Source organism: Bufo gargarizans, chromosome 2 (assembly GCF_014858855.1).
Source record: "Bufo gargarizans isolate SCDJY-AF-19 chromosome 2, ASM1485885v1, whole genome shotgun sequence".
NCBI lineage: Eukaryota > Metazoa > Chordata > Amphibia > Anura > Bufonidae > Bufo > Bufo gargarizans.
The window spans coordinates 580,049,579-580,193,757 of NC_058081.1; the positions used below are offsets into that span (position 1 = coordinate 580,049,579).

The following is a 144,179-nucleotide window of genomic DNA, read 5'->3' on the forward strand; positions in this document are numbered from 1 at the left end:
CATGCTGCCTGATAATTGCACTGTATTTTCATGCTAACAGGTTCAAAAATTGAGAAACTGCAACTAGATGACCGATTTAAATTCTAAGACCAACCCCTCCCCCCATGGTAAATTTAGACCTTTATGGTACCTGCACAAAATGAGGATTACGTGCGGTTTTTTTTTGTTGCAACACAGATTTTCGTGTTGCATAAAAAGGTTCATTCACATGACCGTATGGTCGCCATGCCGGTGTTGCAAACAGCGAGTCCGCAATACACAGGCCTCGGCCATGTGAACTCCGTGCTGTGGTGCGGGCCCATTGACTTGAATGGGTCTGTGATCCACAAGATACGGCAAAAAATATAGGACATGTCCTATCATTTGTGGAACGGAGGCACGAATCAGAAGCCCTTCTTTAGGCTTTTGGGTTTGCAAAAGATAGGACGCATTTGCGATCCGCAACACAGGAACAGTGACCATACAGTCGTGTGAATGAGCCCTAAAGGGTAACTACACACGATTCGGATTTTTTTCCATGCGGATCTTTGTGCAGAAAAAACAGCATGAGTACCAGCAAAGTGAATGCGATTTGACAAATCCCATGTACGCTTTGTATTTTTCTTAGGTGTGGAAATTACCCTGCTGTATGGATTTTAAAAGCTGCAGCAAAAACCACAATAAATAGTGCAGATTTTCTGCACACCATGTGCAGGTACCCTTAGGCCTCTTTCACACGGGCAAGATTTCCACGAGGGTGCAATGCGTGAGGTAAACGCATTGCACCCACACTGAATCCGGACCCGTTCATTTCTATGGGGCTGTGCACATGAGCGGTGATTTTTCACGCATCACTTGTGCGTTGCGTGAAAATTGCAGCATGCTCTATAGTGTGCGTTTATCACGTAAAGCAGGCCCCAAAGAAGTGAAAATCGCAAGCATCTGCAAGCAAGCGCGGATGCGGTGTGATTTTCACGCACGGTTGCTAGGAGACGATCGGGATGGGGACCCGATCATTATTATTTTCCTTTATAACATAGTTATAAAGGGAAAATAATAGCATTCTTAATACAGAATGCTTAGTACAATAGCGTTGGAGGGGTTAAAAAAATATTAAACTCCCCTCCTCCACTTGTTCACGCAGCTCGGCTTCTCTTCTTCTTTCATGATCTGTGAGGAAAAGGACCTGTGGTGACATCACTGCGCTCATCACATGGTCCATCCATGGTGATTGACCATATGATGAGTGCCGTGACGTCACCACAGGTTTTTTTCCTCACAGATCATGAAAGAAGAAGACAGAAGAGAAGCCGGGCTGGGAGAACAAGTGGATTAAGGTGAGTTTTTTTAAAAAAAAATTTTAACCCCTCCATCACTATTTTACTAAGCATTCTGTATTAAGAATGCTATTATTTTCCCTTATAACCATGTTATAAGGGAAAATAATAAAATCTACACAACACCAAACCCGAACTTCTGTGAAGAGGTTCGGGTACCAAACATGACTACTTTTCTCACGCATGTGCAAAACGCATTAAAATGTTTTGCACTCACGCGGAAAAGTCACGCATTTTCCCACCACACACCCGCATCTTATCTGGCCCAAAAATATTTGGTCAGGCTTCACCTATACATGTGATCCTATTGGCTGCTGCGTGGCGATAGTCTGTTACCCCTAGCTCACTACTGTGTATTGTATAGTAAAAGGTCCAATAATCCCAAAATTCTGACACTTTGGCCCTTATGATTACTTATGGGATTCTTAATAACAATGCTTTCTAGGGCTGTGAGCGGGGCCCTGATCCCTGGCCTGTGTGATGTATCCTGTAATAAACAGAGCACACAGAGGATCCAGTAAAATATTTTATGATCATAAAAAATATTGCATCTTCTTAAAGGGGAACTACCAAAAAAATAATTATGTTATAGCACCCTTTATTTATTTTCACATATATAAAACATGTTACCTATAGTTCTTATTCCTGTCTTCACATTGAAGAGGTTCCTTACAACACTTTGTGCCCCTGTGCTCTGGCGTGCCGGTGTTACCATTACAACAAATCGAAATACAACTCTCTTCACAGGTAGGAAATGTAAAAAGAGTTCTGATTGGTGTCTATAAGGCCCAGAATCCACGTGACAACACAGACGTCAGAGCATAGAAGCAGACAGACACAATAAGAGAAGTTCTTATAGGTGACCTTAAAGGTTTTTTCCATAAACACCCTTTTATCACCTATCCAAAGGATAATATAATTTGCCTCTTTCTCCCCTCTTCCTCCTAACATTCTTTGCTAAGGCTACATGTGACAGCTGGCTTCAGACCAATGACAGTCTATCGGTGTATTCACTTGTCTATTTTCACAGCCCGATGCAATTGAAGGGGACTGTTTTTAATGAACATTTTTCGGAAAGCAATCAGTTAAAAACAGCCATGAAAAAGGGAGTTTAATTGTTTGGAAGTCTTGAGAAGACTAGGCTACAGGCACATGACAGTGAAAAACATTTTTTTTTTAGCGGCCATCACACGTCAGTTTTAAGACCAATGGTAGTCTACGGGGTTATTCACACGGCAGTTTTTTTGACAGCCAGTAAATAACAGATGTCAAAAAATAGAACATGTTCTATTGTGTCTGTTTTTCACTGACCGACAGCCCCCATACAATTGAATGGGTCAGTTTTTAATGTCCGTTTCTCAGAAAGGGATCAGTGAAAAAAACATCCGTTAAAAACGGACAGTGTGCATGTAGCCTAAAGGATCAGACTACATGCTGGGAGATGGAAATGAGCTGCTAGAGGGAGAAAGAGGCATTACAAAGTTCTCTGTATTTACCAGAAACCATTTCAATCTTTGTTACCTTATAGAACATTGGCATTACATTATAGTTAATAACATCTGAGGGGGGAGGTATATCGTTTTTTTTGTAGTTCCCCTTGAATTACAGGTTGCAGCATAAAATTGTTTAAATTAAAAAACACATTCACAAGTCTTTTGTGAGGACTGTGTAATCTTTGAAGGCGACCTTGTTCCACCTCCATCTTTGTCTCATTTCATGGCGATTCTGACCCCAGGGTCAATTTCCAGTAGTGTCTGGGTCTGACACAAAGGCAGCATCTACATTCTTCTGTCTCCTCTCTGGAAAAAAAGAAGTTTTACACAATTCTATGAACATTGCAGCAGGTTAAAAAGCAATGCCTCCCCCCATCCACTATGAGCTGTCATTACAGTTCCCATAGGGGTTGTCACCCAACTTTCAACAAATCTGTTTCCCTCCCCACTGTGGGAGGCTGGTCTAGTTCCAATAAGGGCTCAGGCACAATTTTTGGTATCAGTCCACGGGCAACATTTGTGCGGATTCCGATGACGGATCCAGACTCATTCAACTTGAATGGGTCTGTGATCAGTCCGCACCGCAAAAAATAAATATATAAAATACAGCATATGCGGCCGGGTTCCGTGCCTCCGTCCCACACCTTCCAGATTGCGGACCCATTCAAGTGAATGGGTCCACATCCATGATACGGTGAGCCTCAATAAGGGCAAGACTGGGCAACGGCTGTGTGCATGAGCCCTTAAGGATAGGAATTATATCTGCCTCAAGGCCCAGTCAGATAGGTGCTGTAAAACATGCACATGTTCCATCTGCTTAAAATGGATGAAAAGAAGGAGCCTAGAGTGAGAATTGGACCAAAGTAATGCAGACTATGATTTTCTCTGCACTGACAGATGGTCCGTGCGGAAAACTGGTCAAGTGAATTGGCTCATTGACTATAATGTGTCTTTGTTCAGTCCGTTCTACACTTGAACATCACTTGTCTGAATGAGCCTTAAAAAGGGGTTGACCCACAAAAATATGGCCATACACAGTCTAAAGTTGACCAAAACAGATGATTTCAACCAAAACGATAATTCATTGGTTAAAATGTAACAACGAACGATAGTTTTAGCCGACTGATAAATAATCATCATTATCGTTTGAAAAGAAATTGAACGAAAGATCTGTTTGTGAAAGAACGTTCCCAGAAAGATCTTTCACCCATCACCCAGTTTCACTGAATGTGTTTGGCTGTAACGACCAATATGGACCGTGTATGGTCGTGTCTACAAATCAACGTTCTCCAGATGATTGTTCAACTGCTGTTCATCCATGAACCAACTTCTATCTCAAGTGTATGACCACCTTTGGCCTATTGCACACGGCCGTTTTTTTTTTCCCGTTTACTGGCCGTTTTTTTTGCGTTCCGTATACGGAACCATTCATTTCAATGGTTCCGCAAAAAAAACGGAATGTACTCCGTATGCATTCTGTTTCCGTATTTCCGTTTTCCCTTTCCGTTTTAACATAGAACATGTCCTATTATTGCCCGCAAATCACAGTCCGTGGCTCCATTCAAGTCAATGGATCCGCAAAAAAAACGGAACACATACGGAAATGCATCCGTATGTCTTCCGTTTCCGTTCCGTTTTTTCCTGAACCATCTATTGAAAATGTTATGCCCAGCCCAATTTTATCTATGTAATTACTGTATACTGTATATGCCATACGGAAAAACGGAACGGAAAAACGGAACAGAAACGGAAACAAAAAACTGATCCATGAAAAACGGATCGCAAAACACTGAAAAAGCCATACGGTCGTGTGCAATAGGCCTTAGTCTTTACTCTTCTGCTACCAGTCTATTCAAAAACCAGGACAGCAAGCCAATTATGAACAGAGAAATAGGTTCCTCCTATTTCCTCCTACTTGTGGGAGAACATGATATGACGAGTATCCTGTGATCATCATCAGTAACCTCGCTATGTCTGTGATGGAGTACTTGGAACCGATTCTTGGGGTTCAGAAAGGATCATTGCCCCCCACTCACCTCACACAATGTTCCTCTCTAGGACAGGTTGTTGGAATATAAAACGCTGGAAACCAAAAGAGTTGAGATCCAAGGATGTAAACTGCCCATAATTCAGTAACTCTGCCACCGCGCGCCCCACAGCCGGAGCCTGCTGCAAGCCATGGCCACTGAACCCGCATGCCAAGTACATATTCCGCGCCAGCGGGTGAGTCCCAATGATGCCGTTCTGGTCATAGGTGTTGTAGTCGTAATACCCGGCCCAGGCTGACTTCACCTGCGCAAAAGACACCATAGAGGGAATTTATTAAAAGCCTTGCACCCCCAGAATTCTGGCTTCCAAATTTGCAAAGTAGGTCACAAACTCACTCAAGACAACAGTGCTAGGTTTATAGATGTGCTGAATTTAAAAGGGGTTTCCGAGACTTTCCTACTGATCTGTGGGGATCTAACACCCCAGACCTCAGCCGATCAGCTGTTTGAGAAGGCAGCGGTGCTCCTTTTCCTAGGCCGGTGATGACACGTTCATGTGTCGGGTGACCTAGGAGCAGCTCAGCCCTATTCAAGTGAGGCGGAGGGCGATACAAAGCATGGCCACTATACAATGTCAATGTTCAATGTAATGTCACAAGAGCGCCACTGCCTTCTCAAACAGCTGATTGCCAGGAGTCCCAGGTGTCAGACACCCACGGATCAGATACTGATGACCTATCCAGAGAATAGGTCATCAGTAAAAAATAAAAAAATCTTGGAAATTATTATTATTTTTTTTTTAATAAGCATGCGACAATAAATTTGGGACAAAACACCAAATCAAGCAAAACTGAAAGTATTAGCCTTATGATAAATCCCCCCTCCAAGTTATTGCAGGAATTCCACAATAGAATGCTGCTTTCACACTAGCGTTCGCTGGTCCGCTCGTGAGCTCCGTTTGAAGGAGCTCACGAGCGGACCCGAACGCAGCCGTCCAGCCCTGATGCAGTCTGAATGGAGGCGGATCCGCTCAGACTGCATCAGTCTGGCGGCGTTCAGCCTCCGCTCCGCTCGCCTCCGCACGGACAGGCGGACAGCTGAACGCTGCTTGCAGCGTTCGGGTGTCCGCCTGGCCGTTCGGAGGCGTGCGGATCCGTGCGGATCCGTCCAGACTTTCAATGTAAGTCAATGGGGACGGATCCGTTTGAAGATGCCACAATGTGGCTCAATCTTCAAGCGGATCCGTCCCCCATTGACTTTACATTGAAAGTCTGGACGGATCCGTACGAGGCTATTTTCACACTTAGCTGTTCTATGCTAAAAATAATGCAGACGGATCCGTTCTGAACGGAGCCTCCGTCTGCATTATTATGAGCGGATCCGTTCAGAACGGATCCGCCCGAACGCTAGTGTGAAAGTAGCCTAACCCAAAGTGCACTCAATGTTTATAACCGGTTACCTGCCTGAAGGGCCAGTTTAGTCTAAATCAGGGGTGCACAACGTTTTCTGGTTGGGGGGCCACATTACCAGACTAAACCAATGACTAGGGCCGGAAATAAAATTTAAAGGGGCATTAGCAACTGAAATATTGTATTTCTGGCATATTGTACATACAGTATATACCATTAACCACTTAAGGACCACAGGCTTATACCCCCCTAGTGACCAGGCCCTTTTTTACAAATCGGCACTCCACAACTTTAGCGGTTTATTGCTCGGTCATGCAACTTACCACCCAAATTAATTTTACCTCTTTTTCTTCTCACTAATAGAGCTTTCATTTGGTGGTATTTCATTGCTGCTGACATTTTTACTTTTTTTGTTATTAATCGAAATTTAATGATTTTTTTGCAAAAAAATGACATTTCACTTTCAGTTGTAAAATTTTGCAAAAAAAACGACATCCATATATAAATTTTGCGCTAAATTTATTGTTCTACATGTCTTTGATTAAAGAAAAATGTTTGGGTAAAAAAAAAATGGTTTATAGCGTTTACAAACTATGGTACAAAAATGTGAATTTCCGCTTTTTGAAGCAGCTCTGACTTTCTGAGCACCTGTCATGTTTCCTGAGGTTCTACAATGCCCAAACAGTAGAAAAACCCCACAAATGACCCCATTTCGGAAAGTAGACACCCTAAGGTATTCGCTGATGGGCATAGTGAGTTCATAGAACTTTTTATTTTTTGTCAAAAGTTAGCGGAAAATGATTTATTATTATTATTTTTTTTTTTTCCTTACAAAGTCTCATATTCCACTAACTTGTGACAAAAAATAAAAACTTCCATGAACTCACTATGCCCATCACGAAATACCTTGGGGTGTCTTCTTTCCAAAATGGGGTCACTTGTGGGGTAGTTATACTGCCCTGGCATTCTAGGGGCCCTAATGTGTGGTTAGTAGTTTGAAATCAAAATGTGTAAAAAATGGCCTGTGAAATCCGAAAAGTCCTCTTTGGAATGTGTGCCTCTTTGCCCACCTAGGCGGCAAAAAAGTGACACACATCTGGTATCGCCGTACTCAGGTGAAGTTGGGGAATGTGTTTTGGGGTGTCATTTTACATATACCCATGCTGGGTGAGAGAAATATCTTGGCAAAAGACAACTTTTCCCATTTTTTTTATACACAGTTGGCATTTGACCAAGATATTTCTCTCACCCAGCATGGGTATATGTAAAATGACACCCCAAAACACATTGCCCAACTTCTCCTGAGTACGGCGATACCAGATGTGTGACACTTTTTTGCAGCCAAGGTGGGCAAAGGGGCCCACATTCCAAAGAGCACCTTTAGGATTTCACCGGCCATTTTTTACAGATTTTGATTTCAAACTACTAACCACACATTAGGGCCCCTAAATTGCCAGGGCAGTATAACTACCACACAAGTGACCCCATTTTGGAAAGAAGACACCCCAAGGTATTCCGTGAGGGGCATGGCGAGTTCCTGGAATTTTTTATTTTTTGTCACATGATCACCCCTCTGTCATTGATCACCCTCCTGTAAGGCTCCATTCAGACGTCCGCATGTGTTTTGCGGATCCGATCCATGTATCCGTGGATCCGATCCATGTATCAGTGGATCCGTAAAAATCATACGGACGTCTGAATGGAGCCTTACAGGGGGGTGATCAATGACAGGGGGGGTGATCAATGACATGGAAGTGATCAGGAAGTCTATATGCGTGATCACCCCCTTGTCATTGATCACCCCCCTGTAAGGCTCCATTCAGACGTCCGTATGCGTTTTGCGGATCCGATCCATGTATCCGTGGATCCGTAAAAATCATACGGACCTCTGAATGGAGCCTTACAGGGGGGTGATCAGGGAGTCTATATGGGCTGATCAGTGGTTTATAAAGGGTTAATAAGTGACAGGGGGGGTGTAGTGTAGTGTAGTGGTGTTTGGTGCTACTTTAGTGAGCTGCCTGAGTCCTCTGGTGGTCGATCCTAACAAAAGGGACCACCAGAGGACCAGGTAGCAGGTATATTAGACGCTGTTATCAAAACAGCATCTAATATACCTGTTAGGGGTTAAAAAAAATCACATCTCCAGCCTGCCAGCGAGCGATCGCTGCTGGCAGGCTGGAGATCCACTCGCTTACCTTCCGTTCCTGTGAGCGCGCGCGCGCGTTCACAGGAAATCTCGGCTCACGCGAGATGACGCCTATTGGCGTTAGTGTGACCTGGGAGAGCCGCGGCGATGACGCCTTTCGGCGTTAGCGTGGCGGCAAGCGGTTAATGTCTAGTTACACTTCCAGGGCTCAGACATGTTTGTTACCAGATGGTCGGGGGCCACACAGAATGGTATCAAGGGCCGTATGTGGCGCCTGGTCCGCAGGTTGTGCACCCCTGGTCAAAATTAATGGAAACTTTCACATTTTTTTTAATATACTTTGGTCCACATTTACTATTGTGGCTGTCTGGATTTTTCAGGCATATGTATGAAGCCACTGTGCCTTGCCTGGTGAGGGGTGTGGCTTAGTGGGAAAGGGGTGTGACTTAAGATGCACCAAAATTCTAACACAAAGTAAGCCAAGCAATAGGTGGGAAAAAAAACCAAATGTGTATCTGTGCACCACATTTATCATTCAGCCTGAGCCCCTGTGATAAATCTTTAGCCACTGCTGGAGCCCACAGAGGGTGTCTGCTCCAGATTCAGCTCCATTCCCTGGAGTTAAGCCACGAGCGGGTCCACGCCATTCAAATAGAGAAACCGCGGTGGCCGAATGAGGAGCTGAGCGGATGCAGGACGCGGTAGCTCCAGAGCCTGCAAAATTAACACAGCTGCCCACAGCAAACTCAGCATCAACCAAAGGTTGTGGGAAACCTCCTAGACCATCATCTCACCGCCTGCAAATATGGGCCGCACCAGGAGAAAGAAGAAAGCACCAAGCAAGATCGAGGCATTCAGCAGGGCAGCCGGAGGTGTCCAAGATAGCGCCCGCTCCTTACACCAAGCGGCACAGGAGAAACAGCCCGACACTGCTCCTTTCCCAGCGCACCTCAGAAATACAGGGGGAAGAAGCCTCACCTCTAACAGGTCAGTCCACCTCTGCAGCATCATCCCCATCTAAAAAGCTCCAGCCACTATCAGATATGCTGCAGGATGCCACTTCCTCTTAGGCCCGTTGCACACGAACACATTTTCTTTCTGTGTCCGTTCAGTTTTTTTTTTGCAGACCGTATGCGGAACCATTCATTTCAATGGGTCCACAAAAAAATAGAACATGTCCTATTATTGTCCGCATTACGGACAAGGATAGTACTGTTCTATTAGGGGCCAGATGTTCCGTTCTGCAAAATATGGAATTCACACGGATGTCATCCGTATTTTTTGCAGATCCGTTTTTAGCGGACCGTAAAATACATATGGTCGTGTGCAAGAGGCCTTGTAGTGAGGGAATCCTACCTCAGGAGAAAAATCCACAAACAATCTGCTCCCACTCATCCACCAATGATAACAACCAGTCTTTACCAGTTACAGAATCCACTTTAGGTCTTTGCTATCTGACCTGAGACACTCCATACAGAAAGATATAACATCCGCATTTATTGCCTTGCAAAAAGATATTACCCAAATTGGAGAAAGAACATCTCATATCGAGGATAAAATGGAAGAATTCACTAACGCCCACAAACCAGTTGGTGGACGCACATAACGATGTTGAAGATGATATATCAGCATTGAAACTCAAACTAGCGGATCTTGAGGATCGTTCAACACGCAATAATCTAAGATTCTGAGGAGTCCCGGAAACCATTGAACCTGAAGCTATCAAGGACTTCCTTACAGATTATTTTTTTTAAACTGATTCCAAATGCAGAACAAAGATCTATTAATTGATAGAGCGCACAGAATTCCTAAACCCAGAAGCGCTCCCAGTGCCGCCCCCAGAAATATCATTGCTAGGCTGCACTTCTACCATTTCAAAGAATTAATCCTCAAAGCAGCAAACTCCACATAAGACCTCCCTGAACGCTTCAAGAACATCTTGATATTTTCCGACCTCTCAGCAGCAAATGCTGAATAGACGCAGGGAATTCTCCACTGCTACCAAAACCTTAGGGATCACAATATCCCATATAAATGGGGTTACCCAGTAAAACTCCTGATCTTCAAGAACAGAATAACTCACTCAATCTCTTCCCTAAGAGATACCATGAAACTACTCCAGAAATGGTCTCTGGCTACGGTAGATAAAGAAGAGGCCTCCTACCCTGGCTAGAGAATGGACCTGAAAGCCCCATCGAACAAGAAAGGACTATTCCCACTTGCCTTAAAGGACATATCCTTTGTTATTCAAGGGTCACTAGACGGAGTTATTTACCTACGCTCTTTGTTGCAGGTCTCATCGGGGATAATCTATATGTATTTTCTAAATCCCACCTCCATTGTTACTTGGATAAATTGGTATCCAGTTGGTTCTCTTTGAACCGGACTCTGATTTATCTACTCTGTTATAGATAGAGTTGAATTGTTTTGTTTAACCTCATCTAACTCCCTTTTTTTTCCCCCTTTTACTTTAACATTACCCTGTAATTCCTAAGTGACAAGTGAGCGCGATATTCTTATATTTACAGCTGCGGAGCGACTGCGTCACCCTTACGTTGTGGTGCCCGCACTTGCTCTGTAGCATATTGTATTATTTACTTTGCACTACCTTCACTGGCAGCGATGGTTATCAAAATTTCTTCAAGTTAATGCTAATTGCCTAAATAGTCCTTTTAAAAGATCTCCATAATGGAAAGAAGTTAATTCCCTTAAAAGGGTTGTCCAGGTTCAGAGCTGAACCTGGACATACCTCCATTTTCACCCCGGCAGCCCCCCTGACATGAGCATCGGAGCAGTTCATGCTCCGATGCTCTCCTTTGCCCTGCGCTAAATTGCACAGGGCAAAGGCATTTTTCTGAGTTCCGGTGACGTACCGGGGCTCTCTATGGGGCTGACAGGAAGCCCGGTGACGTCACCGGCACTGATGGGCGGGATTTGGCTCTGCCCTAGCCAGTAAAACGGCTAGGGCAGAGCTAAAGCCCGCCCCTCAGAGCCGGTGACGTCACCGAACACACCGCTGGGCGGAAGTTACCGCCCGGCAGTGTGTTATTGAAAACACAAGAGCCTGTGCCCTGCGCGATCTAGCGCAGGGCACGGGAGCGCATCGGAGCATGAGATGCTCCGATGCTAGGCTCAGGGGGGCTGCCGGGGTGAAAATAAGGGTATGTCAGCTCTGAACCCGGACAACCCCTTTAAAAGTGATGTGATTTGCATTCAAGAAATCACTTGAATGAGTCTGACTTATAGACTTAACCATTAAATTTTTTTACCAGCTTATTTGCATCCCCTGCAGTAAAGAAGAAAAGAGGGGTAATTATTGCTGTTAAAAATATCCTTTTTTTTTTCTTCTTTCAAAATGATTCAAAGCAAGACTGACAACGGGAGATATATTCTACTAGTATGTAACATCAACAATTCAATATACAGGGAGTGCAGAATTATTAGGCAAGTTGTATTTTTGAGGATTAATTTTATTATTGAACAACAACCATGTTCTCAATGAACCCAAAAAACTCATTAATATCAAAGCTGAATATTTTTGGAAGTAGTTTTTAGTTTTAGCTATTTTAGGGGGATATCCGTGTGTGCAGGTGACTATTACTGTACATAATTATTAGGCAACTTAACAAAAAACAAATATATACCCATTTCAATTATTTATTTTTACCAGTGAAACCAATATAACATCTGAACATTCACAAATATACATTTCTGACATTCAAAAACAAAACAAAAACAAATCAGTGACCAATATAGCCACCTTTCTTTGCAAGGACACTCAAAAGCCTGCCATCCATGGATTCTGTCAGTGTTTTGATCTGTTCACCATCAACATTGCGTGCAGCAGCAACCACAGCCTCCCAGACACTGTTCAGAGAGGTGTACTGTTTTCCCTCCTTGTAAATCTCACATTTGATGATGGACCACAGGTTCTCAATGGGGTTCAGATCAGGTGAACAAGGAGGCCATGTCATTAGATTTTCTTCTTTTATACCCTTTCTTGCCAGCCACGTTGTGGAGTACTTGGACGTGTGTGATGGAGCATTGTCCTGCATGAAAATCATGTTTTTCTTACCTTGCAGACTTCTTCCTCTACCACTGCTTGAAGAAGGTGTCTTCCAGAAACTGGCAGTAGGACTGGGAGTTGAGCTTGACTCCATCCTCAACCCAAAAAGGCCCCACAAGCTCATCTTTGATGATACCAGCCCAAACCAGTACTCCACCTCCACCTTGCTGGCGTCTGAGTCGGACTGGAGCTCTCTGCCCTTTACCAATCCAGCCATCTGGCCCATCAAGACTCACTCTCATTTCATCAGTCCATAAAACCTTAGAAAAATCAGTCTTGAGATATTTCTTGGCCCAGTCTTGACGTTTCAGCTTGTGTGTCTTGTTCAGTGGTGGTCGTCTTTCAGCCTTTCTTACCTTGGCCATGTCTCTGAGTATTGCACACCTTGTGCTTTTGGGCACTCCAGTGATGTTGCAGCTCTGAAATATGGCCAAACTGGTGGCAAGTGGCATCTTGGCAGCTGCACGCTTGACTTTTCTCAGTTCATGGGCAGTTATTTTGCGCCTTGGTTTTTCCACACGCTTCTTGCGACCCTGTTGACTATTTTGAATGAAACGCTTGATTGTTCGATGATCACGCTTCAGAAGCTTTGCAATTTTAAGAGTGCTGCATCCCTCTGCAAGATATCTCACTATTTTTGACTTTTCTGAGCCTGTCAAGTCCTTCTTTTGACCCATTTTGCCAAAGGAAAGGAAGTTGCCTAATAATTATGCACACCTGATATAGGGTGTTGATGTCATTAGACCACACCCCTTCTCATTACAGAGATGCACATCACCTAATATGCTTAATTGGTAGTAGGCTTTCGAGCCTATACAGCTTGGAGTAAGACAACATGCATAAAGAGGATGATGTGGTCAAAATACTCATTTGCCTAATAATTCTGCACGTAGTGTATACCTTAGTTTCCTTGTACGCACCAACCACAAACCAACATTTATCAAAGAGGTAATAACCACCGCCCTAGCAATCAAACAAGGCTCTCTAGTTTTATGTGGAGACTTCAATTTGCCTCCATCGCCATCTATTGACAAGTCGAACCATACGAAATCTCAACCGTCCTTACATTTTGCACAATACCTACTGCCAGAAGATTTATGTGTTACACGCATCAGAACGCGATTACACTTTTGACTCATACCCCCATAAACAGTATTCTAGGATTGCAACCATGCGTGAAAATCGCATAGCATCCGCACTTGCTTGCGGATGCTATGCGATTTTCACGCACCCCATTCACTTCTATGGGGCCTGCGTCGCGTGAAAAATCGCACAATATAGAGCATGCTGCGATTTTCACTCAACGCACAAGTGATGTGTGAAAATCACCGCTCATGTGCACAGCCCCATAGAAATGAATGGGTCAGGATTCAGTGCGGGAGCAATGCGTTCACCGCACGCATCACACCCGCACGGAAAACGGGGCCTTAGGATTAGTAAATCTGCTCCATCTATGTTTTTTTTTTTAATAGACTTTATTTTTTAATTTTCTAGACGAAAAATAAGAGTAACAACATACATCAGACTTGCAGGTCTCAAGACTAGTGCCATCAGAGTTTCATAGACAGTACATTATTAAAGTGCTACAGGAGTCTCCTTCATGACAGTGGAAAATATCAGAGTACAACACCCCACATTGTATTGTTTCGCATCCGAAGCTCCAGGGTTAAGACCACATTCACACCCACCACAGCGCTGCAGCTCCCCCCTCCCAGGGAAGGAAAGATTTGTCGGCCGAACCACCCATATGCATCGCTATCTATGTAAGAGTACGGAGGAGACCTGTCCTTATAACATAAGACTGCACTCTTCTTTTCATATTATTAATTATTATTAATAATAATAATAATAATAATAATAATAATAATAATAATATTAATAATAATAATAATACAAACCGGATTCCAAAAAAGTTGGGACACTATACAAATTGTGAATAAAAACTGAATGCAATGATGTGGAGGTGCCAACTTCTAATATTTTATTCAGAATAGAACATAATCACGGAACAAAAGTTTAAACTGAGAAAATGTACCATTTTAACCACTTCAGCCCCGCTAGGTGAAACCCCCTTCATGACCAGAGCACTTTTTACACTTCGGCACTACACTCCTTTCACCGTTTATCGCTCGGTCATGCAACTTACCACCCAAATGAATTTTACCTCCTTTTCTTCTCACTAATGGAGCTTTCATTTGGTGGTATTTTATTGCTGCTGACATTTTTACTTTTTTTGTTATTAATCAAAATATAACGATTTTTTTGCAAAAAAATGACATTTTTCACTTTCAGCTGTGAAATTTTGCAAAAAAAACGACATCCATATATAAATTTTTCGCTAAATTTATAGTTCTACATGTCTTTGATAAAAAAAAAATGTTTGGGCAAAAAAAAAAAATGGTTTGGGTAAAAGTTATAGCATTTACAAACTATGGTACAAAAATGTGAATTTCCGCTTTTTGAAACGGCTCTGATTTTCTGAGCACCTGTCATGTTTCCTGAGGTTCTACAATGCCCAAACAGTATAACTACCCCACAAATGACCCCATTTCGGAAAGTAGACACCCTAAGGTATTCGCTGATGGGCATAGTGAGTTCATAGAACTTTTTATTTTTTGTCACAAGTTAGCGGAAAATGATGATTTTTTTTTTTTCTCTTTTTTCCTTACAAAGTCTCATATTCCACTAACTTGCGACAAAAAATAAAAAATTCTAGGAACTCGCCATGCCCCTCACGGAATACCTTGGGGTGTCTTCTTTCCAAAATGGGGTCACTTGTGGCGTAGTTATACTGCCCTGGCAATTTAGGGGCCCATATGTGTGAGAAGTACTTTGCAATCAAAATCTGTAAAAAATGACCGGTGAAATCCGAAAGGTGCACTTTGGAATATGCGCCCCTTTGCCCACCTTGGCATCAAAAAAGTGTCACACATCTGGTATCGCCGTACTCAGGAGAAGTTGGGGAATGTGTTTTGGGGTGTCATTTTACATATACCCATGCTGGGTGAGAGAAATATCTTGGCAAACAACAACTTTTCCCATTTTTTTATACAAAGTTGGCATTTGACCAAGATATTTTTCTCACCCAGCATGGGTATATGTAAAATGACACCCCGAAACACATTCCCCAACTTCTCCTGAGTACGGCGATACCAGATGTGTCACACTTTTTTGCTGCCAAGGTGGGCAAAGGGGCACATATTCCAAAGTGCACCTTTCGGATTTTGCAGGGCATTTTTTACACATTTTGATTGCAAGGTACTTCTCACACATTTGGGCCCCTAAATTGCCAGGGCAGTATAACTACGCCACAAGTGACCCCATTTTGGAAAGAAGACACCCTAAGGTATTCCGTGAGGGGCACTGCGAGTTCCTAGAATTTTTTTTTTTTTGTCACAAGTTAGCGGAAAATGATGATGGTTTTTTTTTTTTCTTACAAAGTCTCATATTCCACTAACTTGCGACAAAAAATAAAAAATTCTAGGAACTCACCATGCCCCTCACAGAACACCTTGGGGTGTCTTCTTTCCAAAATGGGGTCACTTGTGGGGTAGTAATACTGCCCTGGCAATTTAGGGGCCCATATGTGTGAGAAGTACTTTGCAATCAAAATGTGTAAAAAATGGCCTGCAAAATCCGAAAGGTGCACTTTGGAATATGTGCCCCTTTGCCCACCTTGGCAGCAAAAAAGTGTGACACATCTGGTATCGCCGTACTCAGGAGAAGTTGGGGAATGTGTTTTGGGGTGCCATTTTACATATACCCATGCTGGGTGAGAGAAATATCTTGGCAAACGACAACTTTTCCCATTTTTTTATACAAAGTTGGCATTTGACCAAGATATTTTTCTCACCCAGCATGGGTATATGTAAAATGACACCCCAAAACACATTCCCCAACTTCTTCTGAGTACGGCGATACCAGATGTGTCACACTTTTTTGCAGCCTAGATGCGCAAAGGGGCCCAAATTCCTTTTAGGAGGGCATTTTTAGACATTTGGATCCCAGACTTCTTCTCACGCTTTAGGGCCCCTAAAAAGCCAGGGCAGTATAAATACCCCACATGTGACCCCACTTTGGAAAGAAGACACCCCAAGGTATCCAATGAGGGGCCTGGCAAGTTCATAGAATTTTTTTTTTTTTCGCATAAGTTAGCGGAAATTGATTTTTTTTTGTTTTTTCTCACAAAGTCTCACTTTCCGCTACCTTAGGACAAAAATTTCAATCTTTCATGGACTCAATATGCCCCTCAGCAAATACCTTGGGGTGTCTTCTTTCCAAAATGGGGTCAGTTGTGGGGTGTTTGTACTGCCCTGGCATTTGAGGGTCTCCGCAATCATTACATGTATGGCCAGCATTAGGAGTTTCTGCTATTCTCCTTATATTGAGCATACAGGTAATGAGATTTTTTTTTCCGTTCAGCCTCTGGGCTGAAAGAAAAAAATGAACGGCACAGATTTCTTCATTCGCATCGATCAATGTGGATGAAAAAAATCTCTGCCAAAAAAAAAAAAATGGAGGGGAAAGGCGTCTGCCAGGACATAGGAGCTCCGCCCTACATCCATACCCACTTAGCTCGTATGCCCTGGCAAACCAGATTTCTCCATTCGCATCAATCGATGTGGATGAATAAATCATTGCCGGGATTTTTATATATATATATACAGACGTGGACAAAATTGTTGGTACCCTTTGGTCAATGAAAGAAAAAGTCACAATGGTCACAGAAATAACTTTAATCTGACAAAAGTAATAATAAATTAAAATTCTATAAATGTTAACCAATGAAAGTCAGACATTGTTTTTCAACCATGCTTCAACAGAATTATGTAAAAAAATAAACTCATGAAACAGGCATGGACAAAAATGATGGTACCCCTAACTTAATATTTTGTTGCGCAACCTTTTGAGGCAATCACTGCAATCAAACGCTTCCTGTAACTGTCAATGAGACATCTGCACCTCTCAGCAGGTATTTTGGCCCACTCCTCATGAGCAAACTGCTCCAGTTGTGTCCGGTTTGAAGGGTGCCTTTTCCAGACTGCATGTTTCAGCTCCTTCCAAAGATGCTCAATAGGATTGAGGTCAGGGCTCATAGAAGGCCACTTTAGAATAGTCCAATTTTTTCCTCTTAGCCATTCTTGGGTGTTTTTAGCGGTGTGTTTTGGGTCATTGTCCTGTTGCAAGACCCATGACCTGCGACTGAGACCAAGCTTTCTGACACTGGCTAGTACATTTCTCTCTAGAATTCCTTGATAGTCTTGAGATTTCATTGTACCCTGCACAGATTCAAGACACCCTGTGCCAGACGCAGCAAAGCAGCCCCAGAACATAACAGAGCCTCCTCCATGTTTCACAGTAGGGACAGTGTTCTTTTCTTGATATGCTTCATTTTTTCGTCTGTGAACATACAGCTGATGTGCCTTGGCAAAAACTTCGATTTTTGTCTCATCTGTCCACAGGACATTCTCCCAGAAGCTTTGTGGCTTGTCAACATGTAGTTTGGCATATTCCAGTCTTGCTTTTTTATGATTCGTTTTCAACAATGGTGTCCTCCTTGGTCGTCTCCCATGTAGTCCACTTTGGCTCAAACAACGACGGATGGTGCGATCTGACACTGATGTTCCTTGAGCATGAAGTTCACCTTGAATCTCTTTAGAAGTCTTTCTAGGCTCTTTTGTTACCATTCGGATTATCCGTCTCTTAGATTTGTCATCAATTTTCCTCCTGCGGCCACGTCCAGGGAGGTTGGCTACAGTCCCATGGATCTTAAACTTATGAATAATATGTGCAACTGTACTCACAGGAACATCTAGTTGCTTGGAGATGGTCTTATAGCCTTTACCTTTAACATGCTTGTCTATAATTTTCTTTCTGATCTCTTGAGACAGCTCTTTCCTTTGCTTCCTCTGGTCCATGTCGAGTGTGGTACACACCATATCACCAAACAACACAGTGATTACCTGGAGCCATATATATAGGCCCAATGGCTGATTACAAGGTTGTAGACACCTTGTGATGCTAATTAGTGGACACACCTTGAATTAACATGTCCCTTTGGTCACATTATGTTCTGTGTTTTCTAGGGGTACCATCATTTTTGTCCATGCCTGTTTCATGAGTTTATTTTTTTACATAATTCTGTTGAAGCATGGTTGAAAAACAATGTCTGACTTTCATTGGTTAACATTTATAGAATTTTAATTTATTATTACTTTTGTCAGATTAAAGTTATTTCTGTGACCATTGTGACTTTTTCTTTCATTGACCAAAGGGTACCAACAATTTTGTCCACGTCTGTATATATATATATATATATATATATATATATATATATATATATATATATATATATATACATACACACAAAGTGCTTGCCAAAGCATAGGAACGCCGCCTCCTCCTCAGCTCGTATGCCTCGGCAAACGTATCTGTCACTGCAGAGGAGAAAATCCCGTCTTGCAGCGCCGCATACACCGACTTGCGTGTAATCTGACAGCAGCGCAATGCTTCTGTCAGAATGCACATCGGTGCTGCAGCTAGTAGATCGGTTGGTCCACCTGGAAGGTAAAAAGACAAAAAAAAAAAAAGAAGAAAAAACCAGGCCACAACGCAATAATTTTATTAACTTTGGAACAGAACATGTAACTTTAACTTTTGGAACTAAACATTAACCCGTTTGCTTACCTGTTTTTTTTTTTTTGTTTTTTTACCTTTATAGAACAAACCTCTCCTTCCCCATGGGTCAATGTGCAAAGCGCAAATCGCCCAAAGATGTGGCGAAGTGCGTTATGCACTTTGTCCCATGTGAAAGGAGACGTTTGCAGCAGCTGTGAGTGAATGGGCCCTAATAGCCCTGTGTGCCTATCCTGGTGAGATGATCCCTATGCTAGGTGTACCTGTGTGTGGTACTTTCGGAAACACTCCCCTAAGCATAGGGCAGGGTGGTCGGGACAGTCAGGACAGAAATAGCGGGTGTCACGCCTTATTCCACTCCTGCTACAGACACGACATTTTTCTCGGGGTGGCGGTCGGTTTGAGGTATCAGCAACGACACTGGGGAAGTGTCGCTCGTGTAGACGGCTAACTACACTGGTGGATGGGGCCACGGAACCTCCTGGATACAGGAGGTTCGCGATGATCTCTTCCTGAAATTTGAGGAAGGATCCAGTTCTCCCAGCCTTACTGTAGAGAACAAAACTATTGTACAGAGCCAATTGAATTAAATATACAGACACCTTCTTGTACCAGCGTCTGGCGCGTCGGGAAACTAAATACGGAGCCAACATCTGGTCATTGAAGTCGACCCCTCCCATGTGGAGGTTATAGTCATGGACTGAGAGGGGCTTTTCAATGACACGGGTTGCTCGCTCAATTTGTATTGTCGTGTCTGCGTGAATGGAGGAGAGCATGTAAACGTCACGCTTGTCTCTCCATTTCACCGCGAGCAGTTCTTCGTTACACAGTGCGGCCCTCTGCCCCCTTGCAAGACGGGTGCTAACGAGCCGTTGGGGGAAGCCCGCGCGACTAGTTCGCGCGGTACCACAGGCGCCAATCCGTTCTAGAAACAAATGCCTAAAGAGGGCCACACTTGTGTAGAAATTGTCCACATAAAGATGGTACCCCTTGCCGAATAAGGGTGACACCAAGTCCCAAACTGTCTTCCCACTGCTCCCCAGGTAGTCAGGGCAACCGACCGGCTCCAGGGTCTGATCTTTTCCCTCATAGACCCGAAATTTGTGGGTATAGCCTGTGGCCCTTTCACAGAGCTTATACAATTTGACCCCATACCGGGCGCGCTTGCTTGGGATGTATTGTTTGAAGCCAAGGCACCCGGTAAAATGTATTAGGGACTCGTCTATGCAGATGTTTTGCTCAGGGGTATACAAATCTGCAAATTTCTGGTTGAAATGGTCTATGAGGGGCCGAATTTTGTGGAGCCGGTCAAAAGCAGGGTGGCCCCTGGGACGGGAGGCGGTGTTGTCGCTAAAGTGCAGGAAACGCAGGATGACCTCAAATCGTGTCCTGGACATAGCAGCAGAGAACATGGGCATGTGATGAATCGGGTTAGTGGACCAATATGACCTCAATTCATGCTTTTTTGTCAGGCCCATGTTGAGGAGGAGGCCCAGAAAAGTTTTAAATTCGGAAACTTGGACTGGTTTCCACCGGAAAGGCTGGGCATGAAAGCTTTCCGGGTTAGCGGTGATAAATTGTGTGGCATACCTGTTTGTCTCTGCCACGACTAAGTCTAAAAGCTCCGCAGTCAAGAACAGCTCAAAAAATCCCAGGGCCGAATCGATCTGAGCTGTCTCAACCCGAACTCCAGACTGGGCGGTGAAAGGGAAAACTACGGGTGCGGCTGAAGTTGGGGACTGCCAATCAGGGTTTGCCAGCACCTCTGGGATTCTAGGGGCTCTACGGGCACGTCTTTGCGGTGGCTGCGACGGGGTCACTACTGCACGTGCCACCGTACCAGCTTCAACTGCCCTTCTGGTGCTCGCTACTTCACCAGGTTGTACGGCAGTGCTGGTACTAGGTCCAGGAAGGGCTGGGCTGCTGGTGTATGCCTCACCATGTAATCCGACAGCACCAGCCCCACTCTGCTGCTCTTGAAGCGGATCCTGCGCAACCTGCGGTCTAGCGACACGGGGCCGGGTACGCCTGGTGCTATCAGGGACCTCAGCCTCCTCGTCCGAACTTTGGGTCAGAGAGCCACTGCTTTCTACAGGTTCGTATTCTGACCCGCTGGATTCATCAGATGAGGGTTCCCACTCCTCATCCGACTGGGTCAGAAGCCTGTAGGCCTCTTCAGAAGAATACCCCCTGTTAGACATGTGGGCAACTAAATTTCGGGGTATTCCCTGAGACTACCCAAGAAAAAAAAAGCAAGCCTGTCTTACAAATGGGAGGCTAGCGAAGTACCGGAGGCTGCTGCGGTTGATAAAAAATATCAAAACTGATTTTTTTTTATCGCCGCAGTGCGTGTAAAGTGAATGTGCAGTGATCAAAAAAAAAAATTTTTTTTGTCACTGCGGTGGGGCGGGCGTGGGCAAACGCACGTGTGGGCGACCGATCAGGCCTGATCGGGCAAACACTGCGTTTTGGGTGGAGGGCGAACTAAAGTGACACTAGTACTATTATAGATCTGACCGTGATCAGTTTTGATCACTTTCAGATACTATAAAAGTACAAATGCTGATTAGCGATACGCTAATCAGCAAATAACGGACTGCGGTGCGGTGGGCTGGGCGCTAACTGATCGCTAACTACCTAACCAAGGGACCTAAACTATACCTAAAACCTAACGGTCAATAACAGTGAAAAAAAAAAGTGACAGTTTGCACTGATCACTTTTTTCCTTTTACTAGTGATTGACAGGGGGGGATAAAAGGGGTGATCAAAGGGTTAATTGGGGTGATCTGGGGGCTAAATGTGGTGTGGTGGGTACTCACAGTAATGATGTGCTCCTCTGCTGGAACCAACCGACCAAAAGAAGGAGCAGAGGAGCACAGCAGCCATATAACCCCATCATATTTACTAATATGTGGGGTTATATGGCTGCTGATTGGTTTTTTTTAAAAATCAGCAGCCTGCCAGCCAATGATCGTGGCCGGCAGGCTGCTGACGAAATACTCTTCTGCGAAATGCCGGCCCGCGATGCGCATGCGCGGGCCGGCTGTGACGTAATCTCGCGTCTCGCGAGAGGACGCGCCGATGCGTCCAGGAGGAACTAAACAACCACCTCCCGGACGCATCGGTGCGTACAGCGGTCGGGAGGTGGTTAAGGGAAAAATATGTTGAATCAGAATTTCATGGTGTCAACAAATCCCCAAAAAGTTGGGACAAGGCCATTTTCACCACTGTGTGGCATCTCCCCTTCTTCTTACAACACTGAACAGACGTCTGGGGACCGAGGAGACCAGTTTCTCAAGTTTAGAAATAGGAATGCTCTCCCATTATTGTCTAATACAGGCCTCTAACTGTTCAATCGTCTTGGGCCTTCTTTGTTGCACCGTCCTCTTTATGATGCGCCAAATGTTCTCTATAGGTGAACGATCTGGACTGCAGACTGGCCATTTCAGTACCCGGATCCTTCTCCTACGCAGCCATGATGTTGTGATTGATGCAGAATGTGGTCTGGCATTATCTTGTTGAAAAATGCAGGGTCTTCCCTGAAAGAGATGACATCTGGATGGGAGCATATGTTGTTCTAGAACCTGAATATATTTTTCTGCATTGATGGTGCCTTTCCAGACACGCACTCATGCAACCCCATACCATCAGAGATGCAGGCTTCTGAACTGAGCATTGATAACAACTTGGCTTGTCCTTGTCCTCTTTGGTCCGGATGACATGGCGTCCCAGATTTCCAAAAAGAACTTCGACTCGTGACTCGTCTGACCACAGAACAGTCTTCCATTTTGCCACACTCCATTTTAACCGCCTCCGGACCGCCTAACGCAGATCCGCGGTCCGGAGGCGGCAGCTCTGCGCAGAGTGACGCATATACGAGTCATCTCGCGAGAGCCATGATTTCCTGTGAACGCGCGCACACACAGGCGCGCGCGTTCACAGGATCGGAAGGTAAGAGATAGGATCTCCAGCCTGCCAGCGGCAATCGTTCGCTGGCAGGCTGGAGATGCGATTTTTTTAACCCCTAACAGGTATATTAGACGATTTTTACGGATCCACGGATACATGGATTGGATCCGCAAAACACATACGGACGTCTAGATGGAGCCTTACAGGGGGGTGATCACCCATATAGACTCCCTGATCACCCCCCTGTAAGGCTCCATTTAGACATTTTTTTGGGCACAAGTTAGCGGAAATAGATATTTTATTTTTATTTTATTTTTCTTACAAAGTCTCATATTCCACTAACTTGTGTCAAAAAATAAAATCTCACATGAACTCACCATACCCCTCACGGAATCCAAATGCGTAAATTTTTTTAGAAATTTATATTCCAGACTTCTTCTCACGCTTTAGGGCCCCTAAAATGCCAGGGCAGTATACCCCACATGTGACCCCATTTCAGAAAGAAGACACCCCAAGGTATTCCGTGAGGGGCATATTGAGTCCATGAAAGATTGAAATTTTTGTCCCAAGTTAGCGGAAAGGGAGACTTTGTGAGAAAATACAAAAAAAATAAAAAATAAATCAATTTCCGCTAACTTATGCCAAAAAAAAAAAAAAAAATTTCTATGAACTCGCCATGCCCCTCATTGAATACCTTGGGGTGTCTTCTTTCCAAAATGGGGTCACATGTGGGGTATTTATACTGCCCTGGCATTTTAGGGGCCCGAAAGCGTGAGAAGAAGTCTGGGATCCAAATGTCTAAAAATGCCCTCCTAAAAGGAATTTGGGCCGCTTTGCGCATCTAGGCTGCAAAAAAGTGTCACACATGTGGTATCGCCGTACTCAGGAGAAGTTGGGGAATGTGTTTTGGGGTGTCATCTTACATATACCCATGGCTGGGTGAGATAAATATCTTGGTCAAATGCCAACTTTGTATAAAAAAAAAAAAAAAAAAAAAAAATGGTAAAAGTTGTCTTTTGCCAAGATATTTCTCTCACCCAGCATGGGTATATGTAAAATGACACCCCAAAACACATTCCCCAACTTCTCCTGAGTACGGCGATACCACATGTGTGACACTTTTTTGCCGCCTAGATGGGCAAAGGGGCACACATTCTAAAGAGCACCTTTAGGATTTCACAGGTCATTTTTTTTTACACATTTTGATTTCAAACTACTTACCACATATTAGGGCCCCTAGAATGCCAGGACAGTATAACTACCCCACAAGTGACCCCATTTTGGAAAGAAGACACCCCAAGGTATTCCGTGAGGGGCATAGTGAGTTCATGGAAGTTTTTATTTTTTTGTCACAAGTTAGTGGAATATGAGACTTTGTAAGAAAAAATAAATAAAAATAAAAAAAAAATCATCATAATTTTCCGCTAACTTGTGACAAAAAATAAAAAAAGTTCTATGAACTCACTATGCCCATCAGTGAATACCTTAGGGTGTCTACTTTCCGAAATGGGGTCATTTATAGGGTGTTTGTACTGACTGGGCATTGTAGAACCTCAGGAAACATGACAGGTGCTCAGAAAGTCAGACCTGCTTCAAAAAGCGGAAATTCACATTTTTGTACCATAGTTTGTAAACGCTATAACTTTTACCCAAGCCATTTTTTTTTTTACCCAAACTTTTTTTTTATCAAAGACATGTAGAACAATAAATTTAGCGAAAAATTTATATATGGATGTCGTTTTTTTTGCAAAATTTTACAACTGAAAGTGAAAAATTTAATTTTTTTTGCAAAAAAAAATCGTTAAATTTCGATTAATAACAAAAAAAGTAAAAATGTCGGCAGCAATGAAATACCACTAAATGAAAGCTCTATTAGTGAAAAGAAAAGAGGTAAAATTCATTTTGGTGGTAAGTTGCATGACCGAGCAAGAAACGGTGAAAGTAGTGTAGTGCAGAAGTGTAAAAAGTGGCCTGGTCATTAAGGGTGTTTCAGCTAGGGGGGTTGAAGTGGTTAAATGATCCCTGGCCCAGTGAAAACGCCTGAGCTTGTGGATCTTGCTTAGAAATGGCTTCTTCTTTGCACTGTAGAGTTTCAGATGGCAACGGCGGATGGCACGGTGGATTGTGTTCACTGACAATGGTTTCTGCACGTATTCCTGAGCCATTTCTGTGATTTCCTTTACAGTAGCATTCCTGTTTGTGGTGCAGTGTCGTTTAAGGGCCCGGAGATAACGGGCATCCAGTATGGTTTTACGGCCTTGACCCTTACGCACAGAGATTGTTCCAGATTCTCGGAATCTTCGGATGATGTTATGCACAGTTGATGATGATAGATGCAAAGTCTTTGCAATTTTTCGCTGGGTAAAACCTTTCTGATATTGCTCCACTATCTTTCTGCGCAACATTGTGGGAATTGGTGATCCTCTACCCATCTTGGCTTCTGAGAGACACTGCCACTCTGAGAAGCTCTTTTTATACCCAATCATGTTGGCAATTGACCTAATTAGTGTTAATTGGTCTTCCAGCTCTTCGTTATGCTCAAATTTACTTTTTCCAGCCTCTTATTGCTACTTGTCCCAACTTTTTGGGGATTTGTTGACACCGTGAAAATTTGAATCAACGTATTTTTCCTTTAAAATGATACATTTACTCGGATTAAACGTTTGATCTGTCATCTACGTTCTATTACAAATAAAATATTGACATTTGCCATCTCCACATCATTGCATTCAGTTTTTATTCACAATTTGTTTAGTGTCCCAACTTTTTTGGAATCCCATTTGTAATAATAATAATAATGATAAGCCCACTGCTCACCACATTTCCCCTCTCCTGTAGGTAATATTTTTACTCATGCCATTTCAGGCGCTGGCCTCGCTTGTAGCCCCAAATTTTCTCAAATTTCCCTGCGTTGCCTCTCGCCATAAACATTAGTTTAACATCGGCAAAGCCGCATCTATAATTTGGATCCACTTTTGTACCGACAGGACCGCTGTAGGTTTCCAGTTCAGTAAAATGACCTTCCTGGCGTAGAACATTAAGAGTCTATACAGCATCCTAGCATGCTTAGTTTGGATCAGATCCTTCACTAGTCCCAATAAGCTATTCTCTGGGGAGCATACTGCTGGTAACCCTAATTTCTCATTAAGAAATTTGTGAATGCCTGACAAAAACTGTGCCATCACTGGACAACTCCATATCATGTGAATCAAGGTTCCTCTTTCTGCGCCACATCTAGAGCATTGAGGAGTATCCAATCTACGCATACGATTTAGCCTAACTGGAGACAAGTATGTGCGATGCAACCATTTTGCCTGTATTAATTGGTCCCTTGCACTGATTACCGAGTGCCTCCAAGTGTGCATTAGTTCTTTCTCGTGCCTATCCTCCAATTGCGGAACATCCACCTTGCCAAAGATTTAGATAAGGGGGATGAGGCCTGCGACATCAGTTCCGCATAGAAGGAAGATACTGGTTTACACAACTTTCCCAATCTAGCAACCTTTTCAATGGAACTATATTCTAGCTTAATGGGATCCTTACCAAATTGTTTAGTACATGCATGTCTAAGTTGGAAGTATCTAAACAAACTAGATTTGGGGATCTGAAATTCTTCCCTGAAGTCTCTAAATGTCTTGAAGTTTCCCTCTACGTATAGTTGGCTAGCGTACTTCACCCCATGTTGCGGCCAGAACTCAAACTCCTGCAGCCTATACAATTCCTGTAGTCCTTTATTACGCCACAACTCCCCTCTGTCTTCCCCATTCTTGTTCACCCGTACAGTTTTCCTCCAAATCGTCAACACCGCCAACATATTGGAGGGAAGACATCTAACTGGGTATTTACCCTCCCTATATATGAAGTTTTTTAAAGCTTCATATGACCCCAACAATGCAGCCTCCAGAACAGTCGCTGGATTATTGGCGTCTGCGCTGATCCACCAACTGGCATATGTCAGCTGCACTGCTTGGTAGTACTTGTACATATCAGGGAGAGCCAAACCACCCCTGACATAAGACACTTTCAGCATATCTCTAGCAATTCTGGGCTGTGTATTGGGCCATAGGAAGGGAGTCAGTAATTTATCAATCGCCTCAAAATGGGATTTCTTTAAAGGGCTTCTGTCACCCCACTAAACTTCTTTTTTTTTTTTGGCTCCTTATAATCCCTATACAGCGATATATGAATACATAATGTTATTAGTCATTTTGGTTCAGTAGATCATGAATAAAACATACTTTTATAATATGTAAATCACCTGTCTACCAGCAAGTAGGGCGGCTACTTGCTGGTAGCAGCCGCATCCTCCTATCATATAGACGCCCCCTCCGCATGTTGATTGACAGGGCAAGCGAATGCGAACGTCCTCTGGCTGGCCCTGTCTGCTATCAAGATCTCGCGCCTGCGCCGTAACGGTATTCAGTCGGCGCAGGCGCACTGAGAGGAGGACGCTCGCTCGGCCGCTCCATCCTCAGTGCGCCTGCGCCGGGTGTAGATGTGATGTCATCGGAGCAGGCGCACTGAGGATGGAGCGGCCGAGCGAGCGTCCTCCTCTCAGTGCGCCTGCGCCGACTGAATACCGTTACGGCGCAGGAGCGAGATCTTGATAGCCAGAGGACGTTCGCATTCACTGGCCCTGTCAATCAACATGCGGAGGGGGCGTCTATATGATAGGAGGATGCGGCTGCTACCAGCAAGTAACCGCCCTGCTCGCTGGTAGACAGGTAATTTACATATTATAAAAGTATGTTTTATTCATGATCTACTGAACCAAAATGACTAATAACATTATGTATTATTATATCGCTGTATTGGGATTATAAGGAGCAAAAAGAAAAAAAAGTTTAGTGGGGTGACGGAAGCCCTTTTAAAAGCTCCGGCTCTGCACTATACATATATAGTAATTTTGGTAACAAGGCCATTTTGAAGATATTTATCCGCCCCAGCAGGGAAAGAGGAAGGGCTACCCAAGCCTTTAATTTTTGCGTAATATATTCCATACTCGGAAGCAGATTGAGAGAGGTGAACTGTTTAGGCTCTTTATGTACTATGACTCCCAAATATTTGAACTTATAAACCACTAAGAGTTTTGACCTTGCCGATACTCTCGTAGTCTCGGTTTCATCCACCAAATACAACACCGGTTTGGCCCAGTTAATTTTAAGTCCTGATTACCACCCGTATTCATCTACCACTTCTAGGAGTGTATCTAGTGATTTCTCAGTATCTCCCAAATATACCAACATATCATCGGCGTAAAGTGATACATTTTTCTGTGATGCCTGCTATATTCCAACCCTCTATCCCTGGGCTGCGTTTTATCAAAATAGATATTGGTTCCATCACCAGAGCGAAGAGTAACGGCGACAGTAGGCACCCTTGTCTGGTCCCTCTGCGTAAATGAAAGGGCCTGGATAACGTCCCGTTCACACGCACTCTCGCCGAGGGGTCCGCACATAACAGGTGCAGCCATTTCAAGAAGTTCTTTGGGAACCCAAACTTTGCTAATACTTCCCATAGAAATTGCCACTCAACAGAATCAAATGCTTTTTCATTGTCTAAAGACACTATCGCCCTATCTCCCACATTGTTATGTTGAACCTGCAGGTTGGTATAAAGTCTCCTGAGATTTATATCAGTTGACTTCCCAGGCATGAAACCGGACTGGTCTGGGCCCACCAAGGATAGAATAATCCCTGACAGACGCGATGCCAGGACCTTCGCCAGTATCTTAGCATCTAGATTTATGAGGCCCCTCCTATGGTTTCAGTTCCTCACCATTTGCAGGATGTCTACTTTCTGTCAGTGAAGAAAAACATTCTTAGAGCTCATGCACATGACTGTTTTTGGTCCGCATCTGATCAGCATTTTTTGCGGGTTGGATGCGGACCCATTCCTTCAGCAGGGCCGCAAAAGGGTGTGCTGTCCGCATCTACAAATCCGTTCCATGGCCCCGCAAAAAAATAAATTAAAATAGAACATGTCCTATTCTTGTCCATTTTATGGACAAGGATAGGACTGCTCTATAGATGGCAGGACATTCCGTTCTGCAAAATGCACACAGGCAGCAACTGTAATTTGCGGATCCGCAATTTGCAGACCATAAAAACGGCAATGGCCATGTGCATGAGCCCCTAGTCTGGAGTCCTAACGATGTAGCTGACGGAAGATTTGTTCAGAGTGGACAGCATTGTAGCAAGCCAATCAGCTGTGTTTTCAGCCTCTGGAAGTGAACGGAATGTTCCCATTCACTGACAGCAAGCAAAAATCTTGAAAATGTGGATGAAGTGAAATCAAAAGTATATTAGGAAATTGCTGTACTTTTCATTATACAAGGAGTAATAGGGGGATTTGTGAGTAATGAATATTCTAAATATAGATATGTTTTAGGGGGGCGTGGCCTGAGAGCGCATGGAGTAGGACGCACCGCTCACAGCTCCTGCCGATATCCTGAATAAATATATGGTAGCACCCAGCTAATTGCTTTCCTGGTGTACCCTGGTGGAGAGACAGAGACCGGAGAGTGCAGCGGTGATTGTGAGTGCCCCGTTATGCCGCGGAAGTCAAGTAAAGCGCCGAGGTCTGACAGGCTGGATGCGGGCCAAGATGGCGCCGATGGAGGAGAGGAGCCGGCGCAGATGACGATGAGTCAGAGTGTGGCGGCGAAACTGAGCAAGTATGCTCGTGCTGATGGCAGAGTGGGCGATTGGGCTGAGGAAAAGGAGGTGGACATACATACCTCGTCTGATCAGGAGGACGGTTCCCTTGATGGTGAGGCCCTGGATGCGGTGAACTGGCCGCCGCTCACTCCTGCAGGCGCAGTGAAAAATACAGTAGGCCCTAAGGCTGCAGCTACTGAGGAGCCCACCCTGAAAGATATCATGGTTGCTGTGGCTAGCTGTAACAGTACCCTGAAAGTGCTCACAGTGCAAGTTGGCAGCCTGAGATCAGATGTGTCTATAATTAGGCATGACCTGCATAAGATTTCTGAGCGTACCTCTGAATTAGAGAAAAGGGTGTCCACAATTGAAGATGCTGTACAGCCGTTGCAAATGGCGGCGAAAATGAATGCTAAGGACATAGCTGCTTTATACGCCAAAACGGACGATCTGGAGAACAGGTCCAGAAGAAGTAACCTGCGGATTGTGGGAATGCCAGAAAAGGCGGAGGGGGACAATGCCACGGAGTTCGTGGAAAAGTGGTTGTATCAGCTATTTCATGAGAAAGGCCTTTCTTCCCTGTATGCGGTAGAACGGGCGCACAGGGTGCCCATGCGGCCGCTGCCGCCCGGCAGGCCCCCCCGCCCGATGTTGGCGAAGATTCTGCACTTTAAGGACCGGGACACTATCCTGCGGCAGTCTAGGGACAATGTGGAGATGGTCCTGAATGGAGCTAAAGTGTCCATATTTCCTGATTACTCGAATGAGGTGCAGCGGAGAAGAAGTAGATTTATGGATGTAAAGAAGAGGCTGAGAGGATTACAAGTCCAGTATGCTATGCTGTTCCCTGCTAAATTGCGTGTGGTGGCTTTGGGATCCACCAGATTTTTTGAGGATCCGGAGGAAGCGGCGCAGTGGCTGGACGTCCACGAGCGGCAATTGAGGAGTGGGGCCCTGGACACTTGAAGACAGCTGAGATATGGTTCTTATGCTTATTAATACCATGTGTTTGCACTTTAAGGTTGCTATGATGTTGCACCAGTTATGAAGTGTGTTATGCAATGCTACCGTATGGTAGATCCTGAGGAGGGAGTAGGCGGTTTCGCAATGTTAGATGTTTTTCTCTGTAGTGGGGAGGATTCTCTACTCAAGAAAAGGAGTTGTAATATGTTATAAGTATAATAGGTTTGGGGGCGAGTTGCTCTCTGTATGCCCTGTGTTAGGGAGGGTGGGTGTTGGAGGGGGGACTGAGATCCCCGGGTACAGTAACCTGTTATTGGATGGGGAGGGGGGGGGGGTGGGGGTAGGAGTAGAAAGACCGATAGGAGTATGATGAAGGGAGGTGTGTGTGAGTGGATGGGGTGTGAGCGGGGAGTGAGACTCAGATATGTTGGTATGTTTCACCATGACACGGGGGATTAAAGTGTTGAGCTGGAATGTGAGAGGTATGGCGGATGGGAAAAAACGGCAGAGTATTTTTCACTATTTGGGGCGCTTTCAGCCAGCCGTTCTTTGCTTGCAAGAAACGCACTTGACTAGGGATACTGTACATTGGCTGAGCAAGAATTGGGTGGGCCAAGTGGTTCATGCGACGCACTCTTCGCATTCCAGGGGGGTGAGTGTTTTAGTGCATAAGAGTATCAGGTATGAACATGTGCAGCAATGTGTGGATGGTGAGGGCAGGTTTGTCTGTATTGTGTGTAAGATTGATGGGGTCCAGGTGGTATTAGTGGCGGTTTATGTGCCACCTCCGTTTGCTTCTCCCTTGGTGAGGGCGATTATGTCGTTTGTGGCGGACTTCCCTGGGTTGCCTTGGCTACTAGTGGGGGACTTTAATTGCACGCCGGATGATTTGATGGATAGATGTAGGGTGGAAGGAGCGGGCGGATCGCCAGGTAGTGCGGCCTTGAGGAATATTATGGCTGAAGTTGGTTTGGTGGATGTGTGGAGAGTTCGCAACCCCGATAGGCGTGAATATTCGTGTCGGTCTGCTACGCATCATTCATTATCACGTATTGATTTGGCGCTTGTTAATGACCGTATGTTACCTCTGGTCCGGGGGGTTGTTTATCATCCCCGGTCGTTGTCTGACCACTCTCTGGTACAGATTGATTTGTGCTTGGGGGAGCTTGGACAGGGACCGAGGTTGTGGAAGTGCAATCCGCACTGGCTGAATGTATTGGGGGATCTATCTGAAGTCTCTAAAGCGGTTAAGGAATACTTTGCAATAAATGTAGGAACGGCCTCGATTCACGGGGTTTGGGATGCTATGAAAGCATTCTTGAGGGGAGTGTTAATTAAAGAGATTTGTAAGCACAAAACCAAGTCTAGGGAGGCGGATGTTAAGGTACATTTACAAGCGGCAGAAGCTGAGCGAGTGTTTGGCAGGGTGCCTTCCCTGGTTAATAGTGAGGCGCTGGCGGGGGCTCAGGAGCAGTTGAGGTGTCACTTAATTCAGGCAGCGGAGCGGAAGCGTAGTTTTTACCGCCAAAGGTCCTTCGAAGAGGGTGAGAAGGTAGGGCATTTGCTGTCGGTCGTCTCTCAGGCCCAGCGGGGATCCTCCTGTATACAGGAGCTGTGGGATGGGAATGGGTGCGGTAGGCAGGATACCAAGGGAATTTTAGAGGTATTAAAGGGATTTTATGTGTCACTGTATGAATCTACTGTCCCTAGTTCTGGGGAAGCGCTGAACGCCTTTTTAGAGGGGGCACAGTTGCCGGTTCTGTCGGAGGAGGATAGAGAGAGACTGGAGGAGCCGATTTCATTGGAGGAACTGGAAGCAGCACTGGGTGGGATGGCGAATGGTAAGGCCCCGGGGGCAGATGGTTTGCCTGTGGAGGTATATAAGAAAATGCAGGGGTTGCTTCTCCCGGAATTACTCAAGGTGCTGGAATACTCACTGGAGACTGGTTCGCTTCCACCCTCAATGCAGGAGGCTATAATTGTAGTACTTCCCAAACCTGGGAAAGATCCCAAATTTCCAGAATCGTATAGACCAATTTCGCTTCTTACGGCTGATGTGAAGCTCCTGGCTAAGGTGTTGGCGAACAGGTTGTCCAGGGTGATTCTGTCTATTGTACATCCTGACCAGACAGGTTTTATGCCTGGGAAGTCGACGGCTATCAACATCAGGAGGCTGTATGCTGGTCTGAATGTCCCGGCTGACAACTGCGGGGATAGGGCCTTGCTTTCCTTAGATGCCGCTAAGGCATTCGACAGTGTGGAGTGGACGTACCTGTGGGGTGTTCTGAGAGTTATGGGGTTTGGGGACCGGTTTGTGCGGTGGGTGCAGGTTTTGTATTCCTGTCCCAGAGCCCGTATTAGAGCGAATGGAGGGTTGTCGGACAGTTTTAAATTGGCAAGAGGCACCAGACAGGGATGCCCATTGTCGCCCCTATTATTTGCTCTGGCCATTGAGCCACTAGCTGCTTTGATACGCCTGTCTCCTCATATTGTGGGGTTTAGATACGGTAATGTCCAGAATAAGGTGGCTCTTTACGCCGATGATACCTTGCTTTTTCTGGGCGATACTGGGTCATCCTTGGATGGTGCCATGTCACTGATAGATAGCTTTGGGAGCTTCTCCGGTCTTAGGATTAATTGGCAAAAATCTGCTTTGATGCCTGTGGATGGACAGTGTGTGCCTGAGGTGCGAGAGGATGATAGAATTCCTTGGGTGACGAAGTTTAAATATTTAGGATTGTACATAACGCCTAGACTGATGGATTTTGAGGATCTTAATCTAACCCCTCTGCTGGTAGCTTTCAGGCTGAAGGTGAGAATTTGGTGTAAGCTCTTTTTGTCGGTAGTGGGTAGAGTGAACCTTTTAAAAATGGTAATGATGCCGCAGTTACTCTATGTGCTTAATAATGCCCCTGTCTGGATTCCGCGAGATAGGTTTAGGAAAATACACTCCATTTTTAGAGATCTTATTTGGAAGTATGGCCAAGCAAGGATTAAATTGGAGACGCTGCAGTACTCTAAGACGGAGGGCGGTTTGGCTGTACCTAATGCTTGGTTGTATTTCCTGGCGGCTCAGTGTCAGCATTTTAAGGGCTGGATTGACTTTCAGGCCGTGGATGTGACGGGAAAGATATTACAGCATTGGGTGGGTAGTAGGGACCTTATGTGCATTTTGGAGGGGGCGGGCATGCATGGGGGGAAAGATAGGGTCCTAGTAATTGATCTTATGAAGAACGTGTGGGCGACGGTGAAGCAAATTAGGGGTGTGGGAGGAGTGGGGGAGCTTTCCCCAATATGGGACAACTGTCTGTTGCCAGAATTCATGTCACTGTCGGGACTTAGGAACTGGGAGTCTAGGGAAGTCATGAGGATAGGTCAATTACTTGATGGCACGGTATTCAAATCTTTTCAGGGTCTGCAACAAGAGTTTGATGTCCCCAAGAATTGGTTCTATCAGTATCTGCAATTGCGGCATGCATATGAGGTCACGGTGAGAAAAGGGTGTCGTATAGCTACAATGGATGTGGTGCAGAAACTTATCCTTCCGAAGGGCGGGAAGAGAGGACTGATTTCTCAGGTGTATACGGTGTTATTGGATAGCTTTCTGGAGGGATTCCCCCGGTCAAGGATGATGAAGTGGGAAGGGGACTTAGGTGCAGTTTCGAAGGATCAGTGGGATGATATATTGGAGGCGGTTCCCAGAGTGTCTCTCAGCGAGCAGGCAAAATTATCACAACTTTTTATCATTCACAGAGTGTATAAGACACCAGTGTTTTTACGGAAAATTGGGGTCAGGACCGATGATAGGTGTCCGAAATGTATGGTGGAAGGAGCGGATCTGGTGCATATGTTGTGGTCGTGCTCGGTTATAAGTGGATATTGGGAAAGGGTGATGAATAGGATTAACCGGAACATGGGGCTGAGATTGCAAAGAGATCCTAAGATGTGTGTGCTGGGATATGTAGCTGAGATTGGAGAGAGTGAGTTGGTTAAGGTGGCGGTGGGAAGACTGCTTTATGTGGCTAGGAAACTGGTGGCGCAGAGGTGGATCCAGGGGAGTCCGCCAACTATAGAAGAGTTTGAAAGGAAGGTGAATGACATGTTGATCTTGGAAAAGAGTGTGTTTGTAAAGCGTGGCTGCCCTCAGAAGTTTGAAAAACTGTGGAATGAATGGTTGTCTCATACTCATCTCATGTTATAAAATGGGTTTGAAGGTTTAATACTCCTTTTTCTTTGTTGGGGGGGGGGGGGGACGAGGGGGGAGGGGGGGGGGGGGGGGGGGGAGATGTCCTGTTGGTCAAGGGAAAGTTGACCTGTTTAGGGATATGGTAGATTTTGGGGGATGTTTACTCTCTGCGATTTCATGTACTCAAGTGTGAGTATGCTGTGCTATGGTAATAATTATTATGCTTGTTGCTGTGAGCCATGATGGAATTTTATTCTGTTATTCATTTTGTCATATTGTGATTGTGAACCCTGAAAATGTCTTTTTTGGAAAAAAGAAAACAGAAATTTCAATTTCAATAAAAATGATTTGATTTAAATATAGATATGTTTTAGGTGGGTGTCACCCACAGCTTTTGTGGCAGATTTTTGAGCCAAGCCAGAAGTGGGTCAGAAGGGAATGAGAAATATAAAAAGGGAGGACATACGTTTCTCCTTCCTGATGGATCCACTTCTGTCTTTGGCTCAAAAACTGCCACTGAAGCCGAGCGTGACATCAACCTTATGGTGATGATAGAATACCATCAAAGCATTATGAAGGCTCTCGTCACCTACCTTTAAGGACTGAAATACTGGTACTCTGTCTGCCAAGAGCGGCCAAACCTTCTGCTGGAAATAGTCGTGGTCCACATCCAGATTACTGTGGTCTGGCTCCTCCTCCTGCGCAGAAGGAAGTGACAGAAGAAACCGGTCTTCCTAGCGTTTACTTAAAAGTCTGCATTGCTGCCCGTTTGCATGCGGCCACCAGTTACCTCTGGAGGAGAGAGGCCTCCAATGTAGTTTCCTCCCAACCCCTCTCTTCTAAAGTAGGCCCCTGAGCTGTCAATCAGCATCGGGCAGTCCAGGCCGGGACCATTGGGGCAGTGAAACGTGTAGATGTATCTGGAAGAGAAGTCACACGATCACCACATATACATCGCCGTGTCACCACACAGTGATCCCTACAACCTCCAGCCCATCGTTAAAGGTGGTTCTCCAGCTTTTAATATTGACGACCTATCCTCAGGCACCCCCGCCAATCAGCTGTATGAAGGGAAGGCGCATGCCATCTCCTGCTCACCATAGACACAGCAGCAGCAAGAGAGACGGCACGCGAGCGTGGTGCAAAAGTTATTGCATAAATCCATAAGGAGAGGGTAATATGTTGTATTTCTGGAAATTCATGGCTGATACCTTTTTCTAGGCTCTACTGGAAGCTTGATATCTTCATAGGTGCCCGGGTCCCCGCAGCCGATCCCAACCATTTCCGCCACCTTTGAAGACCAGGCCCCGGCAGCATTGACGACCGCCATACAATCCACAGGCTGGTTCTCCAAACTGTTCTGTGTTTGTACCTAGAATGAAAAATATAAGAATACGCATTGTAGAGAAAAAAAAAAACCAACAAAACAACTAAACTGTAAAAATATCAGGAATTAAACTATATTGGTCAATCCTAAATCTACTCACAATGACTTGCTTGATTACTTTGAAGTTCACCGGATAACCCTCTGCTGTCAGCATTTCTTGCATGACGTAGTTGAACCCTACAGACCGGAAATCTTATTAAAACACGTTAAGCAGCATATCATATTGAACAATGCAGAGTGACCACTGTGCCGCCACCTAGTGGTCATGCATGTTATTGCAGCTACTTAAACAATATTTTACTTTTTGGTTATGTTCACATGACAGATTTCTGGTGAAGATTTTGCTCAAAATATCCAAAGCCACACCAAAAATGGATGCAGTGGAGAATCCACATGTTAGTTTTGACTGCGCTTTTTTATTCTGATTGCGGTTTTTCAAACTACACCATGGAGAAAAGAAGTGTCCTGTCCATTCTTGATGTGGAATTCATGCAAAGAATTTCCCACTGAAAATGAGCAGGAATGTAAATCCCCGCCAAAACCGCATCAAAAAGCATGTTTAAAAAAAAAAAAAAAAAGGCGATTCTGCACACAAAATACTCAGTGTGAACATGCCTTTAAAGGGGTTGTCTAACTTCAGTAAGTGGAATTTATCATGTAGAGAAAGTGAATACAAGCAACTTACTAATTAATACTAATTATTGTCCATATTGCCTCCTTTGCTGGCTGGATTCATTTTTCCATCACATTATATACTGCTCGTTTCCATGGTTACGACCACCCGGCAATCCATCATTGGTGGTCGTGCTTGCACACTAAAGGATAAAGCACTAGCATATCTGCAGTGCCATGGTCCCGGCCAGAGAGGCTGACGCTTTTGCCTATAGTGTGCAAGCACGACCACCGCTGCTGGATTGCAGGGTTGTCTGTAACCATGGAAACAAGCAGTGTATAATGTGATGGAAAAATGAATCCAGCCAGCAAAGGAAGCAATATGGACAATCACAATACATTAGTAAGTTGCTCGTATTAACTTTCTCTACATGATAAATGCCACTTACTGACGTGAGACAACCCCTTCAAGGTAATTTCGATGCAACATATTAGGTAAAAATATGTAGATTTACATTTCCCAGAAGCTCAGTCACTGGCTAAAAACAAGCAAAAGAGTTGCTGTGTAAACTGGGCACTCACCTGTCACCTCTCCATGGCAATGCACGACGCCCATGGACAGAGCTTTACGCCGTAACGCAGTGAGCAGTAGCCAGGGATCGAACCAGCCCTCGTTCTCCAGGCCTGAAAACCAGATACAGAGAAATTCACAGTAATTCCTTTAATCCAGAATCCAATAATTCACCACAGAGCAGAATCTCACCATAAGAGGCCAGCGCTACCTCCTGTGTATTGATCCATGGAAACTTCTTCTTCAGCAGGTCCGGGGAAAGTAACATCACTTTAGCTCCCTGTTCCCTGGGTTGTAAGAAAACAACACAAAAAAGAGTCACCAAGACAATAACCTGACCGATATGCCATTTGTATGTTAGGCTGCGTTTACATCACGTTTTTCCCATCCGTTTAATGCAAAAAACGTACAGGTTAAATGGATGCTTTAGACTGATGTCATACAGTGGCATCTGTTCACCAAAGAGTTCCATTGTATAAAAAAAAAAAAAAAAAAAATACATACAGTTGTGTTCAAAATAATAGCAGTGTGTTTAAAAGAGCGAATAAAGCTCAAAATCCTTCTAATAGCGTCCATTTCCATACACACAAATGCATTGGGAACACTACACATTCTATTCCAAATCAAAACATGAAGAAAATTATATCAAATTTGTGTTGTCCCTCTAAAAAAATAAATAAATAAAAAATATATAATATTGAAGAAAAGTGAATATTAGACTGTTCAAAAAAATAGCAGTGTTTGTATTCTACTTTACAAACTCAAACATTCACTATATAAACTGAAAAATGTTTGAAGATTTTGCTTTTCTTTGAATCATTTAGCTAATATTTAGTTGTATAACCACAGTTTCTGAGAACTGCTGTACATCTGTGTTGCATGGAGTCAACCAACTTCTGGCCCCTGTTAACAGGTATTCCAGCCCAGGATGATTGGACTACAATCCACAGTTCTTCTCTATGTCTTGGTTTTGCCTCAGAAACTGCATTTTTGATGTCACCCCACAAGTTTTCTATTGGATTAAGATCTGGGGATTGGGCTGACCACTCTATAACGTCAATCTTGTTGGTCTGGAACCAAGATGTTGCACATTTACTGGTGTGTTTGGGGTCGTTGTCTTGAAGGAACACCCATTTCAAGGCATTTCCTTCAGCATAAGGCAGCATGACCTCTTCAAGCATTCTGATGTATTCAAACTGATCCATGATCCCTGGTATGCGATAAATAGGCCCAACACCGTAGTATGAGAAACATCCTCATATCATGATGCTTGTGCCACCATGCTTCACTGTCTTCACAGGGTACTGTGGCTTGAATTCAGTGTTTGGGGGTCATCTGACAAACCGTCTCCGGCCACTAGACCCAAAAAGAACAATCTTACTTTCATCAGTCCACAAAATGTCTCTTTAGGCTGTCAATGTGCTCTTTGGCAAATTGTAACCTCTTCAGCACATGTCTTTTTTTCAGCAGTGGGACTTTGCGGGGGCTTCTTGCAGATAGCTTGGCTTCACATAGACGTCTTCTAATTGTAACAGTACTCACAGGTAACTTTAGACCTTCTTTGATCTTCCTGGAGCTGATTGTTGGCTGAGTCCTTGCCATTTTGGCTATTCTTCTATCCATTTGAATGGTAGTTTTTCGCTTTCTTCCACGTCTTTCAGGTTTTGGTTCCCATTTTAAAGCATTTGCGAACATTTTAGCGGAGAAGCTTATCATTTTCTGCACTTCTTTATATGTTTTTCCCTCTCTAATCAAATTTTTAATCAAGGTACACAGTTCTTCTGAACAAGGTCTGAAACGCCCCATTTTCCTCAGAATTTCAGAGAGAAATGCACTGTAACCAGCATGTACAACATTTGACCTCACTCATTGAGCGCCACACTGCTATTATTTTGAACATACCCCTTTCAATTAGTAATTCAATTACACAAAATCAGCAGCATGCATGTCATGACTGTTGGGTTTCTATAACTCTACTACACCTGCTAGTAAATTATTTGCCATGTAGAAATATAATTTCTACCAAAAACAGTGATTGATCAGGTTAGTGATGTCAGACTGCTATGCCCATCTGTGACAACTCCCCTGGCTGCCAGTACAGCTCCCATAGGGTGGTCACTCATCTTTCCTAGAATTCTGGATAGCTAACGAGCCTTGATATGCAGATATAATAGGGAGATGTATAACATGGTAGGTTTGCCATTCATCATGTGGGAAAGCTGGGTGCCAACACCCACAACTGCAGTAAGAGCACCCACTGATGGGATGATTCTTATGCCTCATTTACACGTCAGTGATTTCCATCAGTGATTTTGAGCCAAAATCAGGTGCGGCTCTAAACAGGTGCAGATCCTTCCCTTATACCTTATGTCTGTGGCGGCTCCAATCCTGGTTTTGGCTCACAATCACTGATCAAACAGTGACGTGTGAATGAGGCTTTACTTATTGCACAAGATAAGGCACCTTGTCCCGGGGATCATACCGTCTCCACAGAAGTGTTAATAATTAGGACAACAATTATAACCCAGAGCTGCTCGAACCCTGACCTAGGCCTCAGACTATTTGGCATGTACCCAGTGCCCTCACATGACCTACCAGCTGGGGGAAAGACATGAATGAACGATGACCTGTAAGTGTCCACAAGGATGGCATGACTGGGTAAAAAAAAGGCTTCACAGAGCAAAGTCCACCACTGCTTTCATAGAGGTTGCCTCCAGCTTTCTGCAGACCCTACCACTGCTTCTCTCCTACTGTCCTGCCATGGTATAGCCACTCTACAACGTACCGTATGCTAACGAGAATCCAAACTGCGGGCCACCTGCACTGACACACTGCACCAAACTACCGCACAGGAGAGAGATTGGTCTTGCTGGTCTGTTTAGCTCACAGAGGATTGTCTAGACTCGATAGAATTGTAACAAACCTTCACCTGTGAGAAGTATAAGGTCAGGACAGATTTTCAACCCGTTTATGTAAACACAAAGGTTTCCATTCACTGACAGCAGAACTTTGCATTATACCATGATTAAAGGGGTTATGCAAAAATGGGGGGGTGGGGGTAACTTGGCAAACACCCCCACTTGGCTGGACCTGTAAAGCAAAGTTGACGCCTGCTTTTTGCTCCTTCTCCAGGCCCGAGATGCTCTGCTGGGCTCCCTCAATGTCAACCTCTGGCTTGAAATCGTCTCAACCAATCACTAGCTGCAGTCGAGACCTGATCCCGCCACTGCGTCATGTGACCTTTTGTCATGAAGTAAGGGGAGGCGGTAACCGCTGTGGCCATTGGTTGGCCGAGACGATGTCAAACCAGATGTTGACATGGAGGGAGCCCAACGGAGCAGGAAGTCATCTTTGCTTTACAGGTCAGGCGCCCCCCCATTTTTTCACAACCCCTTTAAGACATAGTTAAAGAATACTGCTTCATCTCCATTAAAGCTGGTAACCAGGAACATTTCCATACCTCTGGATTCTGTAATTGTCCTCCAGGATCTCAGCTCCTTTCTCACTGGACAGGAAGAGGTAGCCAGAGGGGTTAAACTGAATGTCAACGGGATCTTCATTCAGAATGCCCAAGTACTCCTGTAATAAGACACACCGGGCACTTACCTAGACTTTACACCACTAAAAGGGACCACGTCGTTACAATTCTGTTGACTTTTACTAGAAACAGTCAGCAAGCGTGTGGACAGACGCACTCCAAACAGCTTAGGGTACTTTCACACTTGCGTTTTGGCTTTCTGTTGGCGAGATCCGTTCAGGGCTCTCACAAGCGGTCCAAAGCGGATCAGTTTTGCCCTAATGCATTCTGAATACAAAAGGATCCGCTCAGAACGCATCAGTTTGCCTCCGTTCAGCCTCCATTCCGCTCGGGAGGCTTGCAGCGTTTTTCTGTCCGTCCTGGGATGAGGAGCAAGACGGATCCGTCCTGACACACAATGCAAGTCAATGGGGACGAATCAATTTTCTCTGACACAATAGAAAACTGATCCGTCTCCCATTGACTTTCAATGGCGTTCATGACTGATCCGTCTTGGCTATAGAAGACTTAACACAACTGGATCCGTTCATGACCGATGCCTGCAGTTGAATTACTGTAACTGAAGCGTTTTTTTTTTGCAGATCCATGATGGATCCGCAAAAAACGCTAGTGTGAAAGTAGCCTTAGCTGCACTCCAATAGTACAGGGGGCAGCATCAATCACTCTGACGCACATTTAGACTGTCTGATCTAAGTTCAAACTGTCCAATTCTTAGACAGCATTAGGACACCTGCCCCAAGGTGTCTCTCACTTTACAATCTGATAGCTCATTAACTGGCGTCTTACATTGATATTGCGCAGGAAATGTGCTCCAAACAGTGACATCTGGATGTTTTCTGGCCGGGAGAATTGCTGCCGGATGCCGCCTGCTGAGAGGACAGTGGAGGCTTGAGAGTACTACAAGACGAGAATAAAAGAGGGCATTAATAACGTTACCTGGAATGCTCACAGTAGCATATACAGACAGCCAAACAGTATGAGGGAGTTGAACGCCATCTTAGCTTTTTTTTTTTTTCTCCTTTAGAATAACAATGCATCTATTCAGGTAAAGCGATAAATTAGACAAATGCTTGCAAGACAACTCCCTAACATAATAGTCAGAGGGTCTCCAAATAGTGCGCCATCACTGATTGCACTGATAACATAGCCGCCATGTATGAGCCAGTCCAATCTAAACCCGTACACGCTGATAACCCTTAACTTAGACGTAAAACTCACGGTCGGGTCTCGCTCAACCACCAGGACGTTGTACGCCTTCTTCTTGGTCTGCATTTTCATCAGCCAATAGGCAACTGACCAGCCCATGATTCCACCCCCGACGATGACGATGTCTGCGTGTTCTGGAGGTAGATGGTCCATAGATTTGAACGGGTACCAGCCACTGCCCGGCAGAGCCTCCTTCACCTTCTCATGGATCTTGTTTATTTCATTAGACATACCTAGGGAGAATAGCGAATTTACAGTGGCGAACAATAAAATACAATCGGAGACAATTGACAAAGATCGGACTGCACTAGGCCATCAATATCTGATCGGGGGGTCCAACACACCGCACCCCTGCAAAGAACTGTTTCAGTGTAGCACTGACTTCAGTGGGAGCAGGTCTGCACTAACAATGGGTGGAGCCGTGTATGTCCGACTACACCGCAACAGCCGATTGTTGGGGTCTGACACCCTGCACCACCAATCACATATTGATGGTCAATCCTGAGGACTGGTCATCAGTAACAAAATCCTGGACTACCCCAATAAATCAGCAGAACAAGCTAACCAAGCCGAACTTGCAACTTTTTAAAGGGCTTCTGTCACCCCACTAAAGTGATTTTTTTTTTTTGGGCTGGTGAAATTAGTTATATTGCGATATATCACAATATAATTGTGTCACTTACTTTGATCCAGCAGTTTCTTCCAAAAACGAAGTTTTATCATATGTAAATTCGGTCTCTAACAGCAAGTAGGGCGGCTACTTGCTGCTAGCTGCTGCAGAAATCCGCCCCCTCGTCGTGTTGATTGACAGGGCCAGCCGGGATCTCCTCCTCCGGCCAGCCCTGTCGGCATTTCAAAAATCGCGCGCCTCTGTGGATTCGGCGCAGGCGCTCTGAGATGAGGAGGCTCGTCTCCTCAGAACTCCCTCAGTGCGCCTGCGCCGATGACATCACCGAAATAGAAGACGTCATCGGCGCACTGAGGGAGTGCTGAGGAGACGAGCCTCCTCATCTCAGAGCGCCTGCGCCGAATCCACAGAGGCGCGCGATTTTTGAAATGCCGACAGGGCTGGCCGGAGGAGGAGATCCCGGCTGGCCCTGTCAATCAACACGACGAGAGGGCGGATTTCTGCAGCAGCTAGCAGCAAGTAGCCGCCCTACTTGCTGTTAGAGACCGAATTTACATATGATAAAACTTCGTTTTTGGAAGAAACTGCTGGATCAAAGTAAGTGACACAATTATATTGTGATATATCGCAATATAACTAATTTCACCAGCCCAAAAAAAAAATATCACTTTAGTGGGGTGACAGAAGCCCTTTAAAGTCTCCATGTATCCAAAAGCCAGGGAAATTCTATATAAAACAACTAATGAGATCATTTGAAATTGCAGGAGAAAAGTCAAAGGGCATCTGTCAGCAGTTTTGTACCTATGAAACCGGCTGACCTGTTACATGTGCGCTTGGCAGCTGAAGACATCTGTGTTGGTGCCATGTTCATATGTGCCCGCATTGCTGAAAAAAAATGTAGTTAGAATATATGAAAATGAGCCTCTAGGAGCAATGGGGGCGTTGCCGTTACTCCTAGAGGTTCTGCCTTCTCAGCAACTGCCAGGCCGTCTGCACTTTGATTGACTGGGACAGACGTAATCACATTTACACTGCCTGGCCCTATCAAAGTGCAGAGGGTGCTACAGTTACAGAGAGCTGAGCCTCTAGGTGCAATTACAACACCCCTGTTGCTCCTAGAGGCTCATTTGCATATATTAAATGTGGGCACATATGAAAATGGCACCAACACAGATGCCTTCAGCTGCGAAGCGCACATGCTACAGGTCAGCCAGTGTCATGGGTTCAAATCTGCTGACAGAGGCCCTTTCATTAAGCAGAGTTAATAATGACACAAATATAAGAGCAGATAAACAGAATTCATAATGGGTTTAAACATTAACTTTTTATATCAAACGATAACCAGAGATAACTTGTGCGCAGTCATCTATGTCTGTGGTGTCAGCAGCAGTAATGGCTCTTTGTACCGCACGCAGTTATTGCGGGGGCACAAGCATTAGGTTACCAGAACCAGAAATACTGACAAGTCTTGTATCCTATGTTCATTATTTTAGGAAACATCACTCATTATATCCATTTCTGGAAAAGCTGGGTGACAGCTCTGACGTGAAAGGCTTCCTACATGTGCAGGAATACATATATGCCTCGTTTCCACTGAGCGGATCGGTTCGGGTCGGTACGGTACAGTTCGCTATTTTGGGTGTTTCCACTATGAAAGCGATCCATACAAGCGAACCGTACCGCACCATTCAGGGTCCTGCTTCTGATGTAGGGCCATAGAAAAATGGAACGGTTCGGTTAGGGCGGAGCTACTTGCGTCACACAATACATTCTCCTGATTGGCGGCCTGAATTACGTCAAACGTAAGCGCAACATAAACAGCACGCCGCGATTAGTACAGATAATAGGAGGATGCCTGCAAACCACAGCAAGCTGTGGTCGTCTCAGGAACTATCCAGTTTTTTAACTATTCTTGGGGATGGCGCTATTCAGTGTGAGCTTGATGGATCAGTGAGAAATGAAAAGGTGTTCCAAGATATTTCTCAGCGGATGGCGGCCGAAGGATTTGAACGGACGTCGGGTCAGTGTAGGGCTAAGCTTAAGAAGCTTAAAATACAATATAAAAAAATTAAGGATGCCAACGGCCGTAGTGGAAACAGTCGCAGTACCTGGAAGTGGTACGATGCCATGGACGCCATTTACGGTCATAGGCCGGCAAACCAAGGCAGGGAGGGAGGTCTGGACTCTGCTACTGCACTTCTCGAGTCCATGATAGAACCTGTTGGTAAGTGTTTTTTTGGGGGATTCTGCATATCATTTCGCTCTGCTAACCTTAGGCTACGCTCACATCACCGTTCAGCCTTTACGTTCTCCTGCTCCTTTTAGGGGTAGGAGAACAGAAAGGACGGATAAGCACATAACTGACACCAAACTGAGTCAAACGGAGCTTGAGGGCCCCATATAGACTATGGGGTTGTTTCTGCTCAGAAGATGATTTTTAAGCGGAGACCAAAGTTGTGCATGCAGGACTTTTGTCTCCGCTTAAAAATCATCTTGTGAGCGGAAACCTATCGGACTCCATTATAGTCTACGGGGTCCTCAGGCTCCGTTTGACTCAGTTTGGCGTCAGTTATGTGCTTATCCGTCCTTTCCGTTCTCCTGCCCCTAAACCAGGCATGTCCAAACTGCGGCCCTCCAGCTGTTGCAAAACTACAACTCCCAGCATGCCATAATAGCTGTAAGCTATCCAGGCATGCTGGGAGTTGTAGTTTTGCAACAGCTGGAGGGCCGCAGTGTGAACATGCCTGCCCTAAACGGAGCAGGAGAACGGAAAGGCTGAACGGTGATGTGAACGAAGCCTCTAAAATATATATATATAACCATATTTGCATTTTCAGATACAGTTGAAGGACTGTCCAATGATGCGTCAAACTTGTCTGATGATAGTCCGTCTATGTCGTTCAGCAGCACCAGCACTATTGCATCACCACCTTCCAGCCAACCACATAGTACACCCAATGCACCCCGGCAAACAGGTAAGACATGATCAGGTTTTTTTCTTATTTTTTAATTTGTGCATATATTTTGTCCACTCACATTTGAAAGAGTACATAGCAAGATTACTTGTGAACTTTTTTCTGTCTGTACGTTTCATATGTGTGTTATTATCTAATATTAGACATACCAATTTCTAACAAAAACACTATTGTGTTCTGTTGTATATTCCAGTTGAAAGGAGACGCTCGCAGCTGGATCTGCGCACAGTCATGGAGGATATGCGGGCAGCTGAGGAAAGGCAGCTGGAAAGGCTGGATAACCTTTCTGAGCGGAGGTTTCAGGCACTGCGTCAGGATGCCCAAGAAGCTATGCGCCAAGAGGCTGAAATTGCACGGCAACAGATGGAGCAGTTGGCTACATTCAACCAGGCCTTCCTGGGTGTCCTTGGGCAGCTTGTTCAAGTACTAGGAGCCAGTCGTGATCCCAGACCACCACCAAGGGAATAGTCCCTCTCTGCCAGCACTGTTCTGATGTAAAGATTGGATGTAAATTTGTATATTTTTTAGTATATAGCAAGATTACTTTTTGTTTTGAAAATGCAAGACATGAGAGACCCTGGTTGTGTCTGATGTAAGGTAAACTTTATTTGACCAATAAAAAATGAATACAACATTAAAAATTAAGTGTTAAGGTGTCGCATCAGAGCCTGACGTACCTCATTGCACTCTTCCTCCATATCCTGTGCTACTACCCGTACTGGCTCTTCTGCATTCGTATTCCAGTCCTGGTAGAAGTCTTCTCCATGTCTTTCACAAATATTGTGAAGAGCACAGCAAGTAAGCACCATGGCTTTTGCAAGTTCAATGTCACTGTCATTCCTTTTCATAAGACACCGCCATCTACCCTTTAGTCTTCCAAATGCATTCTCCACAACCACCCTTGCCCTGGATGTTTTCCTGTTGTAGATTTGCTGTTCTGGTGTCAGGCGGCCATTGTCAGCAAATGGTTTCAGGAGCCAATTTTGTAAAGGGTATGCAGAATCCCCGAGCACATAATAGCCAACATTCACCCCTGAAATGTTCCTAGTGTGACCAGAGTACAGGCCTCCCTGGCCAACCCAGTCCCAAAATGTTGACAATCTTAGAACTCGAGCATCATGCAAACTTCCAGGTTTTCCCACATTCACACTCCAGAATAGTCCTTTTCCATCCACTACTCCCTGGAGGATGATGGAATGCCAGCCTTTGCGGTTAAAATAGTCAGTGTGGTATACTTGTGGTGCTATTATTGGTATGTGTGAACCATCAATAGCGCCAACACACTGTGGAAGGCCCCACCTGTCCTCAAAGTAGTTAGCCATGTCTTTTAGCTTTTCACTGTCTGGAAAATGAACAATCTCAGGAGCTAGCAAAGTGCAGACAGCCTTACAGAAGTCCTGCACACACCGGCACACTGTTGATTTGCTCACACCGAAAAGGTGGCCTATACTTCGGTATTCACTGTTGGTAGCCAGCTTCCACAGTGCAATGGCAACTCTTTTCTTCACTGGCAAACTAGCTCTGAAGTTGGTGCTTTGCTTCTCCATTCCTGGACTTACCTTTGCACAAAGGTATCCAAAGGTTTCCTCCGACATTCTGAAATTGCGCAGCCACTGTGTGTGTGTAAATCCGAGGACGGTCACATCCCACCACTCATTGGAACGGGGTAGAGCCCAAATGACTGGTCGGCGGCGCTGCTTTAACGAAAGGAAAAGCATCTGCCGTCTTTGTCTTTGTCGCACAAGCCTGTATTTCTCCTCCCGGCTCAAGATCCAAGATTGAAGTTTTCGTCTCTTTTGTGCTGTATTTCTCTTTGCCGCTCGCAATGTTCTGTCATACAGAGCAGCATGTATTTTAACTACCATACACCAAAATGCAAGTAGTGAAAACACGAGCTGCTGGATGACCTCCATTTTTGTTGTTTGTAGCGTCGCGTTTGTTGTCGCACTAGTGTGACGTCACGCTACGCATTTTTTTCCTAAACCACGTATGGACCCGGCGGACCGATTTGCAGTGGAGACGCTCAACTAAATAGACCGGACCATTACAAATCTTCCAAACTGTGCCGAGCCGAACCGATCCGCTCAGTGGAAACGAGGCAATAGTCTCTGCAGAACGATGCAGATCATGGGGTCTATGGGCTGGGGAAGCGCTGACAACCTAGGAGGCTGCATTGGTTGTCACCCAGCTTTCCCAGGATCAGATGTAATGAATGGCTGAACAGAGTATAACACATCCTCCTGGGGTACAGCAGGACGTGGCCGGGCTCTTCTAAATGTCTCCTGGGAGCATAAGGGGACGTAAGGATATGGGGGGTGTTCAGAGTGACCACCATCATATTACATAGAAGATCACACAAGAACCTGTAACAAGCATGGCTTATATGCACCAATATCACTGGATTCTATACATCAGTGATATGACCCTCATGGATGCATAACGTCATTGTGGGGGGCACTTACCTTTGGTAAAGTCATCCTGCTTTAGTAAAGGTGTGGAGGTCATGAAGCTCTTGTGTGTCCATGATGTGGCCCCCAGCACAGGGGCCCCCCGCGCCAGCAGCAGCCAAGACCCCTTCCTGCACAACCTGCCCACACTCATAGCAAGCCTAAAGTATCCGTCCACAGCTCTGCTTCAGCAGATAGAGGACTTTCACAATGCGTCATCCATGACATCATCACAGGGCGACCAATAGACAGCCAATCAAAGCGGCGGGGGTGCACATTTCATAGGCCACGCTAGAGGGCGCGCTGCGCTGTCAAATTGTACCACTCAAGCGATGGTATAGTAACATGGCGGCAGGTGACTCGAATCAAAGCCCTCCTCTTCCGGTACAGACGGAAGTTACGTGACCCGACCCCGGTGTTTCTCTGACGTGTCCTGGGGCTGTGGGTGACGTGTGGTCCGGACGGTGGAAGATGTTGGACTTCTTCACGATCTTTAGTAAAGGCGGCATCGTTCTCTGGTGCTTCCAGGGGGTGCGCGGCTCCTTCAGCGGCCCAGTCAATGCGTTGCTGCGTTCCGTCATCCTGCAGGTAACCGCTCGGGGGCGCTGTGTCCTGTCATTAGTCAGCATAGGGGGATCATGGCAGGAATGGCTTTGGGGTAAGGGGACAGTGCTTTGTTTAGTCATAGGGTGACATTGGTGAGGGGGATATTGGGGTTCTTGACAATGGGGTGTTTGCCAGGACCTAGGACAGGAGGCTGGGCCTCCTAGTTTTTTTTTCTGCATTGTGACATTGGGGTTTGTGGAAGTATTGTAGGGTCTGTCGCGTCTTCACATATGCTGACATTTTTAGGGTTATACAGTGTTTGAGGGTCCATGTCTTAGGGGGTCATGTCTAGACATACGTGTCATCCATGTGGAGCTCCGTGGTTGGAATGTGGGGATGTCTGGCGGGAGATATGACATCTGGGGCATCTGGCGGGAGGTATGGCACCTGGGGCGTCGTGCTGGTCTGTTTGAGGCGTCCGGTCACCATATGGTCGCTCACAGGGCTGCAGTTCCTTGACATGTTACCCCATACAGAAACAGCTGTTACACTTTACATTGATAATCTGGGGGAGTCGGTGCAATAACAATATTGGGGTCACGGCAGGGGGAGTGATGACATCAGGACTGGACGTTACTTGGACTATTTTCACTTGTGGTCTTTATTTTCTTGCTAAACTAAAAAGAAAACTGCCGTACAGTCGATTCTTTTAGGGGATTGCATGCCGGACAGTTCCGTACCATCTGTTTGTCAAAATCACTTTAAGGCCTCATGCACACGACAGTATTTTTTCACAGTCCGCAAAACGGGGTTCCGTTGGTCCGTGACCGTTTTTTCGTCCGTGAGTCTTCCTTGATTTTTGGTGTCCGCCTGGCCGTGCGGAGCCAAACGGATCTGTCCTGAATTACAATGCAAGTCAATGGGGACGGATCCGTTTGACGTTGACACAATATGGTGCAATTGCAAACGGATCCGTCCCCATTGACTTTCAATGTAAAGTCAGGAGTCCCTTTTATACCATCGGATCAGAGTTTTCTACAATCCGATGGTATATTTTAACTTGAAGCGTCCCCATCGCCATGGGAACGCCTCTCTGTTAGAATATACCATCGGATTTGAGTTACATCGTGAAAACTCATATCCGACAGTATATTCTAACACAGAGGCGTTCCCATGGTGATAGGTACGCTTCTAGTTAGAATATACTACAAACTGTGTACATGACTGCTGCCTGGCAGCACCCGATCTCTTACAGGGGGCTGTGATCCGTACAATTAACCCCTCAGGTGCCGCACCTGAAGGGGTTAATTGTGCGTATCATATCCCCCTGTAAGAGATCAAGGGCTGCCAGGCAGCAGGGGGCAGACCCCCCTCCCTCCCCAGTTTGAAGATCATTAGTGGCACAGTGTGCGGGCCCTCCCTCCCTCCCTCTATTGTATTTAACTCATTGGTGGCACAGTGTGTGCCCCCCACCGCCCCCCTCCCTCTATTGTATTTAACTCATTGGTGGCAGTGTGCGGCCCACCCCCCACCCCCCGATCATTGGTGGCAGCGGAGAGTTCCGATCGGAGTCCCAGTTTAATCGATGGGGCTCCGATCGGTAACCATGGCAACCAGGACGCTACTGCAGCCCTGGTTGCCATGGTTACTTAGCAATATTAGAAGCATCATACTTACCTGCTGGCTGCTGCGATGTCTGTGACCGGCCGGGAGCTCCTTCTACTTGTAAGTGACAGGTCTGTGCGGCGCATTGCTTAATGATCTGTCACTTACCAGTAGGAGGAGCTCCCGGCCGGTCACAGACATCGCAGCAGCCAGCAGGTAAGTATGATGCTTCTCCGCTGCCACTAATGATCGGGGGGGGGGGGGGGGCCGCACACTGTGCCACCAATGAGTTAAATACAATAGAGGGAGGGGGGGGGGGGGGCGCGCACACTGTGCCACCAATGAGTTAAATACAATAGAGGGAGGGAGTGGGGGGCCGCACTGGCCACCAATGAAATTGAAACTGGGGAGGGAGGGGGGTCTGCTGCCTGGCAGCCCCGGATCTCTTACAGGGGGCTATGATACGCACAATTAACCTCTTCAGGTGCGGCACCTGAGGGGTTAATTGTACGGATCACAGCCCCCTGTAAGAGATCCGGGGCTGCCAGGCAGCAGGGGGCAGTCATGTACACAGTTCGTAATATATTCTAACCAGAAGCGTCCCCATCACTATGGGAACGCCTCTGTGTTAGAATATACTGTCGGATATGAGTTTTCACGAAGTGAAAACTCCGCTCTGAAAATGCTTTTATGCAGACAGATCTTCGGATCCGTCTGTATGAAAGTAACCTACGGCCACGGATCACGGATGCCAATCTTGTGTGCATCCGTGTTTTTTCACGTACCCATTGACTTGAATGGGTCAGTGAACCGTTGTCCGTCAAAAAAATAGGACAGGTCCTATTTTTTTGACGGACAGGATACACGGATGCGGCTGAAAAACGGTGCATTTTCCTATTTTTCCACGGACCCATTGAAAGTCAATGGGTCCGCGGAAAAAAACGGCACAACGGCCACAGATGCACACAACGGTCGTGTGCATGAGGTCTAACATGAAGATTCTGCTAATCTGTAGAAAGACAGGATTTCCCGTGTTCAACAACATAATCTTTCAATCAGAATGGGCCCTAAAGTTATCTAACCCCCTTCATCTGCACCCAGAGGACCTTCCTGAATGGCGTGGGGCTACATCTGAACCTGACAAACGCTGCACTTCCTCAGGCTAATGCGTGTCCACGGCTGGACACGTCTTCTGTGACAGGAATATGCTGTGTGCCCGACCTCGCTGCAATGATGTGTACTGACGGCATTACGAGTTCAATAAGTTATCTACCCCAGCATGTTCTGACAGTGTTAGATAGCTGAGCTCGTCTGTGCAGGTCTGGATACGTAACACACTCAGTAGCAGTTCCGTCTGATGAAAGCACTGGAAGTGACAGGATGGCAAGTGCAGTACAGTGCGGGTCTACAAAGGAAGTGAGGGATTTGGAGTTTGTTCTGTGATGAACTTCATTACATAGGATAAAAAGAAGCCTAAAGAAATCTATGAAAGGATGATGCACCTTCCTACTACCAAGTAAAGCTTTTAGCCAAGCAGTTTAAATGGGGTAGGAAATCAATAGAAGATGACCCCCATTCAGGCCATCAGTCCCCATGCCCCCCCCCCCCCATGCCATTATCAGTCGTCGCCCCCCCCCCCCCCGGATGCCATCATCAGTCGTCGTTGTCCCCCCGGATGCCATCATCAGTTCCCCCCCCCCCCCCCGGATGCCATCATCAGTCGTCGTCGTCCCCCCGGATGCCATCATCAGTCTCTCCCCCCCCCCCCCCCCCCGGATGCCATCATCGGTCTCTCCCCCCCCCGGATGCCATCATCGGTCGTCGTCGTCCCCCCGGATGCCATCATCGGTCGTCGTCGTCCCCCCGGATGCCATCATCGGTCGTCGTCGTCGTCCCCCCGGATGCCATCATCGGTCGTCGTCGTCGTCCCCCCGGATGCCATCATCGGTCGTCGTCGTCGTCCCCCCGGATGCCATCATCGGTCGTCGTCGTCGTCCCCCCGGATGCCATCATCGGTCGTCGTCGTCGTCCCCCCGGATGCCATCATCGGTCGTCGTCGTCGTCCCCCCGGATGCCATCATCGGTCGTCGTCGTCGTCCCCCCGGATGCCATCATCGGTCGTCGTCGTCGTCCCCCCGGATGCCATCATCGGTCGTCGTCCCCCCGGATGCCATCATCAGTCCGCCCCCCCCCCCCCCCCGATGCCATCATCAGTCCGTATCCACCCATCCCCAGTGCCACCGTCTCTGATCCTAGTCTCCAGCAGCCCTTTAATACTTGCCTCTCCTGTAGGGGCTCTTCTCAACAACTCCTCTGTCGTCCGCACACTGCACTGTTCTGACGTCACACAGTGTTAGTTCATAGTGCGCGCATACGTGTCCTAACGATGTGTCAGGAGGACAGTGCAGTGTGCGGGCCGGTGGGTGGCTCCGTGAGTAGTAGCAAGCGGTTCACTCCCGATCTGTGGTCAAATGACACAAACTAATCCTCAATGCAAAAATTTTTCATCGAGGATTTTTTTGTGTCGAATTACTCGATTCAATCGAGGAATCGTTTTTAGCCTTAATTTAGCCATGAAAATCCAGGAGACTTCTAATCTCAAATTATTCCTGGTGATGATACATGGGTCCACCACCATGATCCTGAGAGTCCATGCAATGGAAACACAAGGGGTCACTACCAACTCCAAAGAAATTTCAGCTGGAAAGATCATGGCAACAGTTTTTTGGGCTACAAAAGGTGTTTTATTACTAGAATTCATGCCACACAAGACCACAATTACTGGAGACACCTGTGCTTCAACAATGAAGACATTACATGAGGCAATGAAAGAGAAACACCGTGGGAAGTTGTTGGCAGGTGTGTTTCTGCTTCACGACAATGTCAGCTCATAACCATCCACCCTACAGTCCAGACCTGACTCCCAGTGATCACTTTCTCTTTCGGAACTTGAAGAAAATTTTTGCGTGGGAAACTATTTCCTGATGATAATGCAGTCAAAGAGGCCGTAACAGGGTTCCTGCAGCAGCAAGAAGTCTCCTACTATTCTGAGGGCATCAGATCACTGGAGGCGATGTGGAATAAGTGATGAAGTCAAGGGGGATTAAAAAAGTAGTAAGTTCAATTTTCCCAGAAAATGTTGTTTTCGTATTCAGGTAACTTAGTGAATACCCCTCGTATGTGAAAACAAATCACTGCTGTGGAGGTTGGGCAGAGACCCAGCATATTGATATCACAGGAGACATGTCCACATGGAGCAGGTTTCCTGCATTGGACACAATGAGCAGATCTACCGCCGGCTTTAGGGCTTTATTAAGACCGGCGTTTTAGGCGCAGGTCTCTCCATAACTTTGGTGCATCCAGCACCAGTTCTAAATGTAAGACCGCTTCCTAGTTGTCTTACATTTAGACCATTTTCTACGCCTAAACCAGGCATATAAGATAATTAATGAGACGGACCTACCGGTCCATCCCCGCCCACAATTTTAGACCTGGCGTGAACGGGGAGAAGTTGCAGATGGCTGTGCAACTAACTGTTGATCTGTGCCGGAAAAAAGCCTGATTTAGGCCTATTTCAGTATAACAAATGACCCCCTTGTGTATCCCATGTGTCCACTATACCCAGCCCTTCTATTATGAGTCATAACCGCAGCTTTTCATAGAAGTCATGGAAAACATGCTGGGACTGCTAGTACCTGACCGGGGGAGGGAGTGTATATTTATGGCGAGATCCCAGCGCAGTAGACTGGCCTGATCCACCACTCTATTAACTGCACTACGAGACCACACCCTACACAGCCTGCCATTACAGGCCAATTGAGAAAACCTGGCCTTGTCGCAGAGCAGGCAGGATCTCTCGATGACGCTGCTCCACTCACAGCTTCTTCTTATAGTGCCTGGTCTGGGCTAAAGCCAATCTTATGATTATGATGAAAATCGGAATCGTTTATCATTAAAATCCGAAATGAATATGATTAATCATCCAGCCCTAGGTGTCATCTAGTCGCATATGGACGATTTAAGGATTCTCTTTTGGACCTCGTATGGGCCCAGAAGATTTTTACTATTGGGGTTTATCACAAGGGGCTGGCTGTCCCAAACACAAAAATCATGTGAACAGGGTGGAATATATGGCACCAGCATTTTTGCAGCATAGGATGTGACTACAGGAGCATGGAGCGTCAAGATGGTCACCTTCAGAGATGAGTTATGGGAATGTTGAAGAATATATCAAGCAGCGATCACCATTTCACTGGAGTTCTCCTTTTAAAGGGGTTTTCAGAGATTTTACTACTGATGACCTATTCTCTGGCACCCAGGACCCTGACGATAAGCTGTTTGAGAAGGCAGTGACAGTCCCTACGCCAGTGACAACACATTCATCGGTCACATGGTCTAGCGGCAGCTCAGCCCCATAGAAGTGAATGGAGCTGAGCTGTGATACCAAACACGGCCACTATACAATGTATGGCGCAGTGCTCACAGGTGCCTTCTCAAACAGCTGATCGGCGGGTGTCGATCAGATGCTGATGACCTATCCTAGGGATAGGTCATCGGCAATAAAATGTTTTAAGGAGCCATTAGACTTTCATTATCTGTATTTTATGTCTTTATAGGAGAGGGGCGGCAACAACTGCTACAACCATGACTCCCTCACACTTAAGTACAAGCTGGACAATCAGTTTGAGCTGGTGTTTGTGGTAAGTTCTTTCAGATCTTCCTGCATTAACCGAGGGGGAGCACTGCGTTCATTCATCCTGTTAATTATATCCATTTTATTCTGTGACCTCCCCCATGGGGGGCCCCAATGCTCTGTTCACCCTGTCTCTCCTGATTTAGAAATAGAATGCCAGAACCATACTGAAGACTGACCTGAAGGAGTGAGAATGGGACTGCAGAACGTCTGCCTGATGTGGCTGGCTTCATTTTACAATTAATGGGGGATCCTTGAGTGTCATCGATTTAATCGTCTCCTGTCTCCGCAGGTTGGATATCAGAAGATTTTAACGCTGACGTATGTGGACAAGTTAATAGACGACGTCCATAAAGAATTCCGGGATAAATACCGCAATCAAATACAGCAGAACGGCGCATTGGGCTTATTAAATGGCTCTTTTGATTTCCAGGATGATTTTGATTTTCTCCTCAGGTAGATTTACGACTTGTAGGCTTTTGTCAGCCCTAATTTTGGCTTTTTGTAGGAAATTGTTGTACGGCTTTATTCTCCGGTGCTAGGACTGAGCTTTTATTACTTTTCTGCCGTACAGGGCAGCAGAGGGGAGCAGCAAAACCCGTTCCCCAGCCGCCATGAAGACGTTTGAACAGTCAGAGAAGTCTAAAAAGACAGTGAAGTCCATGATCGAGAAGCCGGGAGAGAAACCGAAGGAAAATAATAAAAAGAACAAGTCTTCAAAGAAAGAGAGTGAGTACAGAGGGTTAATCCTGTAATGTCCAGGATGGCAATTTTCTCTGTGTTCAATTGGGGGTCGGTGGTGTCCACTACAGTTGCTGATGTATGTCTGTGAATGCTGCTGACTTGTCTTCTTTTGACCTTGTTTTGAGATTCTTGCAACCTACAGACATTCATAGATGGTGCCATCGTTGTGCCAGATGTGACCTACGTGCTCTATACAGAGCTCCTCCTCACATTGTGACCTTCTCTCTGTTTTGCAGACATTGCACCAGAGGCAATTGCTTCAAATAAAGTGAAGATCAGCAGCCCTGCATCAGCTGGGGAGAAGGAGGAGCTGACCGCCGAGGAGACCATGCAGCGGAAGCGTGAGGAGTTCTTTAAGAAAAGGATGAAGACTGGGGAAAAAGCCAGGTGGGGATCTGATGGAGTTCATGCACCAGGAAATTTACCTGTAACCATTGGGTAATAGGTCAATGCATAATATTAGTGAGTGTTCCAAGCGGAAATTTTTAGTTATCCCCTTAACAACAATGCCTTTTTACGGGTGTCCTGCAACTGGAGTTTAATGACCGCAGAGCTTCTGCTGTAACAGCCAGGAGTGGAGGAACCTCAGATCCCATCAGTTTAACCCCTTTGATGTTCAATAGTGACCACAGCACCTAATAGAGTCCTCTCTGACAGTGAGACCAGCGACACCCACTGAGGCACAGTGACGAGGTGCTGAGGAGTCACTGACAGCCATGGTGTCTAACAAAGGATGCCTATTAGGTCCAGCATAAGGCAGGGATAATAAATGTACTGCAATACAGGAGTAAAGCAATCAAGGCTTGGTGATACATTTCCACAGTAGGACAAAAATTTATATAAACAGGATAAAGTTTATTTTTTTTATAGATTTTTTTTTATATTTTTTTTTATTCCACCTCCCAAAAAATGAAAAAAAAATCATAAAAAGAATCAGAATTAAGTCTCTCCTGCAAAAAGTAAGCCCTCACACAACTCATTAACAATAATAGTTATGGTTTAAGCAAAGTTTTTTTTTTTTTTTTTTTATTGTGCAAAAGCTGTACATCATAATACTTAATAAATTTGGTATCACCGTAATTGTACCAACTCACAGAATTAAATTGTCGTTTATACTGCCCAGTGAAAGCTGTGAAAACAATCCCACCAAATAAAATTGTTCAATATACTATAGGTAGAAATTAGGGCTGCAGCTATCGACTATTTTTGTAATCGAATATTCTATCGATTTAATCCAAAGTTTAATTGAGTGCTCGAATAACAAAAAAACTAATTAAAAGAACGTTTTTATTTTATAAGAACTCATCCTCCCCCCCCGTGCCACCATCTCCGCATGCTAGCCATGTTCCCAGCGCCAGTGAAATAAAATACCTCTCCTGTAGGGGCGCCACTCCACAGCTCGTTCATCTTCTCCGCGCGCTGTCCCGTCGTTCTGACGTCACACAGCATCAGGTCATGGTGCACGTAAGCGCGCACCATGTCCTGATGTGTCAGGAGGACAGTGTGGCGCGGTGTGGGGCATCGGGTGACCACGGAGCGGTGAGTAATAGCAAGTGCTTCACTCACGCTCTGTGGTCACATGACAAAAATGTATCCTCTATGCAAAAAATTACTTGATTCAATCGAGTAATCGTTTCAGCCCTAGTAGAAATATGTATACAGTATGAAGAAATAAAAAAATCTAATTGCATTGTCATTAGGGGTTGTGGAGGTAATGAATGGGTTGATAAAAGCATTAAATTATAAATCATTTCTAATAATTCTTTTGGCCTAAATTAGAGAAACAACCTACACCTCTGTTTCTATATGTCTACGGTAAACAGTAAGGCTGGGTTCACACCTGAGCGTTTTACAGCGCGTTCCTACTGGCTGTAAAACGCTCAACAAGGAGAAACCAATGATTCCCTATGGGAATGGTTCTCACCTGGGCGTTTTACAGCGTGTACGATCGCGCTGTAAAACGCCCAACGCCCCAAGAAGTACATGAGCTTCTTTGGGGCGTCTTGTCGAGCGTTCCCGTACATAGACTTTCCGGAACGCACGACAATGGGCGTTCGCTTGTCTCTGTATGCGCGATTGTAAACGCCGGTACAATCGCGCATACAGAGCGCTCCTTTCAGAACGCTCAGGTGTGAACCCAGCGTTAGCCACAAGCTTTTACTTCCTCTCAGGTAGAAGGTAAAGCTACGGTAAAAAGGGAAATTCCACTGACCTGATTTCCAAATATTTAAAACATATAAATCTAATGCACAACAGAAAATGACATATTCAGATGTTTATATTTTATTTTTTTGTAACGCAAATATAATCTGCTCATTACATAATAGGAGCCACAATAACATACAGTCCTGATCAAAAGTTTAAGACCACTTGAAAAATGGCAAAAAAATCATATTTTACATTGTTGGATCTTAACAAGGTTCCAAGTAGAGCTTCAGCATGCAACAAGAAGAAATGAGAGTGAGACAAGACATTTTTTGAGCATTCAATTAATTAAAAATAACGAAGGCTGTTTTTCAGCTGATCCAAATTTTAGGACCACATGTGGATTCATTGTCATTTTCTGTCAGGTAGTCACACGTTGTGATGGCAAAGGCAAAAAAACTCTCCCTTTTTTGAACGTGGTCGGGTTGTTGAACTTCATAAGCAGGGTCTTTCACAGCGCGCCATCGCTGCTGAGGTGGGACGCAGTAAGACAGGATCATTTTAAGAAATTCCAAATGACTGAGGGTTATGGAACAAAAAAGTGGAAGACCCCAAAAAATGTCATCAGCACTGAGCCGGAGGATCCAATTGGCTGTCCGTCAAGACACTGGACGATCCTCGACCCAAATTAAGGCCCTTACTGGTGCTGACTGCAGCCCCATAACCATCAGACGGCATCTGAGACTGAAGGGCTTCAAAAACAAAAAACGTCTTCAAAGACCTCGTCTCCTTGAACGCCACAGAACTGCTCGTTTGGACTTTGCAAGAGAGCACCAAACATGGGAGATTCAAAGGTGGAAGAAAGTTTTATTCTCTGACATTTAGTTTTTTACCTTGATGGTCCTGATGGTTTCCAACGTCACTGGCATGACAAGCAGATCCCACCTGAGATGTTTTCTACGCGCCACAGTGGAGGGGGCGCCATAATGGTCTGGGGTGCTTTTTCCTTCAGTGGAACAATGGAGCTTCAGGAAGTGCAGGGGCGTCAAACGGCCGCTGGCTATGTCCAGATGTTGCAGAGAGCATTGCTCATGACTGAGGGTCCTCGTCTGTGTGGTAACGACTGGGTTTTTCAACAGGACAACGCTACAGTACACAATGCCCGCAGGACAAGGGACTTCTTCCAGGAGAATAACATCACTCTTTTGGCCCATCCTCCGTGTTCCCCTGATCAAAATCAAATTGAGAACCTTTGGGGATGGATGGCAAGGGAAGTTTACAAAAATGCCGAAACTAATTTTGGAAGTGATAAACAATAACGGCGGAGCTACTCATTACGGAGTTCATGTTTGGAAGTTGGATTTCTGTTTTGGGGAGTTAAGTTTTTAGTTTCAATAGTTTTTTATTTTATCAATAAAACAAAGAAGTATTCGGACATAGACACCATCACAGTAGTCAGATGAGAAGGTGCGTTATGACAATACATCAGTGGGCGCAGCCACTGCCACACAATAATGCACAATACACCATAACCGTACATATCAGCAGTAACCCAGGTGTAACGCCAAAACACCTACAGGTGTTATCCACATTCCGCAGCATAGGCCATGCCGCCGTATACACCAACAGTATAAACAGATCAAACCAAGAGCTGTGGATTACCACAGAGCAACCTAGGGTAAGGCCTCCTCTAGGGAAGAGGAAATAACGGAGGGATGGGGGAGGAACACACATAAGGAAGGGTTAAGAAATACCCGTATCGTATTTCAGCTGTATCTCCGCTGCTTCCGCCTGTATCCCGGACTCCCTCCTCAAGGGGAGTAGAAGGGACTACTTATCCACTCACTCCAAGTCGCCTGTCTCAATTTAATGGGTATGGTTGATGGGGGTAATGAATGTTCATACCTGCAAGTCTGATTAATCTCTTGTATAACTTCGAAAATCGAAGGAGGGATCTGACTTTTCCAGTGCCGGGTAACTACCAATTTGGAGCTGAGCAAAACATGGCCTACAATGTGTCTATTCGGGAGCGGTATTTCCTTAATCCCAATGAACAACAAGGCCAACTCAGGGGATGGGTCTATTTTCCGCCTCGCTAAATTTGAAACCAAACGGAAGACTGACTTCCAATAGTCGTTTAGGATGGGACATGACCATAGGACATGGAGTAAGGATCCGCCTCCTCCACAGTTTCTCCAACAGTATGGCGATGTAGAAGGATAAATTATATGAAGTCTCTGGGGGGTAAAGTACCAATGTAGGATGGTTTTTAGACCTGCCTCATAGTGAGTGACACACTTGAAATTTGAAGCTACAAATCCAATAGCATCAGTCCATGAGTCCTCTGAAAAGGTCCTATTTAGATCCCTTTCCCATCTGAGGACAGGAGGGGATTTAACAAAAGAAGCTTTATCCCCCAGTATGTCATAAAGTGATCTTGTGGAGTGTTTTCTGAACAAGGAGGGAAACTGGAATAATCGCATCACGGATGAGTTGATCTGTGGAGGGGATTGAAGGGTCTTTGAAAGGAAGTGACGTATTCTTAAATATGTGAAAATTTCAGAGTGAGGTAATGCAAAAGCACTTTGAATGGTAGGAAACGGGAGAATTGAGTGGTCAGCTATCAGTTGGGAAATAGTGATGACCCCTTTATCTCGCCAAGGCGCTAAGTTAATGTCGGGTATGGACAACTCAATAGCCCGTGTGGAGGCTATTTTGAAGAGCTGGGATGAATCATCTTTCGATGCCTTATGTATGGTGGTCCACAGGGCTCCCACATGCGATATTGTGAGCAGAGTGGGTGCGAGGGAAGCAGGACCCCACAACAGGTGGATTAAGTAATCCCTAACCGGAACGTGTTTCAACGCATGGCTCTCAATCTGTTGCCACGCTTTTTCATTACTCGACGCCCACCATTCCCTAGCAAAGGAAAGGCCGATTGCTATAAAATAATCTCTAATGTTTGGGAGACCCGCTCCACCAGCGCGTCTCCTTCTGGTCAAGAGTTCGCGAGCTATCCTAGGCTTAGAACCTCCCCATATGTACTTGCCCAATAATGCCTGGGCTTTCTGAAAAAATGCAGCTGGGATCGGGATTGGAAGGGCCCGAAAGATATAAATCAGCTTAGGCAAGGTCATCATCTGGAACGATGCAATCCTACCCACCCAAGAGATTGTCTGCATAGAGAAGCTCGCGAAGTCCGTAGACAAGGTATTGAGAAGGGGGACATAGTTCTGTGTGTATAATAAAGAACAGGGCGAGGTGACCTTGATTCCTAAATAGGGAATCTCTGAACACTGCCAGTCCAGGTCGTGGGAAGCTTTCAGAGTGGCTAAATCTGCAGGTGAAATGTTGATAGGAAGGGCCTGAGATTTCGAGCTATTAATCTTGTAATACGAGAGGGAGCTATAGTGAGAGATCACATCGAATGTGGCCGAGAGGGATTGTGAGGGGTTTGTCAACGTGAGAATGATGTCATCAGCGTATAGGGTAATTGTGTGGGCTCTATTGCCAACTACAATCCCAGAGATAGTGGGCAGGTTTCTGATGTGTTGTGCCAGTGGCTCCAATGCCAAAATAAATAGAAGCGGCGACAACGGACAGCCCTGTCTCGACCCGTTAGTGATTATGAACGGATCCGACAGGATTCCATTAACCCACACTCTCGCCGAGGGGTGCGAGTACAGACTGGAGATGGCATGAATAATCGGACCTGAGAACCCCATCCCTCGGAGAGTGGAAAAAGCGTAATCCCAATGTAAGCGATCAAACGCTTTTTCGGCGTCCAAGGTCACTGCAAGCATTGGAAGAGAATGCACCTCCGCAAAGTTAACCAAATCTACAATGCGTCTGGTATTGTCGGAAGCCTGTCTTCCCGCCACGAAGCCGGCCTGGTCCGGATGGATCAAGGAAGGGATCAGGGGAGAGAGCCTGCTTGCAATGAGCTTGGCAAAAAGTTTTATGTCAGAATTTAACAGGGAGATCGGTCTGAAATTCTGGGGCACATCAGGGGATTTGCCTGGTTTAGGAATTGTGACCACTAAAGCTTCCAACATGTCCGCCGGGAATGGGTCACCCGCCATTACCCTATTAAACAGACTTAGTAGGTGAGGGAGAAGGGCGGGTAAAAAATGACGATAATATTCGTTCGACAACCCGTCGGGGCCCGGGGATTTACCCTGGGGTAATGACATGACTATTTTGGTCAATTCTTGGGAGGAAACAGGGGAGTTGAGAGATAGAAGTTGCGCTTCGTTTAGAGTGGGCAAGGACGCTTTGGAAAGGAAGTCCGCCACCAGTGTCGGGTAATCTTGCGGCAGAGGGGTATGGTCTTTTAAATTGTACAGGGTTTGATAGTATTGTTTGAATTGATCGGCTATGTCTCTTGGGTCCATCAATTTCGCCTTTGTAACCGGGTGAAGTAAGTATGGGATTTTGGATTTGGCTTGTTGCTTTTTAAGCTGCTGGGCCAAGAGACGGCCGGCCTTATTTCCCTGAGCGTAGAACTTTGCTTTCAGTCTAAGAAGAGATTTATGATAGTTTTGCATCAATAGAGCACTCAATTTATTCCGCGCTACTCGGAGGGAATTAGAGCCGTGTAGAGTGGGGGATAACTTGTTGGTAGTTTCCAGATCCTCTATTTCTTTCAAGATCAACGCTATCTCCCTCTCCCTGTGTTTCTTTAAGTTAATATTCAATTTAATTAGGGAGCCTCTCATGAAGGCTTTATGGGCCTGCCATAAAACAAAGTCACTCGAGACAGAGCCAACGTTGAACTGAAAGAACTCTGAGAGATGGGCAGACAATTCCTCAATGTATTTAGGGTTATTAAAAAGAAAAGTGTTGTTTCTCCACACTGGGGCCCTGTGGGATTGGTACTGTTCTTCAAGAGTGATAGTGATGGGGGCATGGTCAGACCACTTTATCAAGCCTATCTCTGAGGAAGTAGTATGAAGTAGGGAGGTATGGTCTACCATAAAAAGGTCTATCCTGGAATAGGAGAGATGCGGGACCGAGAAAAAGGTATAGTCTCTCTCCAGGCTATGTTGGGCCCTCCACACATCATACAATCCCTCTGACTGCAAAAAGGGGGCTATACCCACATCTGTTCTACGGGAGGGGGAGGAAGAATCCACGGTAGGTTGCAGGACCGAATTAAAGTCTCCACAGATAATCAGTTTACCTTGCTTAAGTGAGTGAACTTGGCGCAAGACTTTATGTAGGAACGCCAACTGATGTGAATTAGGGGCATATATATTGACGAGAGTGTACACTATATTATTGATGGAGCACACTAAGATCACATATCGGCCAGAAGGGGCTGTCTTGGAGGCAATTAGGGTGAAAGCTACTGTGTTTTTAACTGCAATAAAAGTACCTCGTTTTTTCCTGGAGAAGTGGGGGAGTTAAGTTTTTTTGGGGGGAGGTGTGGTCCTAAACTTTTGATCAGCTGAAAAACAGCCTGTTTCAGTTTATTTGTTGTTTTCATTAAATTGAATGCTCAATTTTTTTTTTTGTCTCGCTCCCATTTCTTCTTGTTGCATGTTGAAGCTCTACTTGGAACCTTGTTAGGATCCAGCCATGCTAAATATGATTTTTTTTGCCATTTTTCAAGTGGTCTTAAACTTTTGATCAGGACTGTATGTATCTCTTATTGTATGGCTTACTTGATTAACTCAACACAAAAAAAAAAATAATCAAATCAATAGATTTGTTTGTGCCATTTTTTTTGTGCCATTATGTGACCACAGAGTGTGAGCGAAGAGCTTGCTATTACTCATGCTTCGTGGTCGCCTGCCTGCTCGCGCAACGCGGCTTTGGATCCTAACGTACACATATAGTCAGGACATTTTAGTTCACTGGCACTGCAGCTGAGCACTGATGGCTAGGCGGGGGGGGGGGGGGGCGGGCTGGTGGCACTGGGGTGGGGGGGAGCTAGTGGCACTTGGGCTGATCACACAGAGGGGAACGAAGGGTGTTGGGGACTGATGGCAGGGGTTCTGATGAGTTTTTATAAAGGAAAACAGTCTATTAATTTTTTTATTATTAGAGTACTCGATTTAATTGTAAAAATAATCGGTAGAATACTCGATTACTAAAATAATCGTTTACTGCAGCCCTATCTAATTGGTTAAACTCTTTTCTGTAATAAAGATGATAAGCGGAGAACTTCCTGAGATGTTTGAAGCCACATGTGTCTTTGTTAAATTATACCGTATTGTCCTTGAATTTGGAAATTGGAGTGAATGCTATAATGAACTACTTTTAACAGTGGACTAATATTTTTCCACAGCAAATCCCCAAAACCAGAGACTCAGAAGGAGAAAGGAAAGCAACCCCGTGTGTGGGAGCTTGGAGCGTCAAACACCAGGAAAGAGCTAGACTACAGCAAACCCACCACCAACGGTAGTGTGGAGGAGGTGGCAGCACCCGATGACGACCTGGAAGCACTGGTGAGATGGGACCTAAGGGTGTCCAGTTATATTTCTGGGGTGGACTTTACAAGCTGGTGTAAGGCTTCAGTCTTTTATATAAATGAGGGTTTGCAACTTGCTGATATACTTTTTGTCAATTCCTTTGTAAGCAGTCAGTGAGTGGAATCTTATCTTCCAGAGCTTAAGGTTTTGTTATAACTGTATGCAGTCAACCCCTATGGTTATTACAATAGCAGCTGATAGTAATGATATCTGTACCTGTTACCCAGGTAGGAGACTAAGATAGCAGCAGTTAACCAGAATATTAAAGGGACACATCAGAAAGGAGTATTTTTTTATTAAATTAAATTTTATGAGAAAATAATTTTTTAAAGAATGTTTGGCTGTTTTTCCTTTTTCTTTTTCAGCAGTACTATACCATTGACAACTAAATACAAAATATTGTCCTTCTGTAGCAGTTAATCCATAGTTTAGTTTACTGCTGCTCTAAGGCAGTTGTGTTATCCATTAGTAAAATAGTAGATTAGTAGAATTAGGATAACAGTATAACAGCTCTATTCTCTTAATAGGCCTAGATAAAGATGGCTGCAGAAGAGAATTGCCCTTACCAGTGTAAACTGAGTCATCCATCCCCTTTCCTTCTCTGGTCACAGCAATGGACTGACTGAGAAAGTCTAGCGAGGATGTTTTTTGTGATAAAAGGCCATAGAAAGTAGGACGTTAAAGAGCCAGGACAGGAAGTAGAGTACATGGAGTGATTTAAATTGGTTTTTCGATTTTATTTATTTTTATGACCTATCCTCAGTACACGTCATCCATATCAGATCGGCAATGGTGGGCGGCTCCTGGCACCCCTGACAATCGGCTGTTTGAAGAGAACACAGCACTCGTACAAGCGCTGTGTTCTCTTCACTGTTTAGCTGCTTACTATTGCAATTGCAGTGGTGAGCAGGTGTAATTACATCACAGCCGTCCCATTCACTTCTATGGGACAGCTCCTTCCTATTCAGTGAATGGGACGGCCTAGTTGTAATTACACCCTGACCGCTGTAGTTGCAGGTAAACAGTGAAGAGAACACAGCGCTCGTATGAGTGCTACATTCAGCTGATCGTGGGGGTGCCAGGAGTCGGCCCGGCAGAGGCATATCGGATCTGATATTAATGATGTATCCTGAGCATACGTTATCAATATAAAAAAAAGTGGACAACCCCTTTTAAGAAAATGTAAAATTATATCCAGAAAATTATCAACTTTTTTTTACTACATAGAATATTTGCATATAGACTGCTATTACGTGCTGTTAGTAGTGTCCTTTTAGAAGACAAGGATGACTTTGGGTAGATGTTTCCTGGTCACTATTTTAGGGAGTTGATTCAATAATGCCTCATGCAGACATCCGTGTCCTTTTTGGATCAGTGGTAACGCGTACCGTGTTCAATCCGTGTTTTCTCCCGTGACAGATCTGTGTTGGGTCCGTGGGTTTCTTTTTTGCTGTCCGTGTTGCATCCGTGTTTCACTGAGACTGAACAGTTGAAAAATAATTTTCAAAGCATCTCTTCTTAATGATCCGTGAAACATGGGTGGTATCAGTGTTCCATCCGTGGTCTTCATGGACTCATTGACTATAATGGGCGTGAGGGATCCGAGAACACGGACCAAGATAGGACATGCATCCGTGCTGAAAACACAGACTGCGCTAAAACACTGATGTGTGAATACACACAGTCAAATGAATGGGGATGTGTGCTGTCCGCGGAGAACACGTATGGCGCATGTCCGTGAAACGCTGATGTCTGCATGAGGCTTAAGGATTTCAATTTGTAGATGGAATTTAGAGTATTGACAGTAGATGAACCAGTTTAGTTACTGAAAACTGTTCATGTCATGTATATTCCAGAGATTCCGCAGTGGTCTCATGTCAGGAAACCCCCCAGATGTGGAGTATGAAAGCAGCAGTGAAGAAGAAGAAGAAGAAGAAGAGCAAGATGTCCCTTCTGTTCAAAATAGGGCTGCTCCATCTGCAGCCAAGTCCAGGTACCCCACACATTGATAATACTGGCGGGGAAGAAGTAGGTTTTGTGTTGTGGTCTTACCACTTATTTATCCACTTTTAGTGCCAAGAAGAGTAGCTTTGGAGGGATGTTTGGGATGTTGAAGGGCCTGGTGGGGGCTAAAAGTTTAACCTTGGATGACATGGAACCCGTGTTGGATAAGATGAAGGATCATCTCATAGGTAAATGAGACATTGGTGGAAAATGGGAAGCTGTAGGACCGCGTTGCTGCTGCAGCTCCCGCAGGGTTATCACTTGGCTTTCCTGGAGTCCTGAGTCAGAAAAGATTTGTGGAAAGTTGACTCATTTACTAGAAAGAGGGCATTCCCTATCACATCACCATCATATGTACACGTATTCATGGTGTTCAGGAGGCTGCAAGACTTGTCATGCTCCACCCCATCAGGCTGTACAGTATACGTAAGATTAACTCCTTGGGGACATTTGCTGTGCATTTACAGCATGCTTCTATCAGGGGAGTATAGAGTGAGTGCAGAAGCTGAGCTTGCGCCGTTTGTCGAGATGCCAGTTGTGTTACACAATTGACACCTGCCCAAAGTGACCAGAGATAAATTCAGTTTTCATTCACTCAACCCATCGATGCCACTGTCAATAACGGTTTCAACATCTGAGTAGTCAGAGGGAGCTCCCCAGATTGACCTCAACCCCGTGGTGAAATCTTGGGCTGCTGATTGGCTGCTATAGGAGTCTGGGGCCTGTGAAAGCTCCTTGACTTGACTGCGGCAGGGCTTAATAGGCAGGCGGCAGCATCCATGGTAAAGTATTGCAGTCTATGGCAAAGGCAATTGAATTGATTGCATGTTCAATTCTGCCAGGGAACTAAAAATAAAAGTAAAAAAAATATGTTAACACTTCATATTGCTCCACACCACATATAAAAATAAACATAATTGGTATTGCTATGTCCGAATTTTCAACATATATTAAGTATTTATCCTGTATGGTGAACACTGATGCTGAAAAAAAAATGCCTGAAACCAGTTTTTTGGGTTACCTTGCCCCTAAATAAAAAAAAATATATACAAATAAAAAAAGTTATGTGCCCCAGAATGGTATCAATAAAAACTACAGCTTGCGCCCCCCCCCCCCCCCACAATAAAAATAAGCCCTAACAGAGATCTGCGGATGGAAATATAAAAAAAAAAAAAGTGTGGGTTCCAGAATATGGTGACACAAAAAACAAAGGCAATGAATTACCTTTTTTCTTTTCTAATTTCACCAACAATTTTTTTTTTTCTTTCCTATTTGGTAAATGACACCATTAAAAAATTCTACTTTTCTTGCAAAAAAATAATAAGCAAGCCCACATATGACTGTAAAAGTAAAAAAGTTATGGCCCTTGGAAGGTTGACAAATGACAAATGAAAATGAAATTGTTTTACAATGCCAAGGGGTTAGTACTGCTTGGTATATTGCATAGGTTGAGGGGCTGGAGCCTGACACAAGTCCCACCTGACAGCAGATAGATGTTCAGACATGGTTTTTGTCATGCAGCATTAGTTTCAGAATTTGGCACGTGCACGGCTTTGAGTAGAGGATAGATATTTGAGAAGAATCTAGTCAGTGGTGCTCCTGTCATTTTATAACTTTATTTTCTTAATTCTTGCAGCCAAGAATGTAGCCACTGACATTGCTTTGCAGCTGTGCGAGTCAGTGGCAAAGAGACTGGAAGGAAAAGTCATGGGAACTTTCTCAAGTAAGTAGTCTGTCTGTCGTCGTCCCCCCCCCCCCCCATCTGCTTTTTTAAGGGGTTGTCCATCCGATATTATTTTCTTGAATCATACCTCACCGATCTGCACTGGTCTTTGTATTCTTGTTCCTCTCAACACAGAGGAAATGACCTCTCGTGGAGTAGTGGATATTGTCTTTGTGCCACTGATCTCCCCCTTTTCCTACCATCAGCTGTGACGTCTGCAGTGAAACAAGCTTTACAGGAATCCCTGGTGCAAATCTTGCAGCCAAAGCGTCGTGTGGATGTGCTGCGTGATGTGATGGAGTCACAGCGCATGCGTCGTCCGTATGTCATCACTTTCTGTGGGGTTAATGGAGTGGGGAAGTCCACCAACCTGGCCAAAGTAAGTGAATGAGAGCATGCAGGGGGACCACCACTGCTCCTTTAGTCCATTAGTAACTGACTTCTCCCTTTTGCTTTGGATACAGATTTCCTTCTGGCTGATAGAGAACGGTTATAACGTGCTCATAGCGGCTTGTGACACATTCCGAGCCGGGGCGGTGGAACAACTGCGCACTCACACAAGACGCCTTAATTCCCTGCACCCTCCTGAGAAGCACAAAGGGCGCACCATGGTGCAGCTGTATGAGAAGGGCTATGGAAAAGATGCTGCTGGAATTGCCATGGAGGCCATAGCTTATGGTGAGATGTATGGTAGATTACCATTAGAGGGTTTAACCCCTTCCCGACATATGACATACTATTACGTCATGGAAGCCACTGCGTTCCCGCAATTTGATGTAATACGTCATGGTGATCGGGCGGGCATCGGAGCGGTGCACGCCCGATTACTGCAGGGGTCCGGCAGGCCCTAACAGTCCGGCCCCTGCTGTATCCGCCGGCATCGCTGTAAAAACCGATGCCGGCGTATTAAACCCTTCTACGCTGCGGTCCGCGCTGATCGTGACATAGAAAGGGTTTGTGTCGAGTGAGCTCATCAAGTCCCCGCGCTGCTGTGGCGGGGACTCCATGTGTCAGCATCGGGAACTGCCTTCTACGGGTGCCGAGGAGATCCAGCCTCAGGCTGGGTCTCCTAGGCAACCTGTTAGTGTATGACTCAGTGTAGTAGACGAACAGGCAATGCATTACAATACAGATGTATTGTAATGCATTGCAGAGGGGTCAGACCCCCAAAAGTGAACGTCAGAAATAAAGTAAGAAAAAAAAATGTTTTTAATAAAATTAATAAAGTTTTTAAGTAAAAAAGAAAAAAAACGCCCCTTTTTTTATAATAAAAACAGGGGAAAAAAACCCACACATATTAGATAGCGCTGTGTCCGTAATGACCGGCTCTATAAATATAGCACGTGATCCACCCTGTCCGATCATCATAAAAGAACGGTAGAATGGAACATCAATAAAAAAGAACGGTGTAAAAGAAAAAGCAATTTTTGTCACCTTACATCGCAAAAATTGCAACAGCAAGCGATCAAAAAGACATATGCCCCCCAAAACAGTATTAATTAAACCGTCACTTCGTCCCGCGAAAAATGATACCCTACCTAAGACAATCTGTCAAAAAATAAATAAAGCTATCACTCTCAGCCAATAATGACACTAAAATATGATTATTTATTTATTTTTGCTTCAAAACTGCTATTATTGTGTTAAAGTTAAATAAAAATATACATATAAGGCTACTTTCACACTGGCGTTTTGGCTTTCCGTTTGTGAGATCCGTTAAGGGATCTCAAAAGCGGTCCATAACGTATCCGTTTTGCCCTAATGCATTCTGAATGGAAAAGGATCCGCTCAGAATGCATCAGTTTGCCTCTGTTCAGTCACCATTCTGCTCTGGAGGCGGACACGGGTGTCCGTCAGATGAAACTGAGCCAAACGGATCCGTTCTGACACACAATGTAAGTCAATGGGGACGGATTTGTTTTCTATGGCGCAATAGAAAACTGATCCGTCCTCCATTGACTTAAAATGGTGTTCAAGACGGATCCGTCTTGGCTATGTTAAAGATAATACAAATGAATCCGTTCTGAGTGGATCCAGACTGTTGTATTATCTGAACGGATCCGTCCATGACTGATCCGCACCAAACGCGAGTGTGAAAGTAGCCTTAGGTATCACCGCGTCCGTAATGACCTGCTCTATAAAAATATCACATGACCTAACCCCTCAGGTGAATACCGTAAAAAATAAAATAAAAAAGCAATTTTTGTCACCTTACATCACAAAAATTGCAACACCAAGCGATCAAAAAGGCATACACCCCCCCCCCCCCCCCCCCCTCAAAATAGTACCAATCAAACCGTCAAAAAATGAGACCTTGCCTAAGACAATCGGTGAAAAAAATGAAAAAGCTATGGCTTTCAGACTATGGATACACTAAAACATCATTATTTCGGTTTCAAAAATGCTATTATTGTGTAAAACTTTAATAAATAAGAAAAAGTAGACATATTAGGTATTGCCTCGTCCGTAACGATCTGCTCTATGAAAGTCACTTGACCCAATCCCTCAGGTAAACGCTGTAAAAATAAATAAATAAAAACTGCGCCAAAACAACCAATTTTTTTATTTTATTTTCTGTCACCTTGCCCCATAAAGTGTAATAATGAATGATCAAAAAATCATATGTACCCACACATATGGGGTGTTTCTGTAAACTGCAGAATCTGGGTAATAAATATTGAGTTTTGTTTGGCTGTTAACCCTTGCTTTGCTACTGGAAAAAATTGCTTAAAATGTTAAATTCTTGTGGAACACCTAAAGGGTTAACAAAGTTTGTAAAATCAGTTTTGAATACCATGAGGGGTGTAGTTTCTAAAATGGGGTCATTTTTGGGTGGTTTCTATTATGCAAGCCCCACAAAGATTTTCTTCTTAAACTTGTAAGCCTTCTAATGTCCCCCAAAAAATGTAATGTCACTTTCAAAATGATCCAAACATGAAGTAGACAGATGTGAAATGTAAATTAATAACTATTATGAGGTATTACGATCTATTATAAAAGTAGAGACATTGAAATTTGGGAATTTTTCACAAATAAAGGTGAAATATTTTGACTCATTTATAACTATCATGATGTACAATGTGTCACTAGAAAACAGTCTCAGAATGGCTTGGATAAGTAAAAGTGTTCCAAAGCTATTACCACATAAAGTGACACATGTCAGATTTGTAAAAAGAGGAAAAACTGGCCCGGGGTAGAAGGGGTTAAAAGGGGTTTACCAGGATTTTGTTATTTTTCTCAGGATAGAATAGTAATAAAGGACGGCACTCGTAGTCTTGCAAATATTCTCTTTATTGCAACATATCTATATCTGTGACGCGTTTCAGCACAGACTGTGCCTTTGTCAAACAGTGAAGAAATCACAATACACAATGATTTAAATAGCCCGTCTAACAACCAAGTGCTGACGTTATGTAGTCATGACAACCCAAACTAACAAAGTGGAAAGAGAAAGCAGAATAAAATTATGAAGTCTCTCCATTTCCAAAGTAGAATTCTTCTTTATAGTGTACACCAAGTAACTTCAATTACGCTGTTGAGAATAATAGTACAAAATGAGGATAAACCATACCTGAAAGGAAATTATAAAAAAACGATTAAACTCATATTTGCGATTCAGACCCAGCGGCTCCAGAGTTTGAGCCGATGGATCGAAAAAGCCTCACGTTTCATCAATTTGTGCAATAATTTTTTTTTATGAAAGTGATATGGTTTAGGTAAAAGTAAAGTTCCCTTCCTGATCATAGATTTTTGCAAGCATAAATCTATCTTTCATATGACTGGATGTTTCGCCAACATATAGTAAGGACATTTGCGAATATAAATGACAAATGTGCTATCGCAAGTGAACAAAAACACCTATAGGCATTTGTTCTCCTGTATGTGGATGGTGTACCGGCTTTCTCATTTTTCACTCCCTTCCTTACCGGAGCCATAACATATATTCTATTCACATGGCCGTATGAGGGCTTATTTTTTGCAGAACAAGTTGTACTTTCTAATGGCATTCCCCCTCCCCCCGCAATTCTGCCACAGTTTCATGAGTTTTTGTTTTTATAGTGATCCCTATGCAGTAAGACGGACCCATACCTTCATTCTGATTCAGTACAATTAGAAGGATATCTTTTATATTTAGATAGTTTTTCTTAAAAATGAATACTTTATATTTGCGTCTACGGAGCTGTGTGAGGGCTCATTTTTTTATGAGGCGATTTTGTAGTTTCCAGTGATGCCATTTTGGAGTGTGTATGCCTTTTTTATCACTTTTTATTGAATTTTTTTGTAGGTAAAGCGTAAAAAACAAACAAACAGCAAATTGGTCATTTTCATTTTTTCCCTGTTACATCATTCAACTTTTGGGATAAATACGTTTGTTGTAGTAGTTCAGGCGTTTTGGGAAATGTCGGCAATTTTTTTTTTTTTTTTACACTTATTTTTATTATTATGGGGGAAGGGGCTTTATAGGAACTATTACTGTGGTAGCCTTGGATCCTTTAGAGGGACCAAGGCTACCACAGCAAACAAATGTCTCTACTGATCTCCGCATGGGGAAGCTGTTCGGGCCCTGGGAGTGCAGCGGCATTGGAGGGGATAAACGTTCGTGATCGGCGTTACCCCAATCACAGACATTAGCCATAGGTCTCTTCTGTTTAAAACAACAGAAACCCTGTGGCTCCGACGCCCGCTGAGCTCTGGAGCGGTAGTATCTTTAAAGACCCGACATCAGCTGTACATGTACTGTGAACAGCGGAAGTGGTAGAGGGGTTAAACTGCTGTGGGGAAGTGTAAGCTGTGTGGTTGGTGTAAGTCTTGATAAATGAGGCTTTTTGTGTTTATTGCAGCTCGCAATCAGGCCTTTGACGTGGTGCTGGTTGACACTGCTGGCCGCATGCAGGACAACGCTCCCCTGATGACTGCTTTGGCTAAGCTCATTGCTGTCAATATGCCAGATCTTGTCCTGTTTGTTGGAGAAGCCTTGGTTGGCAATGAGGCCGTGGATCAGCTGGTAGGTTGTTATGCATTACCTTCCCACAATAGATCATATATTCTGTTGTAGGATATTTAATTCATGTTGAGAAACAAAAAGTTCTGCTGTTTCTTAGGCATGCACACGCCCGCAATTTGTGGAACGGCACGGACAGCCTTCAATATAAATGCCTATTCTTGTCCGCAAAGCGCGAACAAGAATAGGAGATGTTATATTTTTTTTAGCGGGGCCGTGGAACGTAGAAACAAATGCGGACAGCACACGGAGTGCTGTACGCATCTTTTGTGGCCCCATTGTAGTGAATGGGTCGGCACCCGAGCCGCAAAAACTGTGGCTCGGATGCGTACCCGAAAAACGGTTGTGTGCATTAGGCCTTAGTTGATGGCTATTTTTGGGAAAGCTGGGTGATCTCTTATGTTCCCCAGCTTTGTCAGACTCCAGAATCTGTCTAGCTACATGTTGTGAGGGTACAGCCACACGCCTCTTTTTAGAGGAGGTTTTGATGCAGATCTGCCGGCAGGATTTTCAGCCAAAGCCAGAAGTGGATCCACCTGGAAGGAGAGCTAGAATTCCTTCTTTTATATTTCTGATTCCTTTTCGAATCCACTTCTGGTTTTGTCAGAAAATCATGCAGGCAGATCAGGGTTTTGATTATTTTTTGAGAGGTAAACATTCAGATGACAGGAGATGGATGTTATATTTCATGGATGTAACGTTTGTTGTACCTCTGGATTCTCAGGTGAAGTTTAACAAGGCCTTGGCAGATCACTCAATGTCGGAGAAGGCGCGTCTCATTGATGGGATTGTGCTCACCAAGTTTGATACAATTGATGATAAGGTAAATCCTATTCCAGCTTCAAATTCTTTCCGTTGCTCCACTGCAATAAAGTGCTGCTGTCCTCCTGTTACATCAGGCTAGGTTTATGTCAGAGTGGTCCTTAAAATTGTGCCGGTTCCCTTGAGAATCAATCAACAGTTTAAAGGGATTCTGTCACCAGGATTTCACTTACTGAGCTGTTAACATGACCACATCAGTCTTCATGATTTACATTACTATATACTAGTATTACTGCCGTGTCTTTTAATTTGTCTATAAAACCACTTTTATTAATATGCAAATTACCTAAATAAGGAGGCCAAGGGGCTGTCCCTCTGTCCGTTGGAGCCCAGCCACGCCCCTTCTCCTTGAGCCCAGCACCGCCCCACTGCTAATTTATTCACTCCTCATTGCCGAACTCATATGCCTGGTGCGCCGTAATCTCGCGCATGCGCCGTGGAAAGACCTGTCAGCGCCGGCACGGTGTCCTGGCATCGCCTCACAGAACACATTGCGCATGCACTGACTGGTCTTTCCACGGCGCATGCGCGAGATTACGGTGCACCAGGCATATGAGGTTGGCTATGAGGAGTGCATAAATTAGCAGTGGGGCGGTGCTGGGCTCAAGGAGAAGGGGTGCAGCTGGGTCCAACTCCAACGGACAGAGGGACAGCCCCTTGGGCTCCTTATTTAGGTAATTGGCATATTAATAACAGCGATTTTATAGACAAATTACAAGACACAGGGCAGTAATACTAGTATATAGTAATATAAATCATGAAGACTGATGTGGTCATGTTAACAGCTCAGTAAGTGAAATCCTGGTGACAGAATCCCTTTAACTATTCATCCACAGGCAGAGGTGAACAACTGAGCACAGTCATCCAGTGTCTTTTGACCCCAGGCAGTGCAGGTCCTCAATATGTGTGTTAAGAGGGTTTTCTGAGATTTTTATACCGATGACCTATCTTGGCTGTTTTAAAAAGGAACCTTTGAATACAGCGCCTTCCCTCAGCTTTTCCTAGGCTTTGTGACGTCACATTCATCGATCACGTAGCCTAGGAGCAGCACAGCCCCATAGAATTAAATAGGGCTGAGCTGTGATACCAAGCACGGCCACTATACAATGTACGGCGCTGTGCTTGGTGAGCTGAGAGAAGGTAGTAGCACTTACAGAAGCGCCAGTGCCTCGTTAAACAGCTCATTGGCGGAAGTCCCAGGTGTCAGACCCCCACGATCAGATACTGATGATCTATCCAGAGGATAGGTTATCCGTATAAAAATCTTGGAAAACCCCTTTAGTTATGAGTACTAACAGGGGGGCCTCACCCTCACTTATAGCCACTTCTCGTCTCCCCATAAATGACAGGGCCAGGATCTTGCCTGGATCTGTAATTGCTGGATTACTGTGCTGCTGGGGAGCTGAAGCAGTTGTACTGCACATGCGCCGATAGTAGAAAGTACGCATAAGATGCCATCAATCAAGGGGACAAAGGGGATGGTTGTAAGTGTGGGTGGAGGAGTCCTTGTGCCCCTCGGTGCTCTATAAATGCAATTGTTAACAAATATAATTAATAAAATGTTAACTTTCACTGGAATGGTGTAACAGAATAATATAAGACATGTATCGTTTTACTCGGCTAAATCAAACCTACCAGGCATTATGCCTTGCTTAATAGGGTTGATCCTGCTGACATATGTACTTTAAAGGGGTTGTGTCACTTCAGCAAATGGCATTTATGTAGAGGAAATTAATGCAAGGCACTTACTAATGTATTGTGCTTGTCCATATTGCTCCCTTTGTTGGCTGGATTATTTTCTCGCTCGTATCATTGGGGGACACAGGACCGTGGGTATAGCTTGCTGCTGCTACTAGGAGGCGACACTAGGCTGAAAACTGTTAGCTTCTCCCCCGCAGACTATACCCCCTCCAGCCTGGAGAGAGCATAACAGTTTTTAGCTTAGTGTCATAGGAGGCATACCTCCCTGCTTAGCAGAGTGGCTCTTTTACAATGTTGTTTTTTTAAAATTTATTTTATTTCTTTAGGTTAAGGGGCACAGATTTGCATGCGTCTGTGTCTCCCTGGGAGGCTAGCCGGTGCTGGTTGTCCCACCGCCTTGCCCCCCAAGAAGACAAGTGGACCAGGGCAGCCTCGCTCCCCTGCTTCCCACCAGCAATAGGGCCACCCTCTCACCAGCCCTATCCTGCCCGGACCCCTGAGGATTTCTGCCAGCGGTCGTTGGGTGGCCCTGCTGGGATGAAGTTTAGGGGGGGAAGTTCACAGAAGACAGGTAAGTATAACTCCCTCTCCCCCCTCCCTCTGCTCCTCTCCCCAGGCACATCTGTCCCCGTCTTCTGGGGTAGCGATCTCTCTCCCTCCCTCCTAGGAACACCGACTACCTTCCCCTGGGATCCTCAGCGGCGGCACAGCACTGTGGGGGTTAATTTCGGCAGCATTGCGGCTGCAGCGCTGAGGGGGAAAGAGCTTTATCTGCCAAGGCTCTCCCTCTTGCGAATCCTCCTCTAATCAACCACACTGCTTCTCAAGCGCATTAGTTGGGAGCATTTCGGCACAGTATATCCGGCAATATATTAACCCTTCCAGACTCATGGCGGCTCCTGACATGCGATTGCCGGATCTGCGTGGGGAGGCGGAGCCTATTTTCCCACCGCGGCACTCTACTCCGTTGCCACAAGGACACAGGGCCTGGGACTTTTAATGGTAGGAGATCTCTACCCTCTCCAGCATAGAAAAGAGACACAATGTCTGACCCGGCCAAAACCCCTCCCCAGGCACCCTGCAGGACAACCTATTATGCCTGCATCTCATGTTCTGTAAAATTCCCTCGTGGCCAGTCACTCTTACTATGCTCTGCATGTCATGCGGCCCCACAGAGCCATCCATCCATCCATCCATATTGCCACAACCCACAGGAGTACAAGACCCCTCTGGCTGTGGAGAATCTTACTGGGAAAGGTCCCTGTCCCGGGCAGTAGAAGACCTCTCAAGTCTCCTATTCCATCCTTTCATTGCTGGGTCGTTTGGTAGAGAAATCACCCCCCGCTGCAGCCCTTACCTTCGCAAGGTGCACAAACCAGGAGTTGCTTCCTAGCAAGCGTCCCAGATCAGGTTGCCGTTTCTCTTCTGACGCCTCTCCATCACCTCCCCCTCCCGGTTCCCGATCTCAGACGTCCTCCATTTTAGGTGATGATCAGATGGTGAGCTTGCGGATTCAGATACAGAGATGGACCCGGAGCAATCTTTCCAGATTGCGTCTATGGTGGATAGTCTGATTTCAGCTATTCAGGTCACTTCCCAAGTTCAGGAGGAACTTCCCTCCACCAGGGAGTGTCATTTTTGCGTTCAAGGCCTTCCCCGTACACAACTATTTTTCCGTTGTTGTCGCAAAAGATTGGGACGAGCCAAGTCTACGCTTCATTGTTCCAAAGCGATTAGACCTGCTCTTAACCTTTTCCAACTGATTGTGTGGAAAAATGGGCCTCGCCTCCGATGGTAGACCCACTGGTTGCTCGCTTTTCAAAAAAACACGACTATCCTGGTGGCAGACGGCTCCTCTCTCCAGGACCCAGTGGACCGGCGCATTGACTCTCTATCGAAGTCTATCTTTGTGGCCAGTGGTTCAGCCCTACGTCCGATCTTCGCATCGGTGTGGGTAACCAAGGCAGTTTTGGAGTGGGCCCTCTGTTTGAACCAAGACCTTGCGACCAATCCTTCCCTAGCGGAACTCCAGTTGTTGGCGGTCCAAATATCCAAAGCAGGGAAGTACCTCTGCGAAGCGGCTCTAGACGCGGGGTCTATGGTCGTCCGCTCCTCGGCTCTCGCGGTATCTGTAGCTTAAAGTCTGGTCGGCGGATTCCGCCTCTAAACATTCTGTCGGGGCTTCCCTTTGCCGAGTCTCGACTCTTTGGTACCCGACTGAATGAGATTATTTCGGAATCAACAGGGGGAAAAAGCACCCATCTCCCTCAACCCAAGGCGAAACGTGCCTTTCGTCCTAGGGTCACATCTTCCCGTTACCAGTCCTTTTCTTTTGTAGCCTACAGCTAGACCATCCACTCAGGACCAATGAAAGGGTCCATCCTTAAAACCCCAGCCAGCATAATCCAGGTCCCCTTGCAAGAAAGATTTACGGGTTTCTATTCAAACCTTTTCGTGGTACCCAAGAAGAAAGGCGATGTCCGCCCAGTACTGGACCTCAAAATAGTAGTGAACCGCTTTCTCCGCATTCAACGATTCCGGATGGAGTCACTTCGCTCCGTGATTGCCTCATTGGTGCAGGGGAAACTCATGGCGTCCATAGATATCCAATATGCCTGCTTACACGTTCCCATCGCAACCGTTCATCAACGTTTTCTTCGGTTTGACATTCGGCATAGCGACAGCTCCAAGAGTGTTCACAAAGGTACAACCCCCCCCCCCCCCCTTGGGTCTCCTGCGCTCCAGGGGCATTACTCTTCTCCCATATCTAGATGATATATTGATCAAAGCGTCTACGGTCTCGCAATGCGAGGAGAGTCTTTAGCACCCTTTCCCGCTTCGGGTGGATAGTCAATTGGCGTAAATCCTGCTGGTCTCTCACCACACAAATCAGGTTTCTGGGCATGATACTGGACTCGGGTGCAGCCGTAGTACGCCTGCCACTAGACAAGAGTGTGGACATTCAGAGATCGATACGTCTGTTACTCCAACGCCGCAATCCGCCCATCCGCAATTGCATACGGGTGTTGGATATGATGGTGGCCTCCTTCAAGGCCATTCCCTTCGCTCAATTCCACACTAGGTGTTTTCAACAACCCATTTTGTCATCCTGGTACAAATCTCCGGACTCTCTGGATCGCCGGATTCGTCTGTCCCTCCAAACATGTACAGCTTTCAGTTGGTGGACAGTCTGCACATCGGATTCCGGGGAAATCCTTCCTCCGGATGATATGGACGATCATTACAACCGGCGCCAGCCTTCACGGTTGGGGCGGAGTCCTCGCCACATGGACAGTCCAGGGTGTTTGGTCTCCATCGGAGTCCAAACTGCCCATCAACATATTGGAATTCCGGGCCATTTATTTCTCCCTTATTCATTGGACTCCACTTCTGCAGGGTCGTCTGGTCAGGGTACAATCTGACAATGCCACAGCTGTGGCTTACATCAACCACCAAGGAGGGACTCGCAGCCTTGCGGTGATGCAGGAGTCTGCGAAGATTTTACAGTGGGCGGAGTCCCATGTTCCGGTGATTTGGGCAGTCTACATCCCAGGAGTGGACAATTGGATGGCAGACTTTCTCAGCCAGACAACGGTGGACCCGGGGGAGAGGTCTCTCCATCCGGAGGTGTTCGAGACCCTCTGCCTCAGGTGGGGATGTCCGGAAGTGGACTTGATGGTGTCCAGGCTCAATGACAAGCTCCTGTGCTTCCTCTCTCACGCAAGGAATCCAACGGCACACGACGTGGACGGTCTCTTGGCACCATGGGACAGATTTGCGTTCCTTTACGTGTTCCCGCCGTTACCACTCAAACCTCGGATCCTCCGCAGAATCAGGAGGGAAGGCATCAAGACAATCCTGATTGCCCCAGACTGGCCTCGACGAGCTTGGTACTCAGAGCTCATTCTTGTTCTAGAAGATGCTCCGTGGCCTCTGCCACTCAGAACCGATCTGCTCTCCCAGGGCCCAGTCTTCCATCAGAGTTTAGATACGCTACGTTTAACGGCGTGGCTGTTGAAACCTTTCTGTTAAAGCGCAGAGGTTTCTCTGATGCGGTCATTCGCACTATGATTAGGGCCAGGAAACCTTCCTCTTCTAGGATTTACTACCGGACCCGGAAGTCCTCCTTGCGCTTCTGTGAAGAACGTGCTCTTCCTCCCAGGTGTTTTTCCCTTCCTACGGTACTATCATTCCTTCCGTCAGGATTGGATCTGGGCATGGCTCTTAGTTCCCTCAAAGGGCAGGTCTCAGCCCTGTCTATTTTCTTCCAGCGTACTTTAGCCGTCCTAGGTCCGATCAAGAACTTTTTACAAGGAGTAGCTCACACCGTACCCCCATATCGGCCTCCATTACACTCTTTGGACCTAAACCTAGTTCTCGGTTCACCCCAAGCAGCGCCATTCGAACCTCTGAGAGAAGTTTCTGTCCGTCTACTTTCCTGGAAAGTGGTGTTTTTGGTGGCCATTACATCCATTCGAAGGGTTTCGGAACTGGCGGCTTTCATACAAAGATCCCTTTCTGGTGTTTCATCAAGACAAGGTGGTTCTTCGTCCAGTACTATCTTTTTTACCGAAGGTTGTTTCTGCTTTTCACGTTAACGAGGACATTGTTTTGCCCCTCTTTTTGTCCTCAATCTTCACATCCACGGGGGAGGTCTCTACATCGTCTGGAGGTAGTATGGGCCTTGAACACCTATCTGTCAGTGGTCTGTCAGTGGTGGCCTTCTTTAGGCGCACTGATGCTCTGTTATCCGTTATCTCAGAAGGCCCTCGAAAAGGTTTGGTGGCTTCCAAGGTGACTATTGCTCGGTGGATTCACTCAGTCATTGCCAAGGCCTATTGTTCCAAGGACAAGGTACCTCAACCCGGGATCACGGCTCACTCTACCAGAGCGGTCGGGGCTTCTTGGGCACACCTCCACCAAGCTTTGGCGTCTCAGTTGTGTAAGGTGGAGACTTGGGCCTCTCTACACACCTTCACAAAATTTTACAGAGTGCATTCTTTGGCCTTGGTGGATGCTTCTCTCGGCCGCAGGGTTCTGCAGGCCGCAGTGCAGTGACTTCCATAAGAAAGATTGTTTGGGAAAATTTTGATTCCCTCCCGGGGACTGCTTTAGGACGTCCAACAGTCTTGTGTCCCCCAATGATATGAGCGAGAAAAAACTTTTTTTTTTTTGTGAACTCACCTGTAAATTCTCTTTCTCGCTTGATTCATTGGGATACACAGGACCGTGGGTATAGTTTACTAGGAGGCGACACTAGGCTGAAAACTGTTAGCTCCTCCCCTGCAGGCTATACCCCCTCCAGCCTGGAGAGAGCATCTCAGTTTGTTCTCCAGCAGTAGGAGAGACCAGATTAAACTGAAAAAACCAACTGAAACTGCACACTGCCATATGACCGAACCAAACACAAGGTCCCAACTGGCAAAACCGAGACCCCCCTCTTGCCGTACAAAAAAATTGTGGGTGGGTGCTGTCCCCCAATGAATCAGGCGAGAAAGAGATTTTACAGGTGAGTTCACAAAAATCTTGTTTTCCATCACATTATACACTGCTCGTATCCATCATTACGACCACCCTATAATCCAGCAGCAGTGGCCGTAACTAAGGGAGTGTGCATAGTCCAGCACTTTTTTTCGAAGTGTGCAAGCATGGCTACTGCTGCTGAATTGCAGGGTGGTCATAACCATGGAAACGAGCAAAGGAAGCAATATGGACAATCACGATACATTAGTAAGTGGCTTCTACTAACTTCCTCTACTTAAGAAATTATATTTGCTGAAGTGCGACAACCCCTTTTAAGTATTTACAGAGTTGATCAACAAAACTGTATACACTGAGACGTCCTGTTCTTCCTCTCCTGCAGGTGGGTGCTGCCATCTCTATGACGTACATCACCGGCCAGCCTATTGTGTTTGTGGGCACAGGGCAGACGTACTGTGACCTGCGCAGCCTGAATGTTAAGGCCGTGGTGGGTGCGCTGATGAAAGCCTAAGTGATGTCTGTGTGCGCACATCTCTTCATTAGTGTTCTATATGCCGTATTATTATCTTCTGATGTTTACAGTCTGCTGCCTGAATCCCTATTGAGCTTTATGTGCCTCATGCCGAAGAATGGGGGACAGAACCTAGATATAAACATAACGGTCGTACTTTAGAATACAGTCAATTCCAATTATCTGGCATCCTCAGGAGCGCAGGAAAGTAAGATTATTTGGAATTCAAAATGATTGTAAGTCAGGACTCACCCTATCGCAGCTGGCACCCCAACTGTGTAGGTACCAACTCCATGTCCAGGTGCTGATAACTTGAGACCCAACAGGAGGCACCAACACCCCGGCAGTGGGAACACTCAGCTATCACTAGACTCCCACAAGATGATGATACGCTCACACACAACATTTTTAGGCAGTGCCTGTAGCATCATGGTTGGCCAGCAGGAGACGCTGACCAAATGCATCATTATATTGCTGCTAAATTAAATCTGCAATCTCTTAAAGGGGTCTTCCGGTTTTATGTGAATAAACCTTTATCGTGTAATAGAAGTCTCTAGAACTTTTTAATAGACTGTTCTAATTCTCCATTATTTTTTTTTAAATCTCCAGCATGCTGAGAGATCAAAATTGTTTTTCAGACGTAATACATCTCACAGCAGAGGGTTTGTTGTATTATAACCAGTCTAGACCATCTTATACGAGCTGAAAAGCTCTCTTGCCTGCACGCATACATTGTACTAACTGTTAGGACAGGAAAGATCTCATGCGTTTAGATCACAAAGGCTTGTATAGACTGATACACTGCAGCAAACACTCTGCTAGTAGTATAAGCTCTGTAGAGTTTTCCAGCCTTTTTGGAAGTAAATAAATGTTTTAATCTGGTGAAGGCAAGCGAGGATCTTCAAAATGGGAGGAAAAAATGTAATACGAGACACACAAGAAGGTTGTGGACTGCTTCATTTACATTTTACTGGAGGACCCCTTTAAGTGTTCCTGTCACTTGCCCATAATGGAGGCTGCCCTTTTGTGAGATCAACAAATAGCACTGTACTAAGAACTAGTCAACTGGCTGAGGCACAAGGCAATTTGCTCCTCGTGCCTCGATAAGCAGCAGTTCTTAGTACAGTGACAGCTGACAGGAGCTGGCTGCCTCCAGGGGGCACTAGTGTTCAGTATATTACTGGCCACAGATCTCTGGGTTCATGCTTGTCTGTCTATGTAGGAGGCCCATATCCTCACCTTCAGAACCGTTCTGTATGTTCTGCTACCATCCTGCTCCATTCAGATGGGGAACCTGGTTTAAAGGGTAACTAAACCATTGTTGAAAACACAAAGGCACACAAGTGCTGCCCGCAGCACTCTGCCACCTTGCCTTTCATCGACTTTGCTTAGCGTTTCGAGCGTCTGGCATATGGATCTATTATATTTTCTATGGTTCTGAGCTCCAAAAGCCAAGCACAGTTAATGAAGGCCAAAGGAGCAGCAGGAGAGCGCTCAGAACAACGCTTCTGCATTTTTTATTTATTTATTTTTTAATAAAAAGGTTTAGATACCCTTTAATGACACCTTGTTCCTCATACTCTAGTGGCGCCATGTTCTGCTGACATGCAATATATGGATCAGTCTAGTTAATGAGAGTAAAACCTAATTTATAAGAGAATAAATTTCTTAAATAATAAACTTTTTGTATCTGCAAGTTATTCATGTGAAAGTCAGGGGGTGGACTCATGGTGGTGAACCTCAAGGTGACTCTGGGTGCTCGATTTTCTTTCATTACAGTATGGTGCCTGTGGGCCATGACCCTCATGGGGCCTATTCGAGAGAAGGTAGGACATTTTTATTTTGGTCATTCCCCCACGGTGCCTGGATGGGGTCCTCTGTTCCTGTCATTACCTCAGGTGCCTTCAGAGGGTGCCCTGTTCCTGTTGTAACCATATGGTGCCTGTCAATACATCAGATTCCAGCGAGGCGACACTGTTCATTTCATTACCTGATGATGACTGCGGTGAACACTCAGTTGATAGATGATTGTTGATAGGTACTGTATGATAGATGCAAGAGGAGGCCCTGTTCCTGTTATTACCCAGTAATCTGCTCTAGTCTCGCAAGCATTTATGTTGTCTGCAGCTGGATCCAGCTCTGCTCTGGAGACATTGGCCCAGATTTACTAATCTGCTCAAATAAGTGGTGCGGCTTGGCGGTGCTAGAGATTCCGCTGAAGATCTTAGATGTATTCAGGATCATAATCCCTGATGAGCAGAGAGCAGGATGAGGCAGCTCTTTAGCTCAGTGTTGTGAAGTAACTTGTCCTCCTGTGTGATTAGGACAGGTTTTATGTGTATTAATAGGACAGCGGCCATTTTATTTCTCCTAATGATTGCTCCCTAGACAAAACGAGCCATTCTAACTAATGAAAGGTATTTACTATTTAGCAATATATTTACAATAACAATATTTAAGTATTTTCATTTTCTTAATTCCTGGGGAACCCCTGTAAGCATTCTTGCCAATGCCAGCTGGGTATCATAGCCGGGATCTGTGGGATATAGTGAGGGCTCTGCATATTCCGTACACCCCCTGTCCACTGATGTGGTTTTGTACAACAATGTATTTTCATTAGACTGTGTGAAAGTGCTGGGTTAGGGTACTTTCACACTTGGGGCAGGACGCATCTGACAGGCTGTTCACCCTGTCGGATCCGTCCTTCCGCCGCTCCGTCCCCATTGACTATAATGGCGACGGGGCGGAGCTCCGGTGCAGCACGGCAGTGCACAGCGAAAGGCTGCCGGACTAAAAGTCCTGCATGTCTGACTTTTTAGTCTGGCGGCCTCTCGCCGCCGTACTGCGCCGGAGCTCCACCCCCCGTTCCCATTATAGTCAATGGGGACGGAGCGGCGGTCCGGCAGCACGGCAAAATAGCGGAAGGATGGATCCGACAGGGTGAACAGCCTGTCGGATCCGTCCTGCCGCAAGTGTGAAAGTAGCCTTACTGCTCATTTATTGTCTGGCCCAGACAGCCTGAGGATGTGCCAGACTTACCACAGTGGCTGATGCTGCATCTAGTGAGAGGATTTGCTGATTCCTGTCAAATACTCCTCTGTTCGCTTAACCAATATATAAAGAAATTAAGCCGCACAGAATTTTTGATCTATTATAAATTGATAATGGAGTTCATGGCTGGATATTCACTTTAATCATATAAAGTTTCTCATTTTCCACAACTAACAGAAAAGTCATCCAGTGTAGACAATCCACTGTGTCCTAATCAGTGTAGGCTACAGTCTGAAATATTTTACCAAACTATCAGGAGAGGAGAAACATTCCTACTGCTGAATTTTGTAAGCTAGAATGGATACATTGTAACAAACTTTCAGCTGTGAGAAGTGTTAGATCTGTACAGGTTTACTGACAGCAAGCAGAGGTCTTGAAAAAGTGAACCACAAAGATCAGTGCATTTCAGTACACAAGCTTTACTTACACAGCTCCATACAGTAGCAACCTTGTCTGAATGTAAACATTAAAGGAGAAGCGTCCTGGAAGTGAGATGGGCGCAGATCTTACTACAGTACTTTGTATGAAATGGTTAATAAAACAAAACCTATAAAATGAGTATGCCCAGATGCTGGTACAGCTGAAGCTAAAAAAAAGCCGCTTGACAAGACTGGTGCCACCGGAACCTGGTGTCACATACAGCTGCGCTCACTAGTGGTCCTATCCTCTATGCTGACGCTGGCTCGTCTTCCTGCCAAGACTCTCGTGCTGCAGCCACTTCCTCGACTTTTGTGACATCACAATGAGAGTCATGTGCTGTTACCTAAGGAAAGAGAAGAGCAAGAGTGAATATCCTGCACAGGAGTGGTGAGCGATGGTCAACAACTGCACAAATATCATAACGGGACAAGTTAGGCCTCTTGCACACTTTTTTTTTTTTTCAGTTTACGTTTCGTTTTTTGCGTTCCATATAAAGAACCATTCATTTCAATAGATCCACAAAAAAAAAATGGAAGGTACTCCGTATGCCTTCCATTTCCGTTTAAAAATAGAACATGTCTTATTATTGTCTGCATAACGGACAAAGATAGTACTGTTCTATCAGGGGCCAGCTGTTCCGTTCCACAAAAAACGGAATGCACACGCACGTGTTCAAAATACTGAAAAAGCCATACGGTTGTGTGCAAGAGGCCTTAAACACATTTCTCTTCCTATAGCACTTAGTAACTAAAATATGGGGCAGCATTCATGTTAATTAAAATTTTTGCTGCACCTTCATCCAATCGTCAAACAAGGTTGTGGCTTAACATAAGCCTTTTCACGTTAAGCCAAAACATTACTTGGCAATAGGATGAATCAACAGGAATGCTGACGTCCTTTTCACATTCTGCCATCTTCTGGGTGGACGTGAGTTAACCCTATGGGCTGGACTTTTGTGTGCTAAGACGTATAAGGCCTCATTCACATCTCCGTCAGGAAGATTTGGCAGGCTGTTCTGGCATAGAGCACCCTGCCGGATCCCCATTGACTGTCATAAGGTCTGACTGTGATCCAGCCGCTTTCTGGCATAAATGGGTTTTGGCCGGACAAAAACTGGTGCATGCAAAGTTTTTTGTTGTCGCGCCGGATCGTCTTAAAGGAGACGTGAACAAGGCCTAGTAGAGGATGTAACGCCGGATCAGTACAGGATACATAACTAAAGGGAACCTGTCACCATGAAAATGCAGTGTAATCTGCAGGCAGCATGTTATAGAGTACGAGAAGCCAAGAAAATTGATGTATAGTTTTTGGGAAACGATTCAGTTAAACTTGTATGGGCTTTGAAGTCATGGAGGCGGACCTATCAGTGATTGACAGCAATCTCTGTATACACAGTCATAGAGGGGAGACTGTCAGTCACTGATAGAACCGCCTCCTTTACTTCAAAGCCTGGAATGAGCAGAATTTAAATGATCTAAAAACAAGCTTCACTGAAGCTTTCCCCAAAAATTATACATCAATCTTCTCAGCTCCTCCTATTCTATAACATGATGCAGGTCAAACACCATGTTCAAAGTGACATGTTCCCTTTAGATTATGTACACCTTGTCTCCACCGGATTGGGGAGTGCAGCTCTGGAGTATAATACAGGCTGTAACTCAGCATAAGATAACGTGACTGTGAGCTGTTTATGGAGATTAATGTGGTAAGTCCTCTGACGAAGGGTGATCATAGGTAATGTAATGGTTTATCTCTCTCCATCTCTTCTTGACGCCGTATGTAAGAAAGCTGCAGTTAGGCTTTTCTTCATGCAAAGGTTCAAATGTACCCCCTGTATTTCAGAGGCAGAGTTCCAGTTACAATTTGGACTGACAAAGCATATTATATTGTGTAGATCCCCTCGTGCCCCTAAAACATCTCTGACACATTGAGACATGGAATCCATAAGACTTTTGGTGTATGGCACAAAGATGTTAGCAACAGACCATTTAGAGCCTATAAACTGTGAGGTGGAGCCTTCATGATCAGCACATACCACTGAGACCTGTGGAATTCAACACCTTCCCGACGCAGCAAGGAAAACAGTTTTTGCATTATTATATTTTTTTATCCCCTGCCTTCCTGGAGCCATAACTTTTTTTATTTTTCCGTTCACATAGCCATATGAGGACTTGTTTTTTGCAGCACAAATTGTACTTTCTAATGGCACCATTTAATATTGCATAGAGTGTAGTGGGAAACTGGAAAAAATAAAGAATCAAATGGGAAAAAAAATGCTGTTCAGCCAGTTTTTATGGGTTTTGTTTTTAAGGTGTTTACTATGCGGTAAAAGTGACTTGTGTTCTTTGTTCTCCAGGTCAGTATGATTATGGCGATGCCGCATATACACTACCCACCCCCCCCAAAAAAAAAAGTCACAAACAAAAATATTTCGTTGGACCGCCTTTAGCTTTGATTACAGCATGCTGTTGCATTGTTTCGATAAGCTTCTGCAATGTCACAAGATTTATTTCCATCCAGTGTTGCATTAATTCTTGCATTGATGATGGTAGAGTCTGACTGCTGCGCAAAGCCTTCTCCAGCACATCCCAAAGATTCTCAATGGGGTTAAGGTCTGGACTCTGTGGTGGCCAATCCATGTGTGACAATGATGTCTCATGCTCCCTGAACGTTTAACTCCCCTTAATCCACTTGTTTGCTCAGCCGGCATCTGTCTTGTTCTGTGAGGAATAGGACCTTTTGATGACGTCACTATGCTCGTCACATGGTCCATAACCATGGTGACGGACCATGTGATGAACGTAGTGACTTCATCAAAGGCCCTATTCCTCACAGATGCCGGCTGGGCGAACAAGTGGATTAAGGGGAGTTAAATTATTATTATTTTTTTTATTTAACCCCTCCAGCCCTATTGTACTATGCATTCTGTATTCAGAATGGTTATAAGGGAAAATATCAAAGATCGGGTCCCCATCCCGATCATCTCCTAGCAACCGTGCGTGAGCATGATGAATCCTGGCATTGTCATCTTGGAATATGTCCGTGCCATCAGGGAAGAAAAAAAATCCATTGATGGAATAACCTAGTCATTCAGTATGTTCAGGTCAGTGGCGTACCGCCAATATAGGCAGACCACGCAGCTGCTATGGGGCCCAGAGCGCATGGTAGGCCCTGCCAACTACATCTGCAGGCTCAGTCAGTTTATAGTACATAACTGCTGTAAAGTTATCCTTATCTTGCTTCCCCTATGCTCAGTCAGGGCCCCCTTCCGAACCACCGCCCCCATTGTGTGCACATAGGCAGCATACGCCACCGCTGTCCTGACGTTCCCGGTCTTTGAGGGCACAGGCGTGGCAGTTGTATACCTACGCTCCACTCACACACTGCCTGTCTGACTCAACTCAACCACCCACCGGACAGGAGAAGTTGGAGAATGGTCAGGTCGGTCACTGACAGAACACCATCAGCTAGGCCACCCCCAGCATCACCGCTGCCGGCCCAGAAACACTACTTGCCGGCTGCCCCTGTTGTAAGCTACACCTGCTCACAGCTGAGCCGCCCGAGCAGTGCCAGTGACTTGAGGTGTAAAAAAAAAAAAAAAAAAAAGAAAATTTGAGGGGATTCTTAATGGGGGTGAGGGCAGCAGCAAGCAGAGTTCCTGATGCTTTCTGATAGACAGTGTGCCCACTCAGTCACCTTGCTGTGTTTAAGGGGGGGGGGGGGGTTGAGTGGTGGATAGGCAGCAAGGAGTTAAAGGGGTTATCCAACCCCTATAATGCCCCCCAAAATGCCCAAGCACCTCATACAGGTAATACTTAGCCCACTCCCCGGCAGCTGTGTTGCTGATGCCCGCACAGGTGCCACTGCATCCCCCCATTGCGAGAATAAAAACATCCGGCAATGTGGGGGTGGGGGGGCAGTCAATAGCAGGCCACGATGGGAACGAGCCTCCCTAGCATCACGGGTGACGCCAGCAAGGCTCATATCCTTTGCGGCCTGCTAGTAGCTGCACTCTCTTCCCCCAGGCATAAGTATTATCTGTATGTGGTGCCGGGCATAATATTGGGTGGAATTGCGAAAAAACACGATTCCTCCACCGTTTTACAGGTTTTGTTACTATGGTATTCCTTTTGCGGCAAAGCTGACCCATTCTCTGGGTCAGTAGGAATACAACGAGGGTGTGGCAGGGGAGAAGCCAGGGCAGTTGGTGGGATGGGCCAGGGGTTGGTAGTTAGGGGGCCCAATTCAGATTCTTGCTATGGGGCTCAATGATTTCTATGTACGCCCCTGGTTCAGGTAGTCAGCTGACCTCATTCTTGGAGCACATACTGTTGCTGAACCTGACCAACTGCAGCAACCCCAGATCATGGCACTGCCCCACAGGCTTGTACAGTAGGCACTAGGCATGATGGGTGCATCACTTAATCTGCCTCTCTTAAAGGGGTTGTCCGGGTTCAGAGCTGAACCCGGACATACCCTTATTTTCACCCCGGCAGCCCTCCTGAGCCTGGCATCGGAGCATCTCATGCTCCGATGCGCTCCCGTGCCCTGCGCTAGATCGCGCAGGGCACAGGCTCTTGTGTTTACAATAACACACTGCCGGGCGGTAACTTCCGCCCGGCAGTGTGTTCGGTGACGTCACCGGCTCTGAGGGGCGGGCTTTAGCTCTGCCCTAGCCGTTTTACTGGCTAGGGCAGAGCCAAATCCCGCCCATCAGTGCCGGTGACGTCACCGGGCTGCCTGTCAGCCCCATAGAGAGCCCGGTATGTCACCGGAACTCAGAAAAATGCCTTTGCCCTGCGCGATTTAGCGCAGGGCAAAGGAGAGCATCGGAGCATGAACTGCTCCGATGCTCATGTCAGGGGGGCTGCCGGGGTGAAAATAGAGGGATGTCCAGGTTCAGCTCTGAACCTGGACAACCCCTTTAAGCCTCATTCACACATCCGTGGAACACGGAGCGTGAGATACCGGCCTGGATTCCTGCTGAGTGCACGGCGTCATTGGTTACTATGACGCTGTGCGCTTCGTGTCACCGCTGTACAGTAATACACTCGTATAGATCTTATGTGTATTACTGTACATCAGCGGCGTCACGAAGCGCACGGCGTCATAGCAACCAATGACGCCGTGCGCTCCTGCACTCAGCAGGAATCCAGGCCGGTATCTCACGGTCAGTGTTCCACAGACGTGTGCATGAGGCTTTACCCTGATTCGCCCATCACCCTGGAACAGGGTAAATCTTGACCCATCAGACCACATGACCACCTTCCATTGCTCCAGAGTCCAATCTTTATGCTCCCTAGCAAATAGAAGCCTTTTATTCTGGTTTGCCTCACTGATTAGTGGTTTTCTTACAGCTACACAGCTGTTCAGTCCCAATCCCTTGAGTTCCCTTCGCATTGGGTGTGTGGAAATGCTTTTACTTTCACTATTAAACATAGCCCTGAGTTCAGGATTTTTTTTCCCGCCACATTTCTTCCTCCGATACGATGGGTCCCCACTATACTTCCAGTTTTTAATAATGCGTTGGACAGTTCTTAACCCAATTTTAGTAGTTTCTGCAATCACCTTAGATGTTTTCTCTGCTTGATGCATGCCAATGATTTGACCCTTCTCAAAAAGACTAACATCTTTTCTACGACCACGAGATGTGTCTTTCGACATGGTTGTTTAAGAAATGAGAGGCAACTCATTGCACCAGTTGGGGTTAAATAACTTATTGCCAGCTGAAAGATAATCGCCCATGCAGTAATTATCCAATAGGAGGCTCATACCCATTTGCTTAGTTAAATCCAGGTGGCGACTTTTTTTGTACAGGCAGTGTATATAGTTTTTCTTGCATTTTAATACTGAAAAAAATAAAAATCACCATATTCTGACCACCATAATTTTTTTTATAGATATGTCTACAGAGATGTGTCAGGGCTAAATTTTTGCGGGGTAATCTGTAGTACCATATACTCGATACCATTTTGGAGTGTGTATGACTTTTTGATCACTTTTTATTAATTTCTTTTGGGAGGTAACGTGATGAAAAAATATCGAATTGGCCATTTTTCCCCCCGCTATGCCATTCATCATATGGGATTAAAAAAAAATATTTTAAAAGTACGTGAATTTTCGCACATGGTGATGCCCATGATGTTACTTTTTTTTTTTTTTTTTTTTTTTATTGTTTAAAGGGGTTGTCCGGGCTTTTAATATTAATGATCTATCTTCAGGATAGGTCATCAATATCAGATCAGCTGTATGCGGAGACGGCCCACGAAGTGTGCACATGCCATCTCCCGTCTCACCACTGTATGTCTATTAGACCACAGCAGTGGACAGGAAAAGAGAAGGGAACGGCGTGTGCACACTGTGTCTGAACTCCGCCGATCTGATATTGATGACCTATCCAGAGAGTATTTTTATTTTGGGGAAAATGGGTGATTTGAAATTTTATATACTGTATGTATTTTTTCAATATTTAAAACTTTTTTTTTTTAGGTCCCTAAGTGGACCACATGCAATCAGATTGCAATTTGTATAGAGTAATGAAATTTTCTCCACTATCCTATACAGAAATAGCTATAGTACAAATCAGTGCTGCCACCTGCTAGGCTGAACTGTAATATACAAGTAATGAGCCTGGAAGTACAGGCTCATCACTGACATGGAACGCCTTCCCCAATCTCCGCAGGAGGGAGCTGTTCCTGTCTGTGTAGCGTGCTCTTTTGGCCTCTAAGGTGCCATGATCACATATCCCATTGTTGGGAAGGGGTGAAAGGCTGCTGTATCTCCCTGTCATGTTCACCAGACCATTCCTTAACAATTTATGCAGAGAACATAATCCTCCTGAAAGAGGCAACTAAGGAACAGTGCCATCATGAAGGGGTGGACATGGTCTGCAGCAATAAGTTAAAGATCAAGTACACCTTTGGGGGCATTTTTTATGACTGCATTTTACTCATTTGGGGCTAAAAATATATTTTTCAATTGGTCTTAAATGGGTATTCCGGTAAAGTAACCTAATTTTTGAAAAACTACATTAAGGCTGCAAGCTGTGACCCAACCAGAGGCCTTAACTCTATATAGTCTAGTCACTCGTCTTGTTTAGGATTAGTGCAATTGTCTGTATTATGTATGTATACCTCTTCTCATATGTACAGCTCTATGGAATGAATGGCACTTTAATAATAAATAATAATAATAATATCTAGAGCACGGATGTCTAACCTCCGGCACGCCAGCTGTAGTGAAACTACGACTCCCAGCATGCTCCATTCATTTCTATGGAGTTCTGAGAACAGCCAAGTGTGCATCTTGGGATTTGTAGTTTTACCTCCGCTGGAGTGCCGGAGGTTAGCCATCACAGAACTAGAGTTTTAATTTATCTTGCAATCCATATGTCCTGCTACTGTGTAAGCCTGCAAGGCACTGAGTGTATCATGGCGCCTGATCTTCCCTCACAAAACTAAAATCCCCACAATCCCTAGCTTTCCTGCTGTGAGTTTGTGCTTGTTCACGAGTGTTGATGTTTACTGATTGGCTGCCTGATATCATAGTCCGGTCACGCCCCCTACTCAGTAATCACCAGCACACTAACGCGCCCTTTTGTATCCCTAGACATTTAGGCCCCTTTCACACGGGTGAGTTTTCCGTGCGGGTTGAACACATTGCACCCGCACTGAATCCAGTCTCATTCATTTCTATGGGGCTGTGTACATGAGCGGTGATTTTCACGCATCACTTCTGCGTTGTGTGAAAATCGCAGCATGCTCTATTTTGTGCGTTTTCACGCAGGCCCCATAGAAGTGAATAGGGCAGCGTGAAAATCGCAAACATCCGCAAGCAAGTGCGGATGCGGTGCGATTTTCACGCACGGTTGCTAGATGATCGGGATGGGGACCTGATCTTTGATATTTTCCCTTATAACCATTCTGAATACAGAATGCATAGTACAATAGGGCTGGAGGGGTTAAATAAAAAATTAACTCCCCTTAATCCACTTATTCGCGCAGCCGGCATCTGTGAGGAATAGGGCCTTTGATGAAGTCACTACGTTCATCACATGGTCCGTCACCATGGTGATGGACCATGTGATGAGCATAGTGACGTCATCAAAAGGTCCTATTCCTCACAGAACAAGACAGAAGACATGCCGGCTGAGCAAACAAGTGGATTAAGGGGAGTTAAATAATAATTTTTTTTTAACCCCTCCAGCCCTATTATGCTATGCATTCTGTATTCAGAATGCTATTATTTTTCCTTATAATGATGTTATAAGGGAAAATAATACAATCTACACAACCTTGAACCCAAATTTGAACTTCTGTGAAGAAGTTCGGGTCTGGGTACCACATTCAGTTTTATATCACGCGCGTGCAAAACACATTGCACCTGCGCGATAAAAACTGAACAACGGAACACAATCGCAGTCAAAACTGACTGCAATTGCGTACCTACTCGCGCGGGTTTGCCGCAAAGCATACCTTATCCGGAAACGCTCGTGTGAAAGAGGCCTTAGCTAGAGAATTGATAGCAACACACTGAGCATGCTCAACATAACAATGGCTCAGAACTGTAGGTCGATGGCATGGTAATGAGGAAACACAGTGGGTAGCAGAGGAAGAAAACTACTTTTATAACTACTGAACGGTAAATATGTGAAATTTACATTCCATTAGGTCATTATTGATTATAAATTTGTCTAAAACATAAGTTATATTTATAGTAACCGGAATACCCCTTTAACTAAAAATATTTACCCATTTCTGAGATACAGGGGTTGAAAAAATAAAAAAATAATCTGTCTGTTTGCAAGCGGTCAGTCTTTTTTCTTTGATTACCACCATCTGACAGCTCATATGTAGCTTTTATCTTATGACCTCAGAAACACTTATTTAAGCCATATTCTTATCAGTTTGATAAGAATTGAGCTATAATAAGTGTTTATGAAAACACTGAAAATCAGATTTTAACCCAAAATGAGTAAAATGCAATCAGAAAAGAAAATAACCCAAAAGGTGTCCATAGCCTTTAAGGGAGCAGCTGTAGGAGAGGGAAGGGGAAGGTGGGACTTCTAGAGTCCCTCGCTACACCACTGATCCATGAAACAATCAGATACGTTTTCAAAGCGTTTAATTGTACAACACAGAATATCAGGAGCTTTATATTTTCCTAGAAATTAGGGGGGGAAAAAACGTTTTCTTCATCTGAAAAACTCAAAGATCCTATTCATGAAAGACACTTATTTCCGTCCCCTCTTAGCAGGCCGGGGCCTTAGGTCTGAGTTGTAGCTTAGGGCAGGGGGAGGCACTGCTCTGGCTCTCATGGAGTAGCGGTACTGGGAGGGAGGAGGAGTTAATGTGACTGAGGGGGGTAAAGGTGACAGTCCAGGGGTTGTTTCCTCAGGTCCTGCCCTCTGCTGGTCAAATAAGGTTTGTAGCTCTTGCTGGTTGGCACTTTGCTCGATCGCCAATACACGTAAACTTGCGGCGAGTTTGCCGATGTTGGAGTTCATGTGACTGAGCAGATGGTTTCTCTCCGTCTCCAGGTTCAAGATCTTTTTAAACACGCCGCTGTTTCTGTTAATGCTCATGGTGAGCTGACACAACTCTAAGTGTAACGCATTCACCTTGGTCATTATTCCTTTCCGCAATCCTTCCTGTGCGTCTGTGAAGCTCCTCAGCTGCTCCTCCTGCGTCCATAAGGTCTGGCTGTAGAGCGTATGAGGCAGCTGTGCAGATGATTTCCGGCGACAATTCGAGCGCGGCAGATCCATTGACAGAGGCATCACGGGTACTGCGGACGACAGAGTGCTCTGTTCTCGATCCGTCTGTGTGGACCTGTCAGTTCTAGAGTTCTCAGGGTCCTCAAGAAAAAATGGGAGAATCTGGCCCCTGGATTCACAAGAATCCTCCTCCTCCTCGAAGCTTAACTGTTGATCAATTGATTGCCCTAAAATGGGAATGTGGAGACATTGCGTTATTTTTAAAGTAATTGGTTTGTTAAACAATGTGTTTGGGAAGCACTGGCGGATCCAGGGGGGGGAGGCAATGGGGCAATTACTGGCACATGGGGGGGCTGTTATTACTGGCACATGGGGGGGCTGTTATTACTGGCACATAGGGGGGGGCTGTTATTACTGGCACATAGGGGAGGGCGTTATTACTGGCACATGGGGAGGGCGTTATTACTGGCACATGGGGGGGCGTTATTACTGGCACATGGGGGGGCGTTATTACTGGCACATGGGGGGGCGTTATTACTGGCACATGGGGGGGCGTTATTACTGGCACATGGGGGGGCGTTATTACTGGCACATGGGGGGGCGTTATTACTGGCACATGGGGGGGCGTTATTACTGGCACATGGGGGGGCGTTATTACTGGCACATGGGGGGGCGTTATTACTGGCACATGGGGGGGCGTTATTACTGGCACATGGGGGGCGTTATTACTGGCACATGGGGGGGCGTTATTACTGGCACATGGGGGGGCGTTATTACTGGCACATGGGGGGGCGTTATTACTGGCACATGGGGGGGCGTTATTACTGGCACATGATTGGGGGGTTGCTCTTGTTACTGGCACATTATAGAGGGCACTATAGGGGCATCTACTGAGGCCACAAAGAAGGGGTATTTTATATGGGGGGCTCTGTACAGTAGAATTTTATACTGGGACATTATGGTGGGGTACGATGGGGAAGGGGGGAGAGGAGTACTATGGGGTCATCTACGGGGGGCACTAAGAAGGGGTATTTTATACTTGAAAATTATGGGGGGACACTGAGGGCATCTACTGGAGCATTTTATACTGGTACATTATGGGGACACTAGGAGGAAGGGGGGAGTGGAGCCCTATGGGGGCATTTACTGGGGGCACTATATAGGGGTATTTTATACTGGCACATTATGTGGGCACTATGGGGACATTAGCTCACCTGGGGGCATTACAAGGTGGTATTTTTTGCACTGTCACATTATAAGGAGAATTATTACTACTGGACGGGCATTATGGTGGGCTTTATCACTCCCCCATGGTATGACCCTCTAGTAGCAGCACCATCCTCTCCCTGCTCTGCTATCCCTCTGCCCCTTCTCCAAATCCTTATTATGAAATATTTCTCATTAGGATAAAACACAACATCAGCTCCACCGAACCCCCCAGCCAAAGTGTTGAAGTGGTGTCCGAGATCCCAAGGGCCAAGCCAAGTAATTGTAAGTTTTCATGTGAAATATGTTTGTTATACACCTATAGAATACACTGTGCCACACAATATACAGTATACCTCTACACTGTGTAGTCTGTTCTATAAGCACCATTGTTTTGTGGTAGCGGAAATTCAACAGGCGTTTCTAAGTGAAGACCATGATTGGACTCCATGAACTCCATGACAACCTACAGCTTATAGAGTTAGTTGTCACCCAGCTTTCCTAGACTCCTTATAGACAAGTACTGGTTAATGTGGGGTCCATATTGATGCACTAGGCAGACAACAATCAATGCTGCAGGGAAAGTGAGGAACAAGACCTCTGGAAGTGAAATGGTGGGCATTAAAGTGAATCCAACTTTCCGAGAAAGAGCTCTAACTGTTAAAGATTAGAGATGTCAAGAACAGCAACAAAAGAGACGAGGGATGAAGAGTCTTTTGTCATGGCGTGTACTAGGACCGTCTAGAGTCAAGGTCAACTCAGGAGATGGCGGTTGGTTATTTCACAAGTTTAGGCTTTGGACTTTAGCTCAGAGGTTTCTTGGGATCAGTGAACAATCCAAGTCTCGAGGAGCTGGTATCTGCTTCTTACTTAGGTTAGAGTTAGACTCTGGTCCCAATGTCCATCATATTCAACTTCCTGACTGCAGGAGGTTGCAGGGAGTAATGCTCTGCAGCCTCTCCACTCAGTTCTTGATCTGTCCTGATTTCCATGATATCTGCTCTGGTGGTGCCCATAACAGTGCAGGGTTTTATAAATGATAAAGACATGTGGTTGTCTGGTTTATTCCTCATTCTAATTTTCAGTTCCAAATCCCATCATTCAGCTTTTAGGCTCACTTTGGTTTTGACTTTTGTCACAGGTATAATGTGGGAGTATTACCTGAGGTATACCTCTGACAGAAGTTTCAACATATGACACCGTATAGGCCTACGGTGACATACGTCACCAATAGGGTTTCACTGTCAGAAAACATTCCGGGTTGTGGGATACCTATGTGTAAGAAAACGAAGCTAAGCAGGATTTCCTATACAGTGGAAAAAAAAAAAAAAAAGTACACCGAATAGAAATGTGCAAATCGATTAATCGCATCAAGCAGAAAGGGTGTCTACAAAGCTGAGGACAATCCCTCTGCCACTTGATTGACGGAGCTGGACATCTTGGCCGGTCCTGACAATCTCAAGTTTCTAGCGCAGCGACTGTTCATGCGCCACCACCCAGAAGTGTAGCAGTGCATGCACAGTTGCTGCTCCAGTAGCAGAAGCAGAATCTTTGCACTTGTGCTGCTACTTGGAGCAGCGGCAGAGATCGGCATGGGGAGCTTCCAGAGTTTTGTGGACACGCCCGTGGCAGGTGAGATCTCTAATACCATAACATTCTGAGCCAAAGCATGCCAAAAGAACACTCTGCTTTATACCCTAGGTCTATGTTTGGCATTTGACAAAGTTTAAAATGCAGAGTAAAACACAATATAAGGCTAAAAACAGAGTCTTCCAGAGGCTCTACCACACTTCCAGGCAGGGTTAAGCACACTCCAGCAGACTCACCCCTTAGTCTAAACTTCGTAATATATTAAATTATGTAATGCTGGCTGGCACTCAATATAGGGAGTTACACGGTTTTACTTTATACATCCAAAGTTTATTGATAGCTGCATATTCCCTCATTGCAATAAATTACAATGTTTTAATGAGGGAATATGCAGCTCTCAATAAACTTTGGATGTATAAAATAAAACCGTGTAACTCCCTATATTGAGTGCCAGCCAGCATTACATAATACAAGATAAGGCTAGTTTCACACTGGCGTTTTGCCTTTCCATTTGTGAGATCCGTTCAGGGCTCTCACAAGCGGCCCAAAACAGATCAGTTTTGTCCTAATGCATTCTGAATAGAAAAGGGTCCGCTCAGTTTACCTCTGTTCCGTCTCCATTCCGCTTTGGAGGCGGACACCAAAACCCTGCTTGCAGCATCTGACGAAACTGAGCCAAACGGATCCGTTCTGACACACAATGTAAGTCAATGGGGACAGATATACATTTTCTATGACACAATAGAAAATTGATCCGTCCCCATTGACTTTCAATGGTGTTCAAGACGGATCCGTCTTGGTTATGTTACAGATAATACAAACGGATCCGTTCTGAATGGATGCAGACGGTTGTATTATCTGAACGGATCCGTCTGTGCAGATCCATGACCGATCCGCACCAAACACGAGTATGAAAGTAGCCTTAAAGAGTCCACAGAGCGGTACAGCACACACACACACAAAAATAAATGGAAATCTTTGATCTAACCAATGATATACATGACTGTATATCACTATATGAGCCCCTGCATCACGCTTACTGCAGTTATAAAACTTTTTACGCATTTCACTTCTTCAATATTTTTTAAACTTGCTGTCAGTTGCTTACATCAAGATGCTGGAAACCCACCTTGACCTAATCCTGGTCTCACTGCTGCTGGGATTTTTAGATGGGACTACTATAAAAAGGTAAAAGCTATCAGCCTGGAGTCTTGGATAGGGGAGAGATTTGTGCCGCTGATGTATTTAGCTCACTGAGGATTGTCTACACTACAGCACTGTAACAGACCTTCAGCTGTGAGAACTATCAGATACGTTTCAGCCTCTAGAAAAATAAACAAGAATCCTTCCATTTACGACAGCAAGCAGAGATCTTGAAAATGGTGACAATGTTTCATTTTACAAGGTATAACAATTAGTTACAGATTCTACATGGCTGAGGGCAATGATGGAGAAGGATGTGTTCGCTCCTGACCACTGCCTGCTCGGCCAGCGGCATTTACATGCAGCAATCATCCCCTTACAGATTGTTTGTTGCCAGCACATCTGTTTAGAAAAGGGCGATTTAGGTAATGCATAAAAGATGGTGGTGCCACCTTTACACAGGGCAATTATTATGAACAAACATTCATAAGAACGTTCGCACCAGATACCGATTTCTCGCAAAAACGTATATAGTTACTAACTTTTCACACAACTTTGCATAAATTAAATGTACAGGTGAATAGAAGGGGCACTTAGAGGGCATCACTGTGTGGGCGTCACTTATGAGTTCATCCTGCTGTGAGGGGGGGGGGCAGTAAGGGGGCATCATACTGTGCCAGGGGCACTAAAGGTGCATCATACCGTCTGGGAGCACCAATGGATCACTCTGTTATAAGGGAAGCACTTATGGGACAATCTACTGGGGTGGGAGGCACCATTACTGTCTAGGGGGGCACTAAGGGGCATTACTATTGTGAGGGAGCACTTAGAGGACACTGTTACTGTGTTGGGTCACTAAGGGGGCACCATTACTGTGTGGGGGCACTAAGAGGATTGGCTGGGATTAGAGGAAAGGCTTATTGTAAAACAACAGACGTATGCTATATGCCACTGATGCTGTCCCTCATTTATTAGCCGCTCAAACCTTCACACGACGGCACACCCAGGTATGTGAACCTTTACAAAAAGTACTTGAGTACCCCTGCTTTAGAATATAATTTAGCAGAGAAAATGCCTTTTCCTCCCCTCCCCAAAACTAAAGTTCTCCATCTTGAGAGACAGCTCACTCTTCTCCCCATAGACTTCTATGGGCAGCATATCATCTGATCCTTCACTGATCTGACACAGTCTTGATTTTTATTTGTTAGAGGAGGGCAGCATGAGCCTAATCACTGGAGAAAGGGGCATTTTTCTGTGATAAAATAGATTACAAATGTTTGTTATATTCACCTATATTACTAATTTATGCAAAATATATTGAAAGGTTACTTATAATTTAGAGATTAAAGCAACCCTGCGGAAAAAAAAAATCCCATTAACTGGGGAACACACAGGACACTTACACGGTGCCCTCCTATTCACCTTTTTAGTAGTAGATCCACTAATTACTGGGCTCCTCTTCTGCCATCCAAGATGGCTGCACCACTTCTCAGTCTACCTGATGCATACTGTGTATTTGAAAACCCAAGACACTTCCTGCTACCTTTGGATTGGCCAGAACTACTCATGTGAGTAGTTCTGGCCAATCCAAGAGCAGGACTGGACAAGTAGGAAGTGTATTGCGTTACTGATGTATGAAGTAGTCTGAGAAGCGGTGCAGTCATCTTGGATGGCAGAAGAGAAGCCCAAGATGTAGTGGATCTACTACTAAAAAAAAGAGGAAAAGTTCCCCGGTTAACGGAATTTTTTTTAGTCTTGAACCAGAGGGTCGCTTTAAAGGTATGTTCACATGGCATAATATGTCGGCTGAAAGATTTGATGCTGATTTCAAGATAACTCAGCCTCATTTTGCAAAATACAGCACCATTAGCATATTCAGAGATTATTTATTTTCGAATGGGAAAAAAGTGCCATGGAACTTCTTAAATTATTTTTATTGCAAAAAAACAACAACTTATGAGCACATATTTCCCATTAAAGCAGTTTTCAAGTATTTGTTAAGCGTATTTCACCGAGTAACTTTTTTTTTTTTCTTTTTCACTCCTAAATACATTTAGCCATATGAACATACCCTTAAAGGGGTATTCCAGCTATTGGACATTGATGACCTAGTCTTAAGATCGATAAGTGTGTAGTGGCTGTAACAGTGTACTGCAGCTCAACACCCGTTCAAGTGAATGGGAGCCGAGTTGCAGTATGGGGAGGTTTACATGGCGGCTTTTTAAGCTGAATTTCTGTCTGTGATGAAATTTCACCGCAAACCCGCCGATGGAACTGTCCCCTATGCCTCCCATACATCTCAATGGGAGGCAGCACTGAGTCTCAAGGAACGGCGGCTTAAAGCCACGGCTGCGCTGAGTGGGGACATATGGCTCCACGATCCTCAGTGCTGCCTTCCACCGAGATGTATGGGAGGCAGAGAGGATGTGGCTGCCGGCGAGTTTCTGGTGAAATCGCGGTGCGGCTGCCCCCATAAAAGTTCCGCCGTCTGAATGTCCCTTCTGATTCCAGCTCCATCCACTGTTTAGTTTCTACAGCTGACTGGTGGGGTGCTGGGATTCAAACCCTCAACAATCTGATATTGATGACCCATGAGGAGGATAGGTCAACAATACCTACAAGCTAGAATACCCATTTAAAGTTTAAGTGTAGGGGAGTTTACCAGCAAGAGAACAAGGCTTCTGTACAAGACACAGCACAAGACAATTGCCTCCCTACCTTTGCTCTGACAATTTGCAAGGCTGGGGCCATTTTTCAGGGGGACCTCCCTGGTTACTCCTGTTACACAGAGGAAAGAAGCAGATGAATGGTGGCTTCTACCAGATTGAATCATTTCCAGTCGTTTTATCTACTATTCAGGCTGCGGATGTGCCAAGTGCCCAGGGCTAGGGCGAGGTGATCTGGAAACCTGGAAATTATGCAGCCGTGTCACCTGAGCACAGTGCAACAGATAAGAGGAGAGGTTGAAATAAAAAAAGATCTAAATTGTGTAGGAAATCATGTGGAGGATCTGCCAGTGATTGGCATCTGCCCAAGACCAGGACAATAAGACAATATTGCCAGCACCGACACAGATCTCTGCACTGAAGAACAACTGTACAGTGGCTGAAAAGCTGAACTGTACACAAGCCAATAAGCAGATACATCCAGTCTACTCTTGCAAGTCACTACAGTCATTTCCCCAGTAGATTTAGAGGGGTTATCCAAGACTATAAAAATGCCCCCCCATATGCCGGGCACCTCACAATTAATATACCTGGCACCTCACAATTAATATACCTGGCTCCCTACACCACCGCTGCAGCTTCTCCCCATGAGCAGATGAAAATATCCGGTGTCGGGGGGAGGGGGAGCAGCCAATGGCAGACGGGGACGAACCTCCCTAGTGTCACCCGCGATGGATAACCCCTTTAAGTAAACTGGACCCAGCCATGTAAATATATAAGTGAATCGCCCAGAACAACACTAAACCTAGTAATGAATGCTGCTCCCTAATAATTGTCAGTCCCCTAGAAGTTCCACAGAAAACACAAGGGTTAATCTAGACATAGGGTCTAAAGCAGCGTGTTCCAAGACCTCTTCCATCTTCAACTGGTGCAGGCTGAGGAGCAGGGCAAAGGAAATGAGGATGGGCTTCATTTTTTTTTGTCTAATTGCTGACAGGGTACAGCAGCGAGGCTCCTGATCTAGCCAGCTGTCTTACAGCCAAACAAAGAACAGAGAGGAGGGGAGGAGAAGAGAACATGGCTCTGGGACACAGAATATACAGTGGGGCAAAAAAGTATTTAGTCAGCCAACAATTGTGCAAGTTCTCCCACTGAGAGAGGCCTTTCATCATCGGTACACTTCAACTAAGACAGAATAGGGGGAAAGAATACAGGAAATCACATTGCAAGATTTCTAATGAATTAATTGGTAAATTCCTTGGTAAAATAAGTATTTGGTCACCTACAAACAAGCAAGATTTCTGGCTCTCACAGACCTGTAACTTCTTCTTTAAGAGGCTCCTCTGTCCTCCACTTGTTACCTGTATTAATGGCACCTGTTTCAACTTGTTATCAGTATAAAAGACACCTGTCCACAACCTCAAACAGTCACACTCCAAGCTCCACTATGGCCAAGACCAAAAGAGCTGTCGAAGGACACCAGAAACAAAATTGTAGACCTGCACCAGGATGGGAAGACTGAATCTGCAATAGGCAAGCAGCTTGGTGTGAAGAAATCAACTGTGGGAGCTTTTATTATAAAATGGAAGACATACAAGACCATTGAATCTCCATCTGGTGCTCCACGCAAAATCTCACCTCGTGGGGTCAAAATGATCACAAGAGCGGTGAGCAAAAATCAGAGAACCACACCAGGGGACCTAGTGAATGATCTTCAGAGAGCTGGGACCAAAGTAACAAAGGCTACCATCAGTAACACACTACACCACTAGGGATTCAAATCCTGCAGTGCCATGTGTGTCCCCCTGCCTAAGCCAGTACATGTCTGGGCCCGTCTGAAGTTTGGTAGAGAGCATTTGGATGATCAAGAAGAGGATTGGGAGAATCTCATATGGTCAGATGAAACCAAATTAGAACTTTTTGGTAAAAACTCAACTCGTCATGTTTGGAGGAGAAAAAATGAGTTGCATCCAAAGAACACCATACCTACTGTGAAGCATGGGGGTGAAAACATCATGCTTTGGAGCTGTTTTTCTGCTAAGGGACATGGACGTCTGGATCCATGTAAAGGAAAAGAATGAATGGGGCCATGTATCGTGAGATTTTGAGTAAAAAACCTCCTTCCATCAGCAAGGGCATTGAAGATGAAACGTGGCTGCGTCTTTAAGCATGACAATGATCCAAAACACACCGCCCGGGCAACGAAGGAGTGGCTTTGTAAGAAGCATTTCAAGTTCCCGCAGTGGGCCTAGCCAGTCTCCAGATCTCAACCTCATAGAAAACCTTTGGAGGGAGTTGAAAGTCTGTGTTGCCCAGCGACCGCCCCAAAACATCACTGCTCTAGAGGAGATCTGCATGGAGGAATGGGCCAAAATACCAGCAACAGTGTGTGAAAACTTACAGAAAACGTTTGACCTCTGTCATTGCCAACAAAGGGTATATAACAAAGTATTGAGATGAACTTTTGTTATTGACCAAATACTTATTTTCCACCATAATTTGCAAATACATTCTTTAAAAAAAAGAAAAATAAAAAAAAATTAAAAAAAATTATGAGAAAAAAAAAAATCCACAAAATCAATCTTATGTCTCTCATAGTTGAGGTATACCTATGATGAAAATGACTGACCTCGCTCATCTTTTTAAGTGGGAGAACTTGCACAATTGGTGGCTGACTAAATACTTTTTTGCCCCACTGTACATCCATTAGTTTTAACCCCTTCACGCAACTTGACATAACTGTATGTTAAGGTAAGGTCCAACTTCAAGGTTTTAGCACAAAAGTAGTAAAACAAAAACAAGCTACATTAATTTGGTATTGGTTGTAATTGCAATCTGCAAAATCCCGACCACCAGCCGGCCAAAAAGAAGAGCACTCTGACGCTCGCTTTCAGTAGCTCCCATTGTGGTGTATGAGAGCTATGGATACAGCGCAGCATACTTACACACAGAATAAAAGTAACACTTTACATAAAGGAGATGCGTCACCAAAAATGTTATCCTCCAGTTAAAACCAGATAGCAGCACATATCCTTTATTCTAATCTGCTTTTATTTTCTGATTACAGATTTATTTATTCTGTTTCCTGAACAGGATTATGGGGGTGGCCATCTTGCCTGAGCTATTAATATAATTTAGAAAGCATTAAAAAATTGCTTTATGGCAGCCACATGGGCCATAGACACAATGGTCAGGAGGGGACCCTATTGACTTCTAAGGGAGGGTTTTCTAGGCATGATCTGTGCCCTGCACAGAGTTCGTTGTACAAGGAAAGAATAGATAAACTTTGACAATCACCTATTGAGAATGGTGGATCCTGTGTTATCTATACACTGAGGAGGAATTAGAATGACGGATAAGCAGGTAACTGCAGTAAACTCATCTGTACAGACAAGAAGTGGCGCCTATTAGGTTTAGTGGCCAGTGCGAAAACCGCTGAATTTTATGGTTTAAATTATTTAAAAATATGTTAAAGGATAACTGTCAGATTTATTATTTTTTTGCTAAAGTGTAGGGCAAGTGATGGGTAACAATTTAGCAATAGACTTTATTTAACCAAAACATTTCAGCCCCAGTTTTGTACCAAAAATAAACGTTTTGGCTAAATAAAGTCTATTGCAAAATTGTTACCCATCACTTGCCCTACACTTTAGCAAAACATAAAAAAATAGGACAGTTATCCTTTAAACATAAAAACGGGATTTAAACAATAGGTCATTTTCTGCTGCCACATTCCCTTCAAGCTGTACAGTGAACAGTTTATAAAGAATGCCACAATTGCTGGGTCTTGAAGAAAAAAAAAAAAAAGCATTCATGCAACTATGTGGACAGAAAAATAAAACCGTTAAGAAAATTGCTTTGTCCTGAAAAGTCCCAAAAAAGTAGGTCCTAAAGAGGGGTTGTCTGTAAATTTTTGAACTCCTTTGCGCACCTTGGTGCAACTATATGCTTCATACACAGTGAGTGACAGCTTATTACACAGCTGACACCTGACCTCTGGCGGGATCAGAGATAACTCAAATCCAGGCCGTTTAGATACATCTGAGCGGTTAGACAGAGTGGGGCTGCGTCTGTCCTCCAATCGACACTCCCATGATGCAAACTTGGGGACAGATATCTTACTAATAGTTTGGTAAGTTTGTATTATGTAGGGGGCAGTTTGTTTTTCCTACATCAGATCATTGTTCAGCGCTTTGGGTAAAACAAAATTTGCTAGAATGCAAGTCACCAGAGCAAGCAGGGAATGCTGGAAGACTCCCGAGCTGATCAGAGGTAAAAATACTATTAGTCCAAACACTGTGCCAACAGCTTTAGAGCTGAAAGCATGAGACACACACAGTGGCCCCTGGGTTGAGTTCCAATCCATCAATTATCATCACGAGGTCTACATGTTCTCACTGTGCTCATTTTCCTCCCAAACTGCAAAACGTTTATCTGGCTGCCTAACAAATTACCACAAAGGTTAGTATGTCCCGCATAGGGGAACCTGATAGCGACCCAGTCTGTGACCTGGTTGGTGCTTATATGTAGCTACTATAACATTGATCTAGCTGTGGATACACTGCACAACCACATATGGCGACACGGAGCGAGAGAGTGATCTGTACCTGTGCGTCCTCTTGTGGAGATTTCATTTGCTAGTCTCTCAAAGTATTCGGGGAGGTCATAGTACTCCGTGCCATAGGAGATGACCTTAATTCCCTTGTCTAGCATGTTCTCCCGCAGCTTCTTGAATTCATCAACATCTTCTCTACGAACCAGCATGAAATGTTCCAGATCTGACTTGTGTTTTACAGCCTCCAGGAACAAGGCCTGGAACGTTGTATCGTCCACGGTGCGGCCGCAGCCCAGGAAAAGAAAGGACTTGGTCTCATAGAGCTTCTGAATTTCCCTCTGCAGGAGTAATATGTAGTAATATAAATGATAATAAGTAATACAAATTATATGTTATAACATTACTTTTAATAACATTATATTAACTATTATATGTAATTATATAGCTGATAATATGTAAATACCTAAAATTATAATATGTATTATGTGATTAATTATAATATGTAAAACAAACACAACAGTAAATCATAGGGGCCGTGACCCTTCAGCTCATGAAACAAAACAGGGCTAAGAGTTAAATGGTGGAATGAGCAGAGGCGCACCGCCAATGAGGTGTGGTGATTGCCTCAGGCAGCACTAGGTAAGGCCAAGAGAAGGACAGCGTTAGGGCCATGGGCAATGACCGGCTTCAATTGTAAGAATGCTTATCTCTACATCTTCAACTGCATCGCTGTACTCAGGACAATACAGCAATACAGTTGAATGCTGCGACGGGGCATTGGAGTGATGTCTTCCTGGCCCACCGTTTCCGCTACGAGGCTTTAGTCCTAGTTCCTGTAGCCTATCAGAGGCTGGTGTCATCATTATCGCTCTGCCTGATCCGGGCTGCATACAGCTCAGGGCACAGACTATAAGAGGTAAGTAGGTAAGTATTTGACTTTATTATTTTTATTTATATTTAGCAGCATGCTGTTGGGCCACAATGGAGAGGGGGGGGGGAGGCATTTGTTTGTAACTGGAGAAAGCACTATGGGAACATTGCGGCTGTAGAAAGGAGCATTTTTTTACTGACACGTTATAAGGGAGCATTTTTTTTTGTACATAGAGCACATTTTAAGGATACATTTTTGTACTTGTACTGGCACACATTATAAGGTGGCCACTATGGGGACATTTGTTCTACATGGGGCACGTTTTTTTTGTACTGGCACATGTCATAAGGGAGCATTTTTTGTACTGGCACACATAAGAGGGTATTTGATTACTGCCACACATTATAAGGGAGCATTTTTGTACTGGCACACATTGCAAGACGACATTTTTTTTTACTGGTAAACATTATAAGGGTTCATTGTTTGTACAGAAACACATTATAGGGGGTAATTATTACTACTAAGGGTACTATGGGGGCATTATTACTTCTGGGAGCAAAATAAGGGACATTATTACTATTGGTTGCATTGTTTCCACAGTGCATTCTGGCAGAGAATTAATATTACTATTGGTGGGACTTTTGGGAGGACTGTTACATTGGGAGGCACCCTGGCACAGTATCAGCTTAGAACAATTATTTTTGGAGGACGCTAAGTTTATGGCACTATAAGTTTTAGGGACACTATTTGTTGGGCACAGTTATTTTTAGGGCACTGTGTGCCAATGATTATTGAAGGGTAACTATCTATATAGTAATAGTATTTTCAGGGGGGATTATCTGCTTCTGCAGTATAGTATTGGGAAGCACAACGGACAAAGTATTAGAGGTGGTGAGATTGGGTGTTCAGAAGGTGGGGAGGAGGATGGAAAAGTAGGAAAATAAGAGGTCTGTCAGACTCTGCAGAGACAAGAGATGTCTGAAAGAAATCATGGCGGTCTGGTCTGAATGGAGAAGATAAAGAAATAGAACATCTACAACAGATGACACATCACTGGATGTACAGTAAGAGGTATGTGGCGCTGTATTACCCTGTATTTCTTGTAGCTCTATATGTAATGTTTTCCAAGTATGTCTTTAACCCCTTTCCCTCCATTTCTACTGTTAGGTTAAGAAATTGGCATGGGGGGGGGGGTCCATTTTAGTTTTCTCCTCAGGCAGCAAAAAGGCTAGGTGCAGCCCTGGGAATGAGCAGTCATCAGTAGCACAGAGTATTTCAGGTGACAGGTAGTGACATGTATGGCTGCTTGGGACAGTAGCAGTTACATAAATAAGGGAATTAACATGGTGCCCAGAGGCACAAAATATTTCAGGAGAGAAACATGCTGATTTTGTGAGATGTAGTAACAGACAGTGGAACATACAGAGTGCAAACAGCACAGAGTGTTTCAGCAGAGGAATGTATAAATGACCCTATAGGCTCTCTGGTTAGACACATCTATGTTCTTGATCTCAGCAACAAGGGGGGGGGGGGGGGGAGACACACACACGACTCATAGAACTTATGGATAATATTACAATTTATATGCAGCTTGGTGTTATTAGATGAAGTGGGGGAAGGGTGAGCTCACCATAACCTCAGTGTTTCTAAGAACGTTCTGGTATCCAGCTGGGTGAAGGACAATGCCGCTGGGGTTGGTGTAGACGCCGTGTATATGCAGGACACTCAGTTTCTTCTTTCCCTGAGCCCATTCAAGTACCTGGTAATAATAGGACACTCCGATGTTACAGACAAAGATGTGAGGCGGATCATAGATTGCACATCACAAGGTAAAAATCCTCGATGCAAAAACGACCAGTCTATAAAACAAGTGCATCACTGCTAGTGTTAAGCGAATCAAAACATCTGAAGTGGAATTCGATCCGAAGTTTAGGAAAAATTTGGTTAGCCACGAATATCTCACTCTTCGTGATAGCAAATCAATGTTTCCTAAAATGGTGGCTAAAAATAAATTATACTCACTTTATCCACTTGATCGCGGAGAGGCTATCCGCTACGGTCTTGATTGAAGAAAACCCGCCAAAAGGACCTGCAGCAAGCATGAAGACATCATGCTCGCCCCAGGTTCTTTGGTGGGTTTGCCTTAAATCAAGCCTGGAGCGGAGATCAAGTGGATGAAGTGAGCATAATTTTTTATTTATTTTCTTTAACCCTGGATTAACCACCTGAGCACCTAAATGTCAATCTTAGATGCTGCAATCAGAGTTGAATGTGGCACCTGAGGGGTTAAATGATGGGTGTTGGAGTGATCGCCGTTCCCCATCATTGCACCCGCTCCATACAATGAAAAGTGATTCACAAGGAAGTAATTCGTAACAAATTGAATTTTTTTATGAAATTTTCAAAACTTCACTCATCTCTAATCACCACTTCACCTTCTTCTCGTCTGTGAGGTCTATGGATTCCAGCTGTTTTCCCTGATGAACTGCGTAGATCTCAAGCAGGTTGTCGAAGTTAGTTGTCAGGACGAGTGCACCATGCTCCATGAGCTGCAGCACGGACTGTAAGAGCTGCTTCCCCGAGTCCTCCATCTTTGATTCTAGGTCATCAAAGACTTCATAGAGACAGTCCTTGAAGAAGGTGGAGCGGACATTACTGGTGCGCTGCAACAACATCAAACAGCAGGTGGCAGAAAATTATAACATGCACAAGGAAATGTCACAGACTGTTTAGGAAACTAACCACAAGATGGCAAATTAACTGAACGGAGACCCACCCAGGTCACCGGATCATCACAGCCCCCTTACCGGTGAGAGCTTCTGAATGAGATCATGAGCTACGTGGATCAGATTTTTGTCTTCATGGAGACATTTCTGGAATTTTTTGCTCTCTTCTTCTTCTAGAAGGTCAAAGTCAATAGCAGCATCGAGCAGGGCCTGAATTAACCCTTTCCAAGATTTCAGCGCAGGGACTTGAGGTGCTACAGCTGCACTAATACCAGTCCCGATCACCAGCACCAGTTCTTGGGGCTTCTTGGTCTTTAAGCTTGGTAACAGTTTTCTGTAAGACACAAAATCTGGTTTAATACAACTAGTAGAGGGTTGGCCCTGTTGCACCCAAGCGACAACCCGTTTCCAAGTAGCATTTTACCAGTATGCATGTAGCGGTATTTTGTACTTTTTTTTTTTTTTTGCCAGAAACTGCAATAGGGGAACCTACCAGAACCACCACTGCAGATGTGAACTTAGTCTAATCCAGTCTCATTCTTCTATCTGAGAACTTATATCGTAAAGTTACAAGCCCAACAACTGAGGCTGCGCTACTGAGAGATTCTGATACCATGTCCCTCTACTGATTTCTGTCAGGTGCAGTGTTGAATGTTCACACATAGGGGGGATTTATCAAAACTGGTGGAAAGAAAAACGGACGTAGTTGCCCATAGCAATCCAATCAGATTCCACCTTTCATTTTCCAAAGGAGCTCTGAAATATGAAATGTGTAATCCAATTAGTTATGGGCAAATAAGCCAGTTTTCCTTTACATCAGTTTTGGTAAATATTGCCCAGAGGAGACTAGTGCCCCAGTGACATCACCGGGTGGGCGGGTCAGAAGAGGAAGAGTAAATGGTAGGAGCAAAATGTGCAGACTGTCAGGCTGCTGGGGAGGGTGGAGGCTCCAGACATTTTACTATGTAACAAATGAGCATTTCATCCTATTTCCACATTCAGCGGACATCCTGCTTACTCATTATTCAGCCTGTACCTGGGATCTTCAGGAGGGACATATCTGACCGGCTACAAGATGGACGAGACCAACACTGCTGACCTCCTAGTATCGCACCACCACTAACAGCGACATTGTATAATAAAACCTACAGACCATGACGGATCCTGATCTCTACGGATGCATCAAATGAGAGAATTACGGAATCAGAAACTGGCAGGACAGAGTCTGAACGTCACACGATCTGCTCCCCGGACACTGATATTAAGGCCCACAACCTACTATACAAAGTATATGGCTGCATGTGCCGGGATGAGAATGTCACAGACAGAGTTACATAGTGAAATCATCAAAAGTCTGTAGCAGTACAGAGTATTTAAGCTCATACTGCTAATATCTATGCTACATCTCAAACTAACTATGGGTGCAACCTTGAACCAGGGTGGCGGAACAATACAAGGCACTGAACGCTTTCAACAGCAGCTGCCACTAAGGGGAGGTGACCTATGAATATATATAGTGGAAGCTGTACAGTATAAATCAATCTGTAGTAAGCTCCCTCTAGTGGAGGCTGGAGGCACAATTTTATTTTGGAACTGGTTGTGAAGGGAAGCAGAAAATTTGGAGATCGGCATCAGAGATATTGAGCTAAAATGTGTTATAAAATAAAACTGCAATTAGACTTACCGATAATTTTGTTTCCTTGAATCCACCATGACGGCTACCATAGAGAGATGACCTTTGTCCTCTATAGGGGCAGGAACACAGAGAGTTTAAAAGGCCACCACCCACTCTCACCCTCAGTGTTTTACAAATTACCAAAGTGGGTGCAGCCTTGGTATAGACCAAGTGATATATATATATAAAATATATATTTTATTTATTTTTTGCAAGCAAAGAACCTAAGTATTACGTCATACTCAGATCTTAAATATGTACAGGGTGGGAATAACAGAGCCGTCATGGTGGATTCAAGGAAACAAAATTACCGGTAAGTCTAATTACGGTTTTCCTTATCATCCACCAAGACGGCTACCATAGAGAACTACCAGATTATTTGGTGGGGGGAGGGGGGGTAATATCAGCTTGCAGAATTTTTTGACCAAAGGACAAATCTGCCCCAGCTGAAACATTAACAAGATAGTGTTTTATGAACGTGTTTATACTTGACCAGGTAGCAGCTTTGCAGATGGTATCCAGTGAAACGCCAGCTTTCTCTGCCCAAGAGGATGCCATTGCCCTGGTGGAATGGTCTCCAATGTTGGTCGGGCTAGACAGACCTATCAGGGACTAATAGCATGAGATGGTAGATTTAATCCAGCGCCCGATAGAGGCCTTGGAAACTTTTTTCCCCTTGTTCTGCCCTGCAAATTGAACTAGGAGATTATCATCTTTCCTAAAATATTTGGTGACTGTCAGATACAGGATAATGGCCTCTCTTACGTCCAGGAGATGGAATTGTGTCTCATCTGGGCTAAGAACGTCTGTAGCGAAGGATGGCAGAATGATTTCCTGGTCCCTGTGGAAGTTTGATACCACCTTGGGAAGGAATCCCGGATCCAATTTAAAAATAGAAATGCCGTCTTGTACGACAGGTGTTTGATAGAGATGTCTGACAAAGGTGTGAATGGGGGCTTGTCAGACCACTCAATACTATGTTTAAGTTCTATTGTGGTACCCTCGGGGTAAGGGACGGTCTTATTCTGGACGCTGCCCGTATAAACCTCCTAATCCACATGTGGCTGGATAGGTCAGAGTTATAGAAAGCTCCGAATGCGGAAATTTGTACTTTTAACGTACTTGCTTTAAATCCCATGTCCAGGCCCCTTTGGAGAAAATCTAAAATTTCCTGAATGCAAGGGGGAGATTTATTGGGAGAGGCATCCCCTAGCCAGGAGCAGTATTTCTTCCATATTTTAAGATAAATAGCCGTGGTGACTTTCTTACAGCTGGATTTCAGAGTATTTATAACCTTTCCTTGAGATTTATGATGGTACGAGAGGATCTGTCATGTTTTTGGACCAAGAATAGTCTTGAGTAATACCCCCCCTCCCCCTTTCTGGCTTGGGCACCTCTGCTATGACACCTGAAATTTTTAAGTCTAAGACTCCCTGCCAGATCTTTTTTAACACACCCGGACTGTGGGATGTCACCTGAAATCTTTTTGGGGGTTTTGAGGAAAATTCTATGCCGTATCCGCTTTGGATTATATTTAGGGCCCAAGGATTTTGGGTCACCTTCTGCCATGGCGATAGAAAATTCCTCAATCTTCCCCCGACGCTGGTGTCATTGCTTATCGGACTGTTTATTCTGGGGATTATTCTGTTTATTCTGCCTTTGCCTCCTTTTGGATAACTCCATCGTCCTATCTTCCCTTTACCTCTATAGGATTTTGACTGGGAAGAGTAGGGACAAAAAGGTTTTTTCTTTTTCTCTTCTGGGAATCCTTTTTTTGTATCCGCTGCCTTTTCTAAGATTGTGTCGAGAACAGGCCCGAACACATACTCTCCAGAGAAGGCAATGGAGCACAGTTTGGCTTTTGATGCTCTGTCGCCGCCCCCAGGACTTAACCCATAATGCCCTTCTTGCAGCGTTTGAAAGAGCTGCGTCCTTCGCGGCAAATCTGACAGATTCCGCAGAGGCGTCAGCTAAAAAGGCCGTGGCGGACCTAAGAAGGGGGATGGAACCTAGGATTTCTTCCCTGGGAGTCTTGTTTTTTTTAAATGATTCTCAAGCTCATTAAGCCAGATATACATAGTTCTGGCAACTGATGTCGCTGCTATGTTGGTCTTAATACCAAACATGGAGGTCTCCCAGCATTTACGTAGCAGAGAATCGGCTTTCCTCTCCATTGGGTCAGATAATTGTGAAGAGTCCTCAAATGGGAGGGAAGTCTTTTTTACCACCTTTGCGACCTGAACGTCGATTTTTGGTGTCTCATTAAAGATTTTTGTTTCCGCTGGGTCAAACAACAATCTTTGTCTAAATTTTCTAGAGACACCCAGTTTCTTTTCAGCATCACTCTATTCGTCTAGGATCATGTCCCTTAGATTTTTTTTGTTCTAAGTCCCCCAAACATTTCATCTTGAACCGATTTGGGCTTTTGGACATCCTTGATGCCCATAGTAGACCGTACGGCTCCCAAAAGGTCGTCAATGTTTTCAGAAGAAAAATAAAATTTTCTTGCGTCCTCCACAATTTCGCCCTCAGACAAGTAGCACACCTTGCGTTTCTGGCCTTGACCTTAGCTTTTGCCCCCTATAAGAGAGGAGCGACTATGCATTAGGCAAGTATAAGGCACACAGAAAGAAACAATTTGTTTCATATCCCCCACAGGGTAACTCACTGTTGGAGTGACCGAGGGGGGATCCGCTGATTCCATGAGGCTTGCCGGGGTGTCTGGAGCAGACATCTCCTGGAGCTGACAGGACTTCACAGTGGAGGCAATGATTATTCGAAAGTGCCGCTCTTTACATGCCGAGCGGCGTCTGACGTCATTGGTATGCACGCGTATGTGCTGTCCACTGTAGCCTAGCTCCACCCCCACCCGGAAATGCCATAGCGTCGGACCTGCAGCATGTAGAGATGCCGGCGTGCCGTGCTCATGGCGGTCTGCTTCCGCACTGGAGAGAAGGGAGACACCGGGAGATGGAAGGAAAACAGGCCCCCGATAACAGGGATGAGTTCCCTCAAGTGCTACACCTCTGCCCAGCATTGGAATATACCACAGGAGAGCAGAGGGAGATGGGAAACAATACCGCACAATACAGGTACCTAACAATTGTTTTCTTAAAGCGATACCTCCCGCCGGATGTGCTCTGTGTAGGTGCTCCATAGGGACAGGAAAACACTGAGGTCCCTATAGGTCATCTCTCTATGGTAGCCATCATGGTGGATGATAAGGAAATCTTTTTTTTTTTTTATGCATGCATGCGTTTAGGCATTACTATATGTGAGATAACCCCTCACTCCATCACAAAATCCTGGGTAGATTTTCCCATCATGAACATTTCATCAACACGCTTTAATACGTTTGGCGCCTGCACATGTAGTGCCCTTCTCCTGAATTACTTTACAGCATGCTGCTTGACTTAAGAACCTGCTCGTTTCTGCTCAGTGATCTGTCGAGGACAGACTGTACGATCCTGGAGAAAAAGAGCGTTCTTCTAGGGATTAGAGACGGATACTGGTAGGGGTCTGGCTCCTCAGTTTTGGCAGGGGCTACTGAAGGTGGGGGGGAGGCATTCCTTGCACAAGTGGCCGCCTCTGTAAGTTTAACCCGTGCAAAGTAGCAAAGGTGAAAGTAGGTGGGAAATAAATAGTAATAATACACAACCTATATAAGACGATAGTGCCAAATGACTGCTTATCTAATAGTGTCAGTATCATAGTGCCCTAAAATATTTCCTATCGTGCTATACAGTGAACACATAACAGAGCCATATGGTGCCAAATAACAGTTCCTTCATTTGCTCTTATAACACTGCCATATTATGTCTATGTGATAGTGTGGTACAGAAAATTCATAACACAGCTATAGCAAAAAGAATTGGGAAGAAGGATTGTGTCTGAGATTACATGACCCTGAAATGTCCTCTATTCTGCCCCCCCGTCCCCCGCAGTTGAGGGTACAGTAACAGGTTGCGGAGTTGGGCATTACATTGTAGCCATACTATACTATGTGAGAGACCACAAGGAACATTTACTTGGAGGGTCTAGATAAAGGGTGACTTACCTGGGCTTCTTGGCTGGGGGAATGCCGTCTTCTATCAGCGTTGGCCTCTCTGACTTTAGGTGCAGGGCAGAAGCCATCGACTGCGAGACAGAAGATACAACGTTTACTCCCTGGTCCGAAAAACAAAACCTCGACAGAACTGAACTAGGACTCACAGCATACAATGGTACATTCACAATCAGTTCCCTACTTTATCTCCTTCCTCTTTTCAGGTGCCTATCCCCTTCCATGCACATCCCTGGAAAACCCCATAACCCTAATCCAACGCTACACCTATGCTACTCCAGCAGTAATAAATGATCTACGGCCCCACAAACTCACCACACTGGGGCCACAAGCTGGGAGCCGATGGGACACTGGATGAATATCTGGGCCCTAAAGTAAAAATTAGCCTTTGGCAAGAAAAGTAAGACTCTCTGTTCCTACACCGCTGTGGGATCCTGTATCCGCACTCGTAACGTCTATAGAGCTTTCTTTGTGATTATACTGGAAATATTAAAAAAAATAATAATCATCCCCGGTCTAAAAAGTGATTGTTTTCCAAGATAGCGGTGATTGCGGGGAAGGGCAGCCAAGAAGCAGGCAGGCGTCACCATGGCAGCACAGGCAGGAATCGGGAAGTGGCCACCCCGGGCCCAGAGTTTCCAGCAGCTCTCCACATTAGTGACATTCTTACCTTACAGAGCCAGACACTTCCTGGTGGTGCGAGCGCTCAGATCATCAAGACCCTGCAAGGAGGAGAGGAAGGAAGACATCAGCTCAGAGACTGTGTCACATCTGGATGATACCACCAGTCATATCACACAGGTTAAAGGGGGCCTCCGCTTTATGTCAGCAAACGCTTAGTCACGCTATAATGAAAAAGTTCTACCGCAGCTTTCTAAAAGTTTTTTCAATGACATCCAGAGGCGTAAAGCCAGTGCAGACATAAAACTTCTCACAGCTGAGGATCTGCTACAATGCATCGGTCCAGACAAGCCTCTCTTAACTGAACTGCGGACTGATGCACTCTACTTGCACTGGTACATTGTAGCAAACCATCAGGACACAAGAGAGATAGGTAATGCTGATGTAATGCTCACGGGCAATTCTCTAGACTGGGTATTCGTTCTGATCAGCCCATAGCCACTGAAAGCAGGTAGGGATTTTGAAATGGTGAGGAGGGGAAACACAAATCACCACCTAATTAACATAGCTGACCACACCCACTATACGAAGTTCCTTTTGTTGCGACCATGAAAGGAAGAGGCTACGATAATGAGGTAAAGCGTGAGAGATTTCACAATGTTTTCCTCAGGGAAACATTGGAGAGACACTGCGATTCAGAGGTGACTTTTTAGAGCTACACTACGCACGGCACAGGCAGCAGCACATTGTAGGCAGGCTTTTATAGCTAAATGATAAAGTACATGGAAGATATACTAGATTGGACTGTAGTATGCAGGTTGACGTGCCATGATAAATAAGTGGGTATGGGATGCAGTTTGGCCACTCGGTTCACCATCACTAGCCTAGGCTATAAGAAGATTGCCCACACCCTGAAACTGAGCTGCAGCACGTTGGCCAAGACCATACAGCGGTTTAACAAGGTTCCACTCAGAACAGGCCTCGCCATGGTCGACCAAAGAAGTGGAGTGCACAGGCTCAGCGTCATATCCAGAGGTTGTCTTTTCAAAATAGATGTATGAGTGCCGCCATCATTGCTGCAGGGGTCACAGGAGTGAGGGGTCAGCCTGTCAGTGCTAAGTCCATACACTGAACTGAATTGGTCTGCATGGCTGACATCCCAGAAGGAAGCCTCCTCTAAAGATCATGTACAAGAAAGCCCACAAAGAAGACAAGCAGACTAAGGACATGAATTACTGGAACCATGTCCTGTGGTCTGATGAGACCAAGATAAAGTTATTTGGTTCAGATGGCGTCAAGCGTGTGTGGCGGCAACCAGGTTAGGGGTGCAAATACAAGTGTGTCCTGCCTACAGTCAAGCATGGTGGTGGCAGAGTCATGGTTTGGGGCTGTATGAGTGCTGCCGGCTGTGGGGAGCTACAGGTCATTGAGGGAACCATGAATGCCAACATGTACTGTGACATACTGAAGCAGAGCATCATCCCTTCCCTTAGGAAACTGGGCCGCAGGGCAGCATTCCAACATGATAACACCCCAAACTTACCTCCAAGACGACCACTGCCTTCCTAAAAAAACTGAGGGTAAAGGTGCTGGACTGGGCAAGCATGTCTCCAGACCTAATCCCTATTTAGCATCCTCAAATGGAAGCTGGAGCAGCGCAAGGTCTCTAACATCCATCAGCTCCGTGATGTTGTCATGGAGGAGTGAAAGGGGGTACTCACTTTTGTTGGCAGCGGTTTAGACATTAATGGTGTGTTGAGCTATGGTGAGGGCACACCAAATTTTCAGTTATACAAGCTGTACACTGACTACTTTACATTTGTACTGAAGTGTCATATCTTCAGTGTTGTCACATGAAAAGATGTAATAAAATATTTACGAAAATGGGAGGGGTGTACTCAATTTTGTGAGATACTGTACCTCCTAGACACAAACTGGTGAGGCGACCTGTACCTTTAAGAGCAGCAAAATCACAGCAACATTCAGATGCAAAAAACAGGCTCAATGCAGCCAGGAAGGGTCCAACACAAGAGCTGACAATCTAACGTACATGTAAATAGAAGGAGCCCATCCCTTGTCACCATACAGCGACAGGACATACCTCACCTAGGTGGAGAGCAGGCATCAGCTGTGTGCGTTCAGGTTATATCCAGCCCTGTCTAGTCACAGCTCAGATTTCTCCAGGAAAATGATGTAAGGGGAACTGAGGCTGGAACAACGGGTGCCCAAGAGTCATCCACGGACTAGGGGGAGGTGGCAGCCTGGGCTCTATTCCTGGACATGGAATGAGAAGGAGGAGGAGATTTCAGGGGGCAGCAAGTGGGCTCACCCAAAGGACGTTAACCTGCAGTGATGACTGCCGAATCTGTATTAGTGTCTGACGACTACTGCACCTGTAGCAGCAACTGCCCCTTGTACTGACCACTATTGCCCCTGTAGTGACGACTACTGCACCTATAGCAGCAACTGCCCCTTGTACTGACCACTACTGCCCCCTGTAGTGACGACTACTGCACCTGTAGCAGCAACTGCCCCTTGTACTGATTACTACTGCCCCTGTAGTGACGACTACTGCACCTGTAGCAGCAACTGCCCCTTGTACTGACGACCACTGCCCCTGTAGTGACGACTGCTGCACCTGTAGCAGCAACTGCCCCTTGTACTGATTACTACTGCCCCTGTAGTGACGACTACTGCACCTGTAGCAGCAACTGCCCCTTGTACTGACGACCACTGCCCCTGTAGTGACGACTACTGCACCTGTAGCAGCAACTGCCCCTTGTACTGATTACTACTGCCCCTGTAGTGACGACTACTGCACCTGTAGCAGCAACTGCCCCTTGTACTGACGACCACTGCCCCTATAGTGACGACTGCTGCACCTGTAGCAGCAACTGCCCCTGTAGTGACGACTACTGCACCTGTAGCAGCAACTGCCCCTTGTACTGACCACTACTGCCCCTGTAGTGACAACTACTGCACCTATAGCAGCAACTGCCCCTTGTACTGACCACTACTGCCCCCTGTAGTGACGACTACTGCACATGAAGCAGCAACTGCCCCTTGTACTGACCACTACTGCCCCTGTAGTGACGACTACTGCACCTATAGCAGCAACTGCCCCTTGTACTGACCACTACTGCCCCCTGTAGTGACGACTACTGCACCTGTAGCAGCAACTGCCCCTTATACTGACCACCACTGCCCCTGTAGTGACGACTGCTGCACCTGTAGCAGCAACTATCCCTGTAGTGACGACTACTGCACCTGTAGCAGCAACTGCCCCTTGTACTGACCACTACTGCCCCTGTAGTGACGACTTCTGCACCTATAGCAGCAACTGCCCCTTGTACTGACCACTACTGCCCCCTGTAGTGACGACTACTGCACCTGTAGCAGCAACTGCCCCTTATACAGACCACCACTGCCCCTGTAGTGACGACTGCTGCACCTGTAGCAGCAACTATCCCTGTAGTGACGACTACTGCACCTGTAGCAGCAACTGCCCCTTATACTGACCACCACTGCCCCTGTAGTGACGACTGCTGCACCTGTAGCAGCAACTATCCCTGTAGTGACGACTACTGCACCTGTAGCAGCAACTGCCCCTTGTACTGACCACTACTGCCCCTGTAGTGACAACTACTGGACCTATAGCAGCAACTGCCCCTTGTACTGACCACTACTGCCCCCTGTAGTGACGACTACTGCACATGTAGCAGCAACTGCCCCTTGTACTGACCACTACTGCCCCCTGGTAGCAGCAACTGCCCATCTCCGCAGTGTGGACTGCGACAACTGCCCCCTGTAGCGACGACTACTGCCCCCTGTAGCGGCAAATTCCCCCCCCCCCTATAGTGACGACCACTGCACTTGTAGTAGCAACTCCCCCCTATAGTGACTACTATTGCAACTGTAGCAGCAGCTGCTGCCCCGTTGTGACGACTACTGCACCTATAGCAGCATCTGCTCCATGTAGTGACAACTACTGCACCTATAGCAGCAAATTACCCCCTCCCCTATTGTGACGACTACTGCCCCCTATAGCAGCATCTGCTCCATGTAGTGACGACTACTGCACCTATAGCAGCATCTGCTCCATGTAGTGACAACTACTGCACCTATAGCAGCATCTGCTCCATGTAGTGACAACTACTGCACCTATAGCAGCATCTGCTCCATGTAGTGACAACTACTGCACCTATAGCAGCATCTGCTCCATGTAGTGACAACTACTGCACCTATAGCAGCATCTGCTCCATGTAGTGACAACTACTGCACCTATAGCAGCATCTGCTCCATGTAGTGACAACTACTGCACCTATAGCAGCATCTGCTCCATGTAGTGACAACTACTGCACCTATAGCAGCATCTGCTCCATGTAGTGACAACTACTGCACCTATAGCAGCATCTGCTCCATGTAGTGACAACTACTGCACCTATAGCAGCATCTGCTCCATGTAGTGACAACTACTGCACCTATAGCAGCATCTGCTCCATGTAGTGACAACTACTGCACCTATAGCAGCATCTGCTCCATGTAGTGACGACTACTGCACCTATAGCAGCATCTGCTCCATGTAGTGACGACTACTGCACCTATAGCAGCATCTGCTCCATGTAGTGACAACTACTGCACCTATAGCAGCAAATTACCCCCTCCCCTATTGTGACGACTACTGCCCCCTATAGCCACAACTGCTCCATGTTGTGACGACCACTGCCCCCTGTAGCGGCAAATCCCCCCCCCCCCTATAGTGACGACCACTGCACTTGTAGTAGCAACTCCCCCCTATAGTGACTACTACTGCACCTATAGCAGCATCTGCTCCATGTAGTGACGACTACTGCACCTATAGCAGCATCTGCTCCATGTAGTGACAACTACTGCACCTATAGCAGCAAATTACCCCCTCCCCTATTGTGACGACTACTGCCCCCTATAGCCACACCTGCTCCATGTTGTGACGACCACTGCACCTGTAATAGCAACTGCCCCCCAACTGTAATGAAGACTACTCCTCCTGTAGCAGTAAAATGCCCTTTCCCTTATAGTGAGAACTACTGCAGTTGTACTAGCGAATGCTTCACCTATGGCCCATATGGAATATTCACACACTTTGGGGTCTTTTACCATGCTCGGCAGTTTTTTTAAGAGTGCGATTAGACCGGAGTAGTGGATTAGCCTGTCACTATTTTCTATAGTATTTATAAGGAGTAACACAGCAGGTGATCAATTAGGCGAGGAGTCTTATGGGAAAGCTAGGTGACAACCAATATGGCTACCGTAACAGCAAAGTTGTCCCACCACTTTCCTAGAGCCATGAATGCCTAATTAGACTAGGGAAAAGCTGGGTGACAACCACTGGGAGACATACACTAGTTACTGGACTGTGAATGCCTCGTCCTCTTCCCGCATTAGATTGTAAGCTCTTGTGGCCAGAGATCTCTCCTCTCTGGTATAGGTCATTCTGTTTTATTATTACAATGTGGCCGATCCTCAAGTCTGTGGTCAATTTGTGTTTCTTAGGGCTCATTCAGACGGCCGTAGTGTTTTACGATCTGCAAATTGCGGATCCATTAAACACGGATACTGGCCTATATCCACTATGACAAAAAAAATGCCTATTCTTGTCCGCAATTGCGGGGCCAAAGAACGGAACTACGGATGCGAACAGCACATGGTGTGCTGTCCGCATCTTTTGCATCCCCGTTGAAATGAATCGGTCTGCACTCTTTCAAAATTGTAGAACGGGTGCGGAACCAAACATACGTCCGTCTGAATGAGCCCTTAAAATAATACACCAGTTTCCAGTAGGGCACTTTTCCAAAAACAGACAGCCCTATGCCGCTCAGCGCCCGCTTATCTGTCTACCGTCTGCTGCTCCCTTTAAAAGGGGTTACGCAGTGTCTGGACCCTGGTGACCTATGGATGACACTCCCATTGTTGCTGTATCCTCGTCTGTATGCCGATAGATGTGGATGTTAATACTTATGCAAACTTGCACTTTGCCTGGCAATTAAAAGGGGTTGTGCAGTGTCAGGATACTGATGACATGTCCTTAGTACTCATCCGAGTGAATGGGACGAGTAGCTGTACGAGCTAGACGAGCGCTGCAGCCTCCTCAGACAGCAGATGGTGGGGGCGACGGGGGTCCGACCCCTCCAATCTGATAAGGATGGCCTATGCTGAGGATAGGTCATCAATGTCCTGACACTGCACAAACTAACTGCCAGGCAAAGTGCAAGTTTGCAGAAGTATTAACATCCACATCCATCAGGATAAAGTCAAGAATACAGACGTGATGGAATGTGACGGTTGGGGAGCTGGGAGACCCCCCCCCCCCTCCAAGACACAAGAGGAAGCAGAAGATATCCACATAAAACTGCATAGTACCAGCAGTCTGTTGGGAATTCTTACGCTGGGGTCCAGTAATCCAGAATGTCTGATAATCTGTCATTTTTACTGAATACATAAATAGGAATTCTCCCACGTTTCAGGGAGTTCGCCTTTACGCTGTGTTGACCGCCTGCGTCTTTTTCAGGGTAAATTGTGTCCAGAAGTAAAAGGCGGTAAATTTGTCACGGCTGAAGTCCAGGCCCCCACCACTCACAAGTGCCAAGGATGGCACAAAAACGCCCATGCGACTAAAAACTGTCATTTTAAAAAGTCACAAAACGGGGTCACGTAACTTTCTTTTATGCCAAAAACTGGCATATCGCCGATAGTAAAGGACCCCCCCAATGTGTTAACGTCATGTCTGTTTGGTAAGTGGGGGACAGGGCAGGGGCGTCTCTCCTTAGGTGGATTACTAGAAAAATGCAAATGTCATTTTGTAGGTGACATTTGCACAATCCTCTCGATGTCACTGTTACAGTGGGACGGATGTGAAGGATTAGTAGTAAGAACACAAGAGAAAGACGCAGCATGAAGATCATAACTCCAAATAATTAGGGAAATCTCCAAATCCTGAAGCGTCCTTGTCCTTATGGGCTCCAGTGTGCCCCCCGTGGCCGTAATGCGGCCCGCATACAGTGGGTACGCAGTACATGGGCACCGGCATTCTGCATCACGGATCCCGGACCCATTCACTTGAATGGGTCCGCAATCACAGGGATGCCAGGCGTAGGCATGGATCGGAACCCCACAGAAGCACTACGGAGTGCTTCCGTGGCGTTTCTGGCCGTGCCTTCACACCGCAAAAAAGTCAAGTCTTTCACAGCACCAAAATGCACATCATGCCTGCCACTTGTGATTAGCTCTTATTAATATTCTATTTGTGTCTGACATCCCCCAGGTAAATAACAGATGCTGATGACATCCACTAAGTATCGGTTCCTTATGCAACTTTTCCTAGTTCCAGAACAGCGCACACACAGTCGAGTCACGTTATTCTAACTACTTCCTACTTTCGACATTGGCAGCGTGTAGCACATGAAGAAGTCCCGTGTGGCGAGCTGGCTTGGTGGGTATATGAGGTGTGTGACAGGCTGTCTGCAGACATATCCCTCGTCCTGTCCTGGGTAAAAGGGACGATTTATCAGAGTTGTAAAAAGAGATGATTATTGGCTTTCAGGCCAAGGGTGGCGGTATTTCTGAAACTGAGCATATTGTGAACTGTTCACTTGCTGCTGTGCAGAAAGTGTATCGTGAGGGGACAAATGGCATCGTTGTCAATAAGCGATGTGGAAACCGAATCAGCACTGCTACAATGGGGGCTACAATATTCATGGCAGTACCGGAATTGGACCTCCGCTGATTGGTAAAGGGTTGCCTTCTCCGGTGAATTACGTTTTCTGCTTCATCGAACGGATGGACGTTGGCGTGTCAGGTGATTAACATCAGAGAACAAACACCCTGCAACCATTGCTGGAGGAGCACAAACTGGTGGTGGCAGCGTTATGGTCTGGGAAATGTTTTCATTGCATTCTATGGACCTACTCATCCATGTGGAAGGCACGCTCAAGTAGGGTTGCACCAGGTATCCAACTTTCGATACCTAATCAATACTCTTGCACCCGGATTGATCCAATACTGGGATATAGAATCTTTTAGAGAACATGCCCTCGGCGCACACCATGTTCTCCTCAGCTGGCAAACTAGGGAAGGAGGGAGTCCCTCCCCACTGTGACCCGGCCGCCACTGCCACCAATGAAAAGATTGAGAGGGGGGCCTGTTGGCCACTGCACCACCAATAAATATAATGAACCCCTTAATGCAAATGTAGGCAGTGGGTGCTGGCCATATCACATATCCGGCACCCAGCCTCAATGACAGAGAACAGCAATCCCGCTCAATTAACCCTTCAGGTGTGGCACCTGAGGGGTTAATTGACACGGTTCGGCGGGATCTCTGTTATTAAGGCCGTCTACATTTGTATTAAGGGGTTACTTATATGCATTGGTGGCGCAGTGGCAGCGGTGAAATCGCGGGGCTCTGATCGGTTACCATGGCAGCCAGGACGCTGCTCAAGCCATCCATGGTAAGCCCCCTGCTGTTGTGTGCACAAAGGACAGTGCAGCAGGGACAGTGTATTAAGGGTTAATCACAAGTGGCAGGCATGTTATTCAAGGGTTCTAGCCCCTAAGGGGACTAACAGTTATTAACCACTTCCAGACTGGGCCATTTGCCCCTTTCCTGGCCAGGCCAAATTTTGCAAATCTGACATGTATCACTTTATGTGGTAATAACTTTGGAACACTTACTTATCCAAGCCATTCTGAGATTGTTTTCTCGTGACACATTGTACATCATGTTAATGGTAAATTTGAGTCAAATTTGTTTTACCTTTATTTATAAAGAAAATCCAAAAGTTAACAAAAATTTGAAAAAAATGCACTGTTTTCTAAATTTGAATCTCTCTGCTTTTGAGGGCTCATGTACATGTACGTATATTCTTTCTGTGTCAGTTCCGTTTTTTTTCTGGACTGTATACGGAATCATTCATTTCAGTGGGTCCCCAGTGTGCATTCCGTTTCCGTATTTCCGTTCCGCAAAAAAAATAGAACATGTCCTATTATTGTCCGCATTACGGACAGGGATAGTACTATTCTATCAGGGGCCAGCCGTTCCATTCCATTTTTAGCAGACCGTAAAATACATACTGTTGTGTGCATGAGCCCTAAGACAGATAGTGATACCTCATAAAATACTCAATTAACATCCACCATATGTCTACTTTATGTTGGCATCATTTTAGTAATGCAAAAACACAAATGCAATCGCACTCTGCAAACCAGCACTCTGCTGGTTTGCATGTGTGTTTTTTGCGTTTGTATCTGTATTTCGCCATAGCAATGAGCACCTGCATAGGGTTGTGCGGCCTAACCCCCACATCATTTTAGTAATGTTATTTAATTTTTTTAGGATGTTAAAAGGTTTAGAATTTTAGAAGCAATTTTAAAAAAATTTAAGAACATTTCCAATATCAACTTTTTTAAGGACCAGTTCAGTTATGAAATCACTTTGAGGAGCTCACATAATAGAAACCACCCATAAATTAGCCCATTTCAGAAACGACACCCCTCAAACTATTCAAAACTGGTTGTAGAAATGTTGTTAACGCTCTAAGTATTCCACAGGAAGTAAAGCAAAATAGAGTTTACAGAAACAGCCCATATGTGGTCGTAAATTGCTGTATGGTCACACGGCAGGGCACAGAAGGCAAGGAGTGCCATATGGTTTTTGGTGGGCAGATTTTAAAAAGACCTTGAGGTAACCCCACAGTGAAAACCCCCAAAAAGTGACAACATTTTGTAAACTACACCACCCAAGGAATTTTTAAGGGGTGTAGTGAGCACTTGACCCAACAGGCTTTTCATAGAATGTATAATACTTGGCTGTGAAAATGAAAATTTTTTTTTTACAAGAAAATTGTGCTTTAGCCCCAAACTTTCTTTTTCACAAAAGATAACCAGAGAATATCCCTTTGCTACCTTAGCTAACAATTTGCTACCCATTTTCTCCTGAATACAGTAACACCCCAATTGCGGTTGTAAACTGTTATTTTGAGCTATGCCAGGGCTCAGAAGGGAAGGAGTGGCATCTGGATTTTCTAACATGGAATTTTCTGTCATGGTGTTTAAGAGTGATAACTTTTACATTTTTTGTTGACTGAGCTGTGTGAGGGCTTATTTTGTGCGAGGCAAGCTGTCAATTTTATTGGCACCATTTTGGAGTACTTTCTGGTCCCTTTTTATCTCATTTTTGGGGAGGTGAAGTTACAAAAAAAAAAAAGCAGTTTGGGGTCATTTTTCCATCTTAATACAATAACAAGTTTTTTTTAGAACAACTCATGTTTTTGTGTTGCGATTTTTCTGGCTATGGTCTTGTGAGAGGGCTTGTTTTTTTGGGGAGTTGACAAAAAAAAAAAAGCTGTTTTGGAGTAATTTGTATTATATATATTTTTTTTTACGATGTTCACTTGATGGGGTAGATTATGTGATATATTTGGCATTGCCATGTTTAACAACTGGCTCTACAAAAAAGTCTATTTTTTTTATTAATTATTTTTTTTACGTTTAAGGCTACTTTCACACCTGCGTTCAGGTGTCCGCTCGTGAGCTCCGTTTGAAGGGGCTCACAAGCGGCCCTGAACACAGCCGTCTGGCCCTAATGCATTCTCAGTGGAGGCGGATCCACTGAGAATGCATCCGTCTGCCAGCGCTCAGCCTCCGCTCTGCTCAGTGAGCGGACACCTGAACGCTGCAAGCAGCGTTCGGGTGTCCGTCTGGCCGTGCGGATCCGTCCAGACTTATAATGGAAGTCAATGGGGACGGATCCGCTTGAAGATGACACCATATGGCTCAATCTTCAAGCGGATCCGTCCCCCATTGACTTTCAATGTAAAGTCTGAACGGATCCGCTCAGGCTACTTTCACACTTAGAAATTTTTCTAAGTTATAATGCAGACGGATCCGTTCTGAACGGATGCAAACGTCTGCATTATAGGAGCGGATCCGTCTGATGAAACATCAGACGGACCCGCTCCGAACGCTAGTGTGAAAGTAGCCTTACACAATAAGAGCATTAGCGTGCAGCTGTCATCTCTGAAAAGATGTTCTAAAACGTCTGATCATAAATAAACCCGACCACCCAAGACATTTATAGTCAATGAGCGGTTGGGAAGTGGTTCAAAATAAAAAGTAAAAAATTAACAGACTATTAAAAAAAAAAAAAAAAAAAAAAAAAAAAAAAATCTAAATCACGCCCTTTCCCAATTTTACATATAAAATATATAAAACAATAAAAAATAAACATATTAGGATCACCATGTCTAAAAAAGTCTGAACTATTAAAATAGTCCATGACACCACCAGGAGAAAGGGTCCTCCCAGGACAGGAAACCCACAGGTATTTAGGAAGGAGGGGCCTCTCTATCCCTCTGTGGTTTTTAGAGACGAATGAGAGCACCCCCGAAATCCATGCTTCTGATCCATCTGAATCCACATGGTTTTAATTCATCAAACTCTTTTCTCTTTTTTTTTCGTCTCACCCGATGCACCATAACCAAAACCAAAACCAAGACACATCACCAACACCATGAAACAAAAGGGGGGAAATGAGGGTGATGTCATGGACTCAGGAAAATCTAATTACCGGTAAGAGTAATAATCATTTTTCCTCTTCTCGTAGGACAGCACCAGGAGAGATTCCAGAGATAGAACTTAAGGTGGGATAATAGCTTGTAGAACCTTGTGACCGAAAGAATGGTCAGAAACAGAGGAAAGGTCCAGTCTATAGTGCTTATAAACAGTAAGGGCAAAAGACCAGGTAGCCGCATTGTAGGTATTGGCTTCTGTAAGGAAACATAAGCTAGACAGATAGCCTGCTTAATCTACCTAGCTAGGGAACTTTTGCTAGCAGACATCCCTTTATTAGGGCAAACATACTGAACGAATAGGGCCCCTGATTTCCTCCATTCCCTAGTAGCATCTAGGAAGGCTAAAACATACTTCCTGACATCCAAATAACTGAACTCCAATTCCTTATGGCACCTAGGATTGGGGCAAAAAGATAGAAGAACTACTTCCTGAGTCTTATGAAAACTGGACACCACTATGGCAAGAAAAGCTGGGTCAAGCCTAAGGACAATTCTATCTTCCTGGTCACTCAAGTATTTTTGGTGAGCTGGCCATATTAGGAGATGATAGCCCTATGTCTAGACCCACCATATAACAGTTCTTGTACAAGAGGTCCACCACCAACTTCATTGTCTCCATCTTGAACCCTCTTAAGTTTATGATGGTCCTGAACTCTCCCACTTGGCTTTTTTTTCACCCAAAAAAGTCTGAAGTAGTACCCCTTCCCCCCTGTACCTTCTTCTGATGGAGGATAGGAGATTAGCGCACCCTTTAGAATAAGCTTTCTTATTTCTTTCTCCAAAGCCTCCTGAGCTCCCCCGACCTACCTCTGCTACTAAGAACTTTTCTGGGAGAAGACCTTTGAATTCTAGTTTGAATCCTACCTGTAAAGACTCCAAAATCCAAGCACTGTTGGTAATTTTGCACCAGGCTGGGAGGAAGTCCAATAGCCTTCCCCCCAACCCTGGCATCATTGGGGGTTGTCTTTTTTGGAAACCCCTAGATCTTGAGGAGGAAAACTTCTACTTGGAATCTCTTTTATTTAGACTTTTCTCTACTGGAAAACCTTCTATTTTGACTAAAGGAACCTTCCTGTTTACGAAAGATAGAGGGAAACCCCTTTTTTCTACCTCCCCTTTTTCAAGAATATCATTAAAGCAGAACCGAAAAGATATTTCCCATCACACGGAATATTACAGAGCTGATTTTTAGAAGCCACGTACCCTGACCAATTCTTAAGCCAAAGGGCCCTAAAAGCAGAATTACCCAGGAAAGATGAAAGGACAAACAATCTAACAGCGTCGGCGGAAGCATCCGCCAGAAAATCTGCCGTTTTGGCAATAAAAAGGATAGATTCTAACAACTAGTCCATAGGAATCTTATCTCTGATCAGTTAACTTCTCAACCCACAAAATCAGAGCCCTAGCAGTACATGTTGCCGTGATATTGGGCTTAAGGGAGGACCCCGCCTATTCCCAGGTCTGTCTCAGGAGCTATCATCTTTCCTGTCCATAGCGTCCTTAAGCTGTCCCAAATCATAAATGGTAGAGATGACCTGTGTGACACCTTAGCAATCGGCACATCAATCTTTGGAGCAGGGTCCCATAGTACTGAGTCAGTGTTGTCAAAGGGGTATTTGCACTTAACAGACGAGGAAATAAAGTTACGCTTATCCGGGTTCTTCCACTCATTTTTTATCATAGCTGCCACATTCTTGTAAATGAAAAAAATATATAAAATACATATTTTTCCTACCTTCCAATCCATCAAACATTACATCCTGAACTGATGTCACTTCCTTGGGATCTTCGATATTCATAGTGGCCCTGATGGCCTTTAGAAGCTGATCCACATCCTGGATAGGGAAGAATGGTCTACCACCCCTATCCTCTTCAGACGACGAGGTGGACAAGACCTCACCACTCTCCGCCGAGACATTATCCTCTGAATTTGAGATGTCAGAATAATCATGCACAGACGGGGACTTATCTTTACTTCTATAACCTTCTTTCTAAGATTTTAGGGCATTACCTACTTCCTCTCTGATCAACTTTTTCATACACTTCAACATTGACGTGGATTTTTCTGCAATAGTATTTTATATGCAGGAACAACAACAAAGCAATTTAACATAGGTAGGGGGCAATCTGGTCTTACATATCCCACACTCCTTATGCTTTGCCTTAGCCTTCACCTTCCTGGGCTTATTCTGAAAGACAATATGACACCATAAGCACATATAAAGGAGGGGGGGACCACATACCGTACATACTCTCCAAACAATGCCGCAGGTGTAGGAGTAGACGGGTTCTTGTGCGCCTCTCCAGCATCTTCCATGCTGCCAGAGGACAGTTGTACAGCAAGGATTTACAGGGCCGCTCTAGCTGCGCTTAAGTGCGGTGAAGATTTGAATTTCCCGCGCTCCAGCCTCCCGGGAACAAAGTGTTGCGAGATCTCGCTCCCGGCCACCAGCCCACGGTCTCGCGATGTCATAACAAAAAAAAACAGTGGGACCAATTATCAAAAAATATATCAACTTTATTATAATAATGTATATAAAATATGTCAGAAAAAAAGGCAAGCTGGAAAAGGATATACAGAGAAGGAATATCCTTTTCCAGCTTGCCTTTTTATCTTCCATATTTTATATACATTATTATAATAAAGTTGATATATTTCTTGATAATTGGTCCCACAGTTTTTTTTGTTAAGACATTGTGTGTGGCCCCAGGTGGAGTGTAGTGCTGTCAGCGGAAGACAGAGAGGTTTTGTAGGTTTACACGGTCTTGTGATACCAGAGACGAGAGGCGCTATCCTCCGCTCCCAACCCTCTCACAGAGTTGGCCGTACCCGCTGCCAGAGTCCGGAAGATCAACCAGGAGGCCCAGAGGTACATTCTCTCTAATCTTGAGGGAGTGCGTAGCAGGGAACTCACCCAGCACACTCCCCAGCCCAGCCGGCATATCACAGCACGGAGAGAAACTACTCTCCACCGGGATAACTGTAGTAATCCTCTCCCAGGACAGGAAACCACTGAGGGATGGAGAGGCCCCTCCTTCTTAAATACCTGTGGGTTTCCTGTCCTGGGCAGAGGACCCTCTCTCCTGGTGCTGTCATAGGACGTAGGGAATTTTCCACCTCGTCTCCCAAAAAATAGGATAGGACGGTTCTATTATGGGCCGGACGTTCCATAAAAGGCGGAAATCACGCAGCTTTTTTGGTGGTTTTTTTTCCGCATGGTATCGGAGTATCGCAATACTTTTTTATGGTATCAAAATCAAATCAAAATTTTGGTATTGTGATGGATTTGGGTACGAATCCACCCTTGCAGATCACATACACCCATACATGCCGATTGTCTTCCGTGGGGCGAATGAGATCTTCCAGTAAGATAATGTGACAAGTCACACTGCTAGAGATGTCCAGTATTGGTAGGAAGAGCAGGACTAAGACTTCCAACTACTACCCTGGCCCCCAATTCCCCAGACTTAAACCCAACTGAGCATCTGTGGACCCCCTCGATCGTCGTGCTCTCTCTATGGATTCCTTCCCCATGCACCCTCCAGCAGCTGTGGGATGCACTGTAGTCAGCATGGCTCCAGATACCTTGGACAACCTACCAGGACCTGGACTTGTGGCTCTTGGACAACACCTGGGGTGGCAGCCAGAGCAAGACTGGCATTTCTCCAGCTTTGGCTGTGGGATGGCCCTAGTCCTGGTCCCTTGCAGGAGGCTTCTGGCCCGGAGGGACTGGGATTGGTTTATGGGGGAAGCCCTTTTCTTATGGAGAGGGCCTGCAATGGACATGATCTAGTGCATGTTTTTGTGTGGCATGCTGCACAATTTTGATGCACTAGTGTACAGAGCACGTACCTCGGGCTTAAAAAAAAAGAAACTACCAAGACCTTATTGAGTCTCTCCCAGCCCGTCCAGCTGCTGCTGCATACGGTGGTTACTCTGGATATTAGCTGGTGGTCATAATAATGTGACTCCACTATGTACATTTGTATTATTATTACTCCCTCCATTTTGTCCTCCTTACTGTGTGTCACTTCACTGTAGTAATGGTATTCTGTTCATGAACCAGGAAGTACAGGATGAACTGAAATACAGGTCATGCCAAGGAGTTGTTGTTTTTTGCGGACATATAGAAATTAATGGGTCAGCATCTGATCTGCAAAAAATGCAGATCGTATACAGACCAACAATATGGTCGTGTGAATTGCGCCCATGTATTTTTCTGTGTTTTTTTAAAAAAACAACAACATAAAACCAAATAAAAAATAGTGCATAAGTACCAATTCATGTTTATGAACAGTGACATACTATTTTTTTCAGATGTGGTTTTGATGCATTTTTTTAACTACACCTCAGCCACAATTCCATAAACCCACCCTTGCGTTATATCCACACATTGTGCTCAAAGTGTAAATACTGCTAATCAAAAATTCCATAGTTTTGCTAGGATTTGCAGCACTAGTAGCGGTAAACCATGTGAATACACCCCAAGGATTTGGTCACATTTCTGAGTTAAAAATGCACCCAAAAATACATGAGCCTGACAGTACGGGATCAATGCTGCTCCTGTACAGGGGGTCGGCTGTCAACCAGATGACGTCACAGCTTGACCATCAACACTGTCAGCACATGAACAATCTCACAAGAATCTACAATGACAAAACCAACAAAAACTCCACAATGGGGGCGGCTGCGGCTGACAGAGAAAAGGCAGCTGTACATTGTGTTGCGTCACTGACCTTTACTGTTGGGCCGGATGTGTCATGTCGTGCAGCACATAGTGGGTGCGGGTGTCACTGTAATGTTACTTGCGTCATTACAGTTCTGCGACTGAAAACAAATTCCATTCAACTTAATGGGGCTTGCAGAGATCCATGCGCTTGCTGCCCGAAACAAATGAATGGAACTGATTTTCAGTCGTGGCATTTTCTGCCACAAAATCTGCCGTGTGTGAAGGCATCCTTATGTGTTGTATATCACTATGGCACTGTTACCTTTGTATGAGGTGTTGTAATGTGTCATTGTGTTACAATGTGTAGTTGTCTCCCTTCCTCTGTATCAGGTGTTGTACTGTGTACATGTGTTACATTGTGTAGTTGTCGCCTCACTGTTACCTCTGTATCAGGTGTTGTACTGTGTATATGTGTTACATTGTGTAGTTGTCTCCATTGTTACCTCTGTATCAGGTGTTGTACTGTGTACATGTGTTACATTGTGTAGTTGTCTCCATTGTTACCTCTGTATCAGGTGTTGTACTGTGTATATGTGTTACATTGTGTGGTTGTCTCCTCACTGTTACCTCTGTATCAGGTGTTGTACAGTGTATATGTGTTACATTGTGTAGTTGTCTCCATTGTTACCTCTGCATCATGTGTTGTACTGTGTACATGTGTTACATTGTGTGGTTGTCTCTCCATTGTCACCTCTGTATTAGGTGGTGTACTGTGTATATGTGTTACATTGTGTGGTTGTCGCCTCACTGTTACCTCTGTATCAGGTGTTGCACTGTGTACATGTGTTACATTGTGTGGTTGTTTCCTCACTGTTACCTCTGTATCAGGTGTTGTACTGTGTATATGTGTTACATTGTGTGGTTGTCTCTCCATTGTCACCTCTGTATCAGGTGTTGTACTGTGTATATGTGTTACATTGTGTGGTTGTCTCTCCATTGTCACCTCTGTATTAGGTGGTGTACTGTGTATATGTGTTACATTGTGTGGTTGTCTCCTCACTGTTACCTCTGTATCAGGTGTTGTACTGTGTATATGTGTTACATTGTGTGGTTGTCTCCTCACTGTTACCTCTGTATCAGGTGTTGTACTGTGTATATGTGTTACATTGTGTGGTTGTCTCTCCATTGTCACCTCTGTATTAGGTGGTGTACTGTGTATATGTGTTACATTGTGTAGTTGTCTCCATTGTTACATCTGTATCAGGTGTTGTACAGTGTATATCTGTTACATTGTGTGGTTGTTTCCTCACTGTTACCTCTGTATCAGGTGGTGTACTGTGTATATGTGTTACATTGTGTAGCTGTCTCTCCATTGTCACCTCTGTATCAGGTATTGTACTGTGTATATGTGTTACATTGAGTAGTTGTCTCCCTTCCTCTGTATCAGGTGTTGTACTGTGTACATGTGTTACATTGTGTGGTTGTCTCTATTGTCACCTCTGTATCAGGTGTTGTACTGTGTATATGTGTTACATTGTGTGGTTGTCTCTCTATTGTCACCTCTGTATTAGGTGTTGTACTGTGTATATGTGTTACATTGTGTGGTTGTCTCTCTATTGTTACCTCTGTATCAGGTCTTGCACTGTGTATATGTGTTACATTGTGTGGTTGTCTCTCTATTGTCACCTCTGTATCAGGTGTTGTACTGTGTATATGTGTTACATTGTGTGGTTGTCTCTCCCTTGTTACCTCTGTATCAGGTATTGTACTGTGTATATGTGTTATATTGTGTGGTTGTCTCTATTGTTACCTCTGTATCAGGTGTTGTACTGTGTATATGTGTTATATTGTGTGGTTGTCTCTATTGTTACCTCTGTATCAGGTGTTGTACTGTGTATATGTGTTACATTGTGTGGTTGTCTCTCCCTTGTTACCTCTGTATCAGGTGTTGTACTGTGTATATGTGTTACATTGTGTAGTTGTCTCCCTTCCTCTGTATCAGGTGTTGTACTGTGTATATGTGTTATATTGTGTGGTTGTCTCCTCACTGTTACCTCTGTATCAGGTGTTGTACTGTGTACATGTGTTACATTGTGTGGTTGTCTCCATTGTTACCTCTGTATCAGGTGTTGTACTGTGTATATGTGTTACAATGTGTAGTTGTCTCCCTTCCTCTGTATCAGGTATTGTACTGTGTATATGTGTTACATTGTGTAGTTGTCTCCCTTCCTCTGTATTAGGTGTTGTACTGTGTATATGTGTTACATTGTGTGGTTGTCTCTATTGTCACCTCTGTATCAGGTGTTGTACTGTGTATATGTGTTACATTGTGTAGTTGTCTCCCTTCCTCTGTATCAGGTGTTGTACTGTGTATATGTGTTATATTGTGTGGTTGTCTCCTCACTGTTACCTCTGTATCAGGTGTTGTACTGTGTACATGTGTTACATTGTGTGGTTGTCTCCATTGTTACCTCTGTATCAGGTGTTGTACTGTGTATATGTGTTACAATGTGTAGTTGTCTCCCTTCCTCTGTATCAGGTATTGTACTGTGTATATGTGTTACATTGTGTAGTTGTCGCCTCACTGTTACCTCTGTATCAGGTGTTGTACTGTGTATATGTGTTACATTGTGTAGTTGTCGCCTCACTGTTACCTCTGTATCAGGTATTGTACTGTGTATATGTGTTACATTGTGTAGTTGTCGCCTCACTGTTACCTCTGTATCAGGTGTTGTACTGTGTATATGTGTTTCATTGTGTGGTTGTCTCTATTGTTACCTCTGTATCAGGTGTTGTACTGTGTATATGTGTTACATTGTGTAGTTGTCTCCCTTCCTCTGTATCAGGTGTTGTACAGTGTATATGTGTCACAATGTGTAGTTGTCGCCTCACTGTTACCTCTGTATCAGGTGTTGTACTGTGTATATGTGCTACATTGTGTGGTTGTCTCCATTGTTACCTCTGTATCAGGTGTTGTACTGTGTATATGTGTTACATTGTGTGGTTGTCTCTATTGTTACCTCTGTATCAGGTGTTGTACTGTGTATATGTGTTACATTGTGTAGTTGTCTCCCTTCCTCTGTATCAGGTGTTGTACAGTGTATATGTGTCACAATGTGTAGTTGTCTCCATTGTTACCTCTGTATCAGGTGCTGTACTGTGTCCTTGTGAGTAGCTGTCTTACCTGTGTGAGCTTGATAGAAGTGTCGCAGTTGTGCGCCCTGTGTGCTCCGTATGGCTGCAGTGAGTACAACGTGTCATCGTGTTACCTGCGTAACTGCAGTTGTCTCACTCATACAGCCCTGAGAGCAGACATCACGCTATGGGAGCCGGCCGGGGACAAACCTCCTCATAAATGCAGACTCTGTCTCCCTCTACTGGCTATTTCTGATTCTACAGCTAGAAGGCTGCTGAGCTGCAGTCCCTCTCCTGGTCATTTACTAGTACTGCACCCACGGAATTGGATCCATTCAGTGAAGATGGGCACCTATAACACGGACCTGGCAGAAAACTGACCTTGTAGGCAGGCCTGCACTTCTGAGATAAGCAGAGTAGTCAAACCTTAGGCACCAGTATAACATAATATCACTCCTGAAGGTGGCTGGTGGGGGGAGTGGAAGATGACATTAGTACCGGCAGCAGGAATTAATATATTGGCAGCAGCCATACCTCCCAAGTGTCCCTCCTGTGGAGGGACAGTCCCTACTTGAATGTCCCTCTTTTTGACCATAGCAATAGATTTGCACTATTGCAATTACAATATTGATCTTCTGTCTCCTGTCAACAGGACTATTTTTTCCATCATGTATAATGGAACCAAACAGAACCGGTATATGTCCCCATTATAAGGATGGGGCAAAATGGAATGCCTCTTAAAGGCTTCCGTTTTGCATTCCGCCCTTAGCTATTGTATACATTATACGTATTTTTTGTCACTCTGCCTGGTAATGTAGTTTCGTCCCTGCCAGTGTAGATAAGCAGCTGTCACATACATTTAGTGACACTTATCTTCTTGGACCGGTTAGTGAAAATCCAGGGGCAGATTGGCCATTGATGCTATAGGGAGAAAAACAATTGGCCATTCAGATTGTGCTGTCACGAGGCTGGCATTTCCCTCCCAAAATTTTCATTCAGTCTGTGTTCCAGGCCTGCATGTCCCTGAAGACGCATGAACCAGTGCACTATGTGGCATCACTAGTACCGTTCCCCAACCATACAGACATCAAATTAGTCACATACAATTGTAGTAAGAACGGGTGCATTGTAAATACCAGCCATAACCTCTGCTTGGTGACACAATATAGTATTGCTTTTCCTATTGCTTAAAGGGGATGTGCCATAAAGCATATTCCACATTTTTAAACCAGCGCCTGGATCTGTATACTTTTGTAATTGCATGTACTTAAAAAAAAACTTAGCATAGCTACTGAGTTATTCAATAAAATGCATCTGTATAGCGCCACCTGCTGTTTTTCTTTTCCTTATTTTTTTGTCCATCTCATTGAGCTGGTCGTACATGCTCAGTTTAAATCTTCAGCTGTCACCAGCCATATGTTCTGTTAGAAGCTTTTGCAGTCATAGGGAGAGGGCTGCAGCAGAAAGGACATGCCCTCTGAGCTGTCAGGCTGAAGATTATCTAGCAGAACATTTGGAGGATTGAATGGGTAAGATCTCTGGTTCCATGTGAGGTACATTGCTGGCTTTATCATTGTTAGAAAGTGATGGTCATGTACTCAATGATGTCTGATTTTAATTGTTTACATTAACCACGGCATAACCCCTTTAACAGGTTTGCCTATATGGTGCTATATACTACTAGAATCTTTTCAGAATCCTATTTTTATATATATATATTTTTTATTTTTCCTCTGCCAAGAGCCATAACTTTATTTACTTTTCCATCCACACAGCAGTATGAGGAGTTGTATTTTTTTATTGGCATCACTTAATTTACCAAATCTTGTATTGGAAAACAGGGGGAAAGGAAAAAAATTCTTTGCGGGGTGAAATTGGAAGAAAACACAATTCCACCAATGTTTTTTGGGATTAGTTTTTACAGAATTCACTGTATGCTAAAAAATGACAGGGTCACCTTATTTTGTGGGTCAGTACGATTAAAAGCAATGCCAAATTTATATAGTTTTATTATATTTGACTACTTAAATAAAAACTATTTTCTTTGTTTTGCCATATTATGCCACCCCTAACTTTTTTTTGCATTTCCATCGCTAGAGCTGTGTGGGGCTTGTTTATTTGCTGTGACATCTACAGGTCTGCCACCTTCTTTATGGATGCTACTTTGCTTGTGAGTGTGGAGGTGAAGGAGGAGAAGTCTGGTCTCTATTCTAGCACACTCAGTCCTATGTGGGGGTAACAGATAATATTGATTCCTTTGGAAAGGAATTAGAGGAGATGCTGGGAGTGGATCATGACCACATCAGTCATACTCTTAGCGTATCCTGCCACGTGGTAGGCCCGGTGATATTTTGTGGTTTAGAATGCTTAAGAGATGGTGGGCTGATGGGTTGCATCCCTCCTGGGGTCCTCTAGATATCATGGATGGGTGGCCAGAAGTTGATGGCAGTCAGTCAGTGCCATAGCTGAAAATTTAAGCCATGGCTTCCACAGCTCAGTAGGCCTAAAAGGTGCACATGCTCCAGGAGAAGTTCTTTACCAGTGGTGACCTTGGCTGTGAGGTAAAACGCCTTGTCTGGCTTGTAAATAAAGGTGGAATCAGCTGGATTGCTCTTGCAAACTGAGAGCACTTTCCCTGACCTGCTTCTTCACACAGTGCAAAAGCCAAGCCCTTCAAATGATTTTTGAATGCTTATTTCATCTCACCTAAGGTGAACATTCATTTCCCTGCCCTCACTCTGTATCTAAACACATTGACCCTGGAAAATGGTTTATTGGTTTCCCCCCACCATCAAGAGCACATCTCAAAGTTGACCACCATGCTACGTTCCTGATTGGGTTCCAACGTTATTGCTTTGACCAGAGGTGCTGTCCAGGCGCTTTGGCATGTGGAGGTGCAGGACATGACCACTGTAGAAAACTTACAATATGGCCTTTTTCACTAAAAGGTGTGTCTTAGGCTGTGCCTACTTGTGACCGGGCCACCAGTTTTGTAGCAGTTCAACTTGATGTTGAACGTAATATTGACATCCCTTTATAAATTCTTTAAAAATGTGTATTTTATTATGTCCATAAAATGCCAACCAGTACACCCATATATGTCTATACCACCATCTTTGTGTCACTTCCAGAGCTTGGTCTAGCCACCACCATGAAGTCTCCCAGTCCCTATTATAAAATACTAGGTACAATAATTTGCCAATAAAGAGACTCAAACACATGATTTGCTACCTCATGAAGTAACTTTAATAATAGGGCGTTAGTTTTGAAATGTTAGTGTTGAAACCCTAACTCACACAGAGTCACTCAGGAGAGGAAAAAACCCCAGTGGAGGAAAACTCTAGAAAGCCATAGCTGAATGACTTCTCTTCCCGTGGGCAAGCGGGTAGAAAGCCAACATTTGATATGATGTAGCTGTGGCAAGTCAAGTAAATGCCAAGTCCAGTACTGAGAACAGAGACCAAGCTTGGAATCTGCCTCTTTATGCAGCAAACCAAATATATCTGACTGCGGCAAGTAATGATAAATCCATGTTCAGTATTGGGTCCAGCACTATCCAGATGGTTTTAGTTGTATTCCTGGCATCCCACCCCTGGTCCTTAACCATAGATTTTATTGGGGGTTTTCATGGTCTGTCAAATACTTTACACAAAGTAAACTGTCATCATTGCCCTGTAGGTGATAAAAACAGTTTGGGGCCTTTCTTTCTGTTTTCTGTGCATCTAATGAAAAAACTAAGTTTGATAATATATGATAATGACCTGTAAGTGTCCAGGGGCGTTCCCCATTGATACAAGTGCCCATGCCCTCCTGAGACTTCCAATGATTTCTCCTCCCATATCTCACTGTAGGACAGTCCTTTAGTCACTGACTATGCTTCCTAAAACCCTGCACCTGCTCACTTCACCGCCGGGCCCAGGCATGTGCAGTCAGTTCATTGATGCAGCTGCCCACAATGTATGGCACATGCCTGTGCCTGACAGTGAAGCAAGCTGGCGCAGGATGGGAAGAGAGAAGTACATACTCCTCCTCGTGTTATAATGAGTCATATATCATGTGATTTTTGGGATTCCACAGTGATTGGATGTCACTTTTATTTAAACATTGTGATTGTTTGTAGATTTAAAAGACACGACTGCGGTTTTGTGTCAGAAATGCGTTTGAGGTTTGTTAAGCAGGATGGTGAGAGTTATCATTATAAAATAATATTAAATAAATAAATATAAAAATAATAATAAAACTATCATCTTGAATCTAAAGAAGTACTACTTTCTTATAAGTTACATTTTGGTGAAGGCGTGGAAATGCACCATATTTTGGAGAACGCCGAGGCAATTTTAATGGACAGACAGCAAAAAGTAATCCTGCCTGCTAATTTAAATTTTGGTGAAGGCACAGAACTGCGCCACATTTGGAGAACAACAATACTATTTTTACGGACAGATAGCAAAAAAGTAATCCTGCCTGCTAATTTGACTTTTGGTGAAAGTGGATGTTTGGATTTCTGGGTGCGAAGAGTTGTTTTCTGGCCAAATATTCCATTATCGATGAATGACATAGAGAGGAGGAGGAATCTAAGCAGGAGAACAAGTAACTGATGATGACAATGACCAAGACTGTATAATATGAAGCACTTCAGTCACTTGTAGCAATTACAAGTCCGCACCAGGAGCTCTGCTTAACCCAGCACTGACAGTCTTTCAAACTTGCAGACTTGTATGTTCATTTTACCTCATTGTGCCAATATTGTATGTGAGTGAGCAATAGAAGTCATACTCACAAGGCGCTGGTACAAAACCTTTAGTTTTTTTTATTTCTTTACTTAATTCAAATATAAAATGGTACATCATGAGGGACGCTGAGACAGACATCGTTCACACCTCCTCCCCTCCACGCCAGGAGATAGAGAAGAGCAGGGGTCCTAGGACAGAACCTTGCAGGACACCAACAGAGAGGGAATGAGACGAGGAGGTGGTGCGAGAGTGGGAGACGCTAACTGTCCGCTCTGTGAGGTATGATGTGATCCAGGAGAGGGCCAGTTCAGTGATGCCATGAGATGAGAGAGTTTGCAACAGAAGGGAGTGGTCAACAGTGTCGAAGGCAGAGGACAGGTCAAGGAGAAGGAGGACAGAGTAATATTTTTTGGGTTTCAGCGGCATTACTTGTTCCCTAGCTGTCCATAATAGAAGCAGATCTAGCCCTGGCATTTTTTGGATGTTTTGGCCATACACTGCATCTGCTCTTTATTGCCACTGTGGCCATTACCCTTATCCTCTACAATCCGGCCCTGGGGTTGCAAGGAGGCGCAGATGGAATGCGCTGAGCCCTGACTTAAAGGCACTCGCTAGCCATGCCTTTAGATCCTTGCTATCAAAACAAAATGGGGGAATGTTTGCCGAAAGGGAGGCTAAATTGCTTCTATTACCATGGAAAACTGTGTACGCAGCTTGCTGCAGCTTTGTCTAGCAGACGCCTGCTGCCCACATGTGTGACTGAGAGGTCCCTCTCTGTTCCCCGCCAAGTCACCCACCTCCCACTGTGTCCACTACCATAAGCAGCAGAAGCCGCAACAGCCAGATCAGTATCATCAACATGATGGAGCAATTTTTTCATGTGCCATGCCAGGCTGATACAAATCAATCATCGCCTGAACACCCAGGCCAGTGTCCAGGTAGGACTGAGCCCTCAGGTGCAGACCGTGTTCCCTGACCCCATGGAAGCCAGATTGGAACAGTTGCTAGAACTGGCTCCCTATACTCTGCACAGTCTTGCCCAGACTTCAGTGTCGTCTCAGAGAGGGTTTTCAGTCCAGCAGCTGGCATTGTAATACGTAAACCGACAAAGTTTCAAGTGTGCAAAACATCACTTTTGTCCAAATAAAGAGGCATGGATATGTCAGGTTTTTTTACACAGCCCCAGTTGAGGCCGAAGAATAGATTTGCCCTTGCTGATGGTGTCCCATCATGCCACTGCTGCTGTCTGCCTGCCTAACATCATGTTGCATACCGTATAGCTGCTGCCACCATCATGCCACTGCCGCTGTCTGTCTACCATCATGTTCCATACCTTATGGCTGCTGCTGTTGCCTCCACCATATTTGCTACTTTCTGCTGCTAATCCCCTACTGCCACTACCATTACCCCTAGTGCCACTATCATTAAAGCTACCCAGCAGTCACTACTACTACTACTGCAGTTTATGTCTGCAGCCACTGAAGAGGTGGACACCCCAGCGTCTGTTTAGACCCTGCTCTGGAAAGAGGACAGAGTTCCAGGAAACTGGACTGTCCAGGTGGGGACACCCAAATGTATTTAAATCTAATTTAGCCTGTATTTCAGAAAAGTTTCTGCCGGGATTCAAACTTACAACCTTTTGCATTAGAGGCAAGGCGCTTAACCACTCAGCTATAATGGATGCATAGCCAGTTACTTAAAAAATAAATAAATAAATCAAAAAATATATAAGACTTCTACTGTACTGTACTTCTATTGAGACCTATACATTAGAAGTCTTAAATATATATATATATTTATTTAAGTGACCAGCTATATAGTGTAGTGGTTAAAGTTTTGGGCTATGCTGCAGATGCTGTGAGTTCAAGTCCTGTCACAAACTTTTTCAGAAATAGAGGTTAAATTAGATTTATATATTTTATGCAGACCGCAAAAAACAGCACGGTCGTGTGCATGTAGCCTAATGCTTACACGTGCCCCCTCACAGTGTTTGCATTTCTTTCTGGCAAAGCTACCTGGTTCTGGCCCGCGAAATTTATACCATGTCTAGTGCGGCCCTCAGACGAAAAATGGTTGGGCACCACTGCTTTAGTAGAAACTTTGCTATGGCAGGCCTTGGAGACAACTGAAGGCTCCTGGCTCCCATGGCAACTGAAAGGCTCCTGCAATCTCATTGTTACATGTCTATGATTAAAATGATCTCTAATTACATACACTACTGGCAGTTGTCTCTTGCATAAAATAGCAGTCATCAGCCAGCTATGGTGTCAACTCAGCTACTGAGTGGACTCCATGTTTAAAGACCCATGTATGGCAGATGTTGTCAGGGAGTTAAAATAAACACCATAATGATAATGGTAATAAAGAATACAATTTTAGAAAAAGTTTGGTGGGTCCCAAGTTTTCTCCCGATCAGAAAGACTACTAACCATGCCATAATTATTCTTTGGGGTTCTGTCCATTGAGTAAACTATGGTTATTATGATGGGATTATCAACAGTCTTGAAAAATGGTAAAGTTTCTGTTATGTGTGTAGTCCAGCTTCCCCTTGGTAAGGTGTGGGAAGGCATTGTGTAATTGGTCACTGGTGTACTGATTATCATCAGGTCCGATGGGAAAGGCCTTTAAAGTGACAAAGGGTTATAATTATTTATTGTATATACCTGTAAAGGGGTTTGTAAAATATGCTATAACAGTCAGGATGCCAGGTGATGGGTTTCGAGCCTAGTTAAAGTGGATGTAAGTTGTTACATTTTGATCTCTTTTGGTTTCATCCAGTTGAGGGATAGGAGCAAGATGTATGGGACATCTGCGACACTAGAATCTCTGGATGTCGGGGAAAGGGGGTAGAAAATAAGTTAACAGAGGTCTGGAAACAAGCTAACCGCAAAGTGCCCTGGGCTGCCTGTGCTTCGACCTCCTTCTTTCAGGGCTCATGCACATGAAGGTATTTTTTGTCCGCATCTGATCTGGGTCAGATGCAGACCTATTCACTTCAATAGGGCTGCAAAAGATGCAGACAGCACATTGTGTGCTGTCTGCATCTGTATGTCTGTTCTGCGGCGCCACAAATAAAGTAGAACATGTCCTATTCTTGTCCATATTACGGACAAGGATAGGACTGTTCTATAGAGGGCAGGACGTTCCATTCCGTAAAATGCGAACACATGCGGCCAGTATCCGTGTTTTTTGGATTCTCAATTTGAGGACCGCAAAGCTGGCTATGGTTAGGGTATCTTTGTAAAAGTACATTTGGTGTTATATGGATGTTTTATATAACTGAAGGAATATATATATACAGTTGCAAGAAAAAGTATGTGAACCCTTTGGAATGATATGGATTTCTGCACAAATTCGTCATAAAATGTGATCTGATCTTCATCTAAGTCACAACAATAGACAATCACAGTCTGCTTAAACTAATAACACACAAAGAATTAAATGTTACCATGTTTTTATTGAACACACCATGTAAACATTCACAGTGCAGGTGGAAAAAGTATGTGAACCCTTGGATTTAATAACTGGTTGAACCTCCTTTGGCAGCAATAACTTCAACCAAACGTTTCCTGTAGTTGCAGATCAGTCGTGCACAACGGTCAGGAGTAATTCTTGACCATTCCTCTTAACAGAACTGTTTCAGTTCAGCAATATTCTTGGGATGTCTGGTGTGAATCGCTTTCTTGAGGTCATGCCACAGCAACTCAATCGGGTTGAGGTCAGGACTCTGACTGGGCCACTCCAGAAGTTTTTTTTTTTTCTGTTTAAGCCATTCTGTTATTGATTTACTTCTATGCTTTGGGTCGTTGTCCTGTTGCAACACCCATCTTCTGTTGAGCTTCAGCTGGTGGACAGATGGCCTTAAGTTCTCCTGCAAAATGTCTTGATAAACTTGGGAAATCATTTTTCCTTTGATGATAGCAATCCGTCCAGGCCCTGACGCAGCAAAGCAGCCCCAAACCATGATGCCCCCACCACCATACTTCACAGTTGGGATGAGGTTTTGATGTTGGTGTGCTGTGCTTCTTTTTTTCCCACACATAGTGTTGTGTGTTTCTTCCAAACAACTCAACTTTGGTTTCATCTGTCCACAGAATATTTTGCCAGTACTGCTGTGGAACATCCACGTGCTCTTGTGCAAACTGT

General features: G+C 45.0%; 3 protein-coding genes and 1 long non-coding RNA gene across 16 annotated transcripts in view; 2 read left to right on the forward strand and 2 right to left on the reverse strand.

Annotated features, from left to right (window-relative positions):
* Positions 1 to 1,829: 1,829 nt before the first annotated feature.
* Positions 1,830 to 48,341, reverse strand: FOXRED1 (FAD dependent oxidoreductase domain containing 1). Its single transcript, XM_044281793.1, has 12 exons — positions 48,151 to 48,341; positions 42,098 to 42,318; positions 41,666 to 41,776; positions 40,802 to 40,920; positions 37,534 to 37,628; positions 37,353 to 37,454; positions 36,259 to 36,335; positions 35,983 to 36,143; positions 35,562 to 35,691; positions 35,365 to 35,469; positions 4,846 to 5,101; positions 1,830 to 3,115 (listed from the first exon to the last, which is right to left on the reverse strand). Exons 1-11 carry the CDS (start codon positions 48,287 to 48,289, stop codon positions 4,847 to 4,849), a joined length of 1,515 nt encoding a protein of 504 aa, XP_044137728.1. The 5' UTR covers positions 48,290 to 48,341; the 3' UTR covers positions 1,830 to 3,115; position 4,846.
* Positions 48,342 to 48,531: 190 nt separating this feature from the next.
* Positions 48,532 to 83,268, forward strand: SRPRA (SRP receptor subunit alpha). Its single transcript, XM_044281779.1, has 14 exons — positions 48,532 to 48,723; positions 54,903 to 54,986; positions 55,272 to 55,435; positions 55,554 to 55,708; positions 55,960 to 56,110; positions 64,161 to 64,320; positions 66,201 to 66,337; positions 66,418 to 66,536; positions 67,985 to 68,071; positions 68,278 to 68,450; positions 68,536 to 68,749; positions 72,913 to 73,076; positions 73,798 to 73,896; positions 81,460 to 83,268. The coding sequence occupies exons 1-14, from the start codon at positions 48,607 to 48,609 to the stop codon at positions 81,586 to 81,588; spliced, it is 1,953 nt and encodes a 650-aa protein (XP_044137714.1). The 5' UTR covers positions 48,532 to 48,606; the 3' UTR covers positions 81,589 to 83,268.
* A 1,772-nt stretch (positions 83,269 to 85,040) lies between these two features.
* Positions 85,041 to 135,522, reverse strand: FAM118B (family with sequence similarity 118 member B). Of its 13 annotated transcripts, none has more exons than XM_044281790.1 (10): positions 135,350 to 135,520; positions 115,940 to 115,991; positions 115,264 to 115,343; positions 109,613 to 109,865; positions 109,241 to 109,468; positions 108,436 to 108,564; positions 105,987 to 106,272; positions 101,432 to 101,491; positions 94,679 to 95,001; positions 85,041 to 85,402 (listed from the first exon to the last, which is right to left on the reverse strand). In XM_044281790.1, exons 3-10 carry the CDS (start codon positions 115,338 to 115,340, stop codon positions 85,307 to 85,309), a joined length of 1,452 nt encoding a protein of 483 aa, XP_044137725.1. In that variant the 5' UTR covers positions 115,341 to 115,343; positions 115,940 to 115,991; positions 135,350 to 135,520; the 3' UTR covers positions 85,041 to 85,306. The 13 variants fall into 13 exon arrangements, with proteins under 13 accessions (XP_044137725.1, XP_044137726.1, XP_044137727.1 ...); XM_044281787.1 differs by lacking the exon at positions 85,041 to 85,402 and adding an exon at positions 111,216 to 111,276 and having other exon boundaries at positions 94,172 to 95,001; positions 135,350 to 135,522; XM_044281782.1 differs by lacking the exon at positions 85,041 to 85,402 and adding an exon at positions 129,633 to 129,684 and having other exon boundaries at positions 94,172 to 95,001; positions 135,350 to 135,522.
* Positions 116,500 to 144,179, forward strand: part of LOC122928687 — a 30,213-nt gene continuing 2,533 nt past the window's right edge. Inside the window, exons 1-3 of the long non-coding RNA XR_006387918.1 lie at positions 116,500 to 116,525; positions 123,191 to 123,371; positions 127,419 to 127,493. This is a non-coding gene — a long non-coding RNA (uncharacterized LOC122928687). The remainder of the gene's footprint in view (positions 116,526 to 123,190; positions 123,372 to 127,418; positions 127,494 to 144,179) is intronic.

Excerpts from the sequence above, each read along its gene's own strand:
- SRPRA (XM_044281779.1), top strand. The coding sequence starts at position 48,607 with ATGTTGGACTTCTTCACGATCTTTAGTAAAGGCGGCATCGTTCTCTGG. Across the intron at positions 66,338-66,417 it reads CCATCTGCAGCCAAGTCCAG|TGCCAAGAAGAGTAGCTTTG; the intron begins GTACCCCACACA and ends ATCCACTTTTAG. Across the intron at positions 66,537-67,984 it reads GATGAAGGATCATCTCATAG|CCAAGAATGTAGCCACTGAC; the intron begins GTAAATGAGACA and ends TAATTCTTGCAG.
- FOXRED1 (XM_044281793.1), bottom strand. The coding sequence starts at position 48,289 with ATGAGTGTGGGCAGGTTGTGCAGGAAGGGGTCTTGGCTGCTGCTGGCG. Across the intron at positions 41,777-42,097 it reads TGGTTGAGCGAGACCCGACC|TACTCTCAAGCCTCCACTGT; the intron begins GTGAGTTTTACG and ends CTCGTCTTGTAG. Across the intron at positions 36,336-37,352 it reads TTGCCATGGAGAGGTGACAG|GGTTCAACTACGTCATGCAA; the intron begins GTGAGTGCCCAG and ends TCCGGTCTGTAG.
- FAM118B (XM_044281782.1), bottom strand. The coding sequence starts at position 115,340 with ATGGCTTCTGCCCTGCACCTAAAGTCAGAGAGGCCAACGCTGATAGAA. Across the intron at positions 108,565-109,240 it reads ACCTCACAGACGAGAAGAAG|GTACTTGAATGGGCTCAGGG; the intron begins GTGAAGTGGTGA and ends TATTATTACCAG. Across the intron at positions 101,492-105,986 it reads CTCCACAAGAGGACGCACAG|GAGTAACCAGGGAGGTCCCC; the intron begins GTACAGATCACT and ends TCTGTGTAACAG.